At 36.5% G+C, this 135036-nt stretch overlaps 24 protein-coding genes, 1 long non-coding RNA gene and 3 other non-coding genes across 45 annotated transcripts in view; 11 read left to right on the top strand and 17 right to left on the bottom strand.

The window, feature by feature from the left end:
* LOC113701984 (uncharacterized) overlaps positions 1-593 on the top strand; it is a 3133-nt gene extending 2540 nt beyond the window's left edge. The window contains exons 6-7 of the mRNA XM_027222912.2: positions 1-50; positions 145-593. The exon at positions 1-50 is cut by the window's left edge and continues 20 nt beyond it. Coding sequence (XP_027078713.1) covers positions 1-50; positions 145-353 — 259 coding nt within the window. The 3' untranslated portion in view covers positions 354-593. The remainder of the gene's footprint in view (positions 51-144) is intronic.
* A 2589-nt stretch (positions 594-3182) lies between these two features.
* LOC113702491 (bifunctional nuclease 2) lies at positions 3183-7435 on the top strand. 5 transcript variants are annotated; one of them, XM_027223725.2, is made up of 10 exons: positions 3183-3880; positions 4514-4726; positions 4816-4868; positions 4946-5002; positions 5606-5671; positions 5765-5836; positions 6576-6682; positions 6757-6848; positions 7008-7074; positions 7203-7435. In XM_027223725.2, the coding sequence occupies exons 1-9, from the start codon at positions 3589-3591 to the stop codon at positions 7058-7060; spliced, it is 1005 nt and encodes a 334-aa protein (XP_027079526.1). In that variant the 5' UTR covers positions 3183-3588; the 3' UTR covers positions 7061-7074; positions 7203-7435. The 5 variants fall into 5 exon arrangements, 3 of the variants coding, with proteins under 3 accessions (XP_027079526.1, XP_027079527.1, XP_027079524.1); XM_027223726.2 differs by having other exon boundaries at positions 7259-7435; XM_027223723.2 differs by having other exon boundaries at positions 3184-3880; positions 7274-7435.
* Positions 7436-7673: 238 nt separating this feature from the next.
* LOC113702019 (ammonium transporter 2 member 3-like) lies at positions 7674-10560 on the bottom strand. Its single transcript, XM_027222956.2, has 3 exons — positions 9193-10560; positions 8643-8928; positions 7674-8525 (listed from the first exon to the last, which is right to left on the bottom strand). Exons 1-3 carry the CDS (start codon positions 9793-9795, stop codon positions 7996-7998), a joined length of 1419 nt encoding a protein of 472 aa, XP_027078757.1. The 5' UTR covers positions 9796-10560; the 3' UTR covers positions 7674-7995.
* Positions 10561-10840: 280 nt separating this feature from the next.
* Positions 10841-11771, bottom strand: LOC140011202 (uncharacterized). The gene is made up of 2 exons (XR_011818467.1): positions 11506-11771; positions 10841-11264 (listed from the first exon to the last, which is right to left on the bottom strand). It is a non-coding gene; the product is annotated as an uncharacterized lncRNA (long non-coding RNA).
* Positions 11772-21155: 9384 nt separating this feature from the next.
* Positions 21156-29631, top strand: LOC113701570 (serine/threonine-protein kinase STY8). 2 transcript variants are annotated; one of them, XM_027222292.2, is made up of 16 exons: positions 21156-21634; positions 22044-22158; positions 22370-22470; positions 22623-22742; positions 23485-23539; positions 24308-24418; positions 25162-25212; positions 26249-26415; positions 26490-26597; positions 27324-27397; positions 27846-28021; positions 28405-28500; positions 28830-28910; positions 29008-29061; positions 29148-29282; positions 29362-29631. In XM_027222292.2, exons 1-16 carry the CDS (start codon positions 21438-21440, stop codon positions 29440-29442), a joined length of 1722 nt encoding a protein of 573 aa, XP_027078093.1. In that variant the 5' UTR covers positions 21156-21437; the 3' UTR covers positions 29443-29631. The 2 variants fall into 2 exon arrangements, with proteins under 2 accessions (XP_027078093.1, XP_027078092.1); XM_027222291.2 differs by having other exon boundaries at positions 21157-21634; positions 26243-26415.
* A 310-nt stretch (positions 29632-29941) lies between these two features.
* On the bottom strand, positions 29942-31256 carry LOC113701572 (protein IQ-DOMAIN 20). The gene is made up of 2 exons (XM_027222295.2): positions 30419-31256; positions 29942-30316 (listed from the first exon to the last, which is right to left on the bottom strand). Exons 1-2 carry the CDS (start codon positions 30638-30640, stop codon positions 30158-30160), a joined length of 381 nt encoding a protein of 126 aa, XP_027078096.1. The 5' UTR covers positions 30641-31256; the 3' UTR covers positions 29942-30157.
* A 147-nt stretch (positions 31257-31403) lies between these two features.
* LOC113701571 (thiosulfate sulfurtransferase 16, chloroplastic-like) lies at positions 31404-33999 on the bottom strand. Its single transcript, XM_027222294.2, has 7 exons — positions 33581-33999; positions 33376-33471; positions 33149-33274; positions 32961-33034; positions 32373-32443; positions 32161-32214; positions 31404-31818 (listed from the first exon to the last, which is right to left on the bottom strand). The coding sequence occupies exons 1-7, from the start codon at positions 33658-33660 to the stop codon at positions 31744-31746; spliced, it is 576 nt and encodes a 191-aa protein (XP_027078095.1). The 5' UTR covers positions 33661-33999; the 3' UTR covers positions 31404-31743.
* Positions 34000-34197: 198 nt separating this feature from the next.
* LOC113702159 (thiol-disulfide oxidoreductase LTO1-like) lies at positions 34198-38056 on the top strand. Its single transcript, XM_027223191.2, has 7 exons — positions 34198-34334; positions 34507-35202; positions 35651-35907; positions 35991-36103; positions 36616-36763; positions 36958-37095; positions 37665-38056. The coding sequence occupies exons 2-7, from the start codon at positions 34689-34691 to the stop codon at positions 37743-37745; spliced, it is 1251 nt and encodes a 416-aa protein (XP_027078992.1). The 5' UTR covers positions 34198-34334; positions 34507-34688; the 3' UTR covers positions 37746-38056.
* Positions 38057-38201: 145 nt separating this feature from the next.
* On the top strand, positions 38202-42097 carry LOC113702158 (GPI mannosyltransferase 1). Of its 2 annotated transcripts, XM_027223189.2 has the most exons (5): positions 38202-38943; positions 39424-39842; positions 40424-40606; positions 40836-41383; positions 41509-42097. In XM_027223189.2, the coding sequence occupies exons 2-5, from the start codon at positions 39572-39574 to the stop codon at positions 41821-41823; spliced, it is 1317 nt and encodes a 438-aa protein (XP_027078990.1). In that variant the 5' UTR covers positions 38202-38943; positions 39424-39571; the 3' UTR covers positions 41824-42097. The 2 variants fall into 2 exon arrangements, with proteins under 2 accessions (XP_027078990.1, XP_027078991.1); XM_027223190.2 differs by lacking the exon at positions 39424-39842.
* Positions 42098-42391: 294 nt separating this feature from the next.
* Positions 42392-42542, bottom strand: LOC113702581 (U4 spliceosomal RNA). Its single transcript, XR_003451218.1, has one exon. It is a non-coding gene; the product is annotated as a U4 spliceosomal RNA (small nuclear RNA).
* Positions 42543-43231: 689 nt separating this feature from the next.
* On the top strand, positions 43232-44963 carry LOC113700491 (uncharacterized). Its single transcript, XM_027220973.2, has 3 exons — positions 43232-43816; positions 43946-44210; positions 44463-44963. Exons 1-3 carry the CDS (start codon positions 43699-43701, stop codon positions 44683-44685), a joined length of 606 nt encoding a protein of 201 aa, XP_027076774.1. The 5' UTR covers positions 43232-43698; the 3' UTR covers positions 44686-44963.
* Positions 44964-46057: 1094 nt separating this feature from the next.
* On the bottom strand, positions 46058-47909 carry LOC113702020 (GDSL esterase/lipase At5g33370-like). Its single transcript, XM_027222957.1, has 5 exons — positions 47882-47909; positions 47149-47343; positions 46907-46983; positions 46412-46744; positions 46058-46267 (listed from the first exon to the last, which is right to left on the bottom strand). Exons 1-5 carry the CDS (start codon positions 47907-47909, stop codon positions 46058-46060), a joined length of 843 nt encoding a protein of 280 aa, XP_027078758.1.
* Positions 47910-49217: 1308 nt separating this feature from the next.
* LOC113701384 (cation/H(+) antiporter 2) lies at positions 49218-54361 on the bottom strand. Of its 2 annotated transcripts, none has more exons than XM_027222002.2 (4): positions 53775-54361; positions 51931-52929; positions 50544-51451; positions 49218-50038 (listed from the first exon to the last, which is right to left on the bottom strand). In XM_027222002.2, the coding sequence occupies exons 1-4, from the start codon at positions 53928-53930 to the stop codon at positions 49756-49758; spliced, it is 2346 nt and encodes a 781-aa protein (XP_027077803.1). In that variant the 5' UTR covers positions 53931-54361; the 3' UTR covers positions 49218-49755. The 2 variants fall into 2 exon arrangements, with proteins under 2 accessions (XP_027077803.1, XP_027077804.1); XM_027222003.2 differs by having other exon boundaries at positions 53771-53898.
* A 1760-nt stretch (positions 54362-56121) lies between these two features.
* On the top strand, positions 56122-61347 carry LOC113701000 (protein S-acyltransferase 10). Of its 3 annotated transcripts, none has more exons than XM_072059750.1 (11): positions 56122-56438; positions 56555-56669; positions 57254-57328; positions 57429-57500; positions 57687-57824; positions 58160-58193; positions 59354-59463; positions 59544-59630; positions 59839-59922; positions 60757-60822; positions 60916-61104. In XM_072059750.1, the coding sequence occupies exons 1-11, from the start codon at positions 56348-56350 to the stop codon at positions 60950-60952; spliced, it is 909 nt and encodes a 302-aa protein (XP_071915851.1). In that variant the 5' UTR covers positions 56122-56347; the 3' UTR covers positions 60953-61104. The 3 variants fall into 3 exon arrangements, with proteins under 3 accessions (XP_071915851.1, XP_027077238.1, XP_071915850.1); XM_027221437.2 differs by having other exon boundaries at positions 56125-56438; positions 60981-61347; XM_072059749.1 differs by lacking the exon at positions 57429-57500 and having other exon boundaries at positions 56125-56438; positions 60981-61347.
* A 120-nt stretch (positions 61348-61467) lies between these two features.
* LOC113700999 (ribonuclease E/G-like protein, chloroplastic) lies at positions 61468-71170 on the bottom strand. Of its 5 annotated transcripts, none has more exons than XM_027221432.2 (13): positions 70942-71163; positions 70158-70349; positions 69652-69895; positions 68266-69566; positions 67846-68163; positions 67672-67713; positions 66985-67109; positions 65707-65854; positions 64628-64700; positions 63817-63929; positions 63550-63669; positions 62257-62412; positions 61468-61899 (listed from the first exon to the last, which is right to left on the bottom strand). In XM_027221432.2, the coding sequence occupies exons 2-13, from the start codon at positions 70320-70322 to the stop codon at positions 61723-61725; spliced, it is 2982 nt and encodes a 993-aa protein (XP_027077233.1). In that variant the 5' UTR covers positions 70323-70349; positions 70942-71163; the 3' UTR covers positions 61468-61722. The 5 variants fall into 5 exon arrangements, with proteins under 5 accessions (XP_027077233.1, XP_027077232.1, XP_027077234.1 ...); XM_027221431.2 differs by having other exon boundaries at positions 70158-70380; positions 70942-71162; XM_027221433.2 differs by having other exon boundaries at positions 69652-69892; positions 70158-70380; positions 70942-71159.
* A 614-nt stretch (positions 71171-71784) lies between these two features.
* Positions 71785-75348, bottom strand: LOC113701263 (uncharacterized). Of its 3 annotated transcripts, XM_072058410.1 has the most exons (8): positions 75155-75348; positions 74619-74751; positions 73895-73998; positions 73631-73802; positions 73264-73404; positions 73068-73159; positions 72547-72701; positions 71785-72288 (listed from the first exon to the last, which is right to left on the bottom strand). In XM_072058410.1, exons 1-8 carry the CDS (start codon positions 75244-75246, stop codon positions 72002-72004), a joined length of 1176 nt encoding a protein of 391 aa, XP_071914511.1. In that variant the 5' UTR covers positions 75247-75348; the 3' UTR covers positions 71785-72001. The 3 variants fall into 3 exon arrangements, with proteins under 3 accessions (XP_071914511.1, XP_027077629.1, XP_027077630.1); XM_027221828.2 differs by having other exon boundaries at positions 71785-72701; XM_027221829.2 differs by having other exon boundaries at positions 71785-72701; positions 74619-74747; positions 75155-75296.
* Positions 75349-76762: 1414 nt separating this feature from the next.
* Positions 76763-77689, bottom strand: LOC113702021 (uncharacterized). The gene has a single exon (XM_027222958.1). The coding sequence runs from the start codon at positions 77687-77689 to the stop codon at positions 76763-76765; it is 927 nt and encodes a 308-aa protein (XP_027078759.1).
* A 3566-nt stretch (positions 77690-81255) lies between these two features.
* On the bottom strand, positions 81256-82134 carry LOC113702023 (uncharacterized). Its single transcript, XM_027222960.2, has one exon. It carries the CDS (start codon positions 82132-82134, stop codon positions 81256-81258), a length of 879 nt encoding a protein of 292 aa, XP_027078761.2.
* Positions 82135-85286: 3152 nt separating this feature from the next.
* Positions 85287-85733, bottom strand: LOC113702025 (uncharacterized). The gene has a single exon (XM_027222961.1). The coding sequence runs from the start codon at positions 85731-85733 to the stop codon at positions 85287-85289; it is 447 nt and encodes a 148-aa protein (XP_027078762.1).
* A 4427-nt stretch (positions 85734-90160) lies between these two features.
* Positions 90161-90244, top strand: TRNAL-CAA (transfer RNA leucine (anticodon CAA)). The gene has a single exon. It is a non-coding gene; the product is annotated as a tRNA-Leu (tRNA).
* A 1689-nt stretch (positions 90245-91933) lies between these two features.
* On the top strand, positions 91934-92017 carry TRNAL-CAA (transfer RNA leucine (anticodon CAA)). The gene has a single exon. It is a non-coding gene; the product is annotated as a tRNA-Leu (tRNA).
* A 4140-nt stretch (positions 92018-96157) lies between these two features.
* On the bottom strand, positions 96158-97078 carry LOC113702026 (uncharacterized). The gene has a single exon (XM_027222962.1). The coding sequence runs from the start codon at positions 97076-97078 to the stop codon at positions 96158-96160; it is 921 nt and encodes a 306-aa protein (XP_027078763.1).
* Positions 97079-99330: 2252 nt separating this feature from the next.
* On the bottom strand, positions 99331-102397 carry LOC113701397 (pentatricopeptide repeat-containing protein At2g17670-like). Its single transcript, XM_027222024.2, has 2 exons — positions 100846-102397; positions 99331-99641 (listed from the first exon to the last, which is right to left on the bottom strand). Exon 1 carries the CDS (start codon positions 102256-102258, stop codon positions 100858-100860), a length of 1401 nt encoding a protein of 466 aa, XP_027077825.2. The 5' UTR covers positions 102259-102397; the 3' UTR covers positions 99331-99641; positions 100846-100857.
* Positions 102398-106351: 3954 nt separating this feature from the next.
* LOC113701606 (NAC domain-containing protein 6-like) lies at positions 106352-108396 on the top strand. Its single transcript, XM_027222353.2, has 3 exons — positions 106352-106653; positions 107013-107284; positions 107551-108396. Exons 1-3 carry the CDS (start codon positions 106485-106487, stop codon positions 107968-107970), a joined length of 861 nt encoding a protein of 286 aa, XP_027078154.1. The 5' UTR covers positions 106352-106484; the 3' UTR covers positions 107971-108396.
* Positions 108397-113023: 4627 nt separating this feature from the next.
* Positions 113024-115098, top strand: LOC113702309 (NAC domain-containing protein 6-like). Its single transcript, XM_027223446.2, has 3 exons — positions 113024-113327; positions 113532-113797; positions 114408-115098. The coding sequence occupies exons 1-3, from the start codon at positions 113159-113161 to the stop codon at positions 114810-114812; spliced, it is 840 nt and encodes a 279-aa protein (XP_027079247.1). The 5' UTR covers positions 113024-113158; the 3' UTR covers positions 114813-115098.
* A 2722-nt stretch (positions 115099-117820) lies between these two features.
* LOC113702310 (basic endochitinase) lies at positions 117821-119209 on the bottom strand. The gene is made up of 3 exons (XM_027223447.2): positions 118888-119209; positions 118453-118606; positions 117821-118343 (listed from the first exon to the last, which is right to left on the bottom strand). Exons 1-3 carry the CDS (start codon positions 119153-119155, stop codon positions 117971-117973), a joined length of 795 nt encoding a protein of 264 aa, XP_027079248.1. The 5' UTR covers positions 119156-119209; the 3' UTR covers positions 117821-117970.
* Positions 119210-126011: 6802 nt separating this feature from the next.
* Positions 126012-128530, bottom strand: LOC113702306 (protein trichome birefringence-like 34). 3 transcript variants are annotated; one of them, XM_027223443.2, is made up of 6 exons: positions 128433-128530; positions 127710-127860; positions 127445-127616; positions 126934-127130; positions 126674-126838; positions 126012-126462 (listed from the first exon to the last, which is right to left on the bottom strand). In XM_027223443.2, the coding sequence occupies exons 2-6, from the start codon at positions 127799-127801 to the stop codon at positions 126108-126110; spliced, it is 981 nt and encodes a 326-aa protein (XP_027079244.1). In that variant the 5' UTR covers positions 127802-127860; positions 128433-128530; the 3' UTR covers positions 126012-126107. The 3 variants fall into 3 exon arrangements, with proteins under 3 accessions (XP_027079244.1, XP_071916486.1, XP_027079243.1); XM_072060385.1 differs by lacking the exon at positions 128433-128530 and adding an exon at positions 128010-128105; XM_027223442.2 differs by lacking the exon at positions 128433-128530 and having other exon boundaries at positions 127710-128417.
* A 3325-nt stretch (positions 128531-131855) lies between these two features.
* LOC113702307 (endochitinase) lies at positions 131856-133489 on the bottom strand. The gene is made up of 3 exons (XM_027223444.2): positions 133003-133489; positions 132728-132878; positions 131856-132381 (listed from the first exon to the last, which is right to left on the bottom strand). The coding sequence occupies exons 1-3, from the start codon at positions 133454-133456 to the stop codon at positions 132012-132014; spliced, it is 975 nt and encodes a 324-aa protein (XP_027079245.1). The 5' UTR covers positions 133457-133489; the 3' UTR covers positions 131856-132011.
* Between the last annotated feature and the right edge of the window lie 1547 nt (positions 133490-135036).

A 135036-nucleotide genomic window follows, 5' to 3' on the forward strand; every position in this document is an offset into this window, starting at 1 on the left:
GACTCCAACACCTGGTCATTATCTTGGGCTTAAAAGCAGTAGGGGCGATGGTGAGTTCTTGTCAGCTTGTTTCTAAAAGTGTTTTAGCAATGCTTATGCATATGTTCTTAGAAGTACTAAAGTCCCGATTTGTTTGTGTGCAAGGTTTTCGTGGTGACCGTGGTAGGTATCGCGGAGGATCTAGCCATGATGACTATGGGTATCGGAGGTCTCCCAAGCGATCACCTTATCGCGGCGGACGTGATTACTCCCCCAAGCGATCACCATATGGTGGAAGGTCAAGAAGGGATAGGTCAAGGTCCTATTCTCCTTACCGTAGTCCTGAAAGGAACTATGCTCGTGGCTCTAGATGAAACTTGGTACCAGGTTTTGGTATCTGTTTATGGGGAAAACTGTTTCATAGATTTTTTTCGGTTGTTTTCTTGGTAGGATTGGAATGAGGATGCTTGGATTGTTTACTTCTGTTGTTGGTCAGGTGTGTGCACTTTTTTATACCCTGTTAGCTAAGTGTGGATGTCCTGAAATGATAAAACATCTGTATTAGGTCATCATTTGACCAGTTTCATGCTAAGCTCTTGAATTTGGCTTGTAAATCACTGTTATATTGGTGAACTTGAGTGAGCAAAGTTAGATGAACCCTTGGGTTAAAGGCGCTCCAGATGTACATTTCAATAGGCTCTGTTCCACTGAATAGGGCTTGTAGCGCATCTTTGCTAGCCGCTAGAATTTATAGGCAGCCTTTCAAAAAGGATGGCTTTGTTGTCTGTTAGTAATGTATGGTTTGCCATGCCACTTTGCAGCTTTCGGAAGCAGCAAACCTTGTCCTCTTTGCAGCTTATGGCGAGAGCGAACCTCATCCCTCTTCTTAGGACTGCTGCTTCAACTATAGATTCGTTTCCGCGTCATGTTCTCTTTTCGTGTTTTGTCACTTTTTATAGTTCTCCTAGCAAAACTGTATTCTTAAAGGAGGTAATAAGCAACATTCAAACGTAGGACTGCTGGCCCAAGGCAAAGGTAACGGAAAAATAAACAGAGAAAAACAATGCCCAAGCTTATTGCGGGTGCAGTAGCATGTCAAAAACACTCCTTCAGCCTCTCTTGACTGCCCCTGCCTTCTAGGTTGCTGGTTCCCATTCTGTATGCCAAGTTGAATGCAGCATGCCAAAACATGCCTCAATTTGTATTTACTCTGTCGAGCTTTTGGATTGATGATAGCTTTAAGTGAACAGATTTGGTTGCATCTTGAACCCGTTTCTTCTCCGAGCTTGGAATTAGATCACATCAAAGAGTTGAATAGATGAATACCTGTAGCTGGGTAATCAAACAGCTTTCCCACCTTACCTGGTAGATTTGTAATGGAATTGGCTTTACAAGTGGAATGCTACCTGTTGGCTGTGATCTGTGGGCGTACGACGGAAGTATGTGATTGTGATGTCTTGCGTTTGGCCCGCTCGCTTGGTCCGCTGGACAAAGATGGCTTGACGCCAGCCCCTTCCCTCCACGTGACAAACACGTACTTGGCTTCTTTTTTTATTTTTTATTTTTTCCCCTCTTTTTTTGATGGACGCAATACAACGTTAAAAGGAAATACGAAAAAGGTATGGAATCTTTATCTTCTTCTGTCTCCTAAATTTCTAATTATGTGTGTCGATTTTTATCAATAACAAAAGGATGGAATTGGGTCAGCTAATACATTATCTATCAACTTATTAGTTAAGGAGTGATGCCTGATTATAGAAGATAAGACCTCGATAAATAAATAAATAAAACAATATGAGACATGAGCTATAAAAAAACAAAAATTCGAATTGAAATGTTTAATTTACTTGGTGTTAAGTACTTGTTAATTGCTACTTATTTAAGAGCAATCTTTCTTTCCACGGGAGGGTTAAGCCCTATGCATTTAAAAAGCTTCTCTCCGTTCTGATGATTAAGCCAATCTTTCTTGACCCTGACAAACATGCCTTACTTTTTTGTTCGGAATTCGGTCGGAAAAAAAGATCCAGTTGTACGTAGATTTAGAAGAAAAAGAACTTGACGAAATGAATTCATGATTGGTAGAGCAGGATTTGATGGGAGTTAGCCTCCCGCGATCTGCAACTATCCAAGTCTGAATTACTAACGTACTAGTATACTAGTTTGTAACCAAGAAATGCTGCATTGGTTGTACAACTACAACCAAATTCATTGCACAACCATAAAAGGGATACTCTTTTAAGGGTAAGGATTAATTGTACGAGGACAAGATCCCCAAGCATATCCAAAAGGAAGGCAACCTGCCGTGCCCCAAAAAAGAATAGCGAGTTTGTTTGGATGATTTATTTGAGGTAATTACTGTAGCATTTTTTGTGACGTAATGTATGTGAAATAAAAAAGTGATTCAGAAGATAAAAAGGTGATTGAAATTTGTGAAGTAAATTATTTTGTTTCAAATTATCTCAATCCAAACACACTCAGTGTTACTGACAAAAACAACGATAAAAATAATCTCCAACCCTCAATTGGCTTGTTATCGTGGAGTGCTATCAAATAGCCGGAAAAGTTTGTTTAGTTCTTTAAGCACATAAAACGAGGAGGATTGTATACTTAAGAGTGAAAATATAAGTGAGAAAAATCATATTAGAAAATTTTCACTTATACTTCCAAAAAAATAAGAAATCATTCGTTCAATTGATTTCTTAGTAATAACAATCATTTAAATTTTAAATAATTGGACTTAATACAATAATATAAAGAGGTTCAAAATACTTATTTCACCATTTAACCATATAAAATTAATTTGAAGGTATAATACTCAAAAGAGGGACAATATAATGTGTGTGTCACTCACTCTCTCTCTCTTAGGGTACGAAACCATACTAAAGGATTAACTGACTATAATCAAAGTGGCATGCATCATCTTTGGACAAATGAATCTGAATAATATTAGTCATTAGGGATTGTAAGTTATTTGGGATTATTTGGGATATTTTTACTGTAGCACTTTTTATGATGTGATGTATGTGAGATAAAAAGATATTGGGAAGATAAAAAGGTGTATTGGAAATTGTAAAGATGATGTAAGCAAATAAAATTGGGGAAATATGAAGCAATCCAAACAAATCAATTGTTAAGAGTGAAGACGATGCCACGTCATATATCAAGTCAAAACAAAAAATTTACCCCAAAAAAGTAATGGACAAAGGTGGCCGAGGGCCCTGCCTGACCTTTACTTTGAAACGTCGTTACAAGCAACAAATGATGGGGGAATCCACCTCAGATTTATCAAAAATTGCGAAGTACTATCGATTTTCTGTACTTTAATCAATACAACTCCAATAACTAAGCTTACGCTTATCTTTAATTTTCAGGCGATTTAATGTGGGAATTCCCTTCATCGATGTTGTTCCTATAAATGCATATTCTTCTAAAACCCCCTCTTTCATTTTCATTTTCTCTTCATTGCAAAATCCTAATCAACACGTCGTTTTCTCCTCGTTGTTTTTCCCCTGCAAAATTGATGCGTACCAAAGTAGACATAATTTGCCAAAGTAGACATAATTTATTTGTGACGGTAATCGAACAGCACCGGTGAGCCTGATTCCGACAATGCTCGGAACCCAACTGAATTTCCGGTCTATAGCTGGCGTCGGAGCTTCTTGGACGGATCAGATGAATTTCTGCAGCTGCCCGATTTGGAGCTCGCATTGTTGTTCTTTAAGGATTCAATTTTCTTTTGGATTGACGTTAAATTCTGCAAAGCCGCATTCTTCTGGTGTGATTAGTGGAAGAAAATCTAAGTTAAATCGCAGAGTATGGTGTATGTCTTCTTTGGGGAGTTTTAGTAAGAAAAATGGCGACGACGACGACGATTATGTTGAAGCTATCCTCCTCATTTCAGGTCTAACTACCTCAAAGTCCCTGCTTTTATTCTTTCTTTTCAAGTTCATATTTTTTACGGAGACTTCTAATTTTGGAAGGTGAATTCAATTGGGTTGCAGCTTGTTATTTGACTAAATTTTGCGAATCTCAGTCGCATTAATGATATGTTTATTTGCAGTTAAGACTGCAGCTGAATTGATTTATTTCCGTGTGATCAGTATTAGTGGGATTGATTAACTGGTATATAGCTGAGGATGTCAGTGACCTGATGTATAAAATCTTTCCAAATAGTACGGCATTCCAGCTTTCATTTTATGATACTTTTTTTTGGTGTGTGTGTGTGTTGGGAGAGGGGGGGGGGTGTTAATGGAGGTGTCTAAATGAGCTTAAAATGTTGTTTTGAAACTTGACTTCAAAGGGAGAAGGTCCAGACGTAAACCTTCCCAAACTTAAGAAGGTGCAAACTTTGAGCTGATTCTCCCTCGCTGCAGTGTGCTCAAATTGTTTTGGCATTGAAAGAAGTGGGATTGAGCAGATTATTACATTTGAACATGATGCGTTTAAACACTGGGATAATTGGTGTCTTTGTTGGCTGCATCCCTGACCATGCTTCATTGTAACATAACTTACATGTCTTCTATTATTAATGCAGAAACTATTAGTCACCATCGGATGCGTATGCATGGGTTTAAAGAAGAGAGGACATGGCAACCATCACTTCACTTAGGTCCCTTCTCTATTCAACCAAAGGATCCTAGATCTCAAGTTCACCCTATAGGATCAGGTTTTCTTCGACGTTTTGAGAGTCCAACCATCTTTCTCAAGATTTCTTGTGATGGAGACTTCATTTTGCCAATCATTGTAGGTATACATTCTTATTCTCTTCTGGTTTCTTTTTGCATTTGGATATTTGTGCAGCAAATGTGACTGACCTTCAGTACCATTCCACCTCAGGGGAAAGTGCGGTTGAGAAGCTCATACAAAGCTTTTATGAGGATGATGCAGGGGTACTATTCTACCTTTTACAGAGGAACTTGTAGTTGTTTACTTTATATTTTGTTGCTAAATGACAAGCCTGCTGCAGGACTGTCCAAATCAATACCAACTTGTAAGGAATTTGATGGAAAATTCTGGTTATGAAGTAAGTACATAATCTTATGCATATTACTATTTGAAACTAAATATTGATAGTTCCACATGCCTTGTCTTGGTGATTGCAATATCTGTCATCAAACTTGTAGGTCCAAGATTCTTCTTTTGAAATTAGTGAAAGTTCTATTTACTTCATTTTTGTTGATTATTTGTGCTAAATGTTACGCATGTGAAGGGCTAATTACTTTGATAAAATTTGCTAACACTTAAAAATGAATCCTCTGTAATTGCGAGGCAGTTGCAACTTCTAAGGGAGATGGTCGATAACATATATTCTGTTCTCCAAAGAAGATAAAATTGATAAATGAGGAACTGAAAAATGAAGGTAAAAATGCAAAAGATCAATGGCATTTCATCAGGCTCTGATAGAAATCACATACATCCTTTACACCATTCCATCCTCATCTTTTTGCGGACTTTGGTCTTGATTGCCGATGAAATGTCATTATATCGCTTAAGTAGCTTTTCATTTTTGTCACCATTGTTCCTAATCATGTTTTATACTAAGGTTAATGTATTATTTGTGAAATTTGATCCATCCTGCTATTATGTTATATTCTTGCTTATAGGTTTCTTAATAATCCAAGTACAGGTAAAAGTAGTGAGGATCACAGAAAGAGTAGGTAATATATACTTTTCGAGGATATATTTCCACAAGGTGCGTAGAAAGTATATATGAAGCATATTTAACAGGCAAAATATGATTTATGGCGAGTGGTTGAAGTGACCATAAATTTGACAAACTGTGTAGCCAGGGGAAACCAAAATATTGAGTGTAGATGCACGTCCTTCTGATGCCATCAATGTTGCAAAGAGATGCAAGGTATGCTTTTCATTATCTATGAGACCCAGTATGCCTGCAAGATTTAGGGGACAAAAATACTTGGATGATTATTTGATACTATTTATTTTGGTCAACAAACAAAATGCAGCACTAGTCTATTTTTTTGGAAGCTTTTTGGTTGGCAAAGATGGATGATGTCATTGTTTATATGATCCAATGTTGTATTTTGGAGCCTATCCTTGGATAAACCAGAAATCTGTAGTTTTTCCTCTTATGGGGTGCATGAAGACTTCCTAGGTTGAAGATTGTATTCCCAACTCTTTTATCCGCAATAGAACACTCTCTTGAAAGTTGAATATTGGTCTTTAATATTAACCTTTGCTTTACCCAGAAGATGCCTTTTTTTTTCCCTTAAATCAAGTCACCTGGTCATGCTTTTCCCCTCCTCAATTTAAGCTGATAATTTAAAGTTTTTTAGGGTTCATCGTCTCAGATGAATTCTATTGTTCATATTTCTGGACTATATGCCATATTATATCCTTAGTTGATGTAGAAATTATAGCTCACTTTCCAAGGCACCAGTGCATCTACTGCTGACTAACTAGAATAATTGTGTCCTCAGTTGATGTAGAAATGATAGCTCATTATTCAAGTCATCAGTGCATCTTCTGCTGAAAAGCTTGCATAATGTCTTCCTAAAGTGTTTACTTGCATAATCTCTTATATTTTGCTTATTCAACTATTACTGTTATGCTGACAAAGAAATTGATGGATGCAGGCCCCTATATATGTAAATAAACAGATTGTGTTAGCAGATGCAACTAGACTTTCTTACGGGGCGGGTAGAATGAGCACTAAAGCTGTATTTGATGTATCTATGGACAGGTAAGAACTTGTTTTAAAGGCTCTCCTAACTTTACATGCTCAGTTGTCTCTGAATCTAAATATATCTTCTGCAGCCCTGCAGATGGCCCAGATTTACTTTCTGAAGAACTAAACATGTTGACCAACATGAATTTGGCAGCCGAAGAGGAAAGATACGGTGATGCAGGTATATTGGGAACTATGTAACCTTCTCATTGGTGAAGTATACTGGTCATCAGTCTCTACTGGTTAATTTTGAGCGCGTTACAATGCGTTTTATACTTGTTATTTACAGTTAAACTCGTACCTGCTAGCCTGTTTAATTAACGTTTACTTGTCTTTTCAGCCCTGTGGAGAGACAAACTTATGAAGCTTCGCAAATCAAAGTACGGGAGTTAGTTCATTTTCTTAAGGTATGCTTTATGGTTGCTTATTCCATATTCTGTGTCTATAACCAGTTGACATTGCGTATATCAAGCTCTCAAACAAGTAATTGATTAAATGCTGACTATGCTGTTGATCTATATGTTGCCATCGACAGATAAAGATATTTGTACTATGTTGTAAGCTGTCTTGCTTGCCTGAATAAAGCCCCAGTGTTCTTGCACGCAGGTCAGCTGGAGTAAATCGTTACAGGAATTTACAGTGACTGGATTCATCAGTCAATACATAGGGTTTTGTATGTACAGCTTTTGAATTCTCACATAAAACACTCCCTCAATGGAATTGTCTATTGTGATCATTGTTATCTAAGTTGAAATATTATTTTTTTTCTGGAGAGAATGTAAATTTTCTGAGTGTATGTTAATATTATTCTTAGCAACTAATAACCACCACTGTTTTTTTAAAAAAAAAAAACCACCAACACAAAACGGGGGAAATACTCTCCTAAACATCATTTTCTGATCAACTTTAGGTGATTAATATTGCACTTACCGGCCATTATAAAACAATCCCCCCCTCCAAACAAAACGAAGAAAAATATAACTTCAAATAACCACAAACGGTAAAAGAGAGTAATAACTACTGATATTCTACATTGATTACACCAAAATGGACTTAGCAATTGGCACTTCTATGACGCTGGTATTGTAAATTGTTATTATATTCACGAGAAGAACATAATAGAAAAGAAAGAGGGCATCTCTTATGTGTCCAAGTTAAGTATTTGAGTAACTACGTTTCTTGATCCAAAGGCAATGATTCTATAGCAAATATGAGTGAAGCCGGTAGAGGGACTTGTGTTGGCGTCCTGGCACAACCAAAGAATATATATCACACTGTAATCACAGGTGCTGGGGTTTAGGCAAGAAGTGACAGTTTATGTGCTTTTCTTAGTGCCTTCGACAAAATGAAGGGATTCTTGGGGTCATGTTGAACCTCAGGGGGGGAGGATGCCTCTCTCCATCTCCCCACAAAGCATATGCTTCTTCTCCGTGTACTGCATCATCTCCTACCTCGAGGTCCTCTTCATCCATTCTGAGAGCTACAACCCGACTAACTAAAATGCAGATCAAACTAGTAACTACTGCATTCCAGACAGTTATGAAAGCTGCCCCTGCAAGCTGATAGAGCAATTGATAAAAACCTTCTAGCTTCTTCCCCTCAATTAAACCGTACAAAAATCCTGGACCATAACTGATTGTACCAGAGCCGTAGAAGTCCCTTAGTAGATTCGGCTTTGCAAAGATGCCTGAAAGAAGTCCTCCAAGGATACCAGCCACGGCATGAGTGTGAAAAACGCCTAAAGTATCATCAACCTTCTGGAAAAATGCTAATTTCTTGTGCAAAATCATCATAGTGTACCATGGTATTGAGCCAGACATGACCCCCATTAGCATTGCTGCCCATGTGTCCACAATTCCTGCCAAAGCAATCACAATGTTACCTTTGGAGGTCGAGTTTCAGAACCAGGTTAGTACCATGAAGCAGAAATCATATCATCAAACTAATTTTTACTAGAATTATTGCAACACCAAACCTGCTGCAGGGGTGATGCATACAAGTCCAGTGATCATTCCCTGAACAGCCCCAATGACCGAGCTCTTCTTATAGTAAATCAGGTCCATTGAAAGCCATACCAAGACACTGGTAGCAGTGCAGAGATGGGTATTTAGCAAAGCAAGTGATGTAATAAGACCAGCTGATATCGGTGATCCACCATTGAAACCACTCCATCCCATCCACAAGAACCCTGCACCTCCCAGCATGTGAATTTTGTTGTTTGGTGGAAAATGTTGCCTATCGTGTGAAAGCCTCGGTCCTACCTAGCAATTATCCCCAGTGATCATATTAGCACAAGTATTAATCTACCAAAAATTAGCTTTTGCTGATTTTGATGATTCTCTATAATCACTTTCCACAATCAGATTTTGCAAGATTTAAAGCAAACGAGAACAAGGCCAAAGACTTGATCCCTTGTCATTTTTGAAAGTGGTGCCTAATAAGTGAGGTGTTGCATGAAAACATAGAATGCAGAGAACAGAACGAACCAAAAGATAGAAATATTGAGAGTAAGATGATTTAAGTACCCAATAAGCTGCAGTAAAGCCAGCAACACCAGAAGAAAGATGAATAACATAACCACCAGAGAAGTCAATAATGCCGCGAGTTTCAAGAAATCCAGAGCCCCAGATTGTATGAACCCCAACTGTATAAGACAACGTTAACCATAGCGGGACAAACAACATCCAGGCATAGAAATTCATCCTGCCAAGCAATGAACCTGCCAGCAATATAACAGTAATTGCAGCAAAAGCAAATTGGTACAAAACATAGTCAGCATTAGGCAGGAAATATTCTTTGTATTGGCCGAGCAGATACTTTTGGGACATGGCCTCATTTGGCTTGGCTAATATGGCAGTCATATCGGTCCCAAAAGACATGCGATGGCCCCAAAGCACCCAACAAATCAAGACAGAAGCAAAGGCGTAAAGAGCCATGAAAGCAGAATTCACAGCCCATTTTTTCTTCACCATACTGCCATACAAAATCACAAGCCCCGGAACACTTTGGAGTCCCACCATGGCTGCTGCAGTTAGCTCCCATGCATTGTCTGCCCTGTTTAGCCAGTCTGGGTAAGGCGGGCCTGGTTTGAGCCCAGAAGGTAGTGCTGTAACCTTCTCTAGAGCCATTCAGGAAGAACAAAGTGAGATGGGAAAAGGGAAATTTTGGAAATTTCAACTCCAATGGTGATCTATAAAATACAAAAGAGGTACAAAGTCTGCAAGGTCGATAAGTTTATGCATTGGAATGATCTAAGTTTTTTGGGCTTATACAGAATCTCTTAACATTCTTTGCTGTCGGTTTTTAACTTCCAAAGTCTGTTAGATTCATTCTCATTTCTCTTTTTTTTTTTTAAATTTTTGGAAAAAAATGTTGAAAATCAGTAGATCAATATTCAAGCCCTCCTTATGTAACATTACGATTAGGATAGTAATTATCATATATACTATCTGCACTAGATAATATATTTCGGTTACAATTATATTAGAACCAAGTTTCAGGGTTCAATCAAATGGAAAAGTAAGGAAATTTGCAGAGATATGTAAACATATTATGAAAACTATATATTGTGCTAGCTAAGGACAAATCAATGGTTGGCATTTAATCAAGATTCATTTGAGAATCCGCAAAAGGAGAGGCCAAGCCATTTGTAAAATTGTGATTGATGGTGACAAGTCAAGTAACGCAAGAAATTAATACAACACCACCTGCTACCAAGATTCATTGTGAAAGATAATCAGTTGTTTTTTCTTGTTATCTTTATTAAAACTCTGCTCATAAGGGGATAAAATATACAATTAATATGATACTGGCCAGAGGTGTGCCAATACTACAGGTTCCTTACATAGATTCCGTGGAATTCGATGGATGATGCAGCCAGTACATGAATCTTCTTTACCACCACCAACACCCCCCCCCCCCCCACCCCAAAAAAAAAAAAGAAGCACTAATAGGGGATTCTGTGTTATGCTTCTCACATAGTAACTTTAAAAGCAAATGGCATTCAGAAACTTCCAATGGGGGCGGAAAATTAAAGGAGGTGCATGGCCATGATGTGCAAAGTCTCCCAAGAAAATAACAAGAATCTAAATACAGATAACAAAATTAAGGAGGGTGAAATTAATATCTCGCAACCAATATAAATAAAGAAAACGTAGCTTGAGGAGACTGCAATTGGTAAACGTCTACCAGATTTTACCATATCAAATAATCATGATTACATTACACCCTCCAATATTAGTTGTCAAAATGAAGAAGAAGAAGAAGAAGGAAAAATGAAGAAGAAGGTTAATCAGCTCTCCGAAATGATGAAACATATGTATGTATGTATGTACATGACATTGGAAGGTCTGTTACAAACCAAAACCGATCGAATAATTGCGAAAAAAACTACAAAACAAGACTATCAAATCTTGCCATATCTGCGCCAAAAGATTAGCATGACGATACACCTTCTAAAAATATAAAGTCTGGATCTCTGTTCTTTTATCATCGCAAAACAAGATCCTCCACCACCTGCTGCTGCTGCTGCTGCTGCTTGCTTTTTCCTCGCACGATGCCCGATACTACAAGAAACCCTCTTCTCCTGGCAAAAATTCTGCGCAGAAGCACATTGGCCCATCAAAAAAGGGATCGAATCCTAACCCCTTAACCCAGAATATACATATATATATATATATGTATGTACAAAACTATGGCCTTCCCTTCCCAACCCCTCCTAAATATTTTTGATCCTATTCGTTAGCAAGTAACAACCCTCCTCAGAGCTGTACATATATAAGAACCTTCAACAAGGGACCAGAATTTTTGTTAGAAAAGCAAATTCTATAGCTTCAAACCTTTCCTTGAGAAGTATTTGCGTGCAATTCTTTAAAGCAATAATTTTCTCTACGTATGCCACGTGAAACAATTTTTTCAGAAGCAAATGCTAGAAGCATGGAGAGGCCGGCTCTGCACTTTATTGAGCAGTTCAGTCGTGGAGCTAGCGGGCACTAACGTTTACGCTTCGTGAATGATTGGTTGGCTAAGAAATCGGGTACAGTAATCAAAATAGTACGAAGAGAAAACCTCGGACCGCGTATGTTGCGTTTGTAAATTGTAGTAATCGAGCTGTTCAGAGGCAGGAAAAACACGCAAAACTCCTTGTTTTCATGACTTCTATACCAAACGCTTCTATGCCAAACGCGGAAAATGACGTCTTCTTTTTTTTTTTTTTTCCTTTTCTTTTCTTCCATGGGGAGTGTCGCAAAATTAAAGAAAAAAAAAGGGTATTGACAGATTGGCCGTGAGATTTATCAGACAAAGGGATAAGAGGAAAAATTTAAAAAAAAAATAAAGGAGCGTGAACCACTTTCTTATATACTATATATAATCAAAATAGACTTAGCAAAGTCGTAATTTGCATAGCAAATCATTATTCTTTATCATGCTATGGAAGCTTCAAAGTACAATACAAGATTTTAATACGCGAGTTGTTGGAGGAAAGTACACGAACCATTTCTGATCTTCAAACTCACTACCTTGATTTTGACAGCTACTAAGAAGTTCGGTAGAGTTGAGGCGCGTAGAACGCTCTTTTTAAGATAATGCGCGCCCCTATGGTATTTTTTAACTGATTCAGAAGGTCTAGCGTGTCGTTTTCAGGATGCAATAGCCCAACTCTATGGTTGTTACTTCCCTTTGATCTGCACAACCAAGAGAAGCAAAAGCTTCTCAATATCTTACTTTGTCCAAAGAAAATTAGAATGAGGGAGAAAGAAACGAGTGTACGAAATATAGTATTTAGAATAATCTTTTGTTGAGAGAAGTGCGTTAAAAAAATTTGTCCAAAGAACTTTACAATTTATAGGTTACAAGAACCTTTAGAAAATAGGTTGAATGCCCAAGTTCAATGTATTACGGTTTTTTCATATTTAAATGTAGTTAATTTGTAGAATTTGTAACCTAAAAATTGATTCATATTTGAATGTTTATAAAGACTCAATAATTCTTCATTTGACCAAATAATTCATTTGTAACTCCTATTCAAATAATTGTATAATAACTCCATTCAAAATGTATTGTAACTTCCAATATTATAATTCCCATAACTCCCAAATAAATTATTATAACTCCTTGTAAAGATTTGGTCAAGAAAAAATTAAGATTTTATTAAAATACACCAACACGAGTTTGTCAAAATCTTCTGTTGTTTGAGTGGTGATTATATTACTTATTATTGATTTGCTAAAAATTATTGTATTGCTCATAAAAAAAAGTTCAAAGTAAAATAAAAGAAAATTGGTGTAACTTGTAAAATATTGAATCTTAACTAAGAGTGAGTGATGTAAATGATGGGATTTGAATCCTCTGCAATTACAAGCACAAATGTAGTGGACGGCTAGATTTGACGGCTGAGATTGGCCTAGTCGCATTCGAATTAATCTCGACCATTGATCAAATTCAACTAAATTTCAAATCAATAGTCAAAATCAACTTGAACTCTGCAACAAATTCAAATGAATTCCAAATCAATGGTCAAAATCAACTTGAACTTGACTGGACCGCCCAAACAATCTATTGAATTGGTTATTGTATTGCTCATAAAAAAAAAGTTCAAAGTAAAATAAAGAAAATTGGTTGTAACTTGTAAGATATTGAATCTTAACTAAGAGTGAGTGATGTAAACGATGGGATTTGAATCCTCTGCAGTTACAAGCGCAACTGTAGTGGACGGTAGATTTGATGGCTAAGATTGGCCTAGTCGCATTCGGATTAATCTCGACCTTTGATCAGATTCAACTAAATTTCAAATCAATGGTCAAAATCAACTTGAACTCGACTGAACCGCCCAAACAATCTACTGTAATCCACTTGGAGAATTTTTCTGTTTTCCCTTTTTAAATATGTGGGTGAGCTATTGAAATTAAACTACTCTTATTAATAGTATTTGACAAGATGTTAATTATCTCATATTACGTTGGTAACTAAATTGCCAAAAATAAGCTGGCCACAGTAGGTATTTTTTCATACCTTGAAGTTAAAATAAACTAAAAGACGTGTTAGCACACCTCTGTAATTTAGATGGATTCAATGTAGGATAGTAAACAATCCTATTAGATTTTCTTTCCCTTCAGTGTAGGATAGTACAGGTGTTGTTAATTATAAAAAAAAAAAAACAATTATTATAATACTACTACTACGTCAGTGACAAGTCTGTAGTAAGCCAATGTGATTAGCTGTTTTAATGTTTTAAAAAAAAAAAAAATGACTGATGGTATTTGCAACCTCGCTTCATCATATTTTGACATTTTTGTCGTTTCAGTCAATTTATTGTTACATTAAAAAAGGAGCTGTACTGTGGCTGTTATTTCTGTTTACCATTTAGTGCTAATGTATGCAATACGTATGATCTCTCTTTGGCTGCATCAGCATCCCAATTGGTTCCAAATGATATTTTTCAAAATGGAAAAACCACTGGGGTTGGATACTGAGTCGAGTTGAGTACTCGAGCTTAACTCGAACAATGTTGGCATTCTACTCGACTCGAGTTCGAGCTTGATTGAGTTGGGAAATGAAGGATTGAATTCGATTCAAAGAAAATGTTAAAAAAAAACTCGAATTCGACTCGATATGGCTTGAACAATTATGTTATTGCTTTTTTGCTATTAAAGAATTTAATTAAGTATGCAAACCAGCTTGTAAATTAATTGAAACATAAACCCTTAATGGCAATTTCATAATTAAAATATATATTATTCAAATTAAAAAATACTCCACGAGTAGCTCGTCGGTCTCAAGTACCATATATTCGAACTCGAAACTCGACTTGCATCCCTGCTCGAGCTATTGGATCTTGGGCTCAAACTGAGTTTGAGTCAAGTAGTTGATTGAGTTGCTCGTGAGCTACTCGTGAGTAGCTCGGCTCGCAATCAGTCCTTTCAACCACCATAGATATAATCTGTGTGAATTTAAAGTTAATAAAATTCTAATTTCAAAAGTTAATAAAATTCTAATTTCAAAAGTTAAGCTACTACTTTGGAAATTAGCTAGTTAAGTACAACAACAATTGCCATTATGCATGAATAGACATCTCATAGGCCCAAAAATCACAAAAAGGTAGTTCACCTAATAAATCTTGACTTTTTAAATCCTCCATTTCTAATATTTTCAAAATACACTATGGTCATCAATGTTTCACCAGCCATATGTGAAAAGCAACTGCGTATTAAATATACTAGTGCAATAAATCCTTACTTCAAAATCGATGCTTGTGAGGTAAAAACAAAAAAGTTTGAATGGATTCGACTCCGATCGTTACTACGGGTCAAGACATGCACCAGGATCATAACTTACTTGTAGGATTGACAGTAGGATTCGAAATTTGAACACATTATTTTTTGTGAAAAAATAATCTGTCCTTAACAGTTGAGTCAACTCGTGTTGGTGGTGCATTATTATTTATTCACCATAAGCTTTCACTAATATATTTTTCAAAAAGAAACATATGCGTTTAGGAAAAAAGATTGATATTTTATAAGTGCATTTAAGCCCAAAACTTTAAGCTACCATTAATAATAACATTTTCATTTCTTGATTCATGATTAGGCTGTTGCATTTAGTGCAATTCAAAGTGCAAATTGACAATCGTACGTGTTCGAGTTTACGGTGGTAACATGACTGAGAATGTGATGCCTGCTTTTCCTCGTATAGCAATTACAGTAGCAACAGTTATGGAGGAGGCAGGCCAAAGGGTCACCACTGAAATGGTTCGTCCAATCGGAATTATTCATCTTCAAGGTCAGGAGCAAGTGAGGTTCCTTCAATGGCAGTGGTATAAATAAAAGCACAGGCCAGCGAACCTGAGTCTCAACTGTTTGATTCCCTGCTGGTTAGTTTGGCATTAATGGTTGTTGCGGGCTATCGGTTACTCTCTCCTCTTTCATGCAGTGCATTATATCTGTGGGATCAAGAGAGAGAGAGATCTTCATAAAGAGAGATTCCCTTCATTTATGGCAAGGCCTCACTCGTCTGCTACCACAGCTATAGCGAGTATCACCATCACGGGCAATCCGTTTTGGTTTGATGTTTCCCTAGCTTCACCTTTCATTAGGAAAAGAAGGAACCCTTTTCTTCCTCAACCAGATTACTTGTATTCTTTCGGAAAATGCAAAATAGTTACGCCTCAGAAATTCTACTGGACATCTTGAAGATTTTTAGATTAACTAATTAATTTAACTTTGCTTTAATTAGTACAAGTTTTGTCAGTTGTTGTCCTTCAAAAATTGAGTCAAAACTTCGCGACTTCTTGTTGCTAAACGTTACACAAGTCGGTTAATTAGGTCACTTACCTTGTAGAAAAAAAAGAAAGAAAAAAGAGCTGGGAGTCACTGACTTAATTTTTTTTCTTTTCCCTTTTTCTTGGGCACAATGACTGATGTCCTGGTCATATGGAAGGTGACCTGAAACCAATTGCATTTAAGTGCTCTGATTTTCAAAGAAATAGGTAAAAGAGAGAAATCAAATGCCTGTTCCCCAAAGAATTTTCCACTTCTGCTTCTTTGCATTGCGATCAAATCGTAGATAATCGAAAGCAACGTCCCAAGGACATGGTTAATTAGTGATCTGGGGCCAATATGAGAGGTTATTTCAGGCTTTTCAAAGAGCTGCTCAAAAGTGAAAGCGTGAACTATAAATTCTAGCAGCAAGCAGGTGCTTAGTAAAAACCATACGTTATGGCCTGGTCTTTCTGGCTGTGTGGTGGTTTGGGTGATAGGGAGATGGGAAACGGGAATAATGGAATTGAATGCACTGACCCGTCCTTCTGCTTTGGTAGTAGCTGGTTTTAAATGCTCTCTCTCTCTCTCTCTCTCTCTCTCTGCAAACACCCTTTCCCCTCATCTTTAAATTTCCCCCAGACATTCTTCCTCCTCCTTCACACACCCTCCTCTCCAACATCTCATTGCTCTCTTGTTTTCTTAATTTCCCTCTTTCTTTTCTCTCTTTGTCTGGCTATGTACACCCTCAGGAGCTTCTGATTCATTCCCTTCGACAGACATGCATAGCTAATTCATATTTTCTCTTACACGAGGATTGATGGTGGTGCTCAGGATTGATTTGCTTTATATACACATGCATGAAATAGGAACTGCGATATTGGCCTGGTTCACTCAGACAAATTAATTAAAGCATGCATACACGATCTTGAACCAAATTTGGACTGGCGATCTGATTTGATCTGATTGAGCCGTGCCAATATCTTAGTTCTTTTTCATATATCCCAGCAACTTGTAATGGGAATCCAAAAGGTTTGGTTTCTTCCATCATCATGACCTTTCGGATAGTCCATGATCACTATTAGGGTTTTCCAGAATTTCCATTTCTTTTATCTTTCTGACTCTCTCTTAGTATTTCTTCTAAACTTTTAACTCCTTGCTTTGTGATGATTCAAGTATTTCTTTGCTAGAACGTCTTGGATGCTATTACTTGATTAAAACTGTATGGGATTTGGTTTAGTTAGTGATAATTTTACAACAAAAGAATATTGACACTCACACACACACACACACACTAATTTGGTCGATCTTGTATATACATTCATCCATTCATATTGTGGTTTATATGGCTAGTTTATAGCAATTAATGAAATGTAATTTGCACTACTAATCATTCTATTTGTGATTTTCTCGATTTACCCCTTTTTTTTTTGGCTGGCAAACTAATATCCAAGATTTGGAGAATTAGATGAACCAGTTCATCTTTAACTCAAATGTGTATACGTTACATGTCAAAAAACGCTGTCATCTTTAACTCTTGTACTATCATTTACTCTCACTCCCAACTAGCTAGTATATATCATATATATATTTCAAGAATCTAGATTTTTATTTTTTTGGTTTATCTCAGAAATCTAATTGTGGGATTAAATCTTGTAATTGCCTGGCATTAATGTCTGGAAGGTAAGAAGTATAAAGGTACGGACAGACTATTTCTGAAGGAATTGTTACCTACTCACCTTTATGTCTGGAATTTAGCTAAAATTCTGGCGAAGTACAAAGTCATAGAAATCAAACGCTGATGGTAGCTGGAACTGCAGGATCTACTGAGAAAATAACGCTCAGTTGTAGGTTTAAATTCATCTTTGCAGGATGTCAATCCAATTGTTTTCCTTCCATCAGCAAAAGACAGCAAACATTGCCAATAATTAATGAGATAATGAGATAACACACATTGCCAATTCACATTAAGAAGCTCTCTTAAGTTTCTACAGCAAATTAAGGGGAATTCATAAGTTAAACATCTATACGCTGCACTTTTTCGTTCTTCTTTTTTCTTAAGAAACATTTGTCTAATTGTTATCCAATATCTATTTTCCAAAGTAAATCATTCCCCACATCACTTGTAGGCTTGCGAGTTGAAACTTGAACTCGACTCGATTTGTTACTCGAAGCTTGAGCTTTGCGAGTTGGAGTTTGAACTTGACTTGATTTGTTACTCGCAGCTTGAGCTTTGTAAAATCGCGTCTGAGAACGGGACTGCTTGTAGCACCCTATCTATCAAACACTTGTAATGTTGATGGCTGCATTCTTATAACCATTTCGGATCCAATCCCAGTTGGATAAGTGAACAAAATCTTCTATGAGCCCTTAATGGGCGGGGCGGTGGTGAGTGTTTGGGCCAACCAAAACCTTGAAACAGATGTTAGATTGGTGCCCGTTTCGTTATTTGCTTGCAGTTAGATGTGTCTAAAATGGGTGATTTAGGCCGGTTCGGATTGATTAAAATGGGTAACGAATATAAGTGAGTCAACCCATTTATACTTATTTAATTAAATGGATATAAATGGATAAGTCAAAAAATGAACTGGGTAATCTAATTACCCATTTAGAACTCATTTATTTTAACTTTTTGCAAACTACGTTATTAATTTATACCACCTTTTGCACCCATCATTAGTTTTAAATATTTAATTATAATGCTCAATAAGTCTAATTACCAATTTTTTTCCCATCCGTACTCTATGTTGCAAAATTATATACGATTTAATAATTGAACAATAAAAATATAAAATTTTGAATAAAAACCTAATCCAAAAATTTTGAACCCTTGGCATTTTTTCGTGTGTAAATTTAAATTTTCATTTTGAAAAGAGGCTAAAACTTGTCATAAATTGGTAATGTTGAAAAATGAGCAAGTTAACAAGCTAAGAGAAAATAAAATGATAAGATAAAACCAACAAATAATAATAATAATAATGAAACAAAAGTAGTTAACATTATGACAAAATGAAATTTTTGAAAAAAAAAAAAAGGGTGGAAGAAGAGATCGAGGAGGTTTGGGGGAAGACAATTCTAAATAGATTAATTGGATTTGATTAGTTAACCCAATAATACCCATTTATTCATGAGTATTATTGGGTAACCCTTGTGCAAAAACTTAAGATACTCGTACCCATCCATTCATGGACGGATATGAGTAAATTAGTTAGTTAAATGGATTTATTTACCACCTATACTTGTAGTAATAGAGTAACGCTCAGCAGCAGTAGATTTAAACTCATCTTTGTTGAATGTTAACAAACGTGTGTTTTCGTTTTCCTTTGCTAGTAAAAGACAACGTACATTGCCAATGCCTGTTGATATTTCTAAAATATCACTTAAATTTGAAGATAGTAAAAGACAACGTACATTGCCAATGCCTGTTTGCAAGCGTATATTGCTAGTAAAAGATTGTCTTGAGCCATTTGAAGAGAAAGGTTCTAAAAGATAGTAAAAGATAGCCTGTTTGCCAATGCCTGTTTTCCAGCTAGCCCCTGTTGATATTTCTAAAATATCACTTAAATTACCCTCATCCACGTTCCTTGAGAAATCCGGCATTACATATTCAGGACTTGACCTAATTCTTGAACTGCTACCAAAACATTTGATCTTTTGACTCTCAGCTTGTCACACCAAAATGGTGCGTCCTGTCCTCAGATGCAACCCGCTTTCCATTTCCAGAACCATCAATGCGATTGCAAGTCCAACAAATAGCAGCCATTCTACTTCCTTTATTTATAATCAATCAATTACTTGAGCAAATTAAGTTAGGTCATTCATGACGTAGCTAGGTAGGATGTTATTAATAATCTAATCACTGTATATGAATGACTTGTGTACATTTAAACTCCATACTTGGTTGCAGCAGCTCTGACCACAGCATCAATATACAAATACTAGCTGCAGGTTTCTAATCTTTACAGCGATTTCCATTTGCCGCATACAATGAACGCAGCTAGCTGCCACCACCCACCTTATATACTTTATATTCAATTCTTCAAAGTCACATACCTCTTTTCATCCACATGCATTCCACCTCAAGTGTTTCGGATTGGCTCCAACAAGCAGGCCAGGTGTGCAATATATTATATGTTATCCTTAGAAACTCAGGTTTTCAATGAAGCCTTTGCAGTCTACCGACCGTCGGGGTCCTTCAGAATATTGAACCTACCTAATTCAATTGACTTTCCATTACGTATTAGCAGCACGTTTTTTCTTTCTGTAGAAGTTACTCTTTTAGTCGAGGGCCTCGGTTTGCCCAAGATTGATTCCTCTTAATTTTCTATATAGCAAGTTGCATATTAGAAATGGAAGAACAAATGCCTTAGTCCACTGCTTTCAGCACACTTACCTTTTAATACAACATTACTTTACAATTTCTTTTGATGAGTTACTTTTGATTTAAACATTGACGTCTCAGCATCAAGCAAAGAAAAAGGGGAAAAGAAAAAAGTTCAAACTAACACACATGAAGCAGTTCATCGAGAAAATAACTAGTTAAAGACATTTTATTGACCACAAGATTTTTAGATTCAAATACTACAGGATATCCCTACCGTTACTTTCTCTCTCCGTCTTTGATCAACACAAAATAAATTCATTGAGAAAAATGTAAGAATTATTCGAGTGAAACTGATTATTCAAGTATATAATAATCGGATATATTACTTTTGTTACAATGATTTTCACCTATCCGCGATACTCTATTTCCATTAATTAGCTCAAAGAGGGCCAAAAGAAAAAAAAAAAATCCACAACAAGCAAGTAGATGGGAATGTTGGGAGAGGGTTGAATTAGATAATAAGTTAAGAAAAATTAAAAGTAGAAGGTCAAGATTATAGTAAATTTCCATCTGGATAACAATTGCATTATAATTTCTTTCATTTTGGTAGTAAACCTGAAATAAAAAGGAAAACCAAATCTTTTGCAATTAAGACCAGATTGAGAAAAAAAAAAAAAAAAAGAGAACCCTCCGAAGAATATGCCATTTGTACTCCATGCAGGTCAAGGGAACATGTGATTCTTGTGCAGGCTCTTTATTTTATTTTCTTCAAAATCTTAATAATGTTAAAGGATAAACTCGTAGGCTGACTCAGCAAGGTCTATACCATTAGATGTAGTGGACCCACATAGCTTGCCACGTCATGCCCACATTGCTCCCATGCCAATCCTGAAACAGTACAAATGTACAATTAAAAAAGCGAACAGAAAACGCAAAAACAAAAACTGACTCAGCACAGTCTCAACGCCGACTAATTTCCTACTTCTCAGTTCTCTCTCTCTCCCTCAACCTCGACCTCGACTTTTTTGCTAAATCACCATGTTTATCCATTTCTTCTTCGACGAATCAATCAAATCCAGTCCTTTAATTATGCTACTTAAGAATTAATTACGATACGGAATTCCTTTATTACCCGCTGATACCTCCAGAAGGATTTTTTTTTATTAGCGGAACAGTTTGTAGGAAAAAAAAAATGGCGATGGATGATAATGAGAGCTGCGGCAGCCGATCAGTGGAGACGGCGTCGTCGAAGCAGAGCCGCCATGAGAGACAGCGGTTTGAAGTTTACACTGAAGTTCTGAGCCGTCTCCAGGATTTGGATCGCCAGGAGGTTAAGCTCCCTGGCTTCGAAGACCAGCTCTGGCACCATTTCAATCGCCTTCCTGCTCGGTCCTTCCTTATTCCTTTTACCCTACTTTCACTTCTCGATTTTTTCTCCTTTTTTTTTTTTTTGTTTTTACCCCGAAGAAAGCAAAATTTGTAACACCGGAGTATAAACGCCGCCGTCGAGACTTGTATATTTGTAGGTTGTTTTCCTAGATTATGCATGCACGATCGCAGAAGATAACATGCAGTGGAGAAATTAAGATCGCATGATTCTGTATGGAACTTGTGCATATACTGCTTAAGCAAAACTGTTATTACATCTTCGCTTGCTTATATAAATTAGATCATGCACCTAAAGGCGTGAATTTTGGATTTATATGTGTGTTTTTTTTTGGTATCTTGTGGCTGAGGAGGGTAAAATTTCATCGAATCATGAGTTTGACTTGAAATCTGAAAAGAAATAAAATTGCAGATATGCAATGGATGTGAATGTGGAAAGAGCAGAAGACGTGCTGACGCATAAGAGGTTACTGCTTCTAGCTGAGGACCCGGATAACAGACCGGCTTTTGATGTTCGCCTTGTCCAGGTCTGATATCCAACAAGCCTTCAGCTTTTTGTCACGAGAGATTATGAGTTAGTCACAGATTTGGTAGAGGAGGGAAGGAGATGTAATGCGACAAAGTTACCTAAAGCGGGGGGAGGTGGAAGTCAAGGATTTGAGGAATTATGCAAGATTTCCATTTCAATTTCATCTAATGTGAATTTACCCTTCTTACGTGTATAATCATGATATGCAGGTTCATCCTAGTGGAGCTGAGAATGATCTAGATTCTGCTCATTCGGATTCTTTGATGCGGGAAGATGCTCAAAGTCATACATTTGAATCCAATAGGCGGGGGTACTGAGCTCTTAGATTTTCTTTGATGTTGGGTCTAAGGATTTCATTATTAACTCTACCTTTACTTTTGGTTTTTTTTTTTTTTTTTTTGCCTGAATCGTCTTGACTGATGTTGACTTTTTTTTCTTCTTTCCTTGTCCTCCAAATTGCAGAATCCATCCTCCACCTACATTTGGTTCATCATCTAATCTTGAGGCGCTTGGTGTTCAAAGTAGTGGAGCACATGTGGATGATGTGGAACGTGATATAAATTCAATTTTTGAGACTTCACGGTAAATATAATTGACAGGTCACAAAGTGCCAATTGTTGCAGAAACAGCGTATACATTTGGTGGAACTGTTAAGAATAATTGATTTTGCTATTGGCTTTTTTAGTTTCTAGCTGTCTATTTGCGAAAGTAATATAGTATTGCTACTCGTATTCCAGTTTCATTCTTCTATCAGCTGGTATGTTTTTTGTCATTCATTTGAGAGCTGAAAGCATAGCTATGCCCTATATTCTTAGAAGCTTTTCTAGTTTCTTTTAAATTATCTGCATTTCATTTGTTAGTGCTCCAAGGATTTTTGACAGTTTGGATTGGAACATGATTGTTTCTCCACTCAAAAGTTTGACTGAACTACTTCCATCAACAACTTTGTTTTCTGATAGAAGATGTTTTGCATGTTTTTAGAACAAAAATGTTTGCATGGCTGTCTGGTATACTGACAGAGGGTTAAATGGCTGAAGATGACCTGTGGTTGGTTTGGCAAAGCCCATGAACTCCTACTTTCAATCTTCTTGTCAGCTTGGGTTTTGTTAAAAATTGGGAAACAAAGATGTACCAAAATATGTGAAGTGCTTTTCTGTCTTAGTTGTTTAGAGATTTTGCTGCATGACATGATAAGCTTGTAAAAGATTCTGTTTTGCCTAGCTTAATTTCTTGTGACATTCAAGCACATCTCTTTTTTCTTTTCTTTTCTTTTTTTTTTTAAACCAGACAAGAATGTTCAATCCTGTCATTGGTCATCCTGCAGGCCCATGCATGAGATCACTTTTTCAACGGTTGACAAGCCAAAATTGCTTAGTCAGGTGCTTGCACTTCATTCTCTTTTTTGTGCTCCATTATTCTGCTGTGTGTGTTTGATATTGAGGATTAAAATTGAATATCATGATCATTATGGGCTATAAAAGAAGTGAAAATAGGATCCCCTTGCTTAACGTTGGCTTTTGTAATTTTTGGAGTAAGGGCAGATGGGAATTGTCTTGCTGCCAAAAATTTACAGATTATACTTATACATGCTGGATTTTCAAACATTACATTTTTTTATTATGCCATATCATAATTGTTACAACTGAAATATGCTCTGAAAGCTGCAACTGCAAAATCTCTTGGGAGTGGATGGGGAATTAGCGTGCACATGGTGTCTTTTAAGCTTTCCTCATCAAAACCACCACCTTCCGATAGTTTCAAGTACACATTTAACACTTCTAGTGGAATATCCATAGCATTTTGCTCCTAAACTAGTTACTAAAGCTTCAATCTGGCTCATGATTTTTGTGACAAGTTTCAAAAGCAGAGTGTTTTGATAGCTTTAAGCACTGACCAAAAAGGAAGATCTTGGTTCAAATGTTGTGAACGATAAATTGAATAAGATCAATAAATATGATCTATCTGGATCAGGCAATTTGTACAGAATTTAAGGCCATTTTTGTCATTCAAGGCTGGGTATACTGATGAGACCTGCAGCTCCGTGGTGCCTCAGCTCCGTATTATAGTCTTAATGCACATTCCATGACTTCTGTTTCTTTCTCTTTCTTTGTTGTGAAATGTTACTTATCTTGACTGTGGGATTGCAGTTGACGTCATTACTTTCTGACATTGGGCTGAACATTGAAGAAGCCCATGCATTCTCCACTACTGATGGCTTTTCTTTGGATGTCTTTGTTGTTGCTGGGTGGCCTTATGAGGTACTATTCTTTTCCATAAGAACTTATGAACAGTTATCCCTGGTGGACAAGTATGCGCTGCGTTCTACAATCTGAACATTCTTGTGAAAATTTGTAAGCGTCATGCCTCTTTAAACTAATTGTATACTCTGTATTAGTACACTGTGTGCTGGTCAATAATAAACATTATTGTTGGATCTCATTTTAGGAGTAATTGTCATTGCAGTTGGTTCTGCCATCTTAGTTGACAAAGTAAAGCACCATAAATTTTCAAATTCAATAGTCTTTTCTTATCTTTAGGTTTTCTCTCTCATGCTTCAGGATCAAGGTAGTTATTCTGGAGCATTCCTCTCAGGTATATAAGCACCAAAACCTCTATTGTTTTGCTTTGAGAAAAAGGTTCTAAACAGGTTAACTTGTATCGTTTATTAAGCAGATTTTGTATCATTTCTGCAGATCTCAAATCTTGTTAGATATCGACATTTGGTGCCTGTTATTCTTTTAAGCGTTTGTGTTAAGATGGAATCTTTTGGCCTAACAAATATTTTCTGAAACATGATGGTATGCATTGGGCTATGTTGAAATCTGATGACTTTTTTGGTTTTATATTATCATCTCTGTGATGTAAATGACTACATACCATGAAGACTTGTTTTCAGAAGACTGCTTATTTTTATCTCACAATATTTTCTCCCTGATGTCCCCTCCCACTCTTCTTTTGTCATGAAATTAAACTTATGTCTATTCTTATTGCCAATTTATAGGAAACTGAGCTGCTAAAGAGTAAGCTGCAAAAGGAAATTAAGATGGCCAAGGTATATGTTCTTCATATTTCTGATAGTGAAATGATCAGAGACCTCCTATGTGAAAGTAATCATTTTCAGTTCTTACGACGCAAGGACGTTGAACTTCTGTATCTGAGGCTTAGTAGCAGACAATAGAAGTTCTTGGTTGTTCTTCTGCATGCATGATATGTGCCTCAGGAATGCAGATTTGTGGCCGCAACCCTTGTTCTATCCTGTTAAATGGCATTACTTTGCTGAAGCTGCTTGAGACACCTTTTTTTAGTAGCTCCCTTTGGATATATATTTAAATTGTAAACTTTATTTGGTGAATTAAGTGTGCCATTCATCTGCTCTGAGGTGTTTTCTAATTGTCTCCTATTACGCAGCTGCAACTGTTGGTTTACTCTTGGTGCTTGCTGTGTAATGTTGTCTCTTCTTAATTTGATGGCTGTTCCCTTGTTACGGTGAATAATCTGAAAGTTTATCTTAAACTTCAATTTCTTATGTTTTCTTTTAAATAGATTGGGCAGTGCTGAGTGTTAGGTTCCAGCAGTTGATTGAGAAGTGAGCCTTAACAGTAATTCTAATCTGAGTTGGCAAACAATATTATCTTCCCAAAATTGATTCTTATAGGTTTATTTATGACATCGCGATTTCATTGTTTGCCACTAACAAGTCACCCAGTTTGAACAAGCAGTTCAATAGTGCTCAATGAATTAGTATTCTCTTATAACTCTATACTTGTTAAAAGTGTGCTTTTAGATGTCTGATCCACTATAAGATGTTAAGAAACTTTTATCTTTTAGTTTGCAAGTTGATGATATGTGATTTCTGCTTCTGGATTGAATGCAATGCTTGCTTGAGAGTCATTTTGACACATGCATAGCTGAAGAGTTGCTTAGAAACCATAAAGTCTGAAGCCCACACAGAAAATAAGATCAAAGCCTTAGCTTCTACTAAATATTTGGGCATATTTCTCAAAACATTTCCCTGTTCCGCTTTTGTTTTTCTATTTTTTTTGCAAGATGCATGACAACCTCATGTGTTTGTGATTCTGTAGGAGCAGCCTTCCTCAGAAAAAAATGTACCACCTATGACTGAGAATTATGAAAGAGGAAACCCATCCGTGTCGGAATATGTGAAAATACCTACTGACGAGATTGATGTCTGGGAAATTGATCCCCGCCAGTTGAGATTTGGGAATAGGATTGCTTCTGGAGCATTTGGTGATCTGTAAGTTATATACATAAAATTATTCTTTCTTTGTGGTGGATGCATAGCTGTTAGGCTCATTATTTTTTTTTCAGGTATAAAGGTACATATTGTAGTCAAGAAGTTGCCATAAAAGTTCTCAAACCTGAGAGAGTAAATATAGACATGTTGAAAGAGTTCTCCCAGGAGGTTTTCATCATGAGGTTTGTTAAAATTTGCAATCATGTATATGCATTTGCCAATTCTGTTTTCATTTAGATACTTGTTTGAATTTTTCATTTTCTCTGTAGTGAAAAAATAGCTTTCTGAGGAGTAATTTTGTAGATTTTGTTTGTCATCTAAATGCATGGCCGGTTGTCATTTAACTTCAAATGAAATTCAATTTTAACTGTTGTGTTTCTGTTGTTGAGTTGCTAGAGATTTTTTCTTTGGTGGTCTTCGTAACAATGAAAGAATTGGCTTGTATTTACCAAAGGAAGTTTTCTTTTGTTTATGTCTACAACTTTAAGAATTTTCAAGAAGCTGAAAGACGCTGCAATGTGCAGAGCAGCTAGAGTATAGACAGCATTCCTCTTCAACAAGGTTTTGGAGTTGGAAAATTTTTTTGTCAAATGCTTATCATAGAGGGATATACTACATGGGATATAATACCAGTGCATCAACTAGTTTTCAATCAGTTGCTTTAGTGTATTGTAGTCAAGTTTAACTCATCATTACCTGCTGAAAACAGCTTATCTGTTGATTTGCAATAATCTTCTTCTAGGCATATACCACTGAAAGGTTCATTCTCTTCTCACTAAAGCATGGACAAAATATTGTTTTGGGTTTCTGAAACTATGTAGACATTTATTTAGTTTTCTGGAATTGAATAGTATTTCCTCTTAGTTGATTCCTTTTGTACATAAGCTAGCTTTGTTTGCCTTTTGCAGGAAAATTAGGCATAAGAATGTAGTTCAGTTTCTGGGTGCATGCACAAAACCTCCAAACCTCTGCATTGTCACGGGTAATTTGCACATTCCATAGTGATGATTCATATCCCAAAAGTCATACATTCTGAACCTGATCCTTTGATTCCTATATGTAAGAACTTTTAGTTTTGAGAAGCCAATTTTTATATGCATAATTAGAAATTGGTTATTGGATTTTGCCATGGAAATACTTTGTATGCTGAAAGCCATACCTTCTAAAGTTGATGATGTGATCCCTATGTGGAATAAATTTTACTGTGGAGATCTATTCTATAGATGATAATTTTTACAGATAGTGATTCTCTGTTTCTTTATGCACAATTTAGTAGTTGAAACATTTGCGCACGTTTTTGCAAAATTTGGAAGTATGCCAGATATTGAAATGTTTGTGCAGTAATTAACAGATTATTATGAACTCTTTGTTCCGTTCTTTGTAATGTCTGATTGTGCTTGCTTTCTGATGGTTTTGTTATGGTTTTACAGAATTCATGTCCAAAGGAAGTGTGCACAGTTTCTTGCACAAGCAAAAAAGCACCTTTAAGCTTTCTACCATTATCAGAGTGGCAATGGATGTTTCTAAGGGAATGAACTATTTGCACCAGAATAATATAATTCATCGGGATTTGAAGACTGCTAATCTTCTAATGGATGAACATGAAGTAAGATGCTTCTTTCCAGAGCTGTATACCACTTAAGAAAACCTTTTCTAACTTGTTTGCTAAATTACGTTGGACAAATACATCTGAATAACATTACTATGACATGGGGAAGTCTAAGTTGAGATGACTTGTGCGCTTAAGTTGGCAATTTTCGGACTGAGCAGAAGATTTTGCATTTTCGCACATTAGCTGTTGATGAAGTTGGTTAAAAAAGGTTGTAATCAGCATCATTCTTTTTTTGGAATTCTTTTCTTTTTTTTTGCCCCCCCGGGGGGGGGGGAGGGCAGAGGGAGCGGCCGGTTGTTAGGAGTGGGAGTGTTAGGTTTTTTATTTTTTATTTGTTTTGAGGATGTACTCTTCTAAAATCAGTCTCTCTTCCGCAGGTAGTTAAGGTTGCCGATTTTGGCGTTTCTAGAGTGGTGTCCCAAACTGGGGTTATGACTGCAGAAACTGGTACATACAGGTGGATGGCTCCTGAGGTATACTTCTTGTGTATTATCTGCATCTGTGGCAAAGTTTTTAAATCTATATATAACTTTTAAACTACCTAGCTTGTACTACTTGATCATGTTGGTAGAGGAGAACTTTCAAGATGAGAAAGACAAATTTAATGGGTAAATGTAATCAAGGAAAGGTTATGTCATTTATACGAGTCTTAGTTGAAAAGGAAGAGCTACCGGAAGCAAAGCTACTATTGAATTTGAAGATTATTCATGAAATTATGTACCAGAATTGTGTGTTTAAGCCTTTTGTTGGCTGCAACCCTGGGGTAACTCTTTACCCTGAAATTTCTTTTGATGTACTGAAGGTAATTGAGCACAAACTTTATGATCACAAGGCTGATGTTTTCAGCTTCGGCATTGTACTATGGGAGCTTCTAACAAGAGAAGTGAGTTTTATAGCATTTTCCGGGATAATATTATATATCCTCGTATTCTTGTATCACTCAATACTCGAAGTAATTTTGTTTCGCTGAACTGGTTCAGATTCCGTATTCAGATTTGACACCTTTGCAAGCAGCTATAGGGGTTGTGCAGCAGGTATTTCATGTCTAATTCTGACTGAAGCATGCCAACCAAAGCTTTTTAAGGTTGTAAAATAGCATCCGACCTTTCTTGTCTCTCAGGGTCTACGGCCTGCAATTCCTAAGCACACACATCCAAAATTAGTAGAGCTGCTTGAGAAGTGCTGGCTGCAGGATCCTACTCACAGACCAAATTTCTCCCAAATTTTGGAAAATTTGCAGAGAATTGCCAAGGAGGTGGGCATTCTTGAGAGAATTTAGTCAATATATGATGTTGTTGGTTGAGTTGGACTGACATTAGCTATCTTGAAAACAGGTTGTAGATGAAGTAGAAGATCGGCAGAAGGACAAATCGATCGGTGGGTTTTTCTCCTCTCTCAGGAAGGGCCATCATTGACAATTCGACGTTATGATTCTGTTGCATAGAATTTCATCATTTGTTGAGTACAGAATTTTTTTTTCCCCCTCGTTATCGAAACACGTGTAATCCATCGGGTTAGTGAAAAGTTTCCTTTCAGCTATTAATGCAGCTTTGAACCACTTATCCAATCAAGGCTCAGTAACCTTTTACAGGTACTATTTTCAACTCGTTTCGTCAAGGGCTGTGCCTGTTTTTGTTTTATCATGTATGCTTCATTCCCTCTTTTCCGGATCAAAGTGCTTATGAACTCGTGAGTTGGAAGTAATGGTCGAATTTGGACGGCTTGTGGGCATTATTACATTGGAGAAACATTCCATGCTCCGGATTGTGAGGATAACAAGTAAAATTCGTTCCATACAACAACCAAATTCTTTTTCCCAGTTTTTTTCCCCCAACTAAAAGTAGGAGAATCAGAGTAGACAAAAAGAATTCAGGGAGGTGAATTGGATAGGCTTGTTAAAGTACGCATAGGATGTGTCGAGTTCTGAAAATTAGTGCATTATTCAATGCGAATGGTAAAGTCACTCGCGAAACCAAATAGAAAATGACCGTGAAGAGTGAAGCAGAATCATAAACAAAAGAACCCTTGAAACCGAAGACTGATGTTGAATCATAAACATAGGAACCCCTTATGATTGATGGGATTGTTGATGTTTTGTGGCTTCCGAAGTCGATCATCCGCATCTACCGATCATTGCAAAAGGAGCTGTCGAGCTCGAATAGTGACCTGCAACCTTGCAAGCGCATGCATGCAGTGCAAAGCAATTCGAGCCTGTCTTCTCACACACACCCCACGAACAGCCGCTTGCAGCTTCACAAGGCTTCTAAGTGCTCGAAATGCCCGTCTTGCCTGATGAAAATATAAAGAACAAAGTTTCCAAATTGAGCAAGAAGGCTTATCAGATTGAGAAATTTTAACGTAAACGAAGAAAAGTTGTTACGAATAAAATACAAGGTGCCCCCTGAAGCAGGCTTGGATCTGAATTGCTGCGAGTTCTTCTTTAGACAGAGAAATTCTGATATCCTCGCTGAGTCTCGTTGTTGTTGTTGTTGCTTCACTAAAGCAACTGCGGCTTGTATTGTTGTTGTGAAGAACGATTAGTGTTTCGCGGGGAGCTGATCGGAAGAGTTTTCTTCGGGCAACACGGAACCATTTCTTTCCGGGCATTCCCATTTTCTACCATTGATCAGGCGTCTACTTCTTTGCCAGAGCTTCTCTCTTGGCTTGTCCTTTCGATGATATAGCGAGCAAGTACGCAGACGTATGCGCAACACGTTCTGTTGAATAGGGACGACTCCTCATATTTTTGGGAAGTTTGAACGTGGAGGGATGAATATTTTTTTTCTGTGGCTTCGGTTGTTGGGATTTCAAGCTTTCTGATCCAAGAAGCCAAGAGCCGATACACAGGACCACCTAATCAGCAGGCCTGGTGATTAAATAATTCTATTTCGATCCCTTCTTGAGGACGCGCACCATTTTTTTCCCCTCCCCTCCCCTTTGATGTAAAGGCAAATCTTATATTGGAAGCTTGAAAACACCGATTCCCATTTCTATAACTGACGCTTCCTTTCAACGGGTTCTCTTAGAATTGAAAAAATGAACATAATAGGAAACAATTCGACCTTGATGTTCCAAAACATTGCTTTGTATTGCCTACTGCAAAACAGAGCTTTTAGACTGTCACTCGTGCAGTTGTGGTTCATAAGTGAAGGATTTTGCGCCTTACTCTGTGGAGGAAGTCAACTGACACCCTTCACCTAATAGACCCCAGCAACCTTTAGATTCAAGCTCAGCAACCAGAGTTAGTGAGCACTTGCCTTTTTGATGGATTGATCACTTCTATCCCTCACCATTAACGTCAGTGGTAAATGGTGGCTCATTGCTATTTTATACCTATAACTAAAAGACTAAGCAAATCCAGCACATACAAATACAATTGAACAATTACAAAGACTTCTTGTTAATCTCAGATCATCCAGATTACAAGACAAACTACATTCAAAGGATCAGCGCCATGCATCTATTATCCATAGTCAAATGCACATCAGAAGAAAAATGACCAGCAACTTATAATTCATACGACATAATCCCAGTAAATTGCTGTACAACTTCCATTCTAATTGTTTGACATTGGCTTTTCTCCCTGCTTGTAAAGTCAGTACACAGCCAGTTTTTATTTTTTTTTATTTTTTTAAAAAATTATTTTGCATAATCTAACGCTGTACATAGCCTGTGTTATTAAGCGTCACAACCCGTGTTCCCCTCCTCCATAGTCATCACGACTCTGTCGGAAGTTCATTCTGTACCCAGGCAGCATATCCGCCTGCAATGTCTGTAATGCCAGTAAACCCCTGCAGAATAAGCGCTTAATTAGTCCATGGAGAGAAATAGATATCACAGGGATGTTTGAGTTGGTTGCATGAAATGCGTATTCACAGCACGAATGCAAGTATCTGGAACTTCTTGCTGGACCTATTTTACAAGCCACATGAAGCTGAACTCGAAATTAATCAACAGGAACAGGGAATGTGATATCTTTAAGTTGGACTTACCACATACTCACATAGATACATATAAACCAGAAAACTAAGTTTAAAGCTCCAATCTTCACTGAAACTCAGTTTAAAGCATCAATCTTCACTGGGTACGTGTCGAATTATAAGACTGTAGACTAATAAACACAAAGAACTCACAGCAGATATAAGATCAGTTGCAGCCATCAATGACCTTTTCCCCAATTGGCAGCCCTATAAAAACAGAGCAAGTTGAAATGAATAGTAAGGAATTAGGAAGCAAATCTCAGTAAACAAAAGCACCTCAGCCCACCCTTCCCCCTGTCCAGCCCATCTCAGGGACAAAGGAAAAGGCAAGACCGGAATTAAAGGGATGCATTTTTGAAACTTACAACAATAATTTCGTCATCTTTCCCAAAAATTGCTAAAACTTCGTCCACAAAGTTCAGGTTTTTAGTCATACCTGTGTTTATATACCAAAAAGGCAACATCAGGAAGAAGCTAAATTGCATAAGATCCATAAGATAGTATATTCTGTTCTTTTAAAAGTCAATGCTTTCCCGACTTTTCTTGCTTATGTTTTACGTTTATTATACCAAGGGTTCTAATCAGACAATTTACACTACATATCCCAGAGGCACGAATAGATATGCATGATATAGTGAGCCTACACAAATTCCATTCCCATTATGCATCCTGATTACACTGGTCTTTCTCCACAGTAAGGTCAAATGGAGACATAATTCATGTATCCACTGTACTTATCCCTCGGAACTCAAAGTGGAATTAGGCATATGCATATTAATTTAGGGGTAATACCTAAACGACAATACGATATCCCCTGCAACTGCATTAAGCTAAAGCAGATAAAATGCAAATTTCACTTTTAATCATCATACACTTGAGAACAAGAGTTTGCTTAAATTAAAAAACACTGGCAAGATAAATTAATTCAGAACTAAATTTTAGTGGTGCAAAACCTGATCCAACTCTAAACATGTAAGGCACATTGACAGCCCCAGCAGCATGACCAGCACTGAATTCTTCAGCAGTCCTGCACAGCACCACTACATAAACATCTCGTGGCTATGACAGTCTGAATTGACTCAATTTTCATAATCCCTTTTCTAAAATTGATTGATATTAAGCAGAATACTGAAACAGCCACCTGACATCTAAATAACGATGGCCTGCCTGAAGCAGCTCCTGAGCTACACGAACCGGGACTGATGTTGGTGGTGGTGCTGCTGCTGATGCGTTTGATTGAACATTCTCTCCAACAGTAGCCATCCAACTGTCACAGCATCCATACACACAAAAGTCATCAGTGCCACAGATGATGAAAGATTCAGCAAAAAGATACAAACAAGAAAACAAAATGAATTAGAAGCCAACCTGAAGCTGGGATTTCTGTGGCCAGTGCTGAACTTGCGTTGTTTCGGGAGTTGAAACTTAGCCTTGGCCATTGATAGCGCTGAGACTGAGGCATAGCTACAAAACAGGATTTTTACTTTTATTTTTTTTAGATTACGCATGATACTACAATGAATAGTAAATAAAGGGGAGGAAACAGATGATGGCCAGATGATAGGTTTGTCACCTTTTCCTGAAATGGTGCGGAAGATTACGCAGAAATGTTGACAAGGTAGCGGAGGAGGAAACCGAGAGAGCCCCCATCATGGGTTTGAAGTTTACGAGGAAGTTCAAATGCTGAACAAACTATCTGTCTTGTGACTCTGGGGGTTTTTCTTTGCTCTTTTCACCAGCGTTTTGTTTTACTCTGTTTAGTCTAGCTTGGAGAAGAGACCCTGTAGAAAGAAGATGAGCATGCGCATATACTGAAAGGCATGGATATTTATTTACGACAAAAAAATTTTTATTTTTGGCGTGGGAAACAGACTAGGGGTACCGAAACATCATAGGATGATGGATTTTTGTTTTGGTTGCCACGATAGTTGTGGTGGAATCAGGTAAGGGGATATTTATCAATTGTCATCATTTACTAAGAATATGAATAACAAGGAGAAGTTGGAATTGGATAAAATCTAGTAACATGATGGAGTGGAGATCCTAACTCGGGACGTGGCAGTGGTGTGGAGATAAGTCCCAAAAATTGTCACCTGGAGCTGGAGGTTTTATCTCCGATCACGCTTCTCAATGCCCACACAATTAAGGACGTGTATTTTTCCTTCTTTCTTTTCTTTTTTTTTTTTTGGTAGTAAATAAGGACAGTTGTGGAGTTCTGGACCTTCTGGTTTTGGGCCCCTGACGTTTTCGACTCATGTTTTTTCATTCACTTCTAAAGCACAGGCTAGGGTTGGATTTGACTAACAGGAATGAAAGAGAGTGCTAAGGTTTTACTTCTACCCCTCTCTCTCTCTCTCTCTCTCTCTCTCTCTCTCTCTCTCTCTATATATATATATATATATAAATACTAGATCTATCCATCATTCCATTCATTTTCAGGGACCAGTAAATAAAAAAAAATATTAATTTGAGATTTTAATATTAATTTGCGGGTGGCAGGGCCGACGCGTGAAGGCCCGGCTGGAAAGGGCCTTCACCACCTGAAAAGAAATTTTGTATCCACGGCCCAATTCTAGTAAGTCACAGAACTTGAGCTGCCTCGTACCTGCCACTACCGGCGGTTGTGCCGTTAGTTGGCTGTATACTGTATACTTCCCGGAGGAGGAGTAGTAAAGCTGAAGATGGCGAAGGCGGCGAGCTGCGTAAGCAGCCTATCAGCTTCTCCTGTGTTCTTTCAAGCTCCTCTTCTCTCCCCTTCCCCGCCTCATTCCATTTCTACACATGTCCTCCACCACCAATCTAAGGTGCCCGCCCTATCCCGGTCTCTCTCTCTCTCACTCAAGTATCTGACTTGTAATCATCGAATGAAGAGTGGTTGCGCTCGGAGATTATCGTTGCTTCGGGTTAATTGCTTGCCGGAGCAGACCACCAGAGAAACTGAAGAAAACTCTGAGGCTAAAACGCCGACGTCAGCGTCAGCCTCAACGTCAACGTCGTCTTCTTATTCTTCTGATAACGAAAGCGGAGTTACGGCATTGAATTGGGTCGCAGGACTCGGAGGATTAGGATTTCTGGAGACTTCCTACTTGACCTATCTCAAGCTCACTGACTCCGATGCCTTTTGCCCTGTTGGAGGTGGTGGTGGCGGTGGCGGTTGCGGCAGCGTCCTTAATAGCGATTACTCTGTCGTTTTTGGTACAGAATGATGCTACTACAGTTCTAGTTGATTTTGTTTCTTACTATTTTGTGTACTAAGTTTATAACTGAGGCACAAAATGATTCTCTTGGGCCATAACGGAGTTTAAAATGTTGATGGTGCATTACACATTCTGTTCCATAATAATAAATTTACGATCTTTCCTTTTGAAATTGAGCTACCTAAACATGCATACTCTGTTGAAGTGGTTTGATAAGCTGAATTGCTGATTGGATCAGTCGCAAAGCCATTGAAAGACTCCAGTATTTATTTGTTGACGTTGGGTTAAGTAAATTACTAAGCTATACTGAGTTTTTTTTTTTAACGATCCTTGATTTTTAAAATTAGGAACGCCTCGAGAGAAAAATATGATGTGTACTAGCTTAATTTTTATGCGTGCATGTATTTGTAAAAGCTATGCAGCTTACAGACATTAAAACCTTTCAGGTGTTCCTCTTCCATTGATTGGTATGCTTGCATATGGAGCGGTTGCAACGCTTGGCCTACAATTGGGTTCAAAGAAATTGCCTTTTGGAATTGGTGAAACAGATGCCCGTTCAGTATTGCTTGTGACAACTACTTCCATGGCGCTTGCTAGTGCCTACTTTTTGTATATTCTGACCACAAAATTTTCGGGGGAATCGTGTTTGTATTGCTTAACTTCAGCTTTCTTATCCTCCTGCTTGTTCTTCATCACTCTAAAGGTTCTTTCCAACATGACTCTCCCATTTTCTTAACTTGAATGCCTTCTCTATGCCATTAATTTTAGTGAATTTGAATGCTGCAGGATTTTGGTTTAAAGGAGTTACAAAAAGAAGTTGTTTTGCAGCTATGCGTAGCTGTCCTGGTTGTTATTACCTTAAATTCCTCCTATAATGCTTTGCAACCCGTCTCAACAAGGTAATTAAGTCAGACGTCAATGTCGCATTGACTAGGGGGAAAGTATGTTGCATCTCTGCTCCCTTTTTTTCCTGGGAACTGCTTAAGCTCAATCATGTACCAATTTGGTCATTCCATGTCTGACTATATAATCATGTTGGAGTTAACCAATTTTAATGAGTAAATGAATTGAAAAAGTGGGACAAGTTAAGGCTTGAACTGTGAGAAAGGAAAAGGAAAAACTTAGGTGATTGCAAATAAAATATACAGTACCCACACCAAAGGGAATTAATACAATTGTTTTTTGCTTTCTGACATTCTTAATAACTGCACTTGTTGACGGGGCTTCATATTTTTCATAATATTAAGTGGCTCGCTGTTATCCTTTAATCTGAGTTTCCACATTCAACATCTCTAAGTTCCTTTTCAACTGAAGGTTATCAGACAAAGAAATCTTTTATTTTCTTTAGCTTGCCTGAGGCACGTTTCTGATATTTTGACTAATTACTTTTAGTTATTACCTCTTATTACAGTCTAGCGGAGGTTGACCTGCCATTTGTAAAAACTGAGGTCACAACCAAATCAAGTCCTTTGGCTGTTTCCCTTGCAAGGCATTTACATGCAATAGGAGCGAAAATGTATGGAGCTTTCTGGTGTTCACATTGTTTAGAACAGAAAGAGGTATTCACGTTTACATACTCTGCTTTAATTTGTTCCAAATATAAGTTGAGAATCATGATTTGTAAATATCTTACGTGTAAAAGCTCTCCATCCTATTTCGACTAGGAATACACATTTGAAAATTCTATCATAGAAAACATGGTGCCTCTGCTGTGAACTTTTTGACAGTATCTATTTTCTTGTTCTCTTGCAAGATGTTTGGACGTGAGGCATCAGATATATTGGATTATGTAGAATGCTTCCCTAATGGCTACAGAAAAGGAACTATAATGGCCAAGGCATGTACAGATGTTAAGATTGAAGGGTTTCCAACATGGGTGATTAATGGAGAGGTGAGCAAGCCTTAACTTTTAGTTGCAGTTTCTTCTTCTTTTCCTCCCCACCATTGTCTTTGGAAATGAATTTTTGGTTTGTTTTGAAAAGATAAAACCCTTCTCAGTATTATGTGGCATTTGGTCGGTTTGCTTTCTTCAGCCTGGTTTAAGGTGATGCTGAATTTGGCTCTATGTACAACTCTTATTTACTAAAACTACTGCATAAGAGTGATGGTTGTGCTTCTCCTCAAAAGGGTCTGTCTACACATTGTGCATTTGAAACCTTGCACAATCACATTCATGGTGAAAGACATTTAAAAAAAAAATGAAGTTGGAACAACATAATTTGGGTCAATGCATATTCATGAGGTTGAGATGGCGGCAACTTATAACATTTCGGTTTGATCTGTTTCTTTGTCCACAAGGATTATTCTAATTGAATGAATTTTTAGTTGGTATGGGGACTCGTTTCTTACCAGCCTTCCCCTTTGAGCTTTGACCAGAGGACAGAAAAGATTAAGAGACTATCTCCTTGGGTTACATACTTGTACTGCAAACTTATGATGATGCTTTTTCACTTTTTGCAGGTTTTGAGTGGAGAATTAGATTTCTCAGAGCTTGCTAAAGCCTCCGGAATTAAACTTGAAGATCTCAGTCAAGCTAACTAGGGGGATTTTTGTGTTGTTCTTGAACAGCTTCTACGTGATGGCTTAGTGATTACACAAGTACAGGATCCATTCATCTTTCTTTGCATATGTCGCAGTGTCTCATAGTTGTATAGCCCGACAAAAGAAAGCTGCTCAAGGGTGCTTCAAATCATTTGGATGGCAGTACGAGAAATTTAAGAGGTGCCTCACCCCCCCCCCCCCCTCCTCCTCCTCCTCCTCCTCCCGCTTAAGTTTGTATGTAAGAGTCTTGAGAGAATGCTTAGGTAGATTTTGGAAAGGGATTTTCTATCAGTAAACATATTTCTTAATCACCTTTTTATCTCACATATATCAAATCGCTACAGTACATCTTCTACAAAAACTTCAGAAAATTGCGATCCAAACTGTGAATCTTGTTATAAAATCAATAGGCACGTTAGTAGTGTTGTATTATCAAATCTCGCCCACCAGTTCTTCTTTATGCTTAACTACTACTTTTGTGCATGTGCACCCAACCTGTCGACTTTAGCTTCCTTGGGCGTTTTTTAAGATAAAGAATTAGTATTTTACGCTTTATTGCAAAAGGTTACATAGCGGTCAAAGGCAAAACAAAACATGACAACCCGAAACAAATTGAAATTCTCATACCAGCTATCTAAAGTTAGTCTACCCAGATTAACATCAGGGATTGAGAAAAGAGGAGATAAATAAGCTAAAAGAGGGAGGTCTTGGCATAGGATGCAAACTGTGGCATAACGAGATTACCGTCGCATTGGCAGCTTAAGGCGTAATACATGATGCTAACATATCAACCACGCTTTCTTGAGCTCTCTCTCTCTCTCGGGGTATTTCGAGGCGTGGGATTTGAATGAAGCTAGAGCTAGAACTTTTCCCTCGACGCTAAAAACGCGACATTTTCCGCTCCATACAGACAACGCCTTCTACCCGTTCTTCCCAGGGCCGCTGTGTTCCTGAAAATTGAAAACCCATTAGCCATTCCATGCTCAGAACTCTAACCCGGAACATTTCCCAGCTGTTGCCGGAAACACATAACTATTTGACCAAAACGACGTGTTACGAGCAAGTCAAGGCGAAACTAGCAACGACGTCGTTTTTTCAACTTTAGCTTATTTCTGAGGTTTCAATTCAGGCGAAGAATGGCAGATCTCATTCCATATGTCCGGGATCCCCTTTCCATACCAAGTCAAGAAATATAAAGGTACGATTTATTATTATTTTTGTTTTCCAATAGCTGGTTATTACTTATTTGGTACTCGCATTTGCTTCCTACTTTAATGTCATTGTCGTCTAATCAATGCTTCTCAAAAAAAAAAAAAAAAAAATCAAACTTGGGCTTGTAGCTTCTTTCTGCTTTGAAGATCATGTTTTGTTCTACTTGCAATGATTGAGATGCCTTTAGTTTTCAATCGGTACTGAGTTTTAGTTACGTGATTACTTGCGTATGGCCCATTTGACAAAATGCCGATATGGCATTGTTTTTCTTATGCTCCACTCGAGCTGGTAGTGTTTTGGTTTCGCATTTATAGAGCGTGCTGTTTTTGCAATATGCTATCCCTTTATTATAAAGCGTTGATCTTTAAGCTTGCAAATTATGTTTGCACATCTCTTCTTTTACTCTAAAAATAAATAAATGCTGTCGTGTCTCTGCAACTCATGCTGATTTTGTACTGCCTAGCAGATGCAGTCGAACAAAATTTACTCAAACAGTTGAGCACTAGTTCCAGTATGTGGAATGCTTGAAAATGAAGAGTATATAATTAGTCAAGGAGCAGTTACTGTATGTGACACAGAAAAAGATAGTTTCTTCAAGTGGTATTTCTATAAGAATGGTGGCAATTAATTTTCGCTCGTTGCTCCTGTTCTCGGCATTTCTTCGTATCTTTTTAATTATGTATGGAGAATGGCAAGACAACCATATGGATGTTAGATACACTGATGTTGACTACCTTGTCTTCTCTGATGCTGCTTCTTTAATGGCATCGGGAAGGTCTCCGTATGAAAGATCGACATATCGCTATTCACCTCTCATAGCATTTTTCCTTATCCCGAATTCCTTTATACATCCTTCATGGGGAAAGTTTCTCTTCTCAGCTTCAGGTACAATATGTCAATTAATTTGATGAACCTCACATATAACATTGGTTAAATAACAATAACAAGTGGAATATGATTGATGGTGATCCACTCTTTTTCAGCTTAATTTCAAATCAGTACATAAGTTGATCTATGTAACTAGATTTACTTGTTTGTGTTGTGCTACTATCTGGAATCTTGAGCTATAGTCAGTTGCTGTTTATTGTATACATTACATGTCTTATTTCATTTTGTTGCTGATTCATCGAAAATGGTGATTTTTTATGGTAAAAGATTGTTGCCCAAGCTTTGGCCATAAACTCTTTAAGCATGTTTTGACAAGGTAAGAGTTGAGAGTAATGGAACACTGATATATTGCATGTTTAGATTAGAAATGGAATGCTTTTTGAATGCAATTGGTTCTTTTGCACAAATCGCATAACTTTCTTCTTTCAGATTTTTGAAATATCATTAGCAGGCCAAAACACCTAAGCTGATAGTTTTCTTGAGTTCGGAAATAGACATTATGTGTCATTTATTCTTGTTGCATGCTATGTTTAATCAATTGCCATATACCTGAAACTTATGTCATCTTCACATGGCAGATCTACTTGTCGGTTTGTTTATACATGCCATTTTGAAGCTACGTGGGGTTCCTGAAAAACTGTGCACCTATGCAAGCATGGTATGGCTTTTTAACCCATTCACCTTTACCATTGGAACTCGTGGGAACTGTGAGCCCATTGTTTGTGCCATGATCCTGTGGATCATTCACTGTCTCATGAATGGTAAACCATCTAACTTATACGTATGCAATTGTGTTGTTTTCCGACACTTGTGCTTTTACTTTTTTCTTTTTATTTGTAAGCAACTTATGATTTACCTACTAATAAATAAACGTTAAAGACAGAATTGGAATTTCTTTCTATTTGGATAATGCTTACAGTATTCGAAACTTAGAATTTTAAAATTTTGGCATCTCTAACACACAAGCTATTTATTCCTCTTGGCATGCAGGTAACGTATGTCAAGCTGCAGTCTGGTATGGACTTGTTGTCCACCTGAGAATCTATCCCATAATTTATGCACTTCCAATAATCTTGATGCTTGATCCTCTTTGCTTCAAATTTGGGAAGAAGCCTAACCTTATATCTTGGGTTCCTGGGGGAAAACAGTTCTCCCAGAGCTCATTCAGCACCAAAGTTACTGATCAAAACTCTATTTGGTTAATTGTGACGAGTTTGTTTACATGGAGGAGAATTGTCTTTGGTCTGCTTTCTGGATTTATGTTCTTCATCTGTACTGGATTTGCTTTTTATTTGTATGGCTGGCAGTTCTTGCATGAAGCACTGCTATATCATCTCACACGCACAGACCCAAGACACAACTTCTCTATATACTTTTACCATCTATATCTCCATTATGAACGTGAATTTACTACCACGGAAAAGCTCATTTCATTTCTTCCCCAAATTATAGTGCAGTTGGTACTCATTTTCCAATTTTCACAGGATTTTCCATTCTGTTTCTTTGTCCAGACACTTGCTTTTGTGGCATTCAATAAGGTTGGTGAATTATGCTTATCAACATATTTCACATGCTTCAAGATAGTGTTGGTTAAGCTGTAAAATGTCTGTAGCAGAATAATTCCTCTTTTCAATAATCATTTTGTTTGGTTACTGTTATGCAGGTCATGACAGCACAATACTTTGTCTGGTTCTTCTGTCTGTTGCCTCTCATATTGCCATGGAGTAATATGAAGCTTAAATGGAAAGGCTTAGCCAGCACTCTGTTGTGGATGGGAGCTCAAACCCATTGGCTGATGTGGGGTTACTTGCTTGAGTTCAAAGGCAAGAACGTCTTCATGCAGCTCTGGTTGGCGAGTGTGTTGTTCTTGGCTGCTAATACTTTTGTTCTAATCAGCATCATTCGCCACCATAGATACTCTTCCGTATTCAGACGAGTGGAGCTTGCAGCTTCTGAAAAACCTGGAAAGAGCGATTGAGTAAAAATCAGATTTAGAGAACCCTGCTAGGTTTTCTTTATGGTATCAAATTCTGAAGGGCAAGATCTGAACCTGATACTTGGCAGTACGAGCATTAGATCTCGACGTGTTAATTTGCAATGGGGATAAATACTCTTATACTTCTTGCTTAGTTTTCTCTAGCAAACTGACAAATAGCTGAAATAGGCTCCCGTTTCCTTTTTGTTGCTAACAGATGTAAAACAAGATTTTTTGAGTTTGAGAAGTGGCAGTGTTATGATGATCTTGTGCTTCAGCTGTCGTGCTTTCATTGTTGTCTCTCTGAACTTGGTGTGGTGATTAGGTTGAGTTTAGTCAATTAACTGCATATGCGTGATAGCATCGTATCAGCAGCTAAGCACTATACTTCGACTTCAATCGAGTGCGCTATAATACTGGTTGTTAGCCAATGACAGTATCTACACTTGAGCAGATGATCGTACGCAACCTCAGAATTAGAACTTTTTCTCAATATTGTTTAGCATTCCTATTGAAGACTAAACATCAACGGATGAGATTGTCTGAAGAAAAATTTAAACTAGTATTGTAGGGCTTTACCCCGGAGGGAGCCCTTCCAGAAATTCTCGATGGCCTAGGCCAAACCCAGGCCAAAGAGGGGGTTTGGAAATAGTTTTCAACCAGCAATAGACGCGCCTCGGTTAGAACCTCACTAGCTGCGTCATTGCCCCAAGCGCAAAGATGCAAATGACGGAGTCCCCAGGCCGCCTTTTATACCACGCTGCTCTCTTGCGTCTCCTATACCAAGTCGATGTGGGATGTAGACAATTCCTCTAGTGGTTGAGCTCCCAGCTATAAGCCTACAACTGCAAGGCAGTTCACAATTCAACTCCTAGGATGATTAGACTTCCAATTAGCAAGAACTAAGTACTTTCCCTTTTTGGCACTCTATGTCAAGTAGATATGCGGAACGAAATTTACAGCTCCTAATTTGTTTGCAAAAAAGAAAAAGAATAATTATTGCTCTAGATTTTAGAATCATCCACATCCATAAAACCAAAAACATACCACATATATATATATATTATCATTTGAAAAGTAAAAGTATCATAATTTGTATGATAAAATAATGATTTGATTATTTTTAATTTACCTGAATTTTTTCATACAATGAAAACAAATGTGACAATTATAAATTTAACATCGCTATTAAACATATAATCGTGAATTCAGAAGATCAAATAGGTTTTTAACCTTGATTTCACATTAAATATTTAGTTAAATTCTAAAAGAATGATTTACATAATTGTTGTTGATATTATATACTATGTAGATAAATAATGTCAAAAATAAAAAAAATTATTATAATCAGCCAATTACGGAGACCCCCGTAATGGTATATTTTTGGGATGGATAAGGAAGCGAGGGAGTGGAACTGTGGAAGGAGAGATTTTAGACGGGGCGACGGGGACGGTTTCCCAGCTCCAACTAAAACCTGCCCCGTTGACAATAACACCCGAAGGGAAATACTACAGGGACGAGTGAGAGTAGCCCACGGGTGAGGGAGCCGTTCCCATAATTCACTCACAAGTCACCCCACTGCACACCCAAAGAAACCGAAGATTCTTGAGAATATTCCCTCCCTCCCCCACCAGGATCCAAATCCTGACGTCCTGATCCTCCTCCGGCCGACCCCACTCCGACCCTCTTTCGCTTTCGCTTTGGGCCCTCTCGCCATCATCATCATCGTCCCGCCTCATCCTTGATCCTTTGATCCTATCCCGCCTGTCTCACTCCTACTACTCGCTAGTAGTACTATTTAAGTGCTCCATCGCCCCCTCTCCCCTTTCCCATCCAATTCCCACCACTCTGCAAAAACAAAAGGAGAAAAATAAAAAGATGCCTCTAGACATCGATCAAGCTGTGGAACACATCCAACACCTCAACCTCTTCGAGATCCGCGGACGGGATAATGACCAGCGCAAAATCCTCCGCATCGTCGGCAAATACTTCCCTGGTAAATCATTCGTATATGAAACGCTTGTGCAATTTGAATTGTCAATCCTACATGCTCTGTTCTTTTTCTGTTTATTGATGTTTTTCTTTTTTCTTTTTGTGGTTTTGGTTTCCGCTTCTGAATTTGCAGCTAAGGTTGTGAGTGTTGAAAGCGTGAAAAAGTACTTGGAGAAGTATATCTTTCCTGAGCTGGAAGAGGAGCCCTTCTCCATCGTGTATTTCAACGCCCGAGTGGAGAAAAAAGAGAACTTCCCCGGAATCTCTGCTCTCAAATCAATCAACGACGCTATTCCGGTCAACGTTCGGAATAATCTTCAGGCCGTTTATTTCGTCCATCCTGGCCTTCACTCCAGGCTCTTCCTCGCCACCTTCGGCCGCTTCATCTTCACCGGAGGGTAAAAGCTCGTCTCTAAAAAACAAAAACAAAAACAAAAAATTTCTGCAGTTTTTTCCGTAAACTGCTAACTCTAGCGGTCCAAAATTCTGTGGACTCTCTCTCTCAAATCAAATCACGCACGTTTTTTGAATTCAAACGCAGTTTTGGTGACCCTTTCTAAATTTAGCATATTAATCCACTCCCTTTTTCTTTTTCAATTTTGGGCGCATCTAATGAGTGTGTTTTTTTTCTCCCCCTCTATCAATCTTAGGTTGTATGGGAAATTCAAGTACATAAGTTGGCTGACTTATCTCCGGCAACATGTGAGGCGGAATCAAATTGAGATCCCTGAATTTGTTCAAGATCATGATCGACACTTGGAGCTCCGTCCGACGATTGAATATTGTCTGGAGATTGAGCATCCGAGGCCCCGTTGTTCTCTCATCCAATCCGATTCTGCTTTCGATGTTTACTCCATGAGGTGCATTGCCTGATAATAAACAGTCCAGGCGACATTCTGTGTCTAGATATAAATATTATTGTGAGATAGATGAAGGGGAAAAAAAAAAAGAGAGAACTTTTAGTAATCTTTAGCATAGGAGGGCGATGATCTTTTTTTTTTTTTTTGGTTAAGTTTTTGCCTTTTTCGCTTTTGCTTTATGGTCTGTTTTCGGATGAGGAGTTGTCATCGCCTTCAATGTTTTGCGTGTTTGTGTAGTTGTACAGATGTCTCAATGAGAGGTAGGTATGGTCGAAATATTAGTGTTGATCACTTCCCGTGCAAAACATTTCTTTGCAACTACCACTTTATTTTTAAAAAATGCTTAAAAATCCATGTGCCATGGAAGAAAAACCTCAAGGTAGAAAATGTACCACTGAATTGATTGGCATTTGGGGCCGCCTTCAACCGGTCCAGGACGCAAAAATTAACTGCAATGCTCCTTAACAGACCCCGAGTTCTTTCAAGCAAAGTGGCCAAACCTCACCACAAAAAGTGAAAGGACGCTGCGCCGCCGTCAATTATCACCTTCTCCCTGCGTTAATTGAGCACTGCCTCAACTGTATATAGGGTACGGGTCTCATCCAGTTGAGTTTAGCTTGAACAGTGCATTATTTGAGCTCGAGTTTCAGAGTTCAAACTCGAATCACGTCAAGCTCAATTCTAGTTCAATTTAGTTTAATTGAATTCAATCAAGTTTAAACAAGGAACAAGATAGATGTTTTATATTAATAATAAAAATTTTAAAAAAAATATATATATATACATATGTGTGAATTTCGATTAAACTTGATGAGAACTTCGTATGTTAAAGTCGAAGTCGAACTTGAAACTTCGTATACTAAAGTCGAAATCGAGTTCGAACTCAAGAAACAGTTTGAATGGCTTGAACTCAAGCTCGCATGATCGAGATCGAACTCAAATCTTGACCGAATAATCTCGCAAGTTATTTAATTTAAATTCGACTTATTTGCGCCCTTACAAGAGTTTTTGATCCCTAGCATTCTTTGTCATTTATGTCCAACCTAGAAATATTCGTCTCCTTGCCATTATTTGGAACCCCCAACTACCGCCCTCCAACTCCTGTAGTTACAGTACTACTAGTCCATTTAGACGCTTCTCTCTCTCTCTCTCTTTGGGCCGAATGATGCAATGAAGTGTGCCGCATGTGAAAGTTGGGCAGTAGGCGTTACAAATTTATTTCTTTTTACTCAACCGTTACAAGTTCTTTTCCAGGGAAAGAACAAGTTCAGGTCCCGCGGCTGATCTCATTGAGCGTTAGATACATGGCGCTGTATTTATTTATTTGGATTTTTTTGGGGATTTTGGGAAGGAAGAGAGGGGGTGGTTAATGGAAACATCGATCTCTATATAGAAGCCAGCTGATTGAAGTTGATAGGGGTAACATACTCATCAGCCTCTCCTCCATAAACTAGTTTATTGGCCGCCAAATAAGAAACATTTTGAGTGGGATGATACCAGTCCCAGAAGAAGAAATCTTTTCGCTTCTGGCAAAGCTTGGATTGCGGGGTGCATTTGTCTTCTCCATTGAAGGGCTCCTGTCCCGCAGCAGGCTTCTTTTACGTTTTTAAACCCTGAATTAATATTTAACAACTTGATTTGAGTAATTAACTCCAGTTATTAATTAATTCTTATGCATAATTATTAATATATAAGTAACGCTACCAGTTCATAAATCCAGAAGATGATATTTTTTGTACCATGTGAAAGAGGATTGCCGATAATAGATATCCGTGGCTATGTCGTACGCATTTCCAAGCGAAAACTTCACTCCACCGAGTGAAGAGCTGAAGTTTCACAAAAGGTCGAGAGTTGATGCGTAGAATACTTAGAGCAAGGCGGTGAAGAGCAAATGATTTGTTCTTGAAGTCGTAGCGAACATATTCAAGCAGATCATTGCTTCCCACCCTTATGATGTACAACAAGGAGTTAGCCAGCAGAGATTCAGTTTTTGCTTCACCTAGCAACTCCGTCATATTTCCACGAACTGTTGCGAATTGTTCAATTTGTTTCCCTAGAGGGACAACATTTGTCTGTTCATTTGCAACAAAATTTAGTTAGTGAGATGTGATGCTCGTCTCGTCTTTCCAGCTTCATTTTTACGCATGATAAGTGTAAGAACTCAAGTAGACTGACTAATCATGCTAGCCTTTGTTCGTAACTGAATAAGATCAGGGGTTAATCAAGAGTCTTACAAATGGCCTAGATCCAGTTTCTCTGCAAATTCCAGATCCTCCAGAAGCAAAATTCACACCATGCATGCAGTGTATTGCTTTTGAAACAAGACATGCTCTGCACCAGATAGAGAAAAGCTGGCGGGCTCTCCTCGAAATCACCCAATTGCCTCACTGAATCAAAAAAAAAAAAAATCATTCATGAAGTTCATCATTTAGCCAAACGTTAATGGTCATTGGATTGACACGAAAACAATTTTTACCAACTAAATCAATGGTGTTAAAGCCATTGCTGGCTGAATCTCCCAGTTGGTTTCGAGTGAGGGTAATCAATTCCATAATAACGGTTGTCAGCTCCAGCTTTAAATAATTGTTAGTCCCAACATCAGCAGTTGAATCACCAAAGATAAAAATGGCTGGCACTTCTGCACTGCCGAAATCAGCTGCAATAATCAACCCTAAGAGCAGAAACCCCTAAATAGGCTAGACAGGAATACTTTTCGCACATCGATCCTAGAAAGCATCTGATAAAACATAGGCAGATCAACCTCGGTATCATCCACGCTCATACAGATAAACGGACACGAAAATGCACGACGGATTTTTTCTGCGGACAATATATAAGAAGCAATATAAAATGGAAATTTGGCATTTCCAAATTTCTCTGTAATTGGACTTAATTAGGAGGCCTCCCAATAGACCAAGCACCTTTTAAGTCTATATCGATCGATCCGGATGAACATATATATATATATATATATATATATATATATATATATATATAGGAAAATGGTGTATACAACGAAATTTGAAAAAATACTTACTAGTAGTTGATTTTTTTGCGCAAAAATAAAATTGTTGAGAAAAAACTGGATGGTTTGCATAGTTAAATGCCATGTTAACTTTCACTAGTATTAATACTAAGTCATGTTTTATTTCTAACGTAATAAGTACAAAATATCGATATTTTAGGGTACTTGTAACATATTTAATTACCCAAATCTTTCAACCAGCTGTTTTCCATGTTTTCTTTATGCATTTCATTCCCTGCATTTTTCAAGTACCATATGCTTTCATGCGTGATATGAGACAGATTCAATCATATTACGTGATTGCAAACTAGTTACTGTAACATTAAAAGTACGATGATTAATTGCACTTTTTCCCTTGTTCCAACAATTTTGCATTAACATTTTTTCCCGGAGGAGAGAGGATGGGGGGCGGGGGTGGAGAGAGTTGGGTGGGGTTGGCCTTGTTTAATATTTATACGCGACAATGTCTAATGATGTTAATTTTTTTTTTTTTTTTTGGTCAACCCAGGGAGTATCCCAGCTTTGTCAGACTAATCTCCCTGGACCTGGAGTACCCCGCGCCCCTAAGAGCACCATATGTGAAACCAGACTCGAACCGCACCCCACGAGGAATACCCCCGAGGATTCACCGGCTGAGCTGACCCCGATGGGCTCTAATGACGTTAATTCCCGTGGCACAAATCGAACTAAGAAAGGTTTTTCCCCGTTTGGATTGTACTTTTTGTAGAAAAAAAAAATTTAGGTTTCTGTGAGAATATTTCTTGTCATATTTTTTAATCATTTTTTATCTCATTTATTTCACGTTCTATAGGAAAAAATGATTATATATAATCATTTTTTCCCCAAAAACTTCCCAAAAAATGCAATCCAAACGGATTACATTGTTCAGAAAATGAAAAGTACTTCTCCAATTGTTGGCAATTATCCAATTGAAGCTACGTCCAAAGTACCAAATTCCTATGAGAATTATTTTTGAATATCCACTTTTATCGTACTGTCGTTTTAATGAAAAAAAAAAAAAGGAAGGGAAATGTGAGTGAAAGTTTAGGTGTCACGGGACAAAACTTAAGGAGTTCAGTTTAATACGACTTTAATTTTGATTCCTAGAATTGCCATCTTCGTCATGCCACCATAACAAGGTATTTTAAGAATGACTTGTTAGAGCAAGTCATTCTTTTTTTTGTACCTCATTTTTTTCCCCTTGAAAAAAGTTCAACAGGTTTGCTGTGGATTGATTTTGATACTATTCCTAAACCCTATCCATGTCTGTACCAAACGTAAAGCAGCATGGAAAACAAAATGCAGCCGGATAAAACATCAAAAATTTTCACAGAACAGTCTGAAATGTTAGCACTTAATGTGTCATTGTTTCTTTTTCTTTTTTTTTTTTTCTCTTTTTGATGCTTAATATGTCGCATTTTTGTAGCTCTCAGTTAATATGTATTACAAAATTTGGATCTAACAGCTTCTAGGAACAGATTGCCTAATGAGTCTGAAAGAGTTCAGTTGGTAGCCTAAGATTAGAAAGGGGAGAAAATAATTTGGCTTTGTATTACTTCTAGACTCCCGGTACAAAATTAAAAGAACTAACCTCTTCGCACCCTAGCCTTTGTCCTATTCTATCCTTTAAAAGAAGAAAATACCCAAAAAAAAAAAAAAGTGCAAACCATGTCCTACAATTTCAATTTACCTGGAAAGCTTTTCATCCTGCACTGATGCTAATACTTTACAGTAAATTCTACACCACTGATCACTCATCTCTCCCAATGGCAAGGCAACATCCCATAAGAACCTCCTTTTCACTGCGTCCTGTCCTGTTCCTGTTCTTCAGCTACAAAAACTTCTTCTCTATGGCAATCTGAATCAGGTGTAATAAGAGTCATGGACACCCAAAAGAGGATTCAAATTGGTTTCAGCATCATCCATGACCATCAATGGTTTGGACTTCATTCTTCTAGAACAGAATCTTGCAAGAACTTTCTTCCAACTCATGTCATAATATATGGTAAAGCTGTAGATAGAAGTAGTCCGTCGTGACAAACTCTTGATCAGCAACTGTTAAGGATCGTTCTTCTCACTCTTTGAGGGCCTAAATTGTTGAACAACTAAAACTGAACCACTGAGATCAAACTCTGGAGAGGCCAAGAAATCACCAACTGTACCAAGCTCAGGACACTCTTCCCAGTCACTCAATCCAATTGTTGGAGGTGATTGCGCTCGCCCACCCTTCCCTACTATAAACATTGCATACATGTCTGCCATGTCCCTTAAAGCTGATGCGGTTTCTGCACCATTTTCGACATACTTCTCTACATATCCTATTCGTCCAGATGTTACATACCTAATAATGTCGGATACCATAGAAATCATGAGTAATATAAAGCAACTCATCAGCATTATCTTGAAGTGATAACAATAAAGCAAACAGCAAAATCCCAATACATTATCCATGACCAGTGAAAAATTTTTCGTCATTTTTAATCGGGAACAAAACAGATAAGAAGATTCTTTTATACATGTAAGCATTTCTTGAAAACCAGACAAGACTTTCAACCGTGGAGGCAACATGAACAAAAAAATAGAACTATGCTCAACATCTATTCAATTGAAAGACATGCAAGTATCTGAAACGAAGCTGATGAACTTACTAAACCTCAGAATTTATTTCAAGTACCGACACAGGTGGAGAACAATTATGTTCATAAACAAACTGAAATTATGATTAGTCAAGAGAACAAAATCGATTAGTGAAGTAGAATAATAAACCAATATTTAGTCCGCTAAAATTACCAGGGATGTGAAGAGCAGCATTGTTATTAGTGCACCAGAATGAAGCTTAAGATTACCTATTGTAGAAGTCAGTCAAAACTCCTGCATCTGCATCATTCTCGCTATCTGGTATTGCCATCAAAATGTCTTTCTCCTTGGTATCAAAATTGACACCTACAAGTTCCCTTCTAGCAGGTGTTGGAAGAAATCTAATAATAGTGAGGTTTATATGATGATGCATGCCAAGACGTTTACTAAATCCCAGTGCCTCACGATCATCAGGACCACCAAAAAACAAAGTTGCAACATGCTGCAAAGATTCAGAGCCTGACACATGAGAGGCCCCAGCTGTCAGTCCTCGATCCACAAGAATGGCAACTGAGCACGGGGCATGGCGAAGAATTTTCTGATTCGTGGTCCTTAAGCCTTCCTTTCCACTCTCCAATTTTCCATCTATTCTCTGGTACTTGTGGAAGGGTAGGATAATGATAGATGCTCTTGTATCTTCAGCCCATTCGCACACATCTGAATACATGCTGACTAAAGGTGATACCACTTTAACTTGATGTATCATAATTCCTGTCTCAGCAGTAAATATATCTACTGCCTCATTAATTTCTACCACGTCATTACCCCCGTACTCATCATCATCACTAATCTCATCAATTTCTTTCTGGTGATACATCAAGTTGGTATTAGTTTTCTCAGGTAGCTCAATTAGGTGCATCAGGTGGGCAGCCACAGGAATGCTTTCGGAACTTTTTGATGCAGCAATTAGCCCTACCATGGTACCTACTGACCGAGGTCCATGAACACAGGTCAGTAGTCGTAGCTCAGAGTCCGGACTTTGTGATTCAAAAGCTATGTGCCTGTATCCTAGGATATCACTTTCTCTTCTTACCATAAATGTTATAATTAGTCCCCAGATCAATGAGTTGAGGACAATGGCTGATATCATCAAGTTGCAGAATAGAGGATTTGCCTTCTGCAAAAGAAAAAAAAAAAAAAGAAAGTTATCTCAAATTAGATAGTGGTTTTGGTCCCAACCAGACGGAGAAATATCTGAACACACTCTATCTGTTAAAGGAGAGGGTGGATGGTTCTTTATGCTTACAGGGAAGCAATAATGGCTCATGCGGTTTCTTTGAACCAGCTCTACTTATGTCTTTGGTGCAATCTAGCTTGATGAAAGCTTCAAGACAATCTTTACAAGCTATTAGCCATTAAGTTTATTTTACACCTTAAATACCTCCCTGTCTGGAGATAAACAAGGGACGACTGAAATTTATCACTAGTCATTAGTAGGGTCTATTGGTCTTTATGTATTGCAAGCATAGAGAAAAAAAGCCATTAGCTTTCCTAAAATACTAGTCAAAATCCGCTTGGATTTGTCAGATACAAATGCACTGTAATAGGAAATATGTGTTAAAAGAACAAAAGGAAGTATGTGTTAAAGGAACTTACTCTATCTTGAGCTGCAATACCTATTGTCAAGATGTCAACATGACCTTTCAAGTTCATCAGAAAAGCTATGAGGACTCCCTCATTCAAAGGAATCTTCAGGTGGGAGCAAGCAGCAAGTGTGCCAGTAATCTTGCCACCAAAGCTCAACAGTATTACCACAAAAACAACAAAGAATTTGGCTAAAGAGTCAATGGAAGTCAAATCAGCCCTGAAACCTGAGTAGCCAAAGTAAACTGGAAGTATAAAGTTATGAACTGCATAGGTGAGCTTGATCAACAATGTACGAGTGGCTTTGCCTCCTCTAGGAAACATTAGTCCAATGAGGAAACAAGCAACTATGCTACTGAATCCCATAGTTTCAAGCCCTGTGGCAGTAACAAAGACAATTGCCAACAGACAAAGTACTTCGGTGTTTCTCAGGTACTTCTGATTCCTATTCCTCCTGTTAAGCCATTTTGCTAGATGTGCATTGAGAATGATAACTGCTATAACAATGATGAAATATAGGATCCCTAGTAATACCCACCTCATGCCTGAATAATGCTTCCTACTCGCTGTAACTATAACCAACAATATCACTGCATAAAAGTCACCAAGCAAGGAAGAAGATATGGCCATTCGCCCAACATCTGATGTTGAAATCTTCAAATCAGCTGCTAATCGGACCACAATAGGAGAGGAAGTATTAGCTAAGACTACTGTGATAATTGTGCCCATAATTACTGCATGGTCATGGGAATCAGTCACATCATATATAAAGGAGGTCATAGCGATTGCAAAGAATGTACACATTAGGCAACTGCTACCAGCGATAATGCTCACAGGACGCAGGTTACGAATTAGATAAGGAAAATCCATCTCCAGCCCGATCAAGAACATGATAACTATTCTAGCTTGCATAGCCATTATTTCATAGTAGTCACCAGCAACAGAAGGAAAGAAGAATTCATTGACTTTAGGGATCATCGACAACCCTGAGGGACCTATCACAAACCCAGCCTGTCCAATGAAACCAAATGCAATGAACCTAGTGTAAGATATGAGTCTTATCAAATAATCCAAAAGGGGTTTCACTCAAATAAGGAAAGGAACAATTTAAACAGCACCTCATTCTTGGCACCTTGTTATCTAGAAGAAAAAATCATTATCTGACAAATTAGGTATCTCTCAGAAACAGAAAATCATAGGCACTTAATATCAAGTGACTATTATTCACAATCCGACCCGGTGCAGTAGCGCTTTAACTTTTTTAGTGGGATGCAGATGTACAAATTTAATCATTTTGATTTTTCGAAGTATCTTAAGAAGTGGAAAAGTTTACTTACTCTAATCAGATGTTCATGCCAATGAATTCTCTAAACGTTGTAAAAACATAGTAAATTAACAGCTCCAATAGTAAAACTGGCAAAAAAAGAAAAAGAAAAAGAAAATCCCATTAACATCGTTGTTTCTTGGATATCCAGTTCAGAGAAGAAACATGCAAAAGGTACACGTTACAACAATGTTCATGACAACAGCTACATTGTTTTTCTAGCACGAAATCAAAATCAACAAGCTCATTGTATCTCAAACTAGAAAATTTTTTGCCATTTCACCTAAATTTGGAGCTTAATTATACTGGCTTCTGTTAATTCCAACAGAAATGAACCAAAGCCGTGATCAAGATATGGCCTTTTTTCAGAATTAACTCTGCTAACAACAAAACTTCCCGGCCAATGCTTCAATCAGTCAATCACTAATGCTTTATAAACATTTTAACAATTCTCAATCAATTGAACTAAAAAATGCTGATTATATGCATTCATTCATAAAATAAATACGATGCCTATAGATGACATACTTACGAGAATTTGGGCAACCGGTCCTGGTTGGCCTAAAGGCTTGAGCAAAAGGTGAAAGAAGTGAGAGATAACAAGAATGCATGAAACCTGCATACTCATAGAAATAATGGGATTGACAGCAAATATGACCTGACAGGCCCCCGGCCGTGGATCACTCATTTTTCAACAAATATATATGAATTATGAGGGAGAAACTTTTGGGTTATGATCTATAAGGTAAACCATGAAGAACCAAGATCTAGTTATCTTTTGTAAAGGTGGTGATCAAATTAGTGTCTTGTAAGATGTTGGAGAAGGGCAGGGAGGATGTTGGGATGTTGGGATGGGAAAAAAAAATCTTTAGGATCCTCCCTGCTATTTGCCTCACTATTCTGTGAATTCTTGATGCTATGCTTTTTCTGAGACAATGGACACTGTCATAGGAATTGGACCAAACGGAAAAGGAAGAGGCTGCTGACACAAGTTTCCAATAGCTTCTTCACACATGTTTCTTGGGGATGGAGGGCCGTGTATAGCGGGCAAATGGCCCTTCAATTTGATAACAGAAGTGTCTTACAACTCAAGTACTCTAATATCACTTCTTGCATAAAGTAGCTGGTTTTTGTAAAACACAACAAACTGATTTTTTTGTAGAATTAACGCAAGAAACATACGATGTCCGTGAACCTTTTTTTTTTTTTTGACATTTAAGGATAGACTACCCTGATAGAGTGTAAGTAAATACATACCTTCACAAATTATTTGTCGCCCTACATAAACATGTCAATTTCAACTGTATTGTAAGTTGTAACCATTGAATTTGATGCCCTTAGCATGTTACATGCTTACTAACATCTGTTAGAGGTAGAATTAGAGTAGCAGCTGTAATGATTAATTATTAGGTGTGACAACTGCTCAATTTACACCGATTCGAGTTGACTTATGTAGTTTACATTATCCAATATCAAAATGGCTTTGACAAAAAAAATATATATATATATATATATATATATATATATATATATATATATATATATATATGTATATATCAAGATGGCTCATCTCATAGCTTAGTTTTTTTTTTTTTTTTTTCAGTTGGAGGGTATCCGGACCACACCCGACTAGTCCCACCAATCCGAGGAGAGCGGGCCCCACCGATCCTCGGAAAATTCCGCCAGGTTACCAAGTTCGGAATCGAACTCAAGCCGTCTCACACTAACGAGGGCTACACGACCGCCCGAGCAACCCGTCGAGGGCATCTCATAGCTTAGTTGGATGTAGATTTATATCTTGTAACTGTTCCGTCCATCTTGCTCATTTGTCATTTAATTAATGTAAAAGATGACGAAAAATTCATAAAATTTCATAATCAAATATGATTATATTATATCCAACACATTATACGCATAATAATAATTATACGTTGTAAAGCATATTAATTCACATTTGCAAACCATTTGAATGCCTTTTATAACATCCAGAGCGGAAATTCCTCGTACCTAACAACTTTGGTGGACTTGATGTGTGAACAGAAGTGGCCAAAAATGTGAAACCACTTTTTAGATTCGATTTGATAATATAAAAAAGTGCTAAAATTGAATTTTTTCAGATATTCAGAAGTTTTGAGTGTTTGATAAATAAAAATTCATCTGCTGAACTTGTTAAGCGGTGCTGAATTTGTATGTATTTTTTTCAGCACAAGAATCGTAACTCAATGCTTAATTTTAATAAGAATCAACAGATTTACTTCAAATACCTTATTTTATCTATCAAATTTACCCTTATTTGTTAATTACGATCAAAATTCTTATCTAATTAAATGACTTGATATTTTCTATTTAAAATCCTTATATAATTAAATAACCTAATATTCTCTATTCAAAATCATTATCAAATTAAAATCCTTATCCAATTCTGGAATTTCTATTAAAAATATTAGATGTTATATGAATTGTTGGATTGTAATGTTTTCCATAATGTATTTCATCTTTTATATTAATTTGATTTAAAAATAAATGTTATTGGCTTCATATCTACCATTTTAAACTAATTAAATCATAGATTCTATTTCTTTTTTGGATGAAAAAAAGAAGGAAAAAATTATACAATTTAGCTTATTAAGCATTCAGTTATAAATATTTATCAAACATCATAGATATCTTCAGCATTGAAATTTAGACATTCATATATTTCTTTTCTGTATTTAAAATTTAACAAATTAATTATTTCAATGTTCAGATTTCAAAATTTAGATTCAATCTTATCAAACGGAATAATAATCAACTATTTCTCATTTGTACACACTGTTAAAGAAAACAAAAACAAGTACACGCTATTAAGAAAACAAAAACCGGTTAATCATCGATTAACTTATTAAATGCCTGGTAATCTCCTTCTGTCCGTCCCCATGGGTCGTCGCATTTATGAGTATTGCAGCCATTTTTTCTGCAAGACCCCTCCAGTCTCTTCTTCTCCTTCCTCCTACTAAACCGAGTTAAATTAATTCCCAAGTTTGAATTTGATTCTCTGAAATTTTCACCATTATTTAATCAGAGGTTGAAGAAAATGACAATGTTTTGAATGCGAGGGAGATAATAATGGCTGTACCATGCGGTGGTTCCCTCCGCGACACATGGGATCGTTTCTTCGACCGGTGCTCTCGGTTTTTTCCCTGTCTTTCCGATCCTGGTAATAAGATACTTTGAAATTATTATGGGTTTTTCTTATTGGGTTTAGTCGAAGCTGAATTTAGTAGTGATTTTGAGACTTTTTTTTGGGGTATCTTCTGGGGTGGAAAAAACTAGCTCGAAGATCTGCTTTGTGTTTGAAGGTGGCGTTGGTGGTGCTGCACTTGATCTATGTTAGCATTCTTTTTATTTTCGACAAAGATTTCATTGAGAAGACCAAGCAACAACCTTGGTAAGCTTCTTGTTATGGATTTATGTTAGTCTGCTTACTTAATTTTGTTTTTGTTGCTCAGTTGTTTCAGTATTTAGTTATTCTGAGAAATTGGACGAATGAAATTCTAAAAGTCGTGGAAGCTGAAAAAAATCTGAAAAAGTTACGCAAGAATAGGAGATAAAATGGGAGAAGGAAGAGATTGGTTGGGTACACGCTGGAAAAACAAGAGTTTCAATTTTGTGGTTTCAGTATGGTGAGACTGTATTCCGAATTGCGTTTTTGGCCAGTGGCAGAATGTGGAACTGCAAGGAAGTTTATCATCTCTGTTCTTCAATTTTGTTAGGCTAATATGGGTGGAGCTTCAGGCTTGCTCGGTGGTGCATTTAGTATCTATTTAGGCATAGCCCTATTGCCTATTACAGGCTAAAATGAGGAGTATCTTGGAGGTTATTAGAAGGGCTTTAAGTTGTCTAACCTCAAGTACCAGAAGAAGACATTATTTATGATGATTGGTTCACGTGCTGCGTTACGTGTTTGCTTGTTGTACTGTTAAGTAGTTAACTGATATGATCTCAGTTATATCCTCTTCAAATTTGATGCAGGTATACTGCAATATATTTGTCATTATTGGTGGCTACACTGGCTCAATATTTCCTCACCTCTAATACTTCTCCAGGGTATTTTTTTCATCAACTATGAGCTTTTGATCCACCAGAACTTGTGCTCAACTGTCATTCTTAGCTTTCTTTCTTACTGGAAATTTCTTTTAAAATACAGTTATGTTCTTGAAGCAATGAGGGTCGTTAACGAGACTGATGCTTTAGTAAGGAGAAAATCAGTGGCTTCAAAGTAAAACACCGTTCCTTTGATTCTAAACGTATGGGAGAAATTTAGAGATTGGAGAATAATTTTATATTGCTTTTTTATTGGTTTATGGAAGTACTATGAGTTTCTAGAATTCATCTTAGTATGCATTCTGCTTCTCTAATTGCTGTCTGTTTTGCCTTTTTTTGATGTTTCAATGATCAAGCAAAGACAACCTGCTTCAAGCAACAATGGCAGTTTAGTTATTACTGTGGATGCGGACCAGCTCGGAAGAAACCTTTTAGGGAGTAATGCAACATCTTGGACAAAAGTAGTGATGGATATGTATCCTCCTGGAACCTCAGTTAGGTAGGAAAGCTTCGTGTTATTGGCTGCTAATACTTTTATCTTGCAGATTTTCCACTTCGTTAGTTCCCCATGTCTTTGATTAAGAAAGAGAGACAGGGAGGTTGTAAGTTGGAATAAGTGCTAGACCACCTCTTCCAATTGTGACTTTCATTTTAATAGTTATTTTGTCTAACTTTGATCCCGTCTTCCTTTCATTTTAGAATTTTTTGTTTATTTATTTATTTGTTTCCCCTTTACCCCTTCTTTTTGGTGGTTTTGGGGTGTTTGTGGCGGATGGAATTGCTGTCAAAAGCCACACCAATTTCCCAACTGATTGTTGTTTTTTACTTTTTCAGAACCTGGACTTGCTCCTACTGCAATGTTGTGCAGGTAGATTGTTTTAGATTTTCTCTGACTTTCTAATTCGGAATATAGCTTATCTTAAGATTATAGGTTGCTGGAGTGTCCATCGGTTGGCGAAAGTTGTACGTTGGTCATTTGATAGCTGTTGATGTTTCCTGCTGCTTCTCTGTTGGCAAATGTTGATGGAGCATGAATATAAACTGATATGACATTGCAAGGAGAGAAAATTGGTCACATAGTCAAATATTATTTTTTTTTTCATTTTACTCAATTTCATGCGATTAACCTCCAAAATCAAAAGCATTCTGATGCCATTAGAATCTGATTATTTAGATTGACTTTGCCTTTGGACATTTTGTCCTAGACTGGTAAAATTTCTCTAGAACATGCTTGCTCCTTTTAGCAAAGCCAATGCAGCCTCTCTCTCTCTCTGTGTGTTGTCTGTGTCTCTGAGAGAGAGAGAGAGAGAGGAGGCTGCATTGGCTTTGCTGACATTCCCAGCTGTACTTTGCAAAGATACAGCTCGTAGTATAGCTTTGGTAATTGATAAATCCAATCGCATTTCTGTTATGCATTCATATTAACTGAGAGATGAGGAGTCACAATTGTTCACTTGCTTTTCTGACTTAAAAAATTTGTTGTCATCTCCTTCTCATGGTTGGGTTAGTTGAAAGTCAGGATGGTGGTACAGTTGTGTTATTAGTAGGTTGTATTTTTATTTTATTTTTGTTTACTTATTATTATTTTTTTTTTTTGGTGCTCTGAAGTTGTTACCTTTAGATATCCAACAAATAGTTTTAGCTTGACAGTGGATATTAATCGATTTTTCCAACTTCTGTACTGATTCTTGTAGTTGATGTGGTATGAAGTTACAACTGATGCGAGAAATCATCGCAGTCTCACACTTTGCCGCTATTTTTTTTCCTTCTCTGTAAGCCAATGGCTTCAGGATCCATGTTGATTAATCTTTAGATGGCTTTCAACAAATTTATTATATAAAATTTGGTTTAGTTAGCTAACTACAATGTACTAACTGTTAGGATTCTGCTAACTTTGATGCTTGGGCTGCAAAAATCAATTCTTGAGAACCTTTTATGGCAAATCCTCATGGTTGTTTATTTTTTGCAATGGTTAGTCCCATGAAATTTGTAGTGCCTGATCTCTTTCTGATTGTAAAACTCTTGTAGCCCCCACGAGCTAAGCATTGCCATGATTGCGACAAATGTGTGCTTCAGTTTGATCATCATTGTGTCTGGCTGGGGACATGCATAGGACAGAATAATCACTGTCGGTTTTGGTAAGTGTTCATTCTCTTTGTTACTTCTCTAGCTTCTTCTGTTGCTTATCCTGATAAATTTTGCTTGTTTGTTTTACCAGGTGGTACATTTGTGAGGAGACAGCATTGTGCCTTTGGACCGGTATCTTATACATTTCATATCTCAAATCAAATATAACAAAGGCATGGTAAGAATCTGTCTAATGTGCTTCATACATCACTATGAATATTAATATATTTTTTCTTGTTTCTTATTTCTCTGTGTCTCTGTTTATTTGTTTATTATGTATGTTTCCTGTTTAAATTTGGGTCGGGGTTTTGTGTAGAGGAGGTTGTTTGATGTGCCATGGTGAAAATTCTTTTGACTTCCTTGTAAATGATAATGGCTTCTTTCAGGTGGGTCGATGTTATTATGATTTTGCTGTTGGCTACTTTATTTGTTTCGCTTATCTTCCTGGTTCTCCTCCTCCTGTTTCATAGGTAAGTGCTCTAATTTCTTTAGGATCAACAGTTCCTTGCATATTTATGCAATTTGTGGGTGCAATCTGTCTTCTTTAGGTGGAACATGCGAAATTAACGTCTGTGTAAAAGATTGTCTGGTTGTTCCTGTCACATGCTTATTGGGATGTTGAAAGTGTTGATCCCACTTTGAAATGGATCTACCATTTTCTTTTTTGAAAGTGCTGCTATTTTTTTGTCTAGTTAACATAGTGAAGAAACCTTAGCCTCTTCTGGTAAGGACTATCTGAAACATGGTGATGTAAGTTGGAACTTCTTATGGCTAATTAAAGTAAGCGTACCTTAACATCAAAATTCTGTTACCACTATATATGAGGCATTGTTATACTCTTATGGTGTGTAAATATTTTCAGAATATGTGATGAAGTACAGCTTTTGGAAAATCAAATTCTGAATTTTTTAAGGTGGAAGTTGAGGTTAACAATTGAATTCAATGGACAATTAACTATTTCCCTGAAACTTTGTTTGTTGAACATGTTGCAAATATTGACACATTGACAACGCGAACCAAACCTGATAGTTATTTTTGGAATTGCCTGAATAAGTATCTTTGCCTTCATCTGCATTGTCTAAAAGGAAGTTCATTTTGAAAGGCTGCACTTTGTATGAGCTTTGGGAGCTTGGGTGAATTTGGATAGGCGTTAGGTTCATCACATGCTTGTGCGGTGGTGTAATCAAGTGTAGTTTAGTTATCTAAGGTCCTGCTCCAAAACGTTCTTGGCATTGTGCATCTAAATTTTTCCTTATTTCCTTCAGATTAATGAATTGTGAAAATATTCTTGTCTTCTGAAACAGCTATCTCATTATGACAAATCAAACAACCTACGAACTTGTAAGGCGAAGGCGCATTCCTTACCTGAGGTCAGTTGGACGCTTCTGTATGCTTTTTAGTTTGGACAACACTTTGTACCATCTGCCTTCCTATGCAATCAGATTGATAGTTGTTCTTTATAGCATGACTATACATCTGCATCGAGTCAGTTCTGGTTGACCTGAAACACTACTATGTTGAGCTGCAGGGGAATTCCTGAAAGAGTTTATCCATTTAGTCAAGGAGTATGCAGAAATTTGTACAACTTCTGTTTAGCCCGAAGCACGTATTACAAGATGGAGCGTTTGCCAACAGCACAGGAACTGGAGGAGAAGGCAAGGCCTTATACATGCTTGGATGCATTAACTTGTCGATGTTGTTGATGATTACTTGGCGTTGGGCCTTTAGTTTTCATTGTATACTTTTCCGTGTTGCAAAGAATGGTCATCATTTTACAGTATGTCCTGCATTTGTTTATTCAACGCTGGAGATGGTGAAGTCAATTTACCAGTTTTGCTGGACCAAAACAAAATGTATTTTTCTTTTTTTCCATATGCAAACTCGTCTCATTCTTATTCTTGGCTCCTTATTTCAAAGAGTTTTCTTGAATATTTGCTGATCGAGAGTCGAGACGCAGAGGGTTTTGAAAGCATGGAACTCAAGTTGATAATAAAAAAAAGAAAAATCATCAGACGGGCATCAAATTTCTCAAAGTAATTTCATTTCCTTTGAAATTCCCATTCCTTACAAGCTTTGATTAATTTCAGCAACTACGTCAGAGCTGTATACTCTACTGTGTAGCGGCTGGTCTATCCAACCTATCTAATTCTACAAAACTCAATTGGAAAGGATAAAAATGTAAGCAAAACTCAATTCAACCGGGCAAGAAAGCCAAGGGAAAAAATGCTGTGCAACATGTGAATATACAATATGGCTGAAGCGTGTAAGCATCACTTCCCGCCAGTCTTCCACTTTTTGGTAAAGAGAGTTACAGTTTTGGTGGGACTACGACTTCCTATCTCTGCTGGTCGTAGCATAGAGATAGGAGCTTGATGTTGCTTCTGATATTCCTTGTCATCCGTCAAGTGTTTCATCTCAAAGCTTCCCCTAGCAAGACCTCTGACAACCTGATGTATTACGCGTTAGAGAACAAAGGCAGGCATGCATATCTCAAAAATTTACAAAAGGAAACTGGATCCATGACAAGTATAATCAAAGATCAGATTTTGGATTTAGAATGCCAGTTTTTAACCAACATTCATCGTTTTTTATCTTCCGGCTGCAAAAAACTAACAAGTGCGAGTTGGTCCGTTTACTGCAAGAAACTAACCATGTATATTTGTTCGATCAACTGTTAAACTAGGTTTATTTAAGATCCTTTACTCACATAACAAACCCCCAAAAAAAACAGAAGAGGGAAAGGTAAAAATGTCCTGTTGAGCAGGAAAGTAGAAATACAGGCTAGTAGAGGATGATTGGCTTACCTTTAGAAGAATCCAGACCTTGAGAGAACTACTCAAGACTGCAAGCTTTGTCCTCTTTCCTGAAGTTAGATAATTACACATGTATCGATCAACTCTAAGAATAAATCTTGGCCATGAATTTGGTTTTTCAGGGTCTGCCTTCAGTTCCATCATTGACTGAGTATACGGACAAAAATTAGATATGCCAATAACAACAGAAAGATCACATAAATGGTAAACCAATGGAAAACATGATTTGGCAGGATTGTAGTGATAGAATTTATAATCTAAAGAAGTTAGCTCCCATGTTCTGACCATCAGAAGCAGAGTGTATCTCCAAGGACAATACGTAGTGAAGAGACTCCATAAGGTCCAGACTTACAGACTTCAATTCAACCGGTTGCCAAAAAATTAATATTTAGAAGTAATCCCCCACAATTTTATAATTTATGAACCAACCCAATACTGTCCAACCAAAAACACAGTCAGGCTACGCTCCGTGCCTAAATCTCTGATCGCTTCCTGTTTCTCCCTCCAACTCAGTTTCCACCATCAGCTTAAAGTTTATCAAAGCCTCAAGAGTCAAGACTTCAGTTTCCACCACATAAGTGGTGGCTTAGCCACACCCAACAATTCAAGCAACACAGATTTTCAATTTGGTACTACTATATTAGCTTTTTCTCCTGTATAAATTTGTTCAACTTTCAATAACTCCAATGGAAGACGAGTAAAAATTTAAAGCCCAGTAATAAACATACCAAATTTTGTATAAGCTCACTAAAAGTTCAAGTGGAAGACTCAATTCAGGTGGAGAAGGGAGATGCAGAGAATTAAGATAAGAGGGAGATTTTGTTTGATAATATGGATTTCAGCATAAAAGTTTAATGGGCATACTGTTTGCAGGAGGAGAATGGAAGGAGGTGCGGAGTGCTTTAGCCATGGCGCTGAAGAGAAGAAAGACGGGGGTGGTAGCAGGGGTGAGATTGGAGGTTTGGGAGAGGTGAGGAAGATGAGACAGTTAAGAAGGTACTGATTAACTGGAGAAGTCGGTAGCCCATTTGTCTTGAGAATAAATGAATAATTGTACAGATGAGACAGATCTGTAACTTGAATTAAAGTTACAGTTTGTAATTTAATCGTTTTTCCTATCTACAAATATTACCACTAACAGCTTTTCCTATATTATTATTCTGAATGCAGTAGGTTCTAAGGCGGCATAATATTTACTGATCACGGTATCCCCCCTTCCCCTTCCCCTTCCCCTTCCCCACAAGCCAAAAAGTAGGAGGAGAAAAGAAAAGAGAATGGTCTTACCAGCAGCCGGCAGATTTCACGTTCAACTTTAGAGAATGAAGTCTCTAAAGCTTCCACTCTACCAGTGCCACAACAGCATGTGCATGGTTCACTGATCATAAAAGTCACACTAGGTCTAACCTGAACACAGCAAATGTAAAAATGATAAATTAGGACTTAATCCTAATGAATAACTGATGTAGCAAATGCTTGCTCTTCATCAGTGAAAGAGAACCAAAAAGTTAATAAAATCAGAAAGAGAAAAGAAAATCTAAGTGGTCAACTCACCCTCTTGCGAGTGATCTCCATAAGCCCGTGCCTTGACAACTCAGAAACTTTGACCATCGATCTATCTCTCTCGACAGCCTTTTTAACTTCTTCATACACCAATCTTTTATTTGCTAGAAGTACAAGATAGGAGGTCAGCGCACATATTCACGTATATATTTTGATAACTGTAATGAAGCGAAAAAACTGGCAAAGACATTCGCATTATGATCTTCAGCTTGTATTACATCACGTAAATATTATATCTTTTACTGTAGAGATAGCTTTCAACCATAGGACTGTAAGAAAAGAGAATTGTAATGGAAAAACGATTATATCCACTTGCAGGTTCAAGATACCACTTTCATAGGAGAGTCCAAGTCACAAGAAGATTTACCAATTAAATTAGGCCACAAATTTATTCCAAGTACTAATTTACAGCTGTCGAACAAGTGTTTTCTGTCAGTAAATTAGATAAGATCCATATCATCTACAAATAATTATGTTCACAACATTCACTTTCTTTTTCCATCAACAATTAGGTCCTCCCCCCCCCCAAAAAAATAAAAAAATCCCCCAGCAACCTTGATTTCTCCACCTCAACCACCAACAACACTAAAGAAACAGAAGAGGTGTTGGCAGGAGGGAAGGAAAAAGCTTAATATATGTTGTCCGTACTTGTTAATTGTTGCAATCCACCTTGAGATTTGATTATCCAATCAATGATCTATGAAGCAATTTTAATCTGTCCTTCAAAGCTGCTTTCTTTGCAGTTAAATATCATGTTCTACAAAGATGCTGCAGATTAATAATAAATAGCTTAAAGACTTACAATCATCTTGCATGTCAATGAAATCAACGACAATAATGCCACCAATGTCTCTCAGCCTCAATTCCCTAGCAATCTGTAATAAATGAAATGCTCAGTTTAGTTATGAAGAACTAAACAGACCATCTAGTGATAGTAAAGCATGGTGGCTATGTCACACATAACCTAAATCAGAAGAGTACTACCAGCATAGCCCATATTTTGGCGACAGCACCACATCATGGAGGCAACCTTAGACTAAACCTTTATCAAAAACAATCATGGACACTATAATAAGGCAATACAATATGGATTTCATTCAGGACCTTAGCCATGCACTTCAGTGAATGAGGTCAAAGTGGTTGATTAAAACTTCAGCTAACACATGAAAAGTACTGTCCTTTCCTGTAGCATCTTACTGATCAATCTAGTTCTTCACACAAAGTATTCAGTTTGAATAAATAGCACTTTTTTTTCTTCTTCTCTCCCCAACTTGGCACTTCTTGCCTAATATGGTACAAAAGCCATTTTTATCAGAAACAGAATGGGCAAGAAACTAAAAGTCTTCTATCCTTGTTGCTATTGTTGCTACATAGGCAAGTCAACCTTAGTTCGCTCATAATTTTCCTGCATTCAAGTTTTTCCATCAAGAATTGTGTCCATCAACCCTTCTTAGCTATGTCCAAAATTTGGGCCGTTATCTATACCAGACATCCTTTTGCAGTGAAAAAAACATCTAAAAGATAAAAAGCTTTGGAAGTTAGCTCTAGCAGTTCATTTTCCCTATTCAGTGCTCAATAAGCAGGTAGAGATGTAAAATGTAGTCCCCTAGCTAGTGAAAACTGGGTAAACAATTGTTTTTTCTTGCAGATATGACAAAATCCTTGAAAGAAGATCATATAAAAACTTCATAAGTCTGCAAGACAAACAAATTGCAAGATTCACATTATGTAGGGAAAGAAAAAGAAAATATTAAATTGATGAAGATACTTTACATGCACATAAGAGCAAGAGCTAGGAAAAGAAAATGTATTTCAAACACCCTCTCCAGCATATGAAGCATAAGTAGATGTTGAAGTAAAAAGAAAAATTAGTTTCTGTACTTGTTTGGCAGCTGCGAGGTTGACATCAAGAATAGCTTTTTCTTGGGAAGTCCCATGACCAAGCATACAATGCCCCCCATTCACATCAATGGACACTAATGCCTCAGTTTGTTCAATCACTAGATAACCTCCATTATCAAGTGGAACCCTGGAACCATGGGATTTTATTAGCACAATGTGGAAGAACATCATATTCATATCTGAGACTAAGTCAATGGCAAAAGAATATGCAATAAAATAATTAGAAGAGACCAGGAAACACAAATTCTTATTCCCAGAAATGGTGTAAAAGAGAAGTAATGATAAGACCTATCTACCTCCCTTCACCCCCATACCCAAAAGGTTGATTAGTATAAAAGGTTTAATCCTTTCCGGGTTGATTAGTCACCAAAAAAGAAAAGGTTTAATATAAAAAAGAAATAATCCTTTCCGGGTTGATTAGTCACTAAAAAATAAATCATTTGATCCCAAGTGGAAGATCCTTATCAGAAAAGCACGTTCAACAAGGTATGATAGACTTAGAAACGTCATCAAAAATAAGGAAAGTAAAACATCCAAGGGAATGCAAGTAAACTAAAATAAGCTCACAAAAACCAAGTTCTCTTTGCAAGATTCAAACTTATCAAGCCTAATGTCAAACAGTTGCTGCTTCAACTCTTATCTTCAATAAGAACCAAAAGGTGAAACGCAAGATTCAAGTTCTTTGAATGCTTATTCTTTTGACTGACAGCAGTAAAATAGTTTAGAAGCAAATTCTGTAACCTGATAGATATGCAGTTCAACAGGTGCAAGCCCCTGTCAGAAAACCTAGCATGTGAAATCAGCTTATAATACAGCAACGATGCCCCCCAGTAAAGATTTTCATAACTGTCCACTCAACATAAAGACATCAGCTCTCGTTTTTCTTATACATCAACCTATTTGGTCTCCATAGACCATGATCACCAACATCATTCTTCCTTCTCCAGTGTTTGCTGATTCAATCATTAAGGAATTGTAAGGTTTAAATTGTGTTTTTAATTCTATACAGCAAAACTATCTTGACAAACAGACTTCTGTTTCACTTGTATGGAAACATGATGTTTATTAGTCATATGTCTCCATAGAGAATGATTGTATTACGTTAGTCGTTGCATAAGTCAGATACAGCAAGTTTTTTGATGACATATTATCAACTTAAAATTTACTTTTGTATTACAGCTAAAAAGCCAATGACATGTATTTTGACACAATAACATACTAAAAAGTATCTGCATTGTTAATAGGAGGTTTTCCCACCTTTTACTCAAGATGTTATCTATTTCTTCCTCAAGTTTATATTCATCAAAAAGTGGAGAACTTTTGCTGTATAACTCAACTCTGTCACAAAGATTAGGAGCTATTTCCTGGAGATAGTTTGTAACCTGCATAATGAAACTAGAAAAGTGAACCTCAGTAATTGGATGTAGATAAAAGTATATTGATCAGAAGAACAGTATCACATGATCTCCCAAAAGCTATTCACTAAGAAGCACAATGCGAAATTAAATATTCATTCTCCAAAAGATGAGGACATGCAGCCAAGTTGCAACATTGTAACATGCTGTTCCTGAATATGTTATGCCGTATCATTGGGATTCACATGCAAAATATTACATGGGAACATATTCAAAAGCTAATCAATTCCACTTTCAGACTGATCCCAGTGACAGCATGAACAACCTCAATCAACGTCTAGTAACATTATTTCCTTTCTACTTCCACCTATTTGTACAAATTGTTAAACCATGAGCCCTCATCATTTGTCTGTACTTTCTAGATTTGTGAAGAAACATTTAGGTCCCTTTACATCAAGCTGTCTTAACTCACATACTGTGGTATCTGAGGCAAGGGAGCAGAAATTTGAATTCATTAAATCAGACAACCTATACTATATGGTAAGGAAGTTACATCACAAACTATCCATTCCCTGGACAAATGTCATACCTCATGATATGTCCTTGGAGAATCAACTATCATGCTCTCCACCTGAAACATGTCAAAAAGAGTAAACAAAAAGATCACTTATTCCAGAGATCATGAGTGCCGGCAATCAGATCTCCCGACCTACTAAAATAAACCACTTGAACTACAATAAACGACAGCTAGGAATGAGCTCACCTTCTCACTGAAGTAGTCCTGGACAACTGAGAGCGTTTGACCCATTGCCCGATGCAACAGAATTGGCACTGCTCCATCTACACCTTCGTCTGCAGCAAGGGCAGCAGACTTAGCATGTTCAACTATACTCTTCCAGGTTGAAAGCAAGCCCTCTAAATCCTTCTGTAATTCCTCTAGTGAACGACCAGCGGCAACAGTCCTTACAGTAAGACCAAATCCTGGAGGCTGCAGAGTTTTTGCCATGACTCTCAATCGTGTTCGCTCAACACCAGAAATTTTCTTTGAAATTCCAATTGTATTGCAGCGAGCAATCAAGATCTGCAAGAGAACAATGACAGATCAATAAACTAGACGTTTTGCACAAATTGAGCATGAAGCACAAAACCAATATATAAATAAATAAACATATATTTGGAATACCCAGAATCTGCTTCTTAGCTTTGGATAAGCAGTCAGTGTGGGGCCTTTGGTACCCAATCCTTCTTTGACAACTTGTACAATTATCTTTGTGCCCTTTTGTACCTGAGTCCACTTGGTTCCATCCGGACTTTCAACTTTACAATGATCAGCTTTTTGGTCTATAGTTGCACCTGGTGTTTGGTAGCCATTTCCACTTAATTTCTCCAAATACCTCTCAGAATTAACTTCAAAAGCATCACCAGCACTACCATTACAGTTTTCCTTCAGGACTTGCAGAATCTCGCCATCCTCATCATTTTCATGCTCCCCAATGTCATCATCCATGAACTCTTCTGAATCAACCTCGCTTTCGTCATCCTCAACAAAGTCAATTTCTTCAATTTCATCAGAAATGGTTTTGTTATCAGGAACACCTGCATTCTCTCCAAGCCCGGCAACAACAGATCCATTTACATTTTTGTCCTTTCTTTGATGGCAAAATGGAGGAACTATAAATGGTTCTCTCTTTGGCTTTATATCCATAAGAGAGGGTCGTGGACCACCAATATTTACAAATGCACCACCCATGTGGGGAACCAGTTTTGTGACTACTCCTAGATATACACTATCACACTGCACATTATTTTTTACAGGTTCCAGCAACAACTCAACCAATTTCCCATTTTCCAACACAGCAATTCTTTGCATGGTGCATATAGAAGAGTTAATCAATATCATTGTGGTAACTGAATCCTCCTCAGAGATCACAGGGTCTTCATCATCAGCAAGGAGCTTCTCTGGAATTTGTCCATGTTCATCAACAATACATGGTGGAGTTTCCCTATCTTCTGAACACTCTTCATTTTCAGGGAAATTGCTAACTGTTTTGACATCAGAACTACAAGAGTGAAATGTTTGGAGCAGCCAGGGCTCCTCAATGGGTTGGTCAACCTCATAAAATGTTCCATTAGGATTAAAGCTTTCATTTGCTGGACTAACAGTGCCCTCAGCATTAGGATAAAAGTTCTTTTTTGTGGATTGAGACAAGAGCTCCGAACCTATAGTTTCACAATTAAGGTCCTGTCTTATCTCACTTTCACTCCTCGGAACACCTGCAGCATCTGAATCCACAAAAGGATAAGAAAGTTGAGAAGACAACCAAGGTTCCTCTATAAACTCATAATCAACTGAAAAATTTTCTCTAAAGTCTGGAGACTTTCTGGATATAGTTTTAATGGCCTTGCAGAAAAACTTATGATCTTGAAGCTCTTGATGCGAGACTGAGGAATCACTTCTCAAACATTTCATAGTGTTGCATTTATCTGTCAAAGCACTGAAAGCATTTGAGTGTTCAGCAACATATTTCACAGAGTGCGTCAATAAGAAAGCCATTGTTTGAAATAGTACCTCTAGTTGGAAGGCATAGAGGGAGCCAACTTTCCATGACACTCGACCTAATTACATGTGCTTGTGGCTTTCTGCTACGACATCGAGCTAATGAGTTCTCCACTAGAACTTTTCTGATACGTTTATTAGGTGAATACAGTGAAATGGAGAAGATAAGTTCAGGTTTCCAGAGGATATCACATGAAGTCCACATTTCTCCTTTCATCAAGCAATTACAAGTACTGTTTCCGACCCTGGGTATCTGCTATAACCAAGACAGTAACATGCTTATGAGCACAACGTATTACCGGACTAACACAGTAAGGAAGGCAGTGTCTTTAATGAAAATTTTCCAACTGAAAAGTACTCTTCAAGGGGTTAAAAAATTGCTATAGTTTTAATATCAAAACAAGAATTTTCCAATATATATAATCACCCTTGACAGAAATGATGGATTCTATTGACTTTGTTCAATAGATGACTAATCAATTAATCATAATAGTTCTGAAAAATGAAGAAAAAAGTACCTTCCTTGTACTATACAGGCCACTGCAATCTGCAGAAGACAAGAGAATAACCATCTCCAAATGTTGACCATGAGCTGAAACGACTTTTCCGAGCCAAAGTATGTCAATTGATCCTTTGGAAATAACTCGGTCTCTTGAGAAATCATAATGAAGTTCATTAATCATCCATCACCACTGAGGATAGCAAGTTTTCTGGGGGGAAATGAAGAATATCAATCTGAGTCTGCAAAACATCCACTCTTGTGAAAATACTAGTACAGTAGCTTATGCAATGTTGTTTTAAAGCCTAGAAAAGCTGCCGCTAAATAACCCCCTTACTCAAGCAGATAAGCTCTATGCATTACAGTTTATTCTAAAACCAGCAAGAGCGCAGTTGATTAGAGCAAACTTTCTGGCACCAAACAAAGTATAAGCGCAGCCCCACATCTATTTAAATGCGGTAACTTCAACTTATGCATACAACACAATCTTAATAAATAGCATTATGGCGCAAAAAAGCAAGAAATCATCAAAGTTAGAAACTTCGTGACTTAATTTCAGCGTTATGCCCTGGAAAATCCAAACAAGCACATAGCAATCGAAGAAAATAAACCACTGACCAAAAACAACAAACAACATATAACCCTATAAAGGCACTCATTATTGAAAACCCAGAAGCCTATTCCTTCAAGAAACATGAATACATGCTAAAAATAGCAGCTTGTCAAATAATTCAGTACAAGACTAGAGTTTCACGCCAGCCAATACAAATAGATGGTTGGCTGGCTTTGCATGGAAAAACAACCTGCTGATAATCCAAGAATATTAAGCTGGAACGAAGGAGAAGACCAAGGATTTTTTATGGAGTTTTATCAGCTTTTGTCCAAAGGGGTACTACTAAGTACTAATTCGCACTCAACTGCAGGGAGCTATGGAAACGGCTAGCTCCATTTATACGACCGCGAAGATAAGGCAGAGATGGAGATGGGGTACATATGTATTTTAGATCAGAATGCGTGGACAAAACGGTCTTTCCATTCCATTGTTTTTCCTCTCTTGGACCTATTTCATACTAAAAAAATTTACGTTTGAAAAAAAAAAGGGTTCTACGTTTGCTTTTCCATTTTTAATCTGCACTTTTTCCTTTCTTTTATTTTCCGTTCAAGCTCTAAACTATTCGATCAGATCACTATTCGGAATGTTTGCTCTTTTTTTTTTTTTTATGTCACTCTCCCATTCAATGATGAAATGATTCTAAACGTAAAATGTTTCCAAAATTTTTCTTCAGGATGTGATAAATCTACTAAAGTTAGGGTAGGATTGCATTTTACTAGTTGATATGCTTTTATCATTTCATGAAAATAAAACATTTTGAAAAAATTTTGAAATATTTCCTTGACATATTTTTTAATTATCTTATTTCACAAATCACATATAATTACAGTATATTTTTCTATAAAACTCTTAAAAATTGCAATTTCAGACCGGTTGAATTATTTTGCTCCCAATTAATATTGTAATTTTTTAACGGATATGTCTTTTCTTTTCTATTCTTTTTTTCCGATTTGAAGTTATAGTGACACAATATTTTAATTGTACAACTAGGAAAAATTATCCATGATTAATTTACTGGATGACATTAGAGAAGGAAAACTACAAAAGTGACGGCTAATTTTATTCTTTAATGCATTATATTAGTATATCCATTAGAATGGACGAGTGAGTACAAAATGTTGCAAATATAGTAGCAGCAGCTATTCTTTAAACTTCATACTACGATCTACTATAACCTCTGTAATGAATTGACTACAACATACCCCAAAAATAGAAGCAGATAAATCCAGCCTTGTATCAACCATAACTATCTAAGACTTGCGGTATTTGAGAGCTTCAAAACGTGCAGCAAGAGTATCATAGTCTGGTAATCTAGGGTGAACTCGAGGAAATGAATCCTGTTTCCCTTGCATTCCAGGTGCCTGTGGTGCAGGCCTGTGAGGTGGCTGGTTCATTCCTTGTCCAGGTTTCTCCATCTCAATTTCCTCATCAACATCTGATTCATCAAATTTGACATCTGACTTTGCAGGAGGGACAGTGTAGCTGTGCCTTCTAAGATTTAAAGGTGGTTCTTCCACGTCAATTTCTTCGTCGCAATCTGAGTCATCAAATTTGATATCAGAACGAGCAGATGGAACATTATAGCTATGCCTTCGATAAACCTTTGGTGTGTCGAAATTGTTATGTTCAGCACTTGAGGAATGAGAATTTTCAGAACTCCGCCGCTTGATGCTCTTCTGGACCTTGTATTCATCACCCATCATTTCATCATCTTGGGCCATGTCATGAGGCATATAAATGCCAGTAGAATTGGACCTCACAGAACTGAATTTATTCATGTTTGCGCCATTCTTACCGTTGTGAAAACCAGATGCATGCGTCTCTTTACCAACCAGATAGGCAGCAGCTTCTGCAGCAGCAATTGCTTCCGTCGCAGACTTAGCAGCAGCTTCAGCAGCTGATGCTGAGTCTTGAAAATGCAAGGTTTTGCTTTCTCCAACACCTGGATGCCTTTTTTGTTTCATATTTTTCAAATTGTATGTAGGGAATACATATTAGCCAAAGTTGATATAAATTAAACAGAAAAAAAAAATGTTGACTAGATTTTTCACACTGGCAATGCCACATAAAGGATAAGAAGTTTGACATGTCAATTTAGCAATTATGCGGCAGACAAATGTTTATTATCTTCCCATGTCTACACCTGACGGACTTATCAGGAATAGGCATACATGCCCAATGAAAAACAAGAAACCCGAAGTCATAGAAGCCAGTCTCTGACACATCAAATTTACAAGGAAATCTGGTATTTCTGTTGCTTCTACACGTTTCTTTTTTACCCGAAATGATATCATAATCAGTATGTTGGTGCCTTACTTGCTGGTCAGAGGGGGTTCTGGTGCCACTGAATGATTCATGACTGGCTTGACAGGTAAGCTGGAAGCACTTGCAAAAGTAGTTGGTCCTTCCTGGTAAAATGGGAGAGCAAAGCTTGATAAAAGGGCAAATAGAAATTCTTTTAGCTTGAAATAAACTTGGACAGAGTAAGAGAGAAAAAGAGCCAGAAACATACTATACGCTCTTCTGGAGGCTTGAGCAGCTCCATCTCAGATTCTGTTGTATCCCAATCAACCTGGTATTCCTTTGCTATCTCTTTCATAACTTTCAATTTTACTTCACCAGATGGTGTTCTAACAGAAAGCTTTTCAATAAGCTGGCAAAGAAAGCAAGATTTCAATTTTTCCTTTCCCATTTAGAGCTCACAAAGGGAAAAGAACTTGGCATTCTTCAATATGAATTTGTAATGTAGTCTGTCTAACATGTGCTAAGAAGATAAACAGTAAAGACAGTATACGATCATTTCCAACCAAAGAAGTATGAATGCACTGGAAAACAAGTTAATTAGAAAGCAAACTTCCATGAAAAAACAACTTAATTACCATCCGGTTCACTCCAGCATTGGGTCGTAGATCAGTAGCTGCAGATACAAAATCTTTTCCATATTTTTTCTCAAAAACATCCCGAATAGCCAAGAGTTCTGGAATCTCTGAGCAACGAGGGCCAGCAAAGATCAAACTTGATATCCCTTCTTTCAGGTCAGCAGGGCAATCCCTGAAATAAATGCAGGCAAGCACTAAAAGTCTTCTTTAACTCGATCATTTGTACTTTTTTCAGTAATATGAAAAGGTAAATTTCCTACAAACCTTCGCTTTGCAATAATCTGAAGTCGGGCCACAATGAGTTCACAGAAAAGCTCAATGAACTCATTTGCAGCCATAATGTTCTGTTCTCTTATTACATGTTCAACCTGAAACGGTGAAAAAGAGTGTGTTAAGGACTAGTTAGAGCTTATTACGTAGTCTCATCAGAGTCCTTCAGTTTAACTTAAATTAACAAGTACGAAAAAATATAGCCAAAAAGCTATATATATTAAGATTCACTCTTTTCCCTTCTCTTGTTCACACTCACATCCACACAAGTAGTCAAGGACTTTTTTTTTTTTTTGTTTTTTGGAGGAAAAGAGGGGGGGTGTTTAAATTTCGAGTAAGACTATCACAATTATTGTAAATAACCCTTCACATACTCATCCCAATGAAGCACGAACTACTCCTAATATAGAATCATACTAATGAGACAACAAGACAAAGTCATCCAACAAAATCCAACCTATACCTTCAATAGATAACTACTTAACTGAAATCACAAACTAAAACTAAGTTTATACTCTTTCACAACGAAACCCAAGTTTATGACTAAAATAACAGAACCAGAAAAGGAAAAAATGGAATCAATTAGCCAAGAAACGAACTTTTCCAGGGTTCCATATGAAATAATTAAATATCCAAAAAATTGAACAAAGAAAGGGATATCATGGGGGTTCAAGAAGCTTTCAGCAAAGAAAAGAAGAAGGTGATTAGGGAAAATTACCCTGACTCGAGCAGTAGCATCCTGTTTTTTCTCAAGCAGCATAGCTATGTCTCTCCTCATTTGCCTAATCACCACCTCCCTCTTATTCCTCAGTAGCTTTATTCTTGCCACCGCCATCTTCGCCATCGTCTTGCTATCCCATTAATAAAACGCAAATGTATGTACCAAAAAAAAATTAGAAACCTTAGAATTGGGGGACGCACAACTACTAACAGAAGCCAACATGGGTTCTACAAGGAAAAAAAAAGTGAAATTTTAAAGATCAAAACCCATTTGAGAGAAAAAAAAAAATTACATAAAAAGAAAAGAAAAGAAAAAACGAGGCTTTTCTATTAGGAAAAAAAATAGAAATTTAGGAATGATAGCACACCTGAAAGTGCACAACTATAAACAAAGAAAAGATGGGTATTTAAGGGGAAAAAGGAAGAAAATTTAGAAAATAAAGACCCATTTGGCAATGCAAAGCTATTAGCAGAAACTAACATGGGTTTGGCAACAAAAAGATTGGAAATTTTGCAAATTATAAAACTATATACCATTTGGAGGAGTTGAAACGTCTGCCGAAGAGAGAAAGCCCGATCTTCATGGCCTTCTTGCACTGTTCAGTCGCTGCGCCTGCAATAGTCATTGCTCCACCACTGTGTGACTGCGTGCTGTGGCCTCTGCGTGTGTGTCAGTCTGAGCAAGTATGGACTATGAAGTAAGCCAGGAGAGGAGATGTTGGCACGCAAGTATAACGGTCGTCTAATAGGGAAACAGATTAAAAATATAAATATAATTGTGAATGGGTTAGTGACGTGGCGTTCAGTGGTGGGCCCAACGACAAAAGAGTGAGCCACCGACTAGATTAATTTTCCATCTTCCGGCGCGAGCCAGGGTACGTCCAAGGAGCCGTTAACTGATTTGACGGCCGGCAAAGGGTCAATGCCTTAATGTGGATGTAACTCGGACCTTTTAGGATCCAATGCAAAATGATAGAAAAAATTTCTAATTTTTACTTTGCCTTTTGTTTTGGCTTTTGGGAACTAGTATAGTGGGATAAGATTCATTTGCTTGACTTCACATTTGTACATGCATTTCTTCTTTTGTATTTTTTTTTTTAAATTAGAGTATCACAACCTTTCATCCAAACTAATTTTCTAAAATTGTATACAATCTTGTTCCAAAAATATACAGCGAGGTAACACGAGAATCGATCACCGGATCTGCTGGTAATGGAGTCAGTCATACTAGCCACGGGGATGGCTCTAGCCAAAGACTAGGAAAAAAAAAAAAGAAAGAGACAAGGAAAAATTGCTTCATCAAGAATTCTGCATCAAGAAAAATTGGGATTAGGTTTAATTAACTAATTTCAAAAGTCTGATAAAAAAAAAAAAGAATTCTGCATTCCTGACTGACAAATAACGAAAATTGCATCCTATTTTTGGCAAGAGACATTTCATACCTATAACTTGGGCCCTTACGAATGTGACAAAAAGTTTTCCCTTTGTTGGACTTTCAATTTGGACTGGCATACGTTCCGAGCTTCTTTTTACAAAACCGAATTCAATAGTCATCGTTAAGCCCACCACACAACTTCCCCAAACTTTTTTTTTCAATAAAATATAATATTTCAGAAATTTACACTAATAGCAAAAAATATATTGAACCGTCAAATTTACGTTAATAGTAAAAATTCTCTTGCACATTCTATTCCTTGAAAATTTGAGCTTCAGCTTTCTTTTTTCCTTTTCTATTCTATTGAGGGTACCAAATTGCAGAGAAGCCAGGGCGAAAACTGATCTCAAAGTAAAGGAACATCCATTAAAAAAACGAATTGGTTAATCAAGTGTATCTCCTATACTCGCTTATATTCTGATAATATAAGAGGTTTTTGTAGGCTATTGATACTACATTACAGATTATATTTTTCGGGGTCGTTATATTTTGGCATCCGTAGCATACATTTCTACAGTTTCTTGAACAAGACCAAACAAAGAAAAAGGGTGGACAGGGTAGGCAGATTGAACTGAAATTTCTTCTTCAGATTCAGTTTCTTTCTGTTGCTATACAATTTTTTTCTCGAACAATCAATTCTGTGCGTCATGGCTTTTGTAACACCTAAGACTAGAGAATTTGAGATACCATATGATAAATTTGGCACCTTAAGATGTTCCTGCTGAGAGTATGTTCAGAAGAGATACTCTTGTGCGGATCAAATGTCTAAACAAAAGCTCTAATCCATTTTCAAGGCTCTCAAGTATAGTTTCCAAGGCTTCCAACTTTCTTTGAGCTGATTCAATCCTCTCGGTTCCATCATCTTTGCAGGAATCATCAATGAGTAAATTGCCAAGGGCAATATCTACATCTTCCAGCTCATTCAAATTATTCCTTTCACCTTCACATGCCAATCCTCCTTTGTAAATAAAATTTGAAACCAATGTCCATCGAGTAGGTTTTAATTTCATCACTGGAACTGACAGAAATAACAGCAGAGATGAGAAAGTTGAGATGTTCAAGAGACTCGCTTCAGTCAGGGCTCTGAGCACAATTGACAGCTGATCGTCTTCAGAATTTGACAGATGCAGAGGGACCATTTTGTTATCTACATGCTTCAGCTTTGCAAGAGACCTTGAGATCTCCTTCTGTAAGCTTTTTCTGGAGCACATAAAAGATGCTACATCAGTTTCAGTTCTCAATTCTCGCAGCTTGCTTCGTCGAAGAGATGATTGGAGCCCTTTAATGCCTTCTTTCATTTGCATGACTGTATCTCTTGCGTTGCTACAAACATCTATGTATCTCACAGATTCCTCAACTAACTCATTGACCATGTGATCTTGCTGATGCTGTGAAAGGGCTTGTTGAGACAGTGGCAACGCAAGAAGTTCCTCTATGCCTTCATGCAATTCTTTAAGGCCTGACAAAGACAGGCAAATCTTATCCGCCTTGGAGAAGGAAGAAGAGGATGTCTCCCAAGTCTTTAGCTTGTTCACCGCTTGCTCAATCCTGATTGTGCTCGGATGTGATCTTGTAGGCAAGCTGACAGAACGAACTCTGTAATGGTTCTTGGATTTTGGATTGAACGCAGCCATTTTTTCTTTTCTGATAGTATAGATTGGTTCAATACTCCAATTAACTCCCTGATTCATCATCTGCTCTATTTATACTATTATAACACTCGAAAGAAAACAGGAGGTTGGGCAGGTTAGTATTCATTATTATGTCTTTAATTATATCAATGTGATAAGCATCTTCAACATTATGTTGGTTTTTTGTTGTCCTGCCCTCAACCAACAAAAGCATTAACAACCAAAATATTATATTGATCCTAAGCTAGGTATTCGGACAGGGTACATTCATTTTAGGCAAAATTTTCATGCACCAATGCCACCGGCAAAAGGGCTCATGAATCCAGAAGAGTCGGTTAGGCATGTAAAAGAGAATGGTGCCTTCCAAAGTTGTCTAGATTGGGCGAACCTCCATTATAGACATAATTGTAGTGCCCTACAAGGATGGCTTTTTAGATATTGAGATCTAAGAGGGATCATAAATTATCATAATGATTGAATTGCCGACGAATATGGATTGTGAAGGCAAATACAATGTCATAAATTTTGTGCACGAGTGGCAAGTTATTGCACTGTTTGCGCTGAGGTTTCAACCTGCTAATGGTGATGGAAATGACAGCTGGTATGTTTTGTTCTTGATGCCTGGTTGCCTAATGCAAAATTGACCAAGGGTTGCAACTAAAGAATTTTGTCTAAATAAATAAATTAAAGAAATTCTCAAGGGTTGAGATTTTGCTCTACAAAATGGGATAAGTTGAGAAAACAACCATTCGGGTCAATAGCACATACTGCAAAATACCATTGGAACTTTGATGATCAACTGATGCATGTGTAGTTAACTCCAGGGGAAATATTTTCAGGAAAAGAAAGTGGACAGAAAACAAAGATTACTTCTAGGCTGAATTCTCAGAGTCTCAACAATGCTAAAGACTTGAATGGCGAATTTTACCCAAATTCTGTGGATGATTTAATTAGATTAAATTGCATATATTACTTGAGATGGTTATCTAATGTAATTGTCTTCTTTTGTTTTTAATTTTTCCCATACTTAGCTTACTCTATACTAGAATTTGTCCCGGATTGTTACTTTCCTTTGAGTGTACGATTGAATAATAATACATAACATCACCTTTTACGAACGTGGTGCATCCCATCTATCAGTTATTTTAAACATTTCAACTTTAAACGATTAGGCAATAATACGTTCTCAAAACCTGTCGAGAAGGATAGAGAATAATTTTTACCACAGGTGAAAACAAAAGAACAGTTGAAGAACTTGTCAGCACATTTCTCATGCCTATGTTCAGACGTTGGACAGGGCTTAATGGGTTTGGAGAAGATTGAAGAGATTATTTAGGCATTCACATAATGCTGCAGTCCTGTTAACTTGCTGCAGGATTCCTTGGCTGTTGGTACAGATGTACACCCTATATTGTCTGAAGTTTGTTGAGGTCTTAATCATCCATTCTAGTCATTATCTTAATGAAACCAGAGTTCAGGGTTCGACAAGGCCTTGCTATTTTCACATTGAGAAAAGTGTAACAAGAGAAATTGATTTGTGTCTTGTTCCTTTAACAATGTGTAGAGAGCATCAGAGCATGTGATGCTACCCTGGCTCTCCTCTTATGTTTGATATTTGGCCAACAATGACTAATAATTTGCCATTTCTTCTGCTCTCGTGTTCATGAAATTCTTCAGGTAGCAAGTGCAGTCTTGCCCATATATGGAAATTCTTTTCAAGTTTTAGGAAGATGGGGCGGTGGGTGGTCTTCTGGCGCAATAATTGCCACCTTGGCCTAACGTTAGCAACTGGGATGTTGCATATGTTATCTCTTCATACTTAGATGAATGGTGGGGTAGTATTAGATGGAGACATACAAGAGACATCTGTCCTTTTACAACATCTTGAGCTTGCTATCCAAACATCTGTCCTATGTTGACCATTCAATCCAATTGTGCTGTTCATTATAGTGATTAAGAAACCACATTATCTGAGTGCGACGATACGATGGATATGGTGGTTAGACATTCATAATACATAGAGATAATCTTCCTACAAATTTCAGAGTTCACACGCGAATGGCTTCTTGTGCTGATCCAAACATATAATGAGGGTGTAGATTACTGACATTGAAGCAGATTCGAGCTGTGCACGAGTGGCTTCTTGTCACAATGTTTTCAGGGTTGGTGGCAATGGACAACCTGGAATACGTTTGCAGCACCATTTCTGTGATTCTAAGTCAATACAGATAATAATTTGCTTAGTTTACTGCCAGAACCATTGGCTTACGGTTTAATTAAATCAATAAGTAGAATAATTATAGACCAGTAGTTTCGTTTCGTAATACCTATGAGGAGTGATCATATTCTCATTCTGATCTCTTCATCGTTCTTGCGTCTATTAATGAGATTTACCATCCTCGATTGTAAGAAAGTTTGATAACCGTAAATTCAACATAAAGAAATTGATTGTTCTAAAGTGAGGCAAAAGTAATAGAGACATCAGAGTTTAATCCAAGTTTTCACAGCTTCGGCAGGCAAACGAATAAACAATGACTGAGCAAGTTTTCAAGCTCAAATCTACCAACCACACGTGCGATCTCCTCAGCGTTCTTGACACCTTCAACATGTGGAGGGAGACAACCAAGTACAATTTCACAATTCAAAAAAATAGAGGCTTCGCTTGCAATTAATTGCAGGTTGGATTTTCTATATCTGAAGATAATTAAGCCACAAGAATTGTCAAAAGTTTGATCCTGATCTTCGATCTACCCATACATAAAAACACGAGGTACACCTTGATAGAACAGAACAATGAAAATTTGCAGATACAGGTAGGAGGAGTTGTAGTTCTTCCTGAACAGACTAAAGCTTTATTTGAAAATTCATTAAGACAATAAAGATAAGTTTTTTCTTTGTTTTTGTAGAGTGGAAATTAACCTGCTTTCTGGCAGGCCGGAAACCCAAATCACATACGTTATTCTAGAAAGAACGCTGAAATTGACACTGAAGCATAGCATGCATGAATAGAAACCATAGCATGCATGTTAGCATTCAGGCATTTAATTAATGAGAGATCAAGGCTCTTTCCATTCCACAGTTCATGGTTTGAAAAGAGATTGACAAGATAGCACGATATGATGCAGGGTAATTCTCATTGGTAGCGAAAAGAATGACTAATTTTTAAGCTCAAGAAACGCTGACTATTTTGAGTACACCATATATATGTGTTCTCAAATTCAATGTGATGCAAGAGGCACACAGATAGATATAAATCAAATTAATTTCAAGTCTTTTTTTCTATATTTTATATTTTTTTCCCCTTTCCCTTTTTCCTTTTGATCCTTCCAAGTATGTTATGAATGTAAAGATCAGGGCCAATGTGAGAATTGAGAGTAGAAATGACAGAGAAAAGTAAATGCACAATAACTCTGGAGGATGTGGAGTACAAAGTCTAGAATTATATTGTATTTGTTGTATCAAATGCGCAGAACTGTATACAATTTCATATACATTTGATTTCATAAGCATATCCTCTAAAATTCGGAAGCCTATACAGGATTTGTGATCAACGATCCATTTGCAGAGGATTAGCATGAGATGATGTTTAGCAGAGAGGTCCTTGATCTGATTAGGCACCTAAACAAGCCCTCCAATCCATTCTCAAGACCCTCAATGCTAGCCTCCAAGGTCTCCAATCTGTTTTGCACCGACTGGATCTTTTCATTTTCACTTTGATCATTTCTGCAAAGGCTGTGTAGGGCTGAATCTACACTTTCGAACTCATTCTCAACTTCTTGTTGATCTTCAAATCCCACCTTTTTCTTGTTTACTAGTCTTGAAACCAGTGACCATTTGCTTGGCTTTGACTTGGGTGATTGAGAAGTCAAGAAAAGCAAGACATTTTGGAAAATGGCGATGCTGGTTGTGTTAACTTCTCTTAGTACTCTAATCACTGAAGAAATATGTTGATCATCAAGATCCATGATTGCTGAAGCACTGATCTCATGATCTATTTGTTTCAATGCTGCAATTGATCTTTTGGCATCTTTCTTCATCTTCTTTCTGAAGTAAGTGTATTTGGTAACGCTTGTTTCCGTGCTTGAATCTCCTTTTCTTCTCCTTAAAGAAGACTGGAGATCTTTAACATTTTCCTTGAATTGTGAAACAATCTCCCTGGTAATGCCACAGATATCCAAGATTCTGACTGAATTATCCAACAACTGCTCACCCCATTTTTGCTTTTGATGTTGAGACAGTGATTGAATGTTCAGAGGCAAGTTGAGAACATCATCCATGCATTTATACAACTCAGCCAATCTGCATAAATCTTTGCAGATTGCCTCTGAAGTTGATGATGCTTCCCATGATGCGAACCTGTTCAACTCCTCTTCAACAGCAAGAGTTGTAGGATGTGATCTGCAAGGCAAACTAATTGATCTAATGTGATAAGTAGATTTTGAGGCCATATTTTTTTTCTCTTGATGACTTAGATTAGCAAATACAAGTTTGCTTATGATGAATTGATGAAGAGGAAGAGTTGAAGACCACCATATATAGATGAAGAGACAAAGAAGAAGACAGGATGAGCAATTTTTTCAATATAAAATTCTGGGCAACATGTGCTGGCATTGTTGGCAGTCCTTCGAGCTAAGCAAATTTGCAAGACAATCGGCAAACAAAGTTCTAATCATTTGCCATTTCTTTAATACCTCATGGCTATGGGGTGGATATGAGGTGTTACATTTTCCTGTTCTTGATCAAGAGGCTTTGCGCTGCTTCTGCCACATAGCTTCTCTATAGCTAAACTGAGGTGGCTAGTCACCTCTAAGTACGTGGCTTGTTGAGATTGTCTCGTTTCGAGGAGCCTTAATTCATCAGAAACAAGGACAAAGCACATCTTTGAAGATCATAATACAGTGATTACGACACATTAACAAAAGGGATTTGGATAGTTTAAAAATAGAGGCGTTGGAACTCGGAATGGCAGATTGAAATTAATGAACGCAAATGGGGCCATTAATTAAATATGTGCACGTATGGCTTGTTGATCCTGTGTCTCCGCTGAATTAATTATTGTTTAATGCTTCATAATTAGGTTGAGATGCCCCATAATCAGATGGGACAGGATAATTATAACTCCAAAAACCAGTAGTTTTTGAACTCGTTGGGGGATGGTTACTCCAACATGTTGCTGTATAATGGAATGCATGTAAAAGATAATCTCTTTTTCTTTATTTAAGTGTTTGTCCTGCATATAAGTGGGGGAAAGTTTAAAACTAAACTAAAATATCTCATCTATATACGAACCAATTTAGCAGAGTGGTGTTTTCAGTATACTCAGGATTGCTAGCTTTATTTTGGTTATTGATTGAGTTAAAACTATCATGCATATACACAGACATGTGTGTCATTTTCATAAATCAAAGGATAATCAATAAGAAACAACATAATCCGAGCGGATGCTGTAAACATTTGGAATTTGAATTCCCTCAATTCAATCTCTATTATTTATTTATCCATTCACTTGTGAATTTTTTTTTTTATTAAAAGACTTGCATAGGGGAAAAGCTACTTATTTCACACCGTATGCCACTTCAGATTCAGAGGGATTCTGAGACCATTTTAGTCAAATGAACAACGCTTGAATTTGTACTTCTCCTTCAGAAAATGCAGCATCATTCAATTCCCAGTTATAACAAGCTATCCAATATGAAAGGGGAAAAAACAGAAAGAATCATCAAGCAAGAAAAACCCACTAAAATTTCAGGATTGCGTCTAATAAGCGCAGAAGTGATCTTTTCCTGCAGACTCCCCATTTCAAAGTTTTCTTGGTTTGACAATTGAATCTTAGATTACCGAGCATGATTACAGAGATACACGTCTGGTTCTAAGAAACCATATAATCTGAGCGTAGGAAATAGGGTGTGAAAGCTAAGGAATGCACAAATTACAGAGATCATGTTACAATAGCTTGAGAGGTTACACACGAATGGCTTCTTGTCCTTGTTCAAACGTACAATCAATAATGAGGATTTATAGTTCTGATTTCCAGATGTGCACGAGTGGCTTCTTAATTATCATGATGTTTCCCTGGGTGGTGACAATGTGAAGTATCTTTGCTGCATAATTTATGTGATTATTACTCAATCCAGCTAATAGTTTCATAATTAATTGGGAGTGCCATTAACGGACTTCTTAATTTAATCATCAAGTTTGATTATTCGAGGCCACAAGTGGGCTTAAATCCCTACTTTGTTTGTTAATTCCATAAGAAGATATCATATCATGATCTTGTCAATATTCTTGTTTGAGATTGCCCAATTCTACATCAAAAATTTGCTAGCAGCAACATCAACAAAACAAAATTGATAGAGACATCAGAATTTCATATGTATGAGTTTTCACTTTTTTATTACTTTTTTTCCTACGCAGATAATTTTCTAGCTGTTTCACAAGGCAGATTTTGAACCCAAAAAATAATAATAATAATAATAATCCATACAGATGATTGCGAAAGGATGGATGAGAACTGTGATTTTGTGTTGAAACAGGTTGGTTCAAAGCAGGTTAACCAGAAAAGTATTCAAGCTCGAAGCTGCTAAGCACACCTGTGATGTTTTTAGTAAACCAGCAATTCTTGTTATGGCGGGCTGAATCTTGTGCTTCCTCAAAATCTCTATATAATAGAACATTTGAGATGGTATATTAACAAAAACGGAAGAAAAAATGTATATTGCAAACACGATAACAACCGAGGACTTTTTCTTTTATGAATGAAAAGCCATCTTAATTTATTATCGATATTGCTTTGCTATCACTGTTTGTGTATTTGAAGTAATGATAGTGAAGACTCTGTTTAATACCGTAAAGCTAAGGTCAATATGAAAATTGAGACTAGAAATCATAGGAACATAGTTTGCAAAAAAAGACTAGAGCGAGATATGGGAACCAAACTCTATATTTGAATTGTATCTGTTGTGTTAAGTACAAAACTGTTCATGATTTCATATTTACACATTGAAATTCATAAGCAGATCCTCTGATATCTGGATGCCTATGCAGGATTTGTAATAAAATATCCATGGAGGCAGAAGATTAGCATGCAAGAATGTTTGAGGAGGGAGGTTCTTGATGTAATCAAGCACCTAAACAAGCCCTCGAATCCATTCTCCAAAACTTCAGTGCGAGCCTCCAAAGTCTCCAATCTATTTTGCACCAACTGAATTTCTTTTCATTTTCGCTCTTTGTCATCTCTCCAAAGGCTACGTAGAGCCGAATCTACACTTGCCAATGCATTTTTAACTTCTTGTTGATCATTTTCACATCCCACTTTTCCCTTGTTTACTAGTTTAGAAACTAATTAGGTTCATAAAGTATTGTACCCATGAAGCACCTTACACCAAATGCAGTAGGATAATTGCAACAATGTACTATATATTTGTGATGTATAGTGGAATAGGGAATTGTTATTATAACAAATTCAGCGTAACAAAAGTCACAATGCCTAATACTACTATACAAGTTTATAAGGTAAAATAAGTAGTAGTTTTATTTATCGTTTTTAGAAGAGGTTTCGTTTCAATATCAATACGTGCAAAGTATGTGCACTTTCCCAGTTTTAACATGATCTTTGGGCATCTTTCTTCGTCTTCCTTCTAAGAGATGTGTAGTTGGCAATGCTTGTTTCCGTGCTTGAATCTCCCTTTCTTCTCCTTAGAGAAGACTGAAAATCTCTTACATTTTCCTTAAGCTGAAAGATGATCTCCCTTGAAATGCCACAGATGTCTACAAGTCTCGATGATCCATCCAAGAACTCTTCACCCCATTTCTGATTTTGATGTTGTGAGAAGGCTTGGATGGTCAGAGGCAAGTTGAGAAGATCATCCATGCGCTTGTACAACTCTGCCAATCTGCAAAGGCCTGTGCAGATTGCCTCTGAAGTTGATGATGTTTCCCATCTTTTGATCTTGTTTAACTCCTCTTCAATTCGAAGAGTTGTAGGATGTGATCTGCAAGGCAAGCTAATTGATCTAATATGGCAGAGAGCAGTGGATTTTGAGGCCATATATTTTCACTTTGTTGCTCTTCTCTTGATGATTCAGATTAGAACACTCAAGTTTACCTGTGATGAATTGATGATGAACAAGAAGTTGACGCTAGTGTGTACAGATGAAGAGATAGGAGACCAGATGAGAGATGTTCTGAATATTAAACTTTGATCAACATGTGCTGGCAATGTGGCCATTCCTCTGAGCAAGGCAACATTGTAAGACATTTGGCCAACAAAGTTGTAATCATTTGCCATTTCTTTGACATCTTGCAGGTGTGCAAGTGGAGCTGAGGTGTTATAATATCATGTACTTCCTGACACATTGCTTCTGTAGATCCAACTACTTGGCTTGTTGAGATTGTCTAGTTCGGAGGAGCCTTGATCCATCAAAAACAAGGACACAGCACATCTTTTTAAAGACTAATTCTGGAGATTCCAACATGTAAATTAAGTGATTAGAACCATTAAAGTAGGCATTAAAGTAGACTTTTTTATATCGAGGTGTTGGATGAATGGTCGATAGAAACAAATGAATGCAGGCAATGCCATTGAATGTGTGTGTGGTGTACGTATGGCTTGTTGGCCGGGTGTCTCCGGTGAATTAATCAGTACTTCATAATTGTGCCGATTATCAGATAGGGAGATCTTAAAAGTAATTTTCCTATCTAATTGATTGCGTTACTCTTCTGAGGATCTTACTCAGATGTTAGGATGATGCAGGAAGAATCACCAATTTTGTCTTTGAGCTAAGAAGTGGACGCCTAAGCCCATACTGGATCAAACAAGTGATATTAGTAACAACTCAAATCCCTCCAATCTTTGTATTTGGACATTATGGAACAATACTTTGAAATATACATCATGCGCAGTTGCAGAAACAACTTAAAAGGGTTGTAATGAACCAAGAACAGGACACCTTTGGATCGATGGCTCATGTAAAATTGCGAGCACCTATTCTCAGAAGGACCAAATTGAATGCCGATTCTTGAGTCTTGGACAAAATTTCTTGTCGCATTTTCATGTCAGTTTATCAATCATATCTTTCCCTTGCATAGGTAGCCTAATTGAACTACATGCATGCTTGGCAGCAAATGTACAAACTTATTAGTATAAAAGTTAGGAAGGATAAGCATCTATAATATTGTCGACTAGAATGGGAGACATCAGGAATCTATATACTCCCTCCTCCTCATTTTGATAATCTTAATTTTTTTTCACACAGTTTAAGAAAAAATAGCTAATTTTATTTAAAAAAATAAATCTAATCTAATGTTTTCCTAAAATACTCTTAAATTAATATTAGAAGTATCACTAATCACCATACCTTTACACTAATTATAACAACAATAATGACGGTATATTGCACCATTCGAAACATATATCAAAACCATTATTGGTAGAAATTTTGACTATATTAAATAGAGTAAATCTTATATACGTTGACAGCGTATACACTATCACCGTTTGATTCATGACATGTGTGTAAAAAAATTGAATTTCAAATTCAAATTTTGCATAGTTGTCATTCATCCGACGCTGACAGTGTATAAATAAGGTAGAGTATATTTACTTATACCAAAGTATATTAAATAAGTGCATTCTAGAAAAATTAAAAATTAACTATATTCTTGAATTGTAAGGTGAACTATAATTTAAGATGAATGAAGAAGATAAAACAGACTATTAAAGTAGGACAGAGAAAGTAGCATTATGTATAACAGTCTTCAGCAAGGAGGAATAAGAACACTCTGCTTCTCTTTGGAAATATAAAGAGAGAGATTAGTATTTGGTCGTTAAGAAAGTAACAGGTTTTAATTACTACTACTAGGGAGGGACAGTCCGCGCGACGCGCGAGAATTTGGTGCTTGTGATTCAAGATAATTAATAATTATTGTTTAATATTTTGTAGTATAGAAACTGAAGTATGATGATTTTATCATGTGATTTTAATAGAAAAATCATAAGTTACATAGTGAGTCAATAAAAATAATGTGCAATGAAACATCCTTATCGTTATACTATATAAGAATCCGTTGTGATCAAAGGTTATGTTTGAATTTTAACTGCAAAGATAAGGGTAGTTTGAAAATGTAAGAATGTTTGAAGTGCAATTGAAAAGTATCCAAAGGTCTCTTCTAAAACTTATCCAAGATGATAAAACATTTTAAAGTATCAATTGGACCATTCATCTCTCGAATCTATATATGTTCGTGAAAGATCCCTCAAGCAATGCTTCTGATTTCTCCCTCGACTTAAGCTCAACCTGAATTATCAAGTCAAGTTTATCCATCAATCACTTTGCGTCCAATCTAATCTAAAATAATTTTATTTTTGACTAACTATTTATATAATTTGGTGGGTATAATATGACTTAATCACATGTTTCTTACAGAGATAATAATGCCCAAAAATGATAGATAGATAAGAAATTTAAGTGGTCTTTTTCAAAGTTTTGTAGAAATTATTCAGATTTGGTGTTTTTTGCTAGAGACATTTCTTTGTAATCTCATAAATAAGTTCAAATCTGCATAATTGTTAAAGATCTGAATTGAAACCATCTTGATTATAAAAAATTGGTGCAAATAATATTTTCTAAATTTGAAATTGTAGAAAATGGTAACTAAAATCAGAAGAAATTCCTCATATGAATTCGAATTGCAAACTATAGGTAGAAACTGCTTAATGATATTTTTCAATATTTACTTATATAAGTATCCAATATAACATCTCTACTTAATTGACTCGTTTGAACTATGAATAATAGTTGTTTCAATCAAATCAAGAAACATTATTTATCATTGTACAATATACAATTATGAGTAAATGAATTAATATAATGCAATCAAAATGGTGCTGTAGCTAAAGCATTTAAACTCATCAAGTTTCGCCACAAATTCTTTTAGATAGCATAAAAAATCAATTTTTTTGTATTTGAAACTATATAAACAGTATAATACAAGAACGAGATCACATGGAAAGCAAATAGAGTGCAAATGACATCTTAGTACTATGTAGCATGATTAATTTTCTTTTTTAGTTTCAATGAAGTACAAAATTCTAAGTTAATAAATTTTACAATCATAAAATTCCCAATTAAAATAAACACAAGCTGAATTCCAAATCATATTACATGAAAAAATAACTACTTGAACCATAACTGCTGGAATGTAGTCAACAGATCCCTGGAGTCAAGAATAATAGGAGAAAGTTCATGAGAAATAAGGTTATTTGACTTAAATAAAGAGATAATACCTTGGCTGAGGAGGAGAAGATGATAAAATTGCTTTTCTGATTATTTTAGAAAGTGACAATGTTATCTCAAATTGTACTTTAACCAGAGATAGAATCTCTGGAATCTACTAAGAAAAACAATATAATTAGTCAGTTTTTGGAATTAGAAGTATCAAAAGGCAAACTATATGAAGTTCTTGAATAAACCAATCATCAGAAAAAAAACTACAATCGAAGAAGACAAACCCAAAGAACTTGCCTCAATTTAAAGGAAAAGCTATGCATTTCACCAAATATTTAATAGCCATAATAAAATCAAAGAGGTGAAACCGAAAAAGAAGAAAGGGTATCGGCTAAACATGGGAACATAAATATGATAATGATTGTTCAGATAATAATTAAGTTAATTAATTGTAATTAAAATCCAATTATGTAAACATCCAATTAATTCCTTAACCGATGAGAAAGGTTTCAGGAAATTGGAAGGCTTGGATGTTAGTATAATAAATGATTAAAAGGACTTTTATGTAATTCTATCAAAATACAAGCTTTATTCAGTTGTATTTGATACTCAACTTGGCATCAAACATTGTAACATACCAAACCTGCCCCTAACCTTAAATGTCTGAAAGGTTATATGAATAATTATAGTGAAATTAAAGCTATAATGACTTGTACTCAGTGTTCCAATTACTCTTCAAACACTCTCACATTCCCAAAATAGCCTCGCCTCTGCGGTTGAAATCTAGTCCTAAACTCGTTCTTATATAGTATAAGGATATGGTATCCATCATGACTTGGAATTGAAGTTCATCAAATTTTAACCCATCGGCCTGAAGACATAGGGGCAACTTCATTAAATATTATCAGGTGATTTGTCGTTTAATATTTTCCACTTAAAAATCTGATTACATGAATAAGTATATTAAAAAACTTGCATCTCGCATGAATTAAACTATTAAGTATGGTGAAGAATAACTAAGGGCTAAAAAAAAAACTAAGGTGGTTATTATTTAGTATTTCCTCTAATACTGAATATAACTCGAAGTAAATGAATGAAAATGACCTTGGAAAAATCAATAGTGAAAATGTTAAATTTGTGGAGCTAAAGCAACGGGGCCTCATAAGGGTCCGGCTCTATTGGCATCCATTGCTGTTGGGCGGACCCAAGCTTTGAAAAGGATAAGATAAATAAAGACTTTCATCACCCAGTCAGGATGGCCGAGTGGTCTAAGGCGCCAGACTCAAGTTCTGGTCCTCGTGAGAGGGCGTGGGTGCAAATCCCACTTCTGACATGGCTTACTCCTTTTCAGCGTCTGTCTTTTTTTTGCAATTGTACAAGGCCCTTTAACAGGATCGATGGCTCATGTAAAATTGTGAGCACCTCTCGAGACGGGATCTAGCAGCTTGACAGAAAAAAGATAAAATTGGCAATTTGTTGCACCTAACCAACAACACAATGAAAAGTATGATAAGGTAAACAAATCCTATTTGCACTTGCATGAATAAAGTTACTTGAAGAGGTAGGAAATATATGTAGTTATTAATAAGTGAGACTTCCAAATTTTGTAGCTGATTAAATTCTCCATTAATTCATCATAACAAAGTGATGATGACCACCTTAGCTTAGCACAGCCTACTCATTCATGCCCTGCCCTTCCAGATCAAATGGATCCTGCAAGGCATCTTTCGTTTTTCATCGACTACCGTCAATCTGGTACTTGTCCCTTGTACTGCATGATCATTCATCTCCTAGTGAAATGTAGCTATAGCATTCATCTATTCTCAGAAGGACCAAATTGAATGCTGATTCTGGAGTCTTGGACATAGTTTCTTGTCTCATTTTTTCAAGTCAGTTTATCAATCATATCTTTGTCTTGCATGGGTAGCCTAATTGAACTACGTGCATGCTTGGCAGCAAATGTACAAACTTATTAGTATAAAAGAATAAGAAGGATAAGCATCTACAATATTGTCGACTAGAATGGGAGACATCACAAATCTGTATACTTCCTCCATCCCATTTTGATAATTTTGATTTGTTCTCATACAGTTTAAAAAAAAATTAGTAAATTTTGTTGGAAACGTAAATCTAGTCTAATATTTTCCTAGAATACCCTTAAATTAATATTAGAAGTATCACTAATCACTAATCACTATACCTTTGCATTAATTATAACAACAACAATGACGTTATATTGCACCATTCAAAACGTATATCAAAACAATTATTAATAAGAAATTTGACTGTATTAAATAATATATGGTTTATTTACTGATAACAAATTATATTAAATAAGCATATTTTAGAAAAATTGAAAGTTAACTATATTCTTGAATTATAAGGTAAACTATAATTTAAGATGGATGAACAAGTAAAAAAAGACTCTATTAAAGTAGGACGGAAGGAGTAGCATTATGTATAGTAGTCTTCAGCAGGGAGGAATAAGGAACACTGCTTCTCTTTGGAAATATAGAGAGAGAGATTAGTATTTGATCGACAAGAAAGCAAGGTTTTAATTACTACTATATGGTATCCATCATGACTTGGAATTGAAGTTCATCAAATTTTAACCCATCGGCTTGAAGACATAGAGGCAAATTCATTAAATATTATCACGTGATTTGTCTTTTAATATTTTCCAATTAAAAATCTGGCTACATGAATAAGTATATTAAAAAACTTGCATCTCGCATGAATTAAACTATTAAGTATGGTGAAGAATAACTAAGGGCCAAAAAAAAAAACTAAGGGGGTTATTATTTAGTATTTCCTCCAATACTGAATATAATGATTTTCGCACTTGAAGTAAATGAATGAAAATGCGCTTCGAAAAATCAATAGTGCAAATGTTAAATTTGTGGAGCTAAAGCAATGGGGCCTCACAAGGGTCCGGCTCCATTGGCATCCATTGCTGTTGGGCCGACCCAAGTAGCCAAAGAATTTAGATAAATAAAGGACTCCAGTGTCCATCCGTCACCCAGTCAGGATGGCCGAGTGGTCTAAGGCGCCAGACTCAAGTTCTGGTCCTCGTGAGAGGGCGTGGGTTCAAATCCCACTTCTGACATGACTACCCCCTTTTCAGTATCTGTCTATTTTTTCCAATCGTACAAGGCCCTTTATTTTTTATTATTATGTAAAATCGGAATCCTAAGTAGGATCGATTTTAGTTTCACAGAATCGGATCGTAGGATCGTAAGATCCAAAAGCTCCTAATTGCAATTAAAGGCTGCAATTCTTTGATAAATTACAAATATACCACAAATATTTTTATTTACTTGCAAAATGGAGTTTCGTATTTCATAAATTTACAAAAAATTGTAGGATCGTTAAAGGCTGCAATTCTTTGATAAATTACAAATATACTACAAATATTTTCATTTACTTGCAAAATGGAGTTTCGTATTTCATAAATTTACAAAAAATTGTAGGATCGTACGATCCTACCGATCCTGCTACGATCCTACGCGATCTTACATAGATTAATATGATTTGCGACTCTGAATACGATCCGGATCGATTTTGGTTATCCGGATCGTAGGATTGTACGCGATTTTGACAACTATGCTTCAGACTCAGCAATTTAAGCATAGTGCTTAATTAGTAGCCAACAAGATTCGGAGTATCGTAGTTGCTACTCTACACATTGTTGAGTTGTTTCTCCCAAAATTTTTTTTTAAAACAATTGATTCATTAAGTATATCATTTTAGTAGTATAAATATATCTTTAAAATTTTATGATATTTAACCCCACGAGGTTGTGGCTTAGTAGCATAAAAAAATTCAACAAAAACAGCTCGAAGGCATATACAAGCTCAAGATACAAGCAAATTGTTGTTCCAATGTTCATGAGATTTAGTTTAAGGGTCTGTTTGATAACATAAAAAAGTGTTGAATCTGAACTTTTTCAGACATTCAGATGTTTTGAGTGTTTGATAAATGAAAATCCATTTGCTGAACTTGTTAACTAGTGCTGAACTTGTGTGTATTTTTTTCAGTACAAGAATCCTAACTGAATGCTTAATTCTGATAAGAATCAATAGAATTACTTCAACTATCTTATCTTATCTACCAAATCTACCCTTGTTTATTAATTATGTTCAAAATTCTTGTATAATTAAACAACCTAATATTCTCTATCTAATCATTTTCTATTTTTCTTTTCTCTCTTTTGAATGACTTTCACTTCTTCTCCATACTCCTCATATAATATAATTCATCTTTTATATTAATTTGATTTTAAAATAAATATTGTCATTTTCATACCTAACATTTTTAGCTAATTAAATCATAAGTTCTATTTCTTTTTTGGATGAAAAGATATAAGGGCAAAATTGTCAAATTTAACTTATGAAGCATTCAGTTATAATTGTTTATCAAACAGTATAAATAGGTTTAGCATTAAAATTTAGACATTCATATATTTCTTTTCAGTGCTTAAAATTCAGCAAATTAATTGTTTCAGTATTCAGATTTCAGAATTCAGACTTCAGAATTCAGATTCAGTTTTATCAAACGGAACCTAAGCCAAAAGCGGAATTTAGTAGACAAGACAAATTTTTTGAATCTGCTCTTCTGAAAATTAATAGAGCCAGCAGCAAGTAGGTGGTAAATCATTGGCTTAGTAGGCTTCCTAGACTATGTCAAAGTTTGCTTCCAAGTTCTTGCCAACAACCGGCAATAGTCTGATTCTTGTGTTGATGGCATGGTAAAAAAATGAGCAAAGTTTTTCTTGCACAATATTGTATATATGGATTAGTCCTCAACAATGTCAAGAATGGGTGCATCTGCAAAAATGGCGTGGCCTGCTTCCTCTGATCTAGTCATGAGCACTACCAACTTCATTATCAGAATCTAGTGTTCTCTGGACCTTTCATGCAGACTATGAAAACTTTCAACACCTATGGAAACCTTCCATCAAGGGAGCACAAGAAATGGGCAAGACAAACCTAGTGCACTAGAGAACAACAATATTACCCACCATGCAAGCTGCTGCTAATTAGTGCAGATTCTGTTGTTCAACACAGAATCAGAAGGGAAGCATATTCTTATCTCCATAGATATAAAAAGACGAATTCAGCAGATGAGATCAACTGATGGTGATAATTTATCATAAAAGGGCATGTGATGGCAGAAATTGTTGTTGCTTCAGGGAGAGAAGTACCTTCCAGATTGGAATTTGTTTCCCTTTAAGTATCATTAAAACCCAACGCCATAACACTCAAATTAACCTCTTTTAAACTCAATAACAGTAGTTGTTTCAGATTGTTGATTGGCTCCCAGTGAAATTGGTCCAATCTAATTTAAATCAAGTGATACTAGATGATTAAAAAAAACATAATACAATAAATTCTTGATGATCGATTTTTGGATTAACTGAACCTGTTACTTGTCTAATTTCCCATCAGACTGACTAGCCTTATCTGAATTTTACTACATCGAATGTTTCTTGCTTACTCAATTCAGCGTCATACTTGTAAAGTCCTAGCATGTTTTTGAGCTTCATTCCAATGAATCACAATGCGTGATGAACAAATGCTCGTGAAAGTTCGTTCCCTTGCCGACTTCTTGATTGAAAGTTTTTAAGGCTGAATCAACATTAAAATTCTCTGAATCCACTAACTTTGTGACAGGACCCTGAATTGGCGGAATCATGTATTCATTGAGATAAGCATCATGTTGCAATGTCTACAAAGAAATCATATGATTATCAGAATTGATCCCCCCAAGACTAATCTTCTGCTACCACGAAGTTTAGTACAAAGCATGATCTATAATTCCATTCTTAAGTATGAATATCACCGTACTCGCATTAATCCTTCCGCAGTACCCTTACCTTCAGGGACATAATTTTTATCTAAATGGTTTAGAAACAGACAAATAGTGTCAATGATTGGTAGCATGTTACTTTTGCTAATTAAGAAGTCAAGCATAATGTGCATTACCATCCTACTATATTCCATAATACTGTTTAAAATTCCACAGCATGATGATTATAGTGGGTTTTTTTCTTCCTCCATGTTCTGCAACATCTTTACTACGACATCTAGCAAACCACTCCTTTTGTCTTTATGGAATGATGATACGTTAATCATAATTATTCATGATAAAGAAATATTACGAGGTTAAATTAGATTTCCTTCTCCACATGATGATTCTGTTAGATTGCAATCAATAGTTTCTATAATTTACATACGGATAAGACGTGGCATGATTGGAGAATAATTCATTGCTCTGTCAACTGGGGTATTGTGTACCATAATTTGCACCCGAGTATATATATATTTTTAGATGCAAGAATAGATCTAAATCACTGAATCGTCATCACATTTTTCTGACTGTAACTGTGAAAAATAGTTGCAAAAGAAGATTTGCCAGTGAAATTGAAGAATTTTCCACAATGGACAGGCAACTAAAGGACTATGTTCTGCAACAAGAAACAAAATGGCGACAAAAAGGAAAGCTCATCAAGTCCTCCTATCGTACTAAACTGTACAATGTAGAAGACAAGAAGATGAAACCTTATATTTCAAAACTAAAATTCTGAAGGGAAAGTGAATAGAATAATAACTTTCAGTGCTATAGCTTTTGATAACTTATTACTAATCATCATTTGTTTTTCTTTGTTTTTCCTTTCAGGGCAAGGGTAGAACTGGGAGAGGGGGTGGGGGGAGGAGGGGCATGCTTCACCCCTCATAAAATTTTGAGAATTGTCAAAGGTTTCTATATATATTTAGTATTGCCACTCCATGTTCTATAGAAAATCATGCTCTCTCTCTCTTTATAAGTTTCAGAATTTTTAAAATTTCTTTTATATACTCAGCAATTTGTCCCCCAAAAACTTTTCAAAAATTTTATGTTGACTCCAAAATTTGTATGTACACATATTTTGCCCCGTCAAACTAAATTTCTAGCTCCTGTACTCCAGGGTAAGACAAGTATTGCAATCTTGATTGAAGTTAATCATCCATGGTTCTGCTCTACTTCTAGCGGATTTGACATGCAAAATGAGAATACTAAATACCATAAAAATGCTACAACAGAAGTACTTGCAAATGACATTGGTACTATTGGTAAAAGATGTTCTTCAGCACTCACATTCAATCGTATTTCACATAATAATACAAAATTTGTATTTGTTACATATAGGCTATCCTTTCTCCTCAACTTTTTTTCTTTTTCTTTCTTTCTCTTTTTTCCCTTCCCCTCAATGGATGAGCATGTTAAGAAGCGTAACTCTATATCGGACCAACTGCCTAAACAAGCCTTCTACACCAGTCTCAAGACCTTCAATACTGGTATCAAGCATCTGCAATTGTTTTCCAGCCAGTTGCACGTCAGCTTTGATACCACCATTTTTTATGTGTCCCTGAAGGGATGTAAGAGCAAGATCAGCACATCCCATGTTGTTGAGAACATGGCTTTTATTGGCAACTGCAGACTTTGTTAACATCAACTTTGAAATCAGAGACCAGCCACTAGGTTTTGTCCTTGCGGAAGCTGGTGAAGACAAGAAAAATAAAAGAGATCTCAAGACAGATGTGGTGATAACAGTCACTTCTCTAAAGACCCTAATCACCATTGCTAAATGATGATCTATGTCTAGAACATCATGAGAAGATCCAATTCTGCTTTCCATATGCTTCAATGATCTAAGGCTTTTTGCTACTTCTTTCTTTACTTGCTTTCTGAAGCAAAGATAACGGATTATGTCTTTTCCAATGCTGGCATCTCCATTTTTTCGTCGTAATGCTGATTGAAGCTCTTGAACGTGTTCCTTAACGGAGAAAAATAAGTCACGAATGATGCCGCACGAGTCTAGTAACTCGACTGATCTCTCAAGTGATTCTTCCACAACTATCCCATTTTGATGTTGAATAAGAGCTGCTTGTGCCGTTGAAGACTGCATGAGATCCTCAGTGCAGTTGTATAATTCAGCAAGGCCAACTAGACCAGCTTGAATTGCGACTTCACACAAGGGCTCTGTTATTGAAAGGGAAGATGCTTCCCAGTTCTTTAATTTGTTCAGCTCTGCTTCAAACCTGATGGCATTGGGATGTAACCTTGAAGGTAAACTAATGGATCTAGCAGTGTATTGAAGGCCAAAAGATACAGAACTGTTTGCCATTTTCTTTGTATGTTTGGTTAAGCTAGTAAGTGGCTTAATGTCTATGGAGAAGGTTGAAGGACTGTCTGCGATGGAGTTTCTTTATATACCTGTCAAGGGTCTTGTGGAAATCATTTGCATGTGACAGCATTCTGATTCCCTTACCTCTTGAATTGATTTTGTTGCATGTCTCCCCAACAATCGGTGATAGTTTATGTTGTTATATGGAGACCCTATGGTCTCAGGAAGGCAACGTTTACAATTGTTTACTTTATGGCATTTACTTCGGTTATTTGAATAATATTGCTGCCTGCAAGAGTCTCTTAAACTTGACTCCCCACAGTATCATGCATGGTTTCCTTGATTCGCTTACAGATTTTTATTATTTGCGTTAGAATTTGTTTATCCTATGCAGAAAGGTCGTTGTTTCAACAAAAATAGTTGGCATTGGTCTATGTCTGGAACAGATTGTCAGAAACAGTGAACTAATAATCTTGATTGCGGAGAAAAAGAGGGATGACAAGGTTTTAGACATTGTTTAGTTTTCTGTCTGTGACAGTAGCTACAGATTTGGAGGCGTCTTGTTCTATTTAGTACTTGTTACCTAGTGAAACTAGAAGTATTCTGCTTGAAACATTTCAAGGTCGAAATTTACCTTATCTTAAAATCAATAGAGCTGGCTGGAGAGGCTGTCTTTCTACTTTTTAGTAGACAAAGAAACACCAACAGTATATGCTAATAAGTCCTGGAATTTGACACCATTGACATAAAATATAACGGTATCTTCGGCATGGAAGAAGGCTGCAACTTGTCGGCTGCAGTAATTCGCCACCAAAAGTTTTTAAAATATTCCCCAGTAATTCTTTTTGTTATTTTGTTTAATTTCTTTTGGTAAAGTGTTTTATACCAAACTAACAATTAGCTTCTTTATAAAAACATACCATTAGTATCTTACTTTACCATAGGATTAGTACTACTCTTGAACAATTATGAAACATTAAGTTGCTTTTAATCAAATATTTTTATAACAAATCAACTGTTTAGTTTCTTTGATTACTATAATTTTATAATAGCAACTAAGACAACACTGTACATGTTATGTAGGAAATCAAAGACAAACAAAACAGGAAAAAAAAAAAAGAAAGAAAAATTCAACTATCATTTAAATTGAAGAAGTTTTAACCATGGTTATGAATGCCCCACATTGATAATAAATAATGGTATAGAGACTAATTTTCGCATTTTTTTTATATTTTGTCTTTGTTTTTTAAGAATTTCTTATTTCTGATTATTATCTACCAAACTTTCATTTTACATTTAGTATACTTTATTTGCTATAGAGATTTTTTTTTTTTTTTTTTTTTTTTTTTTACTGTGGCAGCTAGTCAAACATTGAGAGCACATAACTACCCTCAACAAATTCTCACCCCTACCCGCAGCCAAGCCGGAGATGCTTTCGTGAATCTATATCAAATGAGCAGATCATTTCTCCTCTACCTATTTGCACATAAAGAATTGAAGGGCACCTACTTATAATCTTGGGGTCTAGTTCAGGATCTACTATGAAGAACAAAAGAAATGCAATAGGGGATTCCATGGTGCCTTAGGCCTGTTAGGCTATGAAAATGTGATGTCATATTCTTCGCAATCTAGCCGGAGGACCCTGACGGGGATAGGAGAAGCTTTCTCTCCAGATTAGCGCACGAAAATAAACATTTGGAGATAACAAATGTTAATGTGATAAGAAGGAAAGACTAAGAGAAATTGAACAGGGAAAATACTTAGCCCGTTAGGTCCATTAGTTTCAGAGATAATCAAAGAACCTTTTCCGAACTAAAAATTACACAAATTACCCAAATCATCAATGCCATAAGCGTCCCTTACAAGCAAAATTATATATATGTTAATGTGCATACTGTGGGGCAAGCCAGTATAGTTGTCAGGTATATGCCAAAGTAACACCTTACAACAAGAAAGGAAACACAAAAAATGGAGGTTTGAAACCGTGGGAAACATTGGCAATGAGGACATCTTTTTCCATTGAGTAGGAAAGATGATGTTTTTTTTTTTTTGGGCGGGGGGGCGGCGCGGGGAACTTAAAACCCATCATCAGAGCCATAAGGTAAATATGGGATGCCAGCAGCTTCATGACCTGTTGAAATGAAGGGTGCTGTCAAGAATGCCAGCTAGAGTCAACCAACTTCACGCCTGGGGTTGAAAACGGGCTATAGTAAATGGATCTCTATTACTTTTGGCTGGGTAATGCACTCAGCTTTCCACTCGAATTGCAGCATTTCCAATCGCTATATAACTTCGTATTAAGAAAATATGGCTGATAAAGCTGTACGCAACAAGAAGTTTACTTTCAGCATTTTCATTTTAGAGTTCAGCAGGCCATCCTCATTTCTCTCAAAAAGAATTGATCTTGATCATTTCCGACTGAGACACAGCAGGGTTGATCCATATTTCAAGAATTCTTTCAACTTTGAACCAGGAAACTTGCTTGCACTTCTGTAGCCAATGCTTTTGATTTTTGCCATACACAGAGCAAGAAAGCGCCAGAGACTTGCCCAGTGGAAAGCACCTAGCATATAGATATCAAAAATATCATCAAATAGGCAACTTTAGTAAGAAACTTGGGTCCTACTTCTACCTCAATGCAGATAAGGGGTAAAACTGATGGTGAATTGCTGATACTCAAAGCATGAAAAATATGAACCCAAAAGATGCAGACATTCAACCGAATGGCTACAATCTGAATGACTAAAAATATGCAAAACAGCAAAATTCAATTGTACACCAGACTCAAGACTTCAAGACAATATCTGAACGAGTTACCTATAACACACCAAAATAAACTATTCCACCAGAGAACATAATAGCTTTGTATGGTGCAGCTAGAGCTAAAACAACTGACCCAGCCCTTTCATGGCTTTATCCATTCTACAAGTAACACCCCAATTAGGCAGGCAGGGGAAGCAGCACAACTAGAATGTCATTACCCTGAGTTTTACACTATTATGCTTTTGCCATTAATAATATCTGGTGCAGCTAAAACGAAAATAATTGCTAACCCCATTTACAAATCATGATATTTCCTTTATTGTTTTAAAATTCTCTATCTAGAAAAACAGCAACAGTTTCTCCAGTGGGAGCTATATATGCCAGACTTTTGAGGCACATTTTTGGTTACCAGAGTATTTTAAGAATGGATCTGGTTGGAACCACAATTTCCCACCTGGGGTGCATTTCCAGAGGGGAGAAAAAAAAATTGGCACGGAAAAACTCTATCATTTAATGCTTCATATAATCACCGAAATAATGTGCTAATTTGCAAGCTTGATGTCATGTGAAAGGCTTGCAAGGACTCTCACAACTTTCTTAGAATCCTTTTTCTTTATCTGACCAATAAGGCAATCCTCATATCCGGATAAACAAACATAAGCAGCGACTGAAGTAATGCTGAGTTGGTCAATGACAAAAAAGTTGGTTCAGTTTTTTACTCTTATCGTCTTGCATAGATGGCAGATGTATATGTCTACATATGCACATGGGTCCATATTCACAGACTTTGTGATACAAGAATGAATGCAGATGGGTGCGAATGGGCTATAGTGAGTTTTGACAGTAAAGCTATGCAAATCCATTTCTCCATCTAAAAGAATAATGGACCAAGCACGTACTATATTAAAAATATATATCTGCCTATATATACAGAGAAAGTCCTAATAGACCAATATTGAATGCCAACAAACATTTAGTTCAACAATTTTAAGAGGTAAAAGTACCATCTATCTAGATCAAGCAGCGAGGCCTTGTTCTCTAGCTTTCTTCAGCCACTTAAGAGTACTTTCCAGAGTTGAATAAGCTGCAACATCAGTCATACTCTTACTCTCCACTGCATAATCAAAAACTTCATAAGCTTCCGCAACTCTACCTTTCCTACAAAGCGCCCTCACAAATGTCCCGTAACATCCTGTCTCAAGCTTCATGCCACCCTCCTGCATCACCTTATACAATTCAATCCCTTTATCCAACAGCCTCGCCTTACACAACCCATGAAGCAATGTGTTATATGTGCACACATTAGGATTACACCCCTTTGCTTCCATTTCCCCCAACAATGCCAATGCCCCAAGTGCATCGCCCTCCCTGCACATTCCATTCATCAAAGAAGTATAAGTAACTGCATCCGGAAAATGTCCCATTTCTGTCATGATGCCAAGAAACTTCTTAGCCTCCTTCACCCTCCCTGATTTTGATAGCCCATAAATCAAAGTATTATAAGTTACAAGGTCTGGCTCCACCCCTTCCTCCTTCATTTTCTCATACACATCCAATACCTCTCTACTTTGACTCAACATACAATGGCCCTTCATAATGGTATTGTATACATAACAATCAGGCTTATATCCTTCCTCACTCAAAACTCCCAACAACCGGGTAGCCTCTCGGAGATTCTTCCTATTACAGACATTATCGATCATAATTGTATACGTCACCAGATCAGGCTGTATCCCGAAGCCCTCCCTCATTTCCTTGATGAAACTATTCACAGTACTCAATTCCCTATTCCTTACAAGCTGTCTAACTAAAAAATTGTAAGTATATGAATCAGGAACCAAATTCTTGCCTGATAGATCCTTAACCAACTCAATGGCATCCTCTTCCCGTCCACAGGAGCAAAGGGTCCTCACAGCAATGTCCGTAGACACCTTATTTGGTGGAAAACCTTGGCTGGACATATAATTAAGCACCTGGTGGACGGATGAGATAGAAAAATCATTAGCTTTGCAAGATTGAACGAGAAGCACATTGTAAGTAGAGCTATCAGGGGAAAATGAAGGGTGAGTCTTGATCATGTGATTGAGGAAAAAGATTGAATCTTGAAGGGTCGCTCTGGATGAAAATGACTGGAGGACCGAATTACAGAACCTGAGGTCAAAGGGGGTTTTTCCTGGAGTTGATATAAGCTGATTGAAAAGGGTTTTGGCTTCTGAAATGCTAGGGGGATTGAAGGTGATTGCAGGGAGCTGAGATGTCATTTTCGATGGCAGTTTTGTGGGTTTTTTCTTGGGAATCTTTTTGTCTGCCCAATAAGGGAAATTTTCAGTGAGGGGATGGGGTTGAGATGGGGTTTTGTTCATAAGGGCGTTCATGGGTAGCTTGGCTCCTCTCATGGAGGGTGGAAATTTTCCCATCTCTTTCAGTTATGGAGTTTTTCCGGTTTCCCTCTTCTTCTGGAGATTCAGAAGTGCGATGTTTGAGTTTAGGGCTTTTGAAGGGTTTAACAGTTAGGATCAATAAGCAGAACAGTGAAAGACCCGGCAACGGCGAAAAGTGAGGGGTGAAATTTTGAAATTCCGGCATTGGGTTAAAGCTAAAAATTGCGAATTTAGTCCTCCGAATTCTGATAAACTGTAAATTGAGCTCTACCAAAATCCATTTTTTTATTTAATGCATTATATTTGATATTTGTTCCAATCAACCATCCAAGATTTTGGCGTTATCATGTGAGAGCTCAGCTATGAGACCATACATTCTTGAGGTTCTTAAAATTCCGTGTCCTTTCATATTTAATTAGTAAATTTTCAATACCATGTAAGACAGGAAACGAGTAATAAATGTTATTCTTAGAAAATTCAATAGTTTTTTACTTTATCCTTACCTCTTGTCTCTTAATTTATTTTTGGTTCAAAGAGAACCATTTTAGAACAATAATTCATTTTTCATTTTATTGAACTTCAATTCCTGAAAAATCCTTGATTTAAAGTTCTCATAAACAAGCAAAAAGCCTTTAGTTATTATGGTCATTGTCCAAACCTAACGACTTAAGGCCTCCACTAGAATCTCAGGTCACTTGTAAGGATCTAGATGAAAAGCTTGTTGAAATATCTAGCAATCAATATTTTCAACAATTTGGAAGCAGGGGATGACTAATACTCTTGCCCGTCATTCATAAATCTTTTACTAGACATGCTAGTCTTTCATCTCTAGTTCTCTTGGTTGAAGTTTAATTGAATCAATGAAATATAAATTAACCCGTTAACAAAATTTTGCATCTTCAATTTTTTAGTAGCGAAAAAATCATTCACGTTATCGTTTTTCTTGCAGTTTTTTCCCTAATGGATTGGATTTATATGAAAAGAGAAACCGCGTGAAAGAGTATAGAAAATGTTGATCGCACTTTACTTTTTTTTTTTTTTTAATCACACTCGTATAATTTATTTTATAATTTAGTCTAATAAATGAAAATTTTGTAATAGAAATGATACTTGAGCTGCAATTAATAAAAAGAAAAGTACAATTAACATTTTTCGAAAGTATACACTGGCAAGTGTAATAGCTGCTCGCCTTGGGCCCATGGAAGTATGGAGCCCATACAGTACAGTTTCACGAACAACCTAGAACAACAGCCCAGCAAACATTCTAGGGGGTTTTAACAACTGATTGGCTCAATGTAGCTAGTCTCGATTCGAGATAAGTCCAAACCTTCCAGAGGACAACTAAAATTTTGTCCTGTTTGATTCTCAGGCGTGATTTGTTCAATCGTCTACAAGAAATGATTCTGAAACGTTGAATTTTCCCATGCAAGTTCACATTGTGAAAACAAACGAAAAATAAAACAGTTGCTTTGGCCTAACTCCTAATTTCTTCTCTCTCTCTCTCTCTTTTTCTTTCTCCTCCCCCCCTCTCCACACAAAATTTTCTACTACCACTAATATAAGTACAGCTCAGGGGAAATACGTAGTGGTGGTCTATTTCTAGATATGTAGTGGTGATCCATTTCTTTCTTTCTCATTCTCTTGTTGATGGAATTGGTCTGCTAATCTTGCAAGGATTTCGGCAATATTTGTGTGTTTTATTTTAAGACAATGAAATGCAATTAAGTAGGCGAGGCACTACACATGTATAATTGAGAGGTCACGAGATTGAATCACGGAAAGATACTACTCACTATTGCTCCTCAGTTAAAAAATGAAAATAAAACTCATGAAACATAGAAGAGTGTGCAATCAAATTTAGTTAAAAACGATGATGCTTATGGAGTACATTTAGTTTGCGTAAGGCAGCTGATTGGCTGAAGGTATTGGGTCAATAGTCACAATTTTATGGCAGATACATTTCGTGGTTTGATTTCTGTGTCGATACGAATGACTGGTTCAAAGCCCGGTTAAACTTCGTTGGTTGAATTAGTCGACACATGGAAAATCCAATAAGAGTAGAACCAACATTTTCTAAGCAGTTACATCGTATTTCTTTTTCATGTTTACCGAAACTTTTTTGTCGGGATCAGCTAAATCGGTTGAACCGAATGTTGATTACTAGTGGTTTATTCTGGTTTGGGCATGCAAAAAATGCGGATCTTTTAGTCACAACACAACACTACAAAGAAACATACGGTCCTATGTCAGGTCTTCTTGATTGTCTTTGATTTGTTTTCTAAGTCATGAAAAGTAGAGGTCCTTCCTCTAACGAACGTGGGTACAACAACTTGGCTGGGAAAATTTGATGATCAATAACATCATGGACAGCTCAAAAAGAGGAAGAGACCAAGTCTTCGGGGATGACTCAAAGTGATTGCTGTAACTCTTTCCAATGACTCTAATAATTACCACATAACTACCTTCAAACACTGTTGCAATTATAGTAGTCAGCAGACTTAGCACGCTATTGCCCCAAAAAAAAAAAAAAAAAACTTGTTTGGATTGTGATTTTTTGCAGAAAAATTTTTAACTTTTTCATAAATTAAAATTTTTAATTACTTTTTATTTTATATATATATATATCAAATCACTGCAATATATTTTTTATTAAAAAAATTCTTAAAAATAGCAATCCAAACAATTGTTCGCACGGTGGTATGAATGCAATGGTGGTTAATCTTCTGGATATATTTGAGATGCAATCAGATAAAGTCATAGAAAGCATAAATAAAGCAAAGAGAAGAATTGGTGGTTCTTCTCTTCAAATCTATTAACCATTGGTTCTTTTATGTTTTCCTCTATATTTCCATGTGAGAAACCCTTGGTATGGTGATGGTTACATTTTTTTTTTCCCTTTAAAATAACATTTGAAACTCACATGGGACGATCGAATTTTGATCACCCCTTTGGCTCTTTTTTTCTGTTTACGCTGAAAAGAACATACTTGTATGTAGATTCAAGGTTCGAGACTAAACAATTCTTGTTATGCACTCAATAATTTCAAGGCCAAGTTTGGGGAATGACCATATAGATTTAAAGCGTCAAAGGGTAACTTTCAAGTTTCAACCATACCATTTTATACGTATAACACCGAAAATCACAAAAATCATTTTAGTTAATATTTCATGTTAAAAAAAAATGTACTAGTGAAATACAGTCATGTAACTGAACTTTTTTGTTTTTGGAAAAAGAAATATATTAAAAAGGTTAAACAAATACTTTTGAGAAAAAAAAATTGAAGACTTTTTACGCCAAAAGGAAATCCTCATACATGCTTTATAAAAGAAATTAAACTTTTCTATTTGTAACTTTGTTTGAGTTGAAAGCAATATGAAGAAAATTTTGATTCACAAATTCCAATCACCTTTTTATCTCACATACATGATACATCACATCACACAAAGTATTACAGTAATTATCTCCAGTAAATCATCCAAATAAACTCCTATCCAAACAAATTTATTATCAACAGAAAAGAAAGTTTGGTCGTGGGATACCTATAGTCTTAGTCAATCCTATGCTCTTTAACTGTTTCATCAGCCTCTTAATCAAGAAATCAAATTGCATTTCTCTTCATTTGAACCAATTGGCAACCACCACAAATAAACCCATCTCATCAACTCATGAAATCCTGCTCTAAAACTTCAAAAGCACTAGTGACTGGTGAAAACTGAAATTGGCCATCATTAGTTATCAGTCGAGACTCTAGAGGGTCAAAAACAACTTCGTTAACATCAATTATATATTCCAACACTAAAATATTTCTGTTTGTGGAAGAAGATTGCTCCACTAAATATTTTATTAACTTAAGGGATTTTTTTTCCCTTCTGGTGATGGTGCGGTACTGCGGTGGTGCATCATCTCAGAGATTCAGATTGACGGAGTAAAAGATGAGAAACCGTAAAGGGCAGAGAAAACACCTCTTTGCGTCAATTTTCTAGTCAACACCTGTGGTTTCATGGTTTGCCTGTCACATCTTTTGGGAATTTTATACCGTGTGGACCTTCCCCCAGGCCAACTGTCCATATTCTCCATCACCATCTCTCCAATTACCAAGATGATTATTACTAGTATAAATTAGCGCCGCAAGCCTAACTTCAGTAATTCATTAGAGAAAAGAAGTAAAGTTTCTTTTGATACTGTTGGAGATCACTGAGTTTCGATTCCATACTAACGGAAATTTTCGAAAAATAACAATTTGCCATCTTTTTGCCAAACGAATGGACAATAATTCATTGGGGGAGCTACCTCTTCCTGGATTCCGTTTCCATCCTACTGAAGAAGAACTCCTCAGCTTCTACCTTAAAAGAACTGCCTCCGGCAGGAAGATACGTTCCGATGTCATTGGCTTCCTCAATATTTACCAGCATGATCCTTGGGAGCTACCTGGTAATTCTCATGCATGTATTACAATATTCTTTCTTATCTTTTCATTTTGTCAAAAAAAAAAAAAAAAATCGGAATGCTCCAAATTTTGTAAGGGACGATTCAGGAGTCGAAACTCATCATCGCCTAACTAATGTTCCTACTAGCTAGCTGAACTGCAAGTGTTACAATATTCTTTGTTATATACGTTAGCATATTGACATACTTGTTTAGGTCCAAAATTTATTGGATCAGGTCTCTGCGGTGGTGTCACATTTAGCGCTTGTTGCGTGTAGTATTGTTTTTCATTGACATAATAATTGTCTCAAGTTACCAAAAAAAAAAGGAATATTTAATTAGTTTTTTGAAAAAAAAATGTGCAGGAATGGCTAAGATAGGAGAGAGGGAATGGTATTTCTTTGTGCACAGGGATAGAAGGCATGGTCATGGGGGAAGGCCTAATAGGACTACCAAAGATGGGTTCTGGAAGGCAACTGGTTCCGACCGTCAAATTCGAAGCTTATCAGACCCTAAGAAAGTTCTGGGGCTGAAAAAGACGCTAGTTTTCTACAAAGGCCGGGCACCACGAGGTTCCAGAACTGATTGGATTATGAACGAGTACAGACTTCCTGATAACCACCATCATTTACCTAAGGTACTACTCATCAAACTCAACTAATTTATGCTAATAGGTCGGACTTAATTAAAGACTACATTTTCCTTCTTTTTTCTGCCGGGTTCTGACTACTGAGCATTCTATAGTAGTATTTTAAATATTGATGAGACTTGGAGTGCAAACTTTCTTTTCGAGGGCGTTGGGAAGCAATCATGCATATGTTTTCAATTTCTGATAATTATCTTTTTTGTACTTTTTTTTTTTTTGGGTGGGGATCGAAGCTAATGATACTTGTGTGAATGCAGGAGGATGTGGTACTTTGCAAGATTTACAGAAAGGCGACGTCATTGAAGATTCTGGAGCACAGAGCTGCAATGGAAGATATTATATCAAAAACAGTTGACCCAACTTTATCGTCTGCTCAGTCTCAGGAGGGAAAAATCCCAGAAAAAAACTTGGGAGAATCATTCTCACAAAAACAAAGCACGATCAATCTTCCAATGACAAAGCAAGAAGATGATGACCTCTCTGTTCCTAATTCATCTGCTAAATTTGGTTGTCTGAATTATAATTGTGACTTGAAGGAGCTACAAGTACTAGATGTGCCCAAGTTTAGCATGGATGCCACTACAGACGCATTTTGGACTCAAATGAGAAGCCCGTGGCTTGACAATTGGAGCCCGAGTGTTTATGCCAACCTTCTTAACTGCTCGCCCCATTGTTGAAAATCCCAAGTTAGTGTGAATTACTACAACTGGAGGATAATTTATGGTAATCTTAGCCTCGCCTCACACAACCCATGAAGCAATGTGTTATGCGTGCACGAATTAGGATTTACGCCCCTTTGCTTCCATTTATCCAACAATGCCAATGCCCTCCCCACGACTACTAAGGGTTTTAGAGGGGTTTAACATTTTGGAGAATGGTGCAGAACGCAGCAATCGGCACCCTGTTTAAAAGTGAGGTCAAATCTTGACACTCTGACATTGGCTAAAGCTGTGACAAAATGAGGAAGCTATAAGCAGAATGATGTACGTGGGAAGATTAAAAAAAAATTAATTGAAAAACGTATGTATGTATGATGTAAACAAACAATGATTTGTAGATAATATCTTTCCAATTCCTTGAAAATTCATCAGTTTTTTGTTTTATCCTAACCTCTTCAATAATGTCTCTTTCACAAATTTTTTTTTTTTTTCAAAAAATAGCTCTTTTCAGGAGAGTACTTTACTTTTTTATATTCTGAACTTCAATTCCTTTTGCTTTGAGAATTTGTTGATTTTAAATTCTGATAAACTAGCCAAAGCCTTTAGTTATTGTGCTTGTCCAAATTAACCTAAGGCCTTCACCGAAGTCTCAGGTGCCAACCACCACGAATATGGTATCTAGATGAAAAGCTTGCTTGGTGAAATATCTAGCAATCATAATTTTGACAATTTGGAAGCACCGTGAAGAATAATCTTTTGCTGTACAGTCTGGGGCTCTCATTTCAATTGTCTAGTCATCTAAGTTGAAATTGGTAAAGACACGCATTAACTTAATAACAAAAGTTTTGTATTTTCAACTTTTCACATGACTATTTTTCTTGCATTTTGCTCCCTTTCGGGGGTGTTAATGTCAGAGCTTGAAATTTGTTTTCACACCAATATTTGGATCAAGTCTTAAATGCAATTTAGACTTGGAAATGGGCTGCATACTTAGCCGCTTTCGTGCGCGCGCGCACACACATACATATATTTATACAAAGACCCAAGAAAAGATCCATCAGTGCTGAGAAGTGTTGCCTCTAGGAGAGGTCTTTTAAACAAAATTTTTGTACCAAACTCGATCGTGATCTTATTTGCCTCATCAATGTATCTTATCTGGTACATATATTTGAACGTGTGCTTTAGGCAAAGCTGATATCTGTAAACTATCATGTGATAGGGTGAAGTTGCCAGAAAGAAACTAGAGTTTTAACTAATAATAAGGGATTTTATAATTTATCACCTGACCACTGGATGATAAAGGAATATATGGTCTCAGTGGAAAAAGTGTAAAAACTCCAAACCATTCTTGTGGTGTGGAAGCCAACTTTCAGCAGACGCACCCATGATTGTGGCTGTTTTTGGCTGTTTGCTACTCAGGCGTGATTTGTTCAATTTATCCACATGCATGAATCTGAATTGTTGAATTTTTTCCCCATGCAAGCTGAGATGAGATTGTGAACCAAAACCAAAAGTGGCTTTTAGCCTAACTCCCAACTTCTTCTTTCTCCTTTGTCGCCCTTCATTTTCTGTCGGCCATAAAAAAAAAAAGTTTTTGGATACTAATATTTAGTGTTAGTCCATTTATTCCTTCGTTGTCGTTTTCCTTTTGTTAAATAGAACCGCTCTGATCTTCCAAGAATTTCATTAATCTTGGCCTCGTTTTGCTTGAGACTTAGTAGGGCTGCTTATAAGTCAGTCTAAATACTTTCTAGAAATGTAGAAGACGTCTGGGTCCAACTTTTGTTCATCATCCATCTCCTCTATTTTTTTTTTTTTTCGTTTTGGCAATTGTATTACATGTTTTTGTAGATTTATGCTAAGCTTAATTGATTTTATACAGAACTTGTAGGTGCTTTGAAGATAGAAAAACGCTTGGGACTACTTTGAAGTGTTTAATATAAACGATGATGATGATAACGGAGCTCTAAAACTAAATTTGGACCTGTGATACCTGTGGACTTGGTACAGATCCATACGTGCTATTTTCTCTGGATAATTTTACATCTGGCAAAATGGAATTCGAAAAAACAAACGAAGCTGCCGCTAGGGACCATGCAGACATTCCTAAATATGTATTTATGTATATATATATATATATATATCATAAGTGGGTATTTTTGTGTCACAGGACTTAGGCTCATTTTTGGCAGATACATTTCAAGGTTATGATTTCTGTGTTCACACGACTGACTGGTTCAAAACCCGGTTAACACATGCAAAGTCCAACAAAACCAATCATCTTTTGACTAATTATAGCTACATTTTTTTCTTTTTCATGTTTATCTAATTAAATTTTGATCTGCATCAGTTAAACCAGTAGAACTACTACTAAACCAGCCAGCAGTTAAGTGAGTTGTACTGATTTGGACACACACGCATACACGCACCTGTGTGTGTGTCTATATATATATATATATATATATATATATATTCCCTCCGTACCACTTTGATAGTCCCGTTTTCTTTTTTCGTCTGTCTCAAATTGTAGTCCACTTTCCAATTGAAAAATGTAATTGTATTTTAATTTTCCTAAAATACCCTTATTCAATGTAAGTTGTTGTTACTATAAACCTACCCCATTTAATGAGAGTTGATTCTTTTTTTACCATCAATTCAAATTCCCATAAAGTTGTACTCTAATTAATGTGAGGGCATTTTAGAAACATAGCTATCTAAATTTATTGTTCCAACAAAGTTAACTACTTTTTCTTAAACTGTGTGAAAAAAGAACTAGGATTATCAAAGTGGTACGAAGGGAGTATATATATATATATGCAAATATTTAGCCACATCAATGAAACATGCTTTCCCAACGTATGTCCTCCTAAGTCAAGTCTTCTTCCTCGTCCATGAAAAGTAGGAAGTTCTTTGCTCTAGCAAACATGGGCATTGGGAAAGCGATCGATCACACGGCGTACAACTCAAAACGATGAATAGACCAAGTCTTCGGGGTTGACAGTTGACTCCCAAGTGATCATAAAATGCTTTTCAATGATTTTTAATTATCAAACACAAAAGTGCTCCCTCCCTTCAACACTGTTGTAATTACATCTCAGTACGTAGGCTAATTATCAGAAGAAAAAAAAAAAGTTACATACAATGTAGATTCTAAGGGTCAAGAGTCAAGACGAAACAAAATTTTAAGACTGCTCAATTTTTGTTATGCACTCATTAATTTGAAGCACAATTTGGGGAATGACCATATTTTAAACTGTGGAAGGGTAACTTTCAAGTGTAAACTTAAGGAATTTTATGTGTACAACACCAAAAATAAATTAAAAAAAGGTTAATGTCTTTAGGGTGCATTTGATAAAACTGAAATCTGAAATCTGAAATCTGAAATTTGAATCCATTAAATTATTGAATTGTTAAGTACTAAATCTAATACATTTGGGTGCATATCACATTGTGATAAGTGAATAGCATATCAATTAATTTTGGGAGCAAGTTTTGCCTAGAAAATTCAGTGCCACTTAATTAATTTAGATGTTCAATTTTTTATTATCAAAAGGTCTGAATATATTAAGTTTAAGGTTCCGTTTGATAAAACTGAATCTGAATTCTAAAGCCTGAATTATGATATCTGAATATTGAAACAATTAATTTGCTGAATTTTAAACACTGAAAAGAAATATATAAGTGTCTGAATTTTAATGTTAAACCTATTTATACTATTTGACAAACATTAATAACTGAATACTTAATAAGTTAGATTTGACAATTTTGCCCTTATATTTTTCATCTAAAAAAGAAATAGAACCTGTGATTTAATTAGTTTAAAATAGTTAGGTATAAAAATGACAATACTTATTTTTAAATCAAATTAATATAAAAGATGAAATATATTATATGAGGAGTATAGAGAAGATGTGAAAGTCATTAAAAAGGGAGAAAAGCGAAACAGAAAACCCTTAGATAGAGAATATCATGTTTTTTAATTAGATAAGAATTTTGAACATAATTAACAAGTAAGGTTAGATTTGGTGGATAAGATAAGGTAGTTGAAATAATTCTATTAATTTTTATCAAAATTAAGTATTCAGTTAGGATTTTTGTACTGAAAAAAATACACACAAGCTTAGCACTGCTTAACAAGTTCAATAGATGGATTTTCATTTATCAAACATTCAAAACATCTGAATATCTGAAAAGGTTCAGTTTCAGCACTTTTTATGTTGTCAAACAGACTCTAAGTGTTGAATTAGGTTATCAAACAGAACCTTAGTTAACGTTTCATGTGAAAAATGTGCTAGAGTATAATAAATATACTTTGCTGATAGTTGTAACTGATTTTTTGTGTGTTATTGAAGTAAAATATATACATGAAAAAAAGAAGCTTAAACGGGTGCTTTAGAAATAAAAACTGATTGTTTGTTTGGGCATAAACCAGAAGGGCATCCCTTTTCGAAAGAAATATATCAAACTTTTTCTGTTTGTAACCTGTTTTGAGTTAAAACAATATGAAGAAACACTAGAAAAATTGAAATTGAAAGAAAATTTTGGACATAAAAAACCATTTTATAGACTCTTCTTAATCAAAAAAAAAATCAAATTATACTTGCACATTTCTTTTAGTTTGATCAAATTCGCATCATCCATTCATGGCAAATAAATCTACCTTATCAACTCGTGAAATCGCACTCTAAAATCCCAAAGGGTCCTCATGATCAGTTGTCAGTCGAGACTCGAGACGGGCTAAAACAACTAACATATCACTCATTCCAACACTAATATTTCTGTTTATGGAAGACGATTCCTCCACTAATTATTAATTAATTAACTTAAGAGATATGGGATTTTTTTTTGCCCTCTACTGGTGGTGAATCAACCATAGAGATTTAGATTGACGAAGTAAAAGATGAAAATACTTCATTGTCCAGTCAAGACTCAAGACAAGACCTGTCTTTATAGTTTATAGTACTCTTGTCACATCTTTTGCAAATTATAAAACCGTGTGGACCTTCCCCTCACACTGACTTCCAAATTCCCCTATGGTCACTGCTACTATAAATTAGCACCGCCAGCCTTTACTTCATTAATTGATTAGGGAAAAGAAGTTAAATTTCTTTTGATATATAGTCTTGGAGTAAGGTCGGCAGAGTTTTTGAGTCCAGACTTGAGGAAAACATTATAGGCAAATAACATCTTCCTGCTGATTAAGGGAATGGACGATAATTCACTGGGGGAGCTAACTCTTCCCGGGTTCCGTTTCCATCCTACCGAAGAAGAACTTGTCAGCTGCTACCTTAAAAGAATTGCATCCGGCAAGAAATTACGTTCTGATATCATTGGCTTCCTCAACATTTACCATCATGATCCTTGGGAGCTACCGGGTAATTTTCATGCATCTATTACAATTTTCTCGCGTTATACACGAAAACTCTTTTTTTGGTATGGTTTAGGTCCAAAACTTATTGGAACAACTATTGCCATGGAATTGCATTTATTTGGCATATGTTGTGTGTGATTTTGCTTTTCATGGGAATAATTTTCTTGAATTAGCACAAAAGAAAAAACTTTCTTGAAAATATGTGCAGGAATGGCTAAGATGGGGGAGAGAGAATGGTATTTTTTTGTGCATAGGGATAGAAGGCATGGTCATGGGGGCAGGCCCAATAGAACTACTAAAGATGGGTTCTGGAAGGCAACTGGGTCGGACCGTCAAATTAGAAGCACATCTGAGCCCAAGAAAGTTTTGGGTCTGAAGAAGATTCTAGTTTTCTACAAAGGCCGTGCACCACGAGGGTCCAGAACTGATTGGGTCATGAACGAGTTCAGACTTCCTGAACATCCTTTACCTAAGGTACTAAATCATAAACTCAACTAGTTTGCACTAATAGTTGGGTTTTTTTAAAAAAAAAAAAAAATTTATAAGTAAGAGATTTTGAACTTAGGACGTTTCACTTATATTCCCTTTCATGATATCATCCAATTGATTCCTTCCTGTATTGGGGTTAATTAAAGAGTCAACTGTGCATTTCTTCTTCTTTTGTGCATTTCTTCTTCCTATGGACCTTTTTATTTTCATGATTGGTTCAGTTTCGATGCACTTTAAGTATAGGTGAGACTTGGAGTCCAAATTTTCTATTTCGAAGGAGTAGGGCCTAATGAGCTTTTATTTCTATTTCTATTGGTGAGACTTGGAGTCGAAATTTTTACTTCTATTTGTGTTCGAAGGAGTAATGCAATTAGCTACAAAGTGGGCCGAGACTTAACTATCATAGATAACTTTTTTAATATCTAATAATTACCGGATAGGGACATTACCTGGTGAGGTCCCTGGTTTGATGGTCAAACTCTCTCCTCTTTGTAAACCATGGAGTTTTGTATTGAAAAAAAAAAAATCTAACAATTGCATTTTAATTTTTTTTTGTGGGGGATTGAAGCTAATGATACTTACCATGTAAATGCAGGAGGATGTGGTACTTTGCAAGATTTACAGAAAGGCAACGTCATTGAAGATCCTGGAACATAAAGCTGCAATGGAAGACATTATATCAAAAACACTTGAACCAAGTTTATCATCTACTCGACCTCAAGAGGGAATCCCAAAGGAAAACTTGGCAAAATCATTAGCACAAAACCAAAGCATGACCAATCTTCCCTTGACAAAACAAGAAGATGATGACCTCTTTGTTCTTAATTCACCTGTTAAATTTGGTTGTCTAAAATACAGTAATGACTCGAAGGAGTTACGAGCACTGGATGTGCCCAAGCTTAGCATGGATGAGACTGCAGATGCGTTTTGGACTCCAATGAGAAGTCCGTGGCTTGAAAATTGCAGCCTGGATGCTTTTGCCAGCCTCCTTAACTGCTAACTCCAGTGCTGAAAATCCAAGTTCATGTCCGCGGAAGACTGTGATTTTCAAGTGAAGGGTAATTAATTGAAATATTAGACTCGAGGTCTGATTAAGCACGACATTTTCTTATAGTTGGGAGTATTTTTAATCACATGTGCTTGTACAAAATTGATAGGTATCAAGTCTGTACAATAATAAATACTTATTTGAAAAAGAAAAAAATATGGTAATTTTTGTGTATAGCGGTGAGTAGGGTCGAATCCACAGATATTGGGGAAATATATTTCTTCTCGGATTCAAAGTATGGAGGAATTTTGGAGATATTTGGAATTAACCAACTAAATTTAGTAAAATCAAAATAACACAAATAAAATAAAATTAAGTCGATAATTGCAAAACTCTAACCAGAGGAATAACTGTTCGACTAAGTTCATAAACTGATCATAGATGCAATGATGAATTCAATTATTTATTGATAAATTAATTCTACCATAAATGCCAACTCTTCATTATTTTATCGATAGTCAAGGTACAACCGTGGACTATTTCTCCAAATAGAAAACAACTCTAGGTACGACCACAGAAGTTTAATTTCCCGATTGCATGAAGAATTAGAATAGTTTAATTCTAACCAATCAACACGCTACGAGGGTCTCCTTAAGTTAGATTATTTGTTCCCCTAACACAAATCTAATTATGCCAGTTGCTACCGAGATTAAATCAATCTAATAATTATGTATTAAATCACTTAAATTAACAATCAACTATCAAATCAATTCAAATACCGGGTCCTTTGATATTCAAATAACATAATAATCATAAATATTAAAACCAAAGAACGAATAAATACCAATAAATGAAAGAAATACTATAATTAATGCGAGCTCAAAATTTGTAGATTCAAGTTTTCAAGCTATCCTCAGGCTAGAAAAAGAATTTAGCGGCGCATCCTCAAAGGAAATCCACAAGAATCCATTGATAATAATTGTGTATAGTTTTTCCTGCCAAAAAGTGAACGAAAGACTCCTATTCTGTTCCAAAGAATCACCCTTGCGAAATTGTTGCTGGCCGACCTCTTAATCACGCAAGTCCGTCTTTTTTTTCTCCCTTTGTTTCCTATTTAACATCAACTACTAATAATAAGACATGTTTCCCAATAGAAAAAGGAAACTACTTAAGATGATATTCCAAGTTTCCTAATTCAATACTAAAACTAATAATGAAAATTAAAGTTTTCAAAGTTTTCCTCCAAAAGCTGCCCTGAGTTCGATTTGGACTTGGAAACCGACCCGAACATGCCACCATCAAATTAACTGGAAAATTGCCCCTTTTAATCATGTTTTGCTCATTTTCCTACAATTAGCATCATTAACCAAATATAAATAAAATCCATCAATTAAAACAATATTTGGCTGAAATCAAGAAAAAAATAATCATAAATTAAATAGCAATTTTGCATCCTATCAACCTCTTTGTTCTTAATTCATCTGTTAAATTTGGTTGTCTAAAATGCTGTAATGACTCGAAGGAGTTACAAACACTAGATTTTGCCCAAGTTTAGCATGGATGAGACTGCAGATGCGTTTTGGACTCCAATGAGAAGTCTGTGGCTTGAAAATTGCAGCCCGGATGCTTTTGCCAGCCTCCTTAACTGCTAACTCCAGTGCTGAAAATCCAAGTTACTGTCCGCGGAAGACTGTGATTTACAAGTGAAGGGTAATTAATTGAAATATTAGACTCGAGGTCTGATTAAACCCGACATTTTCTTATAGTTGGGAGTATTTTTAATCACATGTGCCAATAACAGCATCTGTAATAATCAATTGGAAAATTTTTTAGCCTCATTTGCGGTAGAAAAAAGATGGTCCTCGACTCCTTGTAATCTAATATGAGTGGCAGACCAACTTATTTTCCTTATCTTAAAAAAGAGACATTAAAGAACGTATATAAATTTCCAAGGGGTAATGTAACTTGGGTTCTTTTCTTTTCTCTTTTTTTTTTTCCCTTTTTTCTATAGAAGCAAAAAAGGGGTTAATTACACTTTGCCCTCCTAAACTTTGGTAGTCATTACACTTTATCCTTCTCAACTTTAAAAATATACAGTTTACCCCCATAAAGACTAGTCAAAGCTAGAAATGCCAAAAAAAAGTACAATAACATTATTATCCTTTTATTTATGACGTTATCTGTAACTTATTATTATTTTCTTTTATTGCTAGAAAATGAAAAAGTTATATTCAGTTTATTATCCTTAAAATTTTTTCTATTGGATTAATATTTACTTTTACATATGTTCGGTTCAATTTATAAATAACACAATAATTAACAGTAAATATAATTAGCAATTTTTTGAAAAATGGTAATATTAAACTTGTTATTTTTTATTATTGTAGTTTACATAGACTTTTAGAATGATATTATTGTCATTTTTTTTTTGTCAAATTAGTCAAATGTCAAAGACTTAACAACCAAAATTGTTGAAAAGCACTGGTATGCCTTATTTTTTAAATTTAGAGGAGAAAAATAGAAATTAAATAAAACTTCAATTCTTTTTGGACAGAAAAGGCAATAATGTTAAATTATAAATAATTTCAACAACGAAAGAGCTATGTTGTCATAACACTCAGGAACAATACTAAAGGTCTCTGATTTTCTTTTGCTTAAGACGTAGGAACTAATTTATTAGGGCCTGAGTCTAGAGAAATAGGTTGGGCGCCTAAAGGGTCGAACTCGAAAATTTACAATGCAGGGCGAAAACTGGATTTCTTGTTATCCATGTAACCTTTATTCTGGTCTGGTGTATACTTCTTCCCTGTTTGTTCATGATTTCTTGTTATCTTTAGTAAAATTTATCCCCATTATGGCGTTACGTACGTTGTAATTTTATAACTTGTCACTTGCAAACCTCTGACGCAAGGCAAGCCTTTTGCCTTGTCATATTTTTTCAAGTGGGCAAAAAGTTTAAAAGCATCGGTAAGGAAAAAAAAAAAAAAAAAAAGAGAGAAGAGAAAATACGAAGCAAGAAATTCAATAAACAAAAGTTTATTAGGGTTTTATTATTAATATACTGATTCTGTAGAATTAGACATGGAAGCCATGAGAAGGGTCACCTCAAAGGGGTGAACCAAATTTTTATGATGCCAATTTATTTAAATAAAAGACCAACATAGGCCTAATTAGGAGCCGAAAGGCCTTTGGCTGGCGCAGTCCAAATTGTCGCCATAGCTCACTCCCAGTATGTCGCAGTATCTCTTATAGAAACCAATTCTGTCGTTCATCTGTGGGTTGGAGCCTTTTCCGCATTCAATTCCACCATTGATGATGTTGGTAACGACACCGTATCCTGGGCGGCGACCAGCCGCATTATCAGCTTGGGACGGTGTCCATCTGCCGGTCATCACGTCGTGGCAAGAAGGCTTTGGGGACTGGGGCGTCATCCAAAACCAAAATGCAGTCTTGAAAGAAATGGTTGGGTCAGTTGCGACTAAATCTGGGTTGTGTAGGAGATCAGATCCTATGGCTCTCCCTGCTGGACCATAGTTGTAGTTGCTACAATATTGGATCAAGTATCGATCAGTAAAAGAAATTCAATTAAGAAGAAGCTAAGTTAACGTTTCTTCTCAAGAATCTTGGATAGACTGGGATTTTGTTTACTTACTAGGAGATTTGAATTGGTCCTCTGCCGTAGTATTTTTTCCCAGGAGCACAGGGCCACTGTTGGTTGGCGACACAATAATCTGGAGGATTACCTTGTTCTTGCTTGAAGCAATACCCCCATGCATAAGGACCATCTGGGGCAGTTGCCCATCCGCCTGTGTCAAATCAACAAATGATGATGCCCGTTAGTATCACACTCTTTCTCCTCATTCCCATTTTCTTTCTTTCCTTTTTTTTTTTTATTACTCCTATCATCATTTTTCCCTCTAGCCTCATAGTTGTTTGACAACTTGACTTCGTCCTTACAGTCTTGACCATTTCAGTAGGTATATACGTAAATTAAACAACAATGGAATCATCATGTTATCGATCGTTATGGGAAGATAACAAAATAAGGGCCACTAAGGATTAAGACAAGGTAGTTTTGATTTTGTACCTGTTGTTTCATGAGAAGTTTGAGCCAAGAAGGCCGCTATTTCTCTTTTACGAGCAGTAATATCACCAGTTGTTCCAAAAGCCCCATTTGACCTGGCAGCAGCTATGAAAGCTTCGTAGGTGTAGAAACCGTGAGCAGGACAGTTTGCATCATTTCGATGCTTTAGCATTTGCTCGAAAAGGGGTTTTGTTATAATAGAACTGACATCTTGTGCAAAGACCCCTACGAGGGACAGAAAAGAGCACAAAACCACTGCCCAGAACCTCATTTTTTTTTCCCTCTCTTTCAAACACTGATCAAGTTTCTGTGCATTGTCGAAGGAAGAGTGCAGGCTATATATAGTGTGTAGAGTGATAAGGTTGGAGACTTTTCCACTCGTTTCTTTCGAGGAAAATCAGCGTTTTTTTTTTTTTTTTTGGATAAAACGGCGAAACAAGAAAATCAACGTTTGACTACTGCTAGGCACTCCTAAATATTCAAACAGTGACCGCTTAAGGAGTCATACTTCATTGTCATGGTAAAACGTACCTTAATATATCTTACATATATAAAGCGTCCAACGCCTTGTGAACAGTGCAGGATGAGCTGGTTATGCCGTGATTTGTCTGGTTTTGAGGGGCCTTTTGGTCCTTTGATGATGGGTGTCAGTGGCTCTGCTGGCATTTTGCTTCTGTCCGCTGGCTCTTTTCGATTGTAACTTTGTAAGTCCACGTGGCTTTCGATTTTGGTAGTCAGCAATTACTATTAGTTAGTGGGCGGTTGCGGTCAGCAATATTCTTTCTTTTCTCTTAGCTTTTTTCTTCTTCTTAGTTTTCTTTGGCAGCTTAAGAAATGTCTTGAAAAGTTTCTTTCTCAAAAAAAAAATGCAATTTAAGAAATGGATTATAATTTTTGAACTTTTACAATAGGTCCAATTTTTTTTCTTTTGAGCATGAAAAAAATGATTCAATAAATACAAATTATCAAAACCAAAATCATCAAAATCTCCAAAAAAAAAAAAGAAATAGACAGCCTAAAAAAGGGAAGAAAGAAAGAAAAATAAGAAAATATGTATATTCACCCTTGCAAGTTAAACTTGTTCAATATTGAGAGTTAAGAAATGGATTATAATTTTTGAACTTTTACAGTAGGTCCAATTTATTTCTTTTGAGCACGAAAAAAAAGATTCAATAAATACAAATTATCAAAACCAAAATCATTAAAATCTCAAAAAAAAAAAGAAGGAAATAGACAGCCTAAAAAAGGGAAGAAAGAAGAAAAATAAGAAAATATGTATATTCACCCTTGCAAGTTAAACTTGTTCAATATTGAGAGTCCTATGCTCATTTTCAATAGATGATGTCTTGTCCAAAAAAACCATTGTCGCTCCCTCCACTCTTGAACACTTTTAATCTATCAATCAAACAATCATCTGAATTGCAACAAAAAGAATAGGATCCAATATGAAACCCTGATTAGGAGACATGGTAGTATATATAAACCGAGATCATGGAGGGATAGAGTTGAATAAAAATTATGTGTCATGAATATAGACCTATTAATGTAAAACAAAAAAGCCACTGAATATACAAAAAATATTAATTCAATTTTACATTGGTGTGAAAATATTTTTAAATATGTTTGAATGCTCATTCAAGTCTAGCAAACAAAAGAAAATGACAAACCCATTTTATAATTGCCTTGCTTTATTTCTTTCTTCTAAAAGATTGTTAAATGTGAAGTACTAACAAATAGAAAGTGTCAAAAAAATGGAAATTGTCAAATTGCTTGTCTTAGAGAAGCAACGTAACTAATAAGCAAAGCTACACATTACATGTATAGTCATACGCCTTTTAGTTCTACCTAATATTAGGCATTACTTACTGATTAATGCTATATTAAGAATGTAAGATAACCTGATTTCAAAGCCATATTTATTTGTGTAATTAGGAAAAAACATACACTCACACACATGACTATTGTATCTAACAAATAAAAAAAGCACACAAACATAACAGGAAAATAATGAGTCTCAGCTACCTGACGCATGGCGTCAGGGCTAAAAAACTAGTATATATATATATAGCTAAATCCTAAAGCAGCGGAGGAGGTAGAAAAAATTTTCAATGGGGCCAAAAATAACACTAGCATTTCTTACGAGTTATTTTGTTTATTTAAAAAAAAAGGGAAATGCCAATATTCATGCAATTAGTAACATTAATGCATTTATTTTGTGAACAACGTAAAAAAAAAAAACTCAGCTGAATTTACTCGCGTAATTACCATTTTTCTTGAAAAAGAATAAAAAGTCATTTAAAATTATTCACAACGGATTTTCATGTTCTGATAACCATTTATAATCTTTCATTTTCCACTCCATATATTTTTGTCAATATAAATAACTAAGCGATCATTTATTCAAGATTCTAAAATGAATGAGTGATATATTATGCCACCTAATTCCTAGGGAATTAAATGACTAATAAATATAACAAACGAGTCATAAATTATACTAGCAACTTCCAAGCAATGTTTTGAAAATCGGACCGGACCGGCCGGTTAGACCGGTTGAGCCGCGAACCGGCCATGGCACCGGTCCGGTTCAATGATATAGTTGACTTTGCCAGAAAACCGGTCAAAAACCGGTTGAACCGCGAAAACCGGCGAACCGGTGGTTTCCGGTTTTCAGCTTTTCCTCCTTTTTTTGTTGTTGCAAAATGCAGTTATCAAGATTCGAACTCAAGCCCTTTGTAATAGAAGACCAATGTATTAACCGTTGTACCATCACATCTTATTAATTTTTTTTGATAACTTATTTATATAAAGCAAACACTCATATTTTTTTTTCCATTTTTCTTACAAAATCTCATTCTCTCATGGCTCTTTCTTTTTAATTTTCAACTCTCTCTCTCTCTATCCTCTTTTCTTTTGTCACTCCCTTTTTAATCAAATCTCTTTATTTTTAATTTATTGATGTTTTCTTCCATCTTTTAATTTTGTTTTTGTCCATTAAATTGAAAAAAGTTAAAAAAGAATTATTTTTTTAACCCCAATTATTTAATACCACAACCACTCACTTTTATCTCACTTTTTGTTTCTTATCAAGTTTACATTTATATTTTCGATTTTCTTGACTTCCTTCGAACTCCAAACTTCATTTTTTAAATTGCAATCTCTAAATCCCAAAACGTAAATTAAAATTTAAGTTCACAATATCTAAATTCTCATAGACTTGAATTTTGTATAATTTCAAAATATTGTGATATTTTTGGGTTGGATTTAGATATAATTGAAATTGAGATGAAATTTATTTGTTTTTACTTATAATTTAAAAAAATTATTTTTAAAAATTCAAGTTATTAAAAAATAGTAAACTTTTCATCATATAAAGTATTAAATTAGTCCATTACATGTCTTATTTTGTACATATATATATTTATATAAATTATTTTTTAAAAAATTCATTGAACCGAGGTTGAACCGGTCCGACCGGTTAAACCTCGACCCTTTCACTTCACCGGTTCAATTAACGGTCTGGTTTTTAAAACATTGCTTCCAAGGGAACTAAATGGCTAGACTCTTAGTGTTAGAAAGTTTTGGGTTATTTATTGCCCATTTTCATTAAATTACAAAACTGGTAGTGTTATGTATATTTTACTTCTTAATATTTTAGTGGGGGCATGAAATTTTTTCAAATTACATGGGTAATAGGGGAAATTTGGCATTACTAATTGGAAAAATATTGACGGAGGCTTGTGCTCCCAGTGCCCTCTCCCCCCCCTGCATCCACCACCGTCCGAAAGGACAAATAGAGGTAAAACCACTTGTACCATTTTTTATTATTTATATCGTTGGGATGTTAAATACTCACGGAAGTGTCAAAAAATTCAAAGGTGAAAGTACCTAAAATATAGGGATAAAGAAATAAGATAACAATGAATTTGAAAATTTTAGTGGTTAAAAGTATTTTATAACCTTCAAAAATCACAGCTTCCCGCAACATTTCTATTTTCCCTTGACATATATGACTTGTAAGTAACCATCGTCACCTTGAACAAGATACATACTATCGATTGATCTAAACAAGCATCAGTTTTACAGGAAGGAAAAAATTGAACGTCTGACATCATCATGCGTTGGATACTTATCATTATTTTTTCAATATTTACCATTCCAATTAACTGCTGGGGACTGAACTGAAGTACCAGTTTTGTATTCAAGTAAAAATGGAGATTTGCCTAATATTTTGACTATATGGAATGAGGTTGAGTGCAGGAGGTCGTATCCATGGACTTGCGTTGGGCAAGACTGGGTCACTGGGAGAAGATTGCGGGAGGAGATTAGATCATTGGGCTGCTAAATATACAAGGAACATAACGGTATGAGCAGCCCTTTATCTTCATCACTTTTGACTATTGAGCGCTGAATTTGTTTTGCAAGTTACACGTATAATATATAGTAGTTTGTCAAGTAAACCGACGTCTAGATGCGGCATCCCAATTGTCAAATCAAATCATCATATCTGATTTCAAAGCTTCGCGAGGCTGCTGTTAGCTACGCATCAAATTAGAAAAAATGTCTTACCATTTGAATGGTGCGTTGGCAACCAATTAATCTGATGGGTGGAGGGGGGGGGGGGGGCGGCGGCGTGAAATACAGAAGCAAGCCGCCACAAGGGGTGGCTCAACTGAGTCGGAGGAACCTGACGGAGATTAATTATCATCAGATCAGACGGATGCATCGCGTATCGGTATAAATTTAGAATAAATTTCATATAGAGGCACGTTGATGAGAGGTAAGGTTTGAACTATTGATCTCCCATTCCATAATTAATGTGGTGATCAGTACCTTTAGAAGGAGTTGGTTGCCATGAGGGGGCCGTTAATGTCATTTTCTCCATTTTGCAACGCATGTGCCTAGTTATCTTATCTGCCATCAAAGTGTCATTAATTTGCTGATTAAGATTTGATAGGATACTTGGAAGTTTAGACCGGTAAAGATCATCATGGGTTGTTTTTTGACTGTCATCTGATGGGTTCGGCAACTGTATAAGCAGAGCAGCAGAAAGATCGCCATCATCACATGTTAGTGTCATCTGATGGGTTAAGTAAGAAACGTCTAAACTACTTTGTGTTGAAGTGTTGGTTTTGGTTAAAAGAACTATGGAGGCCTGAACCTAGACTAGACATTGTGGTAGAATTCTTCTGCATCGAGTTGCAGTTGCAATAAGCCATAAAGGGCTTCGATACATACACAAGCTACTTATATTATACGGCAGGTTCAAACTGATCTTTAGTTGCTAGAGCTTTCAACTTTTCATTCATCAGAGAGTGTATTTAGCGTGGAAAGTGAGATGAACTTGCAAACTCTTTCCCGGGGCGGCTTCCAAGTTCTTCGACGCCCTAAATACGCGGTTAATGGACCATCAAGGAAAACGGTGCGCTAGCTAGTGCCGGACTGGCAATGGAATTTTGTATTTGGACCAATTCAAACAACTGATTCCGACAAGTTGATGGACTCACTCACTCACTGATGTAGCTGCTATCCATACAACTCAGTTTCGAAATTATAAAATGAGTTGATAGGAACCGTTATTCTATTATAGTTGGTATTTTTTTTTTTGGCAAAACCCCTTATATAATAACACTGGAAAAGATATTTTCTATGTTCAAACGGAGAGAAGAAATCAAGAGGATTTAAAAGTCCAGTTAGCAATTTCTTGATCAACTTATAATATCCACCTAATCAATAATGTCTCGAGTAACTAAATTAGGTCTTGACAACACTAATAGCGTTAGAAGACATCGATTTTTACTCCTACAAAAGATCAGGTCCAGTTAAGCATGGCAACACTTCCATTTTTTTCTACTTCTTTTAGTACTACTCAAGTTTCTATGGATTGTAAGAGCAAAATGTATAGTGAATTAAGCTGTAAAGGCTCAGGTGTTTCCACGAAAAGTCTCAGTTTGGAATAGCTAATTTTCTACCACTACCTGAATGACTTAACCTGCACTCCTAATCACAACATATTAAAGTGAATCTTCCACAAATTATTAAAGTGAAGTTGATCAGCTCCGCCATCATGATGAATTAGACGAATGCCGAGTTGAAAAATCGTATAAAACAAGTCACAAACTTTTGAGGTTTTATACTTCGTGTATGATACTTTAATTATTGCAGAATTTTAAAGCTTGAGTAAGAATAATATTAAATCTTCCATTAAGTTGCACATATACAACTAATAATATGATAAAATTTTAAACAATCTAATGTCTAGTATAAAAAAAAAAATTAAGAGTAAGAAATTAGTATTAATGGACAAAGTTGTAGAAAATTAATTCATATTTTTTATTTCACACTTTCAAATATATTCGTACTATTTACATACAAGTATACAGACATAATAAGTTTACCGAACTCGTGATTAGTAACTAAATGCATAGAAATACTATTTAATTTGCCTTGACTATGTCTAACATACTATAGGTTATTGTACATTTTTTATTCGAAAAAGAGGACACTCTCAGCATTTGAATTGGTCAATTGGACCAAGGGTTTTAGTGCTACACTTTGATGTTAGCTTAGTGCTAGTTTACTTAGTCATTAGTGGTGGAATTCTTTTCACTAGAAGATCTTCTTTTTTTTTTTTTCAACAAACGGCACTAGAAGATCTCAACAAGTGAGATTTGTCACGAGTACGATGGATTGAATAATTCGTAAAAGAGAATATAAATAAGAGGTTTTGAAATCGAATTCTTCTGTCAGCCACACTTTAAATTGTTGCTGATTTTAACAGGCCCATGAGTTTAAATAATTGTAGCCTGGTGTGGAGTCAGAGCAGATCCTACTTAGTAGTGGGCTTGGGTTTTGTGTTACAAAAGAGGACTGACTGCAAGCAGGTCATTAGTTGAGGCAGTCTACCGTGGAACAGACCATGCGCCAGTAATTTTCTTAATACAAGATTTGGCCCATGGGGGATGGCCTATTTCTACGGCTTGAAGACCACAAGAATTTATCATGCTGTTGCAATCACCTGAAGCTTTTTTCATTTTGTATTTCTGATTTTTAAGCCTATTTGCATTGAAATAATTCACTGGGATGGAAGCCAGAACAATTGAAATCAACAGAGAAACACACACAAAACAAAAATGAAAATGTTGGACCAAGATTTTAAGGATCCATGTATAGAAATTGACCAAAAAGAATCATTGATTTGTTGATTGCCACTGTGATTTTCTGCTTCAACTTGGTGGATACAACAAATATGCATATAAGAACTCATTCCAGACATCAGGAACTCCAGGAAGGCACCAATGCGTACAATCAGTATGGTAATTAGGTGTTGTTAATTGCTCGTGAGTTAGTTGATCCCAGAATTTTCTATGCATTGATGGATGTGCATCTTTTCTATATTCAGAAAGTTGTGTGATGTTCAGCATCTGTGCATTGAAACCCTGGCTGCTCAACTTGTTGATGTATTTTTCCACTAACCGCATCATGTTTGGATCAGAATCCATGCTCCAGTACCCTTCTTCATAGATAGGCTCTGTCTCGTAAAAGCATTTGTGCTTCTTAGGTTTTCCCCATTCTTCAGCCCTGTCATGCATAATGCCTCTTCAAGAAAATTTCCTTTCAAGTTAAGCAAGGATATCTTTTTCCTTGTAATCATAACAAATCAAAAAGAACCTACCCCCCAGATAAAAAGCAAAAAAGCTCAAATAGAACAGAAAAAGAAAGCGGCAAAGAAAAAGAGCAAAGTCGGATAAATTAACTTCAAAATTAGGACTAATTATACGTATTAGCATGCCTGTTATGAGTGGGGGATGAGCTAACAAAGAAGACTCTGGTCTTAGAACGATTGACGTGATTATCTAGCCACTCAAACCATGTTGTAAGAGCCATTTCATACGCCTTTAGCATCTCTACATCCTCGTAAATTCGATCAGCATCAACATTTTCGAATGATCCCCACCTGATAAAGTCAGAAGCAATGGACTTTTTATTATATGATGATTAAAAATTGGTCTCCAATCAATGAGTTTGATTCAGAGCCGGAGATGTACTCACAAGATTTTTAGTTTGAGCTGTCTCCACCAAATATAGGAGTTAAATACAAGAACATCTGCGTCATTCCAGTTTCTGGCATGCTTTTCAATTGACTGCCCTCTTATAATCCTCTCAGACACACGGTGGTTTGTTGGATCATCACAAGTTGATTCCAACAACATTGGCTCCCAATAGAAGTCAATTGAAACATTGTACTCCTTTAACATATACATGAACAAATAACAGACATCAACACAAACTGTCTGAAAAAGACGGGATATGCTATAAATGACGTGATCTTATTATCGTGTTTGGAGACAAAATTCTTATAAGTAGTAACCTTCATAAATACTTAAAGAAAGTTAATATTAATTTGTGTTTTGGTTAATAGGATTAATGCACAATATTACATTGTGGTTCAACATTCAATAGTTTTCTCTCTTTTTTTTTTCCTTTCATTTCTTCATGCCAAATAAAATCATGTTTGAATCCAAATTGAATAAACGAATGCTGGACTCAGAACGTGACTTACCAAGGCTTTGAAAGCAATTAGGGAGCCATTGTAGTGAAGTGTTTTTGGTCTGTCAGGGATGGAAGACTCAATTAAACAGACCATTGACATCCATTGATTCCTATTTAGTGAATCTCCAACATACACAACCCTCTTATCCCTTAGCTTCTCCAACAAATCAATGGCGTCAAACCTTAATTAATTCAAAACAAAGAAACACCATCATTTTTATCCAGATCTTCAGGACAGTCAAGAAAATTTGAAAGGGAACAGGAGAGCACAGTACCTGGGGAGATCACAATGATGTGGTTGCCATCTCCAATACTGATAGTTGAGGTTCTTTCTCCCGTACATTTCACAAGCCAATTCTTCATTCATCAAAGAACATTGTCGGCCTTTGTACAGAGGGTAAGATTTGTTATCAAAAACCCATCTACCTGAAAACAAATCACAGCTTGAGAATGCGGTTTGACCAGTTGTATCACTAGTAATCTCATTTATCATATCCTTCTTCTGATCATATACTTCAGTACTTCTACTACTACGACTACTACTACTAGTCCTGCTGATTTCCCTGGAAACGTACGCAGCCATGAGTAGAAAGAACATGGCGACTACAAAAGCAATCTGCAAGTGAAGAAAATTGAATTTCATCCCCAAGCTACTGGCAGCAATAAATTGCTTTCTGGTTTCTTTCATTTTTTTGTGCAGCTGTCTCGGTGCTGAGACTGTCAATGCTACAATCTCGGGTGTCTGACTGCTGCAGCTATGGTAGTGGTCCTCCCGGATATGGTCTCAAGTTGGTCTTCGGGTAATAAAGGGTTGTCTCCATTGCTTGACGATTGACTACTTGATATCATGTTGCTTATACTCTTGTGGAATGCAAATCATGAAGTCTTTGGGGGTTGCTTAGGACGAATCAAAATATTTTTTATTCGAAAATTTGATTGAAAGCTAAGCAAATCCGAAGCCAGCTAGATTATCCACGTACTATAGTGTAGTGTCTTACCGGTAGTTTGGATTGGTTTAGGAAAACTGAGAGCGGATTTCTTCTCATGGTCAATGCATTTTCTTACATTGCCTTGTTGCCATGTTGTTGGAACTCCATAGGATCCTTATTTATTCCACGAATTAACAACTCCATAATATTCAAATTTGACAAGGCCCACGGGTGTCGGCAGACCAGACATATTTTATTGTCAGGTTAGCAAGCAATTGTTTAGTTGGCTATAATGCCTCTGCTAAATGTTTTAAATTGTATATTCTCAGCCCAACTTCCAATAAAAACATCCTCCTTAATTACGAAGAATATGGCTGCAGCTTTCCTAAAGCATTCTTTACTAGTAACTAATTAGGGGTTATTATGGTTGTACCTGCCTAAAGTAAAGTTTCTTGGCGTATTTTCAGGTACACGCCAAAAATCAAGAATTAATAATGTAAACCCAATATATTAAAGAATTTAGAGGGAGGGGCAAGTGAAAGTTGGAAACCTACCAAGAAAATTTGCAATATAGATGTTGATTACAGCAATCTTTCTTTTCCTTTTTTTTTTTTTTTTTTTCTCTTTGTTTGGATTTTTATACTGAAAATTAAAGCATCCCATATTTCCTAAGGAATGAGTGAAGCGATTGTGGCTGCTCTTGGAAGGATCAGATGCTTTAAGGATAATCAGTCACCACAAAGGATGTAGTAGAAATTTTGCAGAAGCCCAAGTGGCAATTCTTAAATTATTTGAGGCTTCAACCTCCCAATAACTCACAAAGCCAAAAGTGGAACATCAAATAATTGAATCTACAACTACTTCGTTTCGTTTTATAGCCAAAAAAATTAAAGAAATAGTATAGGAGGAGATGGATTGACATTACAAAAAAACAAAAAAAGGGTCCACTACATTATTAGTGTCCTACAATGAATTCTCATCGAATCTTCCATAAGAAGTGATTTAACAAAATTACGCCTTGTTTGGATCGTGATTTTTCACAAAAAATTTTTACATTTTCTAGTCAACTTTTATCTTATATATGTCAAATCGGAATAATATATTTTTCTACAAAACTCCTAAAAATAGCAATTCAAACAGGTTTTAAAGGCTACGTGCATAAATCTTGGGTAAGAAGTGATTTAACAAATTCTGGGGCATAGAATAACATCAAGCAGCCGCAGGAGATTAGTCAGGCGGTCCCGGAAACCCCTATGTCGAAAAAAAAAAACATCAAGCAGCAAAATTCAAGCTATTTTTGGCGCAAGAGTTTCCTTCTCGCTATTGAGCTACAGGATTAGTATGTTAGCGCTTTACTACTGACCAATAACGAGCCACAAAAGCACCTCCAATCACGTTTCCAAAAGCACAGAGAAAAATTTTCACTCTACTTTCCATTATTCGGCGCCGCATTACCATTTGTACCTTTTCACCCTTGCCAACTATAATGGGCCTAACGATGAAATTGAAATGGATGAATGTGACTGGAATTCATTGGACCTGCCCCAATCAATCAGTATCATCAATCAATGTAATCTCCCGCAATCGCAAAAACTGGTACTGGAACGAGTTTTTACACAAACAGGAGAAGGCTATACATGACAAACTCTACGCTCATCACATTTTTTTTCACTTATGGGCATTGCAATTTACAACACAGATCTCGATTGGGCCCCTAGAGCCTTTTTGACGACGCGGGATTGCAGAATTTATGTTTGCCAATACTTTTTTTTTTATTATACTTTTTCTCTTTCTCCATGTCTTTTGACTCCACCAAAGGCAGTAGCAAGGACCAAAGAGAAAAGGGTATGTCTCATTTATTTTTCCCAAGCCAATGATTTTGTTTATCATGGTGCTCTAAATATTTCATTGCTTATCGTAATTGCTGCAAATCAGTTAGCATCACTTTCTACTGGAACGCGTATGTTTGAATGCGAAAGTCAAACTTTCGGACACTAAAAGTGTAAACAAGTCGAGTCAATTCTGAATAGTGCTATACTTGAGTTTGAGCTCGACTTGATACATCGCTGCTTGAGATCGAACTCGACTCAATCAAGCTTGAAATTTTACAAATTAAACTCGATTTGCTAACGTTTCTGAAATGTTTGAATTCAACTCGTTTGGGTTTCTGAAATGCTCAAATTCAACTCATTTGGGTTCGAGCAAACTCAAACCCGAACTCAAAAGAGCTCAAACTCGAGTTCGATTAGAAAAAAAGATATTTTGGATACTCAACTCGTTTGACTAAACAAACCACTTGAGATCGACTCGAATTCGGTCAATGCCAAGTCGAGTCGATCATTTGACCGATCAGCTTGTAAGTAGCTCGCGAGCTAATCTGTTCGTTTACACTTCTATTCGCACTTACACCTTGAAAATTGTTCATGTGTTATCTTCCCCTTGAAAAAACATACACTACACAATATCTTCTGACTCTCAAAATTGGCAATAAACTAGAAATCAATTCATTGTTGGTGTTTTATTAGTGCAAATCCAATAATAAATCGCATCAAATCCAATAATGAAACCGCATCAACGGGTCGGGTTCGGGTCAAAATTGAAAATTTTGAACCCGAACCCATTATAATGTGACAATTTCGGTACCGACCCATATATTTGACGAATCTTGTGTTTAGAGTTCCAGAATCGGGTTCGACAAGTCTTGGGTCTGGGTCTACCAGAAAAAATAAAACCCAACAAAAATAATGTATTTAGAAATATTATTGTATTTTGAAATATTCATATTATTGTATTTAGAAATGATGTATTTAGAAATATTATTATATTTAGAAATAAGGCCCCAACAAGATTAGGATTTGTTAATTTAGTAAAAGAATTATTATTGTATTTATAAATATTTATATTTTATAATCATTAATGCATTGTTCGGGTCTGAGTTGGATACGGGTTGAAATCCTATCTTCCGTATCCGATCCACTTTTTATGAAAGTAAACGGGTCCGAGTAACGGAATTATTTCTTAATCCATACCCAGGAAAAAAAATCGGATCCGGGTCCAAACTCAGCCCATTAACAGCCCTATCTCTAGCAAAAACATAAAAAGTTAAACAGGGTACTACTGGGTATATGAATTATAATACTACGTGAATTCATGTAGGCTGCATGCAAAAAAAGCTAGATATTTTCTGAAATGCTTGAATTCAACTCATTTGGGTTCGAGAAAACTCAAACTCAAAAGAGTTCAAACTCGAGTTCCATTAGAAAAGAAGGTATTTTGGATATTTAACTCGTTTGACTAAACAAGCCGCTTGTGATTGATTCGAATTCGGTCAATGCCAAGTCGAGTCGATCATTTGACTGATTAACTCGTAAGTAGCTCGCGAGCTGATCTGTTAGTTTACACTTCTATTCGCACCTACACCTTAAAAATTGTTCATGTGTTATCTTCCCCTTGAAAAAACATACACTACACAATATCTTCTGACTCTCAAAATTGGCAATAAACTAGAAATCAATTCATTGTCGGTGTTTTATTAGTGCAAATCCAATAATAAATCGCATCAAATACATATCTTGGTCTTGATGGGTCACACACAACAGTTATTTATGCTTAAACGAGGACGGTAATTCGCCAGTCCCCTGTTTGGCTTTAGGCAAAAGGTCTCTGATTGTAGCAATCCAAATTGTTCCCATAGCCGATTCCAAATAGGTCACAGTACCTCCTGTAGAATCCAATCCGATCAGCGACCTTATCATTAGTACCCATGCCACACTCGAGTCCACCGTTAATAATGTTGGTGATGACCCCGTATCCTGGGACTCGACCAGCTGACGTGTCAGCACCAGATGGGGTCCATGCCCCAGTGATGACGTCATGGCATGAGGGCTTGTTTGACTGTGGTGTCATCCAGAACCAAATTGCTGTCTTGAAGGATATAACGGCGTCCGTTGCCACCAAGTCTGGATTGTTTATAAGGTCAGCTCCGATTGCTTGGCCAGCTAAACCGTAGTTGTAATTGCTGAAAGTAAAAAAAAAAAAAAAAAGTGTTATGCAAATCAATTGCCAAAGTTACCTATAATGTTCCAATGAGGTAGGCTGATGAATTATTTTGTTGTGTCATTTTAGGAAGGGCAAAATCTTAAAAAGTTTAAATTTGGGCCAAAAGCTGATAAGAACTCCGGAATAGGTGTTAAATAAAATCAAAATCTACATTACTAATATGTGAATTGCTTTCTGGCAAATGTCGCCCCCTCCTTAGTTTTAAGCAGATTATTGTTACATGGGTTTTTTTTTCATGTGGAGAATTTCGTTTGTCGATCCGCTGTTAAGGTAGAAGACAAGTAGCAGACTACTCGAAAACTTACTGAGTCAATTGTATTGGTCCTCTGCCATAGTACTGTTTACCAGCAGGACACGGCCAGGATGGAGAATCGCAGAAAGACCCAGAGGCGCCATTTTCCGTTATGAAGCAATATCCCCAAGCATAAGGACCATCTGGTGCACTAGGCCATCCACCTACACATGATTGAAATCCATTTAGCAACGTAAAACTCAAAGAAAACGAAGAGGAAAATGTAATTTAATTGTTTGATCAATCGTGCCAGGAATGAACAAAACATATAAATAGATCAAGCCGGACCTGTAGTCTCATGTGAAGTCTGTCCCAGAAATGCAGCAATTTCTCGTTTACGAGTTTCATCATTACCAGTTGTTGCAAAGCCCGGGAAGGATTGTGCAGCAGTGATAAAAGCGTTGTAACTATAGAACCCATTGCTGGGGCATCTTGGATCGTTACGGTATTTCAGCATTTGATCAAAAAGAGCTTGACTGATGAGGGAGGAAATGCCTGTACCACTGCCGGGGTTAGGGGTTGAACCACCACCGCCGGGGCTGGGGGTTGAACCACTGCACTGGCTCTGGCAATTGTTAGAGGGAGAGCAATAGTCGGGGGTGGAGCCACACCAACCATACTGGCTACAGCACAGCCCATTTGGGCACAGAGCATTCCCTGCCTGTCTTCCACATTGTTCTGCTAGTGATGATGTTGTGAACAATGGGGCTAGAGTTAACAGAATCAAAATCCAATTCCTCATGTTTTGTTGCCTCTCAATTGTGGGTTAATTTTGTGGATAAATATAGAGCTCTAGCGGGATTCCTTGTGGGCATGTAAAGAGGCTCAGACCGTGTTCTTTGATTATTCTTGAAAATTCCAAGTCAATTTTGGCAGCTTAAAGACTTGGGACATTCACTGGAACGTCATAGTCACACTAGCATATTTCTTGATAATCGATACCGTCACTTAAGATAATGCTTAGTTGTGGTCTCTGGAATTTTTTGACGCAGTCAGGTCTCAAGTTCAACTGTGCGATATTCTTCTACTATTATCAAACCAAAAAAGAAAGCCGTTTTACTAAATTGAGGAGCATTTTCTCACGCCCTACATTAAACTCAATTTGTGGATTTTACATAAAATGACAAAGTAGCTGCTTGATCAAATTGTAGAAAGGCATAATGTTGATGGACAGATTGAAATTCAGGCCAACAACTTTCTTCTTTCTTTTTTTTTTTTTAGTTTGATTTTTTTACATATCTCTGGGTCTCCAAAAGCCAAAATAATAACGATTCTAGCTGGGCAGCCGAAATTTGTTTAATAGTACTTGTAATTGAGTAATTAGTTTAGATAAGATCGAAGGTTGGAAAATTGGAATGCCGCCGGAAGTTTGGAATTAGGACAGGGGGAGGGTATATCCTGGACTTGTGCACATCCCAGTCCGTTCCTTCTTGGCAATCGATGTATATTTATTTTATGAATAAGTTTTTTATACACTTTCAATGTAGAATTATTTTTTACACTAACAGATTTATAGTATTAATATCGTATAACATAAATTCAAATTTGAAATTCAAATAATACATATATTTCATACTTCTATAGTTGCTAGTGTAATATTACTACATTGTCAATGCATAAAAAGTGAAGTATTTATCAGATGTGCCGAAACCTCGAAGAAGACTTTTTGGGGGGGGGGGGGGGGGGAGCGTAGCGAATATTTTGGCGTGCACTGTACTCAGTCGGATCTATGAATTTTTTGTTGCAGTAAGTGCATATAATATTTAAACTCGATTCATAATTCATAATTTATAGTCTAAATGACGAAATACCTACGCGATAGAGATAGAGCTATTGCCATGCAGGAACATGGAGGATCGGTGTTGCAAGTTTGGAACAAGTCAATTCCCAAGAAAGTCCAGGGGACAGCATGTCCTGCACACAGCAACTGCGAAAATGTGTCTTGAGGAGTTTGATCTTCATCCAGATTCTGATTTCTTCCTGATTGCAAGTGCAGCCATCTGAATAGAATTGAACAGAACAGTCCATTTCAAATTATATTTGATATCAAGTGAATGGTATTCCCCTATCCTATGCACTTTGTGGTATGTATTGGACAATTCTTAGAGTATAGTGTCCTATAGGCGTATAGAGGTCTTTATTCCTCTAAATCAATGAGCGTGCAAGAAATTTACTACATGCGTTCAAGAATTTCCTCTGAATTTTTCTACTCTACTTTTGCATTTTATTCAGACAATATTTGGTCTCACATTTTCTCAGGATTTGAAAGGGTTGCTATTTTGTTAGCGTTTTCCTTTGTCCCCAACCCAGGTTTTGAAAGGA

The sequence above is a fragment of the Coffea arabica genome, chromosome 7e (genome assembly GCF_036785885.1).
Source record: "Coffea arabica cultivar ET-39 chromosome 7e, Coffea Arabica ET-39 HiFi, whole genome shotgun sequence".
Classification (NCBI taxonomy): Eukaryota; Viridiplantae; Streptophyta; class Magnoliopsida; order Gentianales; family Rubiaceae; genus Coffea; species Coffea arabica.

Coding starts and splice junctions, on each gene's coding strand:
- LOC113702491 (XM_027223725.2), top strand. CDS start 3,589: ATGCTCGGAACCCAACTGAATTTCCGGTCTATAGCTGGCGTCGGAGCT. Junction 3,881..4,513: donor AGCTATCCTCCTCATTTCAG/GTCTAACTACCT, acceptor TTATTAATGCAG/AAACTATTAGTCACCATCGG. Junction 6,683..6,756: donor TTTGATGTATCTATGGACAG/GTAAGAACTTGT, acceptor TATCTTCTGCAG/CCCTGCAGATGGCCCAGATT.
- LOC113702019 (XM_027222956.2), bottom strand. CDS start 9,795: ATGGCTCTAGAGAAGGTTACAGCACTACCTTCTGGGCTCAAACCAGGC. Junction 8,929..9,192: donor GCTTTACTGCAGCTTATTGG/GTACTTAAATCA, acceptor GATAATTGCTAG/GTAGGACCGAGGCTTTCACA. Junction 8,526..8,642: donor ATGCATCACCCCTGCAGCAG/GTTTGGTGTTGC, acceptor TTGCTTTGGCAG/GAATTGTGGACACATGGGCA.
- LOC113701570 (XM_027222291.2), top strand. CDS start 21,438: ATGGCGATGGATGATAATGAGAGCTGCGGCAGCCGATCAGTGGAGACG. Junction 26,598..27,323: donor CAGGAGGTTTTCATCATGAG/GTTTGTTAAAAT, acceptor TGCCTTTTGCAG/GAAAATTAGGCATAAGAATG. Junction 29,062..29,147: donor CTATAGGGGTTGTGCAGCAG/GTATTTCATGTC, acceptor CTTGTCTCTCAG/GGTCTACGGCCTGCAATTCC.
- LOC113701572 (XM_027222295.2), bottom strand. CDS start 30,640: ATGGGAATGCCCGGAAAGAAATGGTTCCGTGTTGCCCGAAGAAAACTC. Junction 30,317..30,418: donor CCTGCTTCAGGGGGCACCTT/GTATTTTATTCG, acceptor TATTTTCATCAG/GCAAGACGGGCATTTCGAGC.
- LOC113701571 (XM_027222294.2), bottom strand. CDS start 33,660: ATGATGGGGGCTCTCTCGGTTTCCTCCTCCGCTACCTTGTCAACATTT. Junction 33,275..33,375: donor CACAGAAATCCCAGCTTCAG/GTTGGCTTCTAA, acceptor ATGCTGTGACAG/TTGGATGGCTACTGTTGGAG. Junction 32,215..32,372: donor AAGATGACGAAATTATTGTT/GTAAGTTTCAAA, acceptor CTGTTTTTATAG/GGCTGCCAATTGGGGAAAAG.
- LOC113702159 (XM_027223191.2), top strand. CDS start 34,689: ATGGCGAAGGCGGCGAGCTGCGTAAGCAGCCTATCAGCTTCTCCTGTG. Junction 35,908..35,990: donor TGTTCTTCATCACTCTAAAG/GTTCTTTCCAAC, acceptor TGAATGCTGCAG/GATTTTGGTTTAAAGGAGTT. Junction 36,104..36,615: donor TTGCAACCCGTCTCAACAAG/GTAATTAAGTCA, acceptor CTCTTATTACAG/TCTAGCGGAGGTTGACCTGC.
- LOC113702158 (XM_027223189.2), top strand. CDS start 39,572: ATGGTGGCAATTAATTTTCGCTCGTTGCTCCTGTTCTCGGCATTTCTT. Junction 40,607..40,835: donor CATTCACTGTCTCATGAATG/GTAAACCATCTA, acceptor CTTGGCATGCAG/GTAACGTATGTCAAGCTGCA. Junction 41,384..41,508: donor CTTTTGTGGCATTCAATAAG/GTTGGTGAATTA, acceptor ACTGTTATGCAG/GTCATGACAGCACAATACTT.
- LOC113700491 (XM_027220973.2), top strand. CDS start 43,699: ATGCCTCTAGACATCGATCAAGCTGTGGAACACATCCAACACCTCAAC. Junction 43,817..43,945: donor CGTCGGCAAATACTTCCCTG/GTAAATCATTCG, acceptor CTGAATTTGCAG/CTAAGGTTGTGAGTGTTGAA. Junction 44,211..44,462: donor CGCTTCATCTTCACCGGAGG/GTAAAAGCTCGT, acceptor TATCAATCTTAG/GTTGTATGGGAAATTCAAGT.
- LOC113702020 (XM_027222957.1), bottom strand. CDS start 47,909: ATGGAAAACAGCTGGTTGAAAGATTTGG. Junction 46,984..47,148: donor TAACACCATTGATTTAGTTG/GTAAAAATTGTT, acceptor TTGTTTCAAAAG/CAATACACTGCATGCATGGT. Junction 46,268..46,411: donor CGGCAATCCTCTTTCACATG/GTACAAAAAATA, acceptor AAAACGTAAAAG/AAGCCTGCTGCGGGACAGGA.
- LOC113701384 (XM_027222002.2), bottom strand. CDS start 53,930: ATGAGTGATCCACGGCCGGGGGCCTGTCAGGTCATATTTGCTGTCAAT. Junction 52,930..53,774: donor GACCGGTTGCCCAAATTCTC/GTAAGTATGTCA, acceptor TTCATTGGACAG/GCTGGGTTTGTGATAGGTCC. Junction 50,039..50,543: donor TTGACTGACTTCTACAATAG/GTAATCTTAAGC, acceptor CGACATTATTAG/GTATGTAACATCTGGACGAA.
- LOC113701000 (XM_027221437.2), top strand. CDS start 56,348: ATGGCTGTACCATGCGGTGGTTCCCTCCGCGACACATGGGATCGTTTC. Junction 56,670..57,253: donor AAGACCAAGCAACAACCTTG/GTAAGCTTCTTG, acceptor AATTTGATGCAG/GTATACTGCAATATATTTGT. Junction 57,329..57,428: donor ACCTCTAATACTTCTCCAGG/GTATTTTTTTCA, acceptor TTTAAAATACAG/TTATGTTCTTGAAGCAATGA.
- LOC113700999 (XM_027221432.2), bottom strand. CDS start 70,322: ATGATTAATGAACTTCATTATGATTTCTCAAGAGACCGAGTTATTTCC. Junction 69,896..70,157: donor GCCTGTATAGTACAAGGAAG/GTACTTTTTTCT, acceptor TCTTGGTTATAG/CAGATACCCAGGGTCGGAAA. Junction 61,900..62,256: donor AGGTCTGGATTCTTCTAAAG/GTAAGCCAATCA, acceptor GTAATACATCAG/GTTGTCAGAGGTCTTGCTAG.
- LOC113701263 (XM_027221828.2), bottom strand. CDS start 75,246: ATGACTATTGCAGGCGCAGCGACTGAACAGTGCAAGAAGGCCATGAAG. Junction 73,803..73,894: donor CAGATTATTGCAAAGCGAAG/GTTTGTAGGAAA, acceptor CATTTATTTCAG/GGATTGCCCTGCTGACCTGA. Junction 73,160..73,263: donor AGCCTCCAGAAGAGCGTATA/GTATGTTTCTGG, acceptor CCATTTTACCAG/GAAGGACCAACTACTTTTGC.
- LOC113702021 (XM_027222958.1), bottom strand. CDS start 77,689: ATGGCTGCGTTCAATCCAAAATCCAAGAACCATTACAGAGTTCGTTCT.
- LOC113702023 (XM_027222960.2), bottom strand. CDS start 82,134: ATGGCCTCAAAATCTACTTATCACATTAGATCAATTAGTTTGCCTTGC.
- LOC113702025 (XM_027222961.1), bottom strand. CDS start 85,733: ATGGCCTCAAAATCCACTGCTCTCTGCCATATTAGATCAATTAGCTTG.
- LOC113702026 (XM_027222962.1), bottom strand. CDS start 97,078: ATGGCAAACAGTTCTGTATCTTTTGGCCTTCAATACACTGCTAGATCC.
- LOC113701397 (XM_027222024.2), bottom strand. CDS start 102,258: ATGGGAAAATTTCCACCCTCCATGAGAGGAGCCAAGCTACCCATGAAC.
- LOC113701606 (XM_027222353.2), top strand. CDS start 106,485: ATGGACAATAATTCATTGGGGGAGCTACCTCTTCCTGGATTCCGTTTC. Junction 106,654..107,012: donor TGATCCTTGGGAGCTACCTG/GTAATTCTCATG, acceptor AAAAATGTGCAG/GAATGGCTAAGATAGGAGAG. Junction 107,285..107,550: donor ACCACCATCATTTACCTAAG/GTACTACTCATC, acceptor GTGTGAATGCAG/GAGGATGTGGTACTTTGCAA.
- LOC113702309 (XM_027223446.2), top strand. CDS start 113,159: ATGGACGATAATTCACTGGGGGAGCTAACTCTTCCCGGGTTCCGTTTC. Junction 113,328..113,531: donor TGATCCTTGGGAGCTACCGG/GTAATTTTCATG, acceptor AAATATGTGCAG/GAATGGCTAAGATGGGGGAG. Junction 113,798..114,407: donor CTGAACATCCTTTACCTAAG/GTACTAAATCAT, acceptor ATGTAAATGCAG/GAGGATGTGGTACTTTGCAA.
- LOC113702310 (XM_027223447.2), bottom strand. CDS start 119,155: ATGAGGTTCTGGGCAGTGGTTTTGTGCTCTTTTCTGTCCCTCGTAGGG. Junction 118,607..118,887: donor AACTTCTCATGAAACAACAG/GTACAAAATCAA, acceptor GATTTGACACAG/GCGGATGGGCAACTGCCCCA. Junction 118,344..118,452: donor GGACCAATTCAAATCTCCTA/GTAAGTAAACAA, acceptor CCAATATTGTAG/CAACTACAACTATGGTCCAG.
- LOC113702306 (XM_027223442.2), bottom strand. CDS start 128,122: ATGAAAGAAACCAGAAAGCAATTTATTGCTGCCAGTAGCTTGGGGATG. Junction 127,617..127,709: donor CATCATTGTGATCTCCCCAG/GTACTGTGCTCT, acceptor GAATTAATTAAG/GTTTGACGCCATTGATTTGT. Junction 126,839..126,933: donor CAGCTCAAACTAAAAATCTT/GTGAGTACATCT, acceptor TGACTTTATCAG/GTGGGGATCATTCGAAAATG.
- LOC113702307 (XM_027223444.2), bottom strand. CDS start 133,456: ATGAGGAATTGGATTTTGATTCTGTTAACTCTAGCCCCATTGTTCACA. Junction 132,879..133,002: donor GACTTCACATGAGACTACAG/GTCCGGCTTGAT, acceptor AATCATGTGTAG/GTGGATGGCCTAGTGCACCA. Junction 132,382..132,727: donor GGACCAATACAATTGACTCA/GTAAGTTTTCGA, acceptor TTTTACTTTCAG/CAATTACAACTACGGTTTAG.